This window comes from Zootoca vivipara, chromosome 13, assembly GCF_963506605.1.
Source record: "Zootoca vivipara chromosome 13, rZooViv1.1, whole genome shotgun sequence".
NCBI classification, from domain to species: Eukaryota; Metazoa; Chordata; class Lepidosauria; order Squamata; family Lacertidae; genus Zootoca; species Zootoca vivipara.
The window spans coordinates 52,001,894-52,134,487 of NC_083288.1; the positions used below are offsets into that span (position 1 = coordinate 52,001,894).

A 132,594-nucleotide genomic window follows, 5' to 3' on the forward strand; every position below is an offset into this window, starting at 1 on the left:
TCCCAGTTGTCTGTGTTTATACTACATTTTTTAAGATTTGCCTTGAGCCTTTGAACCTCTTTTGTTGACCACCAGCATTATGCTTTCCATTTTTAAGTTCGGAATAGAGCAGTTGCTTTGGAAGACGATCATCAGGCATCCGCACAACATGACCAGTCGAATGAAGTTGATGTTGAAGGATCATTGCTTCGACACTGGAGATCTTTGCTTTTTTCCAGTAGTAGACTAGCATTAATTTGCCTGTCTTCCCAAGTGAACTTTGGGGTGTAACTGACCTGGCAGCCGCATCTGCTAGTAGCAGGTAGTCTCATAAGCTGATGTTGCATCCACAGCCAAGGTGGCATTTTTCCATCTCCGCCGCATCAAGCAGTTGGTCCCTTACCTCTCTCGCCCTGATCTGGCCACAGTGATCCATGCGACGATCACCTCCAGGCTTGACTATTGTAACTCGCTCTACGCGGGGCTGCCCTTAAAGCTGACCCAGAAACTCCTGCAGGTGCAGAATGCCGCGGCGAGGCTCCTTACGGGGTCCCGGCCGCGGGATCACATTCATCCAGTGCTTTACCAGCTGCACTGGCTCCCGGTGGAGTACAGGATCAGGTTTAAGGTGCTGGTTTTGACCTTTAAAGCCCTATGTGACTTGGGACCCTCGTACCTACGGGACCGCCTCTCCTGGTATGCCCCGCGGAGGACCTTAAGGTCCACAAATAATAATATTCTGGAGATCCCGAGCCATAAGATGGCTAGATTGGCCTCTACAAGAACCAGGGCCTTTTCAGTACTGGCCCCAACTTGGTGGAACGCTCTTTCCCAGGAGACCAGGGGCCCTGCGGGATTTGTCATCTTTCCGCAGGGCCTGCAAGACAGAGCTGTTCCGCCTGGCCTTTGGGTTGGACTTAGTCTGACCCCTGTGTTTTCCTCCCTCATGGCTTGGATTTATGGACTACTTGAAATGAAGCTGCACTTTAAATTTTAATACTGTATTTTAATCTGTATTTTAATTAATTGTTTTTATGTTTTATTGTAATTCTGTTGGTGTCAGCCGCCCTGAGCCCGGTTTTTGACTGGGGAGGGCAGGGTATAAATAAAAATTTATTATTATTATTATTATTATTATTATTATTACTATGTACACATAATGCTGCGGCACAGCTTTTGTCTCCAACGCCTCTCATTCCTGACCACCTCTCTCGCTCCAGGGTGGAAGCCCACTTTCCAGTTCTTTGCCACGGTGTTGATCATCGTAGAAGCCACTATCCTGCTCATCCTTGTGTCCGTGCACCTGTCCCTCAGATCCAACAGCGGTCCATGTGTTTCAGCTCGGCACGACATCCAACATTTTTAAGCATCTTCCATGCAAACTGTTACCAAATAAAGCACTTTAAAGAAACACCCACCTAGACAGCACCCTTTGGCAGTCTCTGCTCATTTCAGGGATTTGGGAGAAGGGGTCCTTTGGAGGCTCTGCATTTGAAAGATCCATGATCTAAATCTGGTTGGGGGGGGGGGTGGCCGATGAGGTGCTTCATGGCTCTCTCCTGGGCTCGGTGTTCAAGGTCTTTATAAAATTCCTTGGATGAAAGATCTACGTTGGCTCCCAGTACGTTTCCGAGCACAGTTCAAAATGTTGGTGCTGACCTTGAAAGCCCTAAATGGCCTCAGTCCAGTTTACCTGAAGGAGCGTCTCCACCCCCATCGTTCTGCCTGGACACTGAGGTCCAGCACCGAGGGCCTTCTGGCGGTTCCCTCGTTGCGAGAAGCCAAGTTGCAGGGAACCAGGCAGAGGGCCTTCTCAGTGGTGGCACCCACCCTGTGGAACGCCCTCCCATCAGATGTCAAAGAGAAAAACAGCTACCAGATTTTTAGAAGACATCTGAAGGCAGCCCTGTTTAGGGAGGCTTTTAATGTTTAATTGTTTATTTCATTTTTCTGTTGTAAGCCGCCCAGAGTGGCTGGGGAAACCCAGCCAGATGGGCGGGGTATAAATAATAAATTATTATAATTATTATAATTTAGCAGGTGCTCATGCCGCAGAAGACAGAATTGAGATTCAGGGACAGGGTGGCCTCAACAGATCGGAGGACTGGGACAAAACCAGGGCTATTTTTTCAGCAGGAACCTGCCAGAACTCAGTTCCAGCCCCTCTCGGGTGGGCACCATTGCCACTATAAGAGAACAGGAGAGGCATTCGGGGTGAATCCTGGCACCTCTTTTTTTTTCTAGAAAAATAGCACTGGCCCAAACTACCAAGATGCATTTCAATGGGGACAAATGCCAGGTTCTGTTGAGCAGGAATAACCAGGTGCACAAATATTGGGGGGGGGGTGCAAACTGGCTTACCAGCAGTGCATGTGAAAAAGATTGAGAGGTCTTGGGTTTGTAACCAGTAGGAGAATTGTAGCTCTGTGTTTGGAACAGGGGCCTCCCAACCAACCACGGCTTCCAGGATTCTTAAGAGTGGAATCAAAGCAATTTTAAATGTACGAAAGTGGCCTGAAAAACAACTTCCCAAGTAATAAGAAGATGCTGTCCTAAATCTGCTTAACCACTTCCTCTTCACAGAGTCAGCCTTATTCAGAAAATAAAATCTCAAACCAGTTTACGAGCAAGAGGAGGGGAGGAGCAGCAGCAGCGTCGAGGACTTCCACCAAAGTTATGAAAAAGTCAGGCAGTCAAAGCGACTAGCTGCCACATGTCACCCACTTGACCGTGACTCTTGCTATTTTCAATCCTATGCCGGCGAATTCAGGTTTTGCCATTGTGGTTGATTGGCAGGCCTTGTGCAACGAACCTGTTTCCCTCGCCCCCAAGAAGAGACTGGACCATTGCGCAATAAGGAAATTGCTTCCCTTTCAAGGGTTTTCATTTTCATCTCCATGGACAGCGAGGAATGGATCAGGGCCCGAAGGTCATTCCTTCCTCACCTTGCTTTGGTGTAAGGATTTTATGCACAGGGCTGTTCCTCGCACACTGGGGAAGGTGGGAGTCTAAGCAAGCAGTAGTTTTGGGGCTCTCCTGATCTGAATCTGTATTGGAAATGGTTTTTTAAATATGTATTGTTTCATCACTTGTTGCTTGCTTTCCTGGGACAAAGAGGGCAGGATGTAACTATATGATGTTGTTGTTGTTATTCGTTTAGTCGTGCCCGACTCTTCGTGACCCCATGGACCATAGCATGCCAGGCACTCCTGTCTTCTACTGCCTCCCACAGTTTGGTCAGACTCATGTTGGTGGCTTCAAGAACACTGTCCAACCATCTCGTCCTCTGTCGTCCCCTTCTCCTTGTGCCCTCCATCTTTCCCAACATCAGGGTCTTTTCCAAGGATTCTTCTCTTCTCATGAGGTGGCCAAAGTATTGGAGCCTCAGCTTCACGATCTGTCCTTCCAGGGAGCACTCGGGGCTGATTTCCTTCAGAATGGATAGGTTTGATCTTCTTGCAGTCCATGGGACTCTCAAGAGTCTCCTCCAGCACCAGAATTCAAAAGCATCCATTCTTCGGCGATCAGCCTTCTTTATGGTCCAGCTCTCACTTCCATACATCACTACTGGGACGTAACTATAGGAAACAAATAAATGCAGGCTCTATAATGACCCTCATATTGTGGGTCAGGTGTGGGCACCTGATGAAACAGTTTTCATGAGGAATGCCAAACAGCCTGCCATTTGGTGTGTCCTTCTCAACCCTGAAGAGTGGTCACTGTAATTTTAATTAAGCCTTTGACGCATTGATCAGTCTTGTCTCCTTTTGCTTCCCTCATGGCTTACCATTTTCTCCTTTTGCATGTTTGGGGGTCTGCTCTCCTCTGATTCCTCTTTCCCTCTTTCAATTAACCTCCGTCTCTAGGGCTTAGTGGTGGGGGTTAAGCAATACCCAACCTCAGCCCAGGAGGCGGAAGTCATAGCACTGACCAGAGCACTACAACTCTGCTGGGTGCAAAGTAAACATCTATACAGAAGAGGGCGAAGGGAGAAACTCTGGGGTGGGCCACCCCATGGCATCCCTGGGGGCCGCCCCTAGGTCTCAGGTTTGGGCCCTGAAATCTCACGGTTTGGATGCTCCTGAGCCACCAACCTTAACTCCACCTCATTCATTTCAAGCTTGCAAACTCCAGCCCAGCGCAAACCTGGAAATGGTAGCACAAACTAATAATAGGGCGTCTGCCCCTCTCCCAATTAACTTCCGTCTCCAGGGCTCAGCAATGGGAGGGAGCGCCAAGGAAGAAAAACACACACAACAAACAACACATATATGTGCACCCGCCCTGTGTATTTTGAACGTTTATTTTGTTTTGACATCTTAGAATTAAAGGCAAGTGTACACAGTGACCAGTTCTCTGGCAACAACATTGCAAGGGGCCACCCCTGGGTCTCCAGCTCCTGACTAGAACCAGGGGTGAAATGGGGGTTTCTGGGAACTATAGTTCACCCCACCCAGCACCCCGATCAAACTTTTTTATGCTGCAAACCCCAAACCCTGAGATCCTCACCTAAAAGGCGGTATACAAATGTAATTAATAAGTTTCCCAGGACTACAATTCCCGACAGCCCCTGCCAGCGCAGGTGTGCGGGTTCCCTGGGGCTGACGGGAGTTGTAGTCCAAAAAGCACCCGAAGGGCAGCCGGCTTCTGGAATACTAGAAATTGTCTCTGTATGTGGGATTGTTACGCTCCTGTCGCCACGGGCGCATTTATATTTATATTTTTTCTTTCTCTTAGGGCTCTTCCCCCCCCCCCGTTCTCCAGACGCTGATGGACTACAGCTCCCATCGGCCTCAACAGCAGCGGCAAGCCGCGAGGGATGACGGGAGTCGTAGTCCGACAGCGCCCTGAGGGCGCGACGGGGGTCGCCGCCTCACGATTCATGGCAGCGGGGACGTGCAAAGAAAGCGACTCTGCTCGAAATTTCTATTTATTCTTCCCTGTCAATGGACCGTTATGCCAGTGCTGAGGCAGAAATGCCCGGATGCTGGGGGGCGGGGCGTGCGAGCCTTGCGTCGTGACGTTGGCTGGCAGGGAGAGGTGACGCGGCGTTTCCCCGCCCCGCCCCCGTCCTCCTTCGTCGGCGTCGCCGTCCGGCGTGGCTCCGCCCCCGCCCTCCGCCCTGACGCCGGCTGATGACGCCTTTGGGCGGCGCCGGCAGCCGCGGCGGCTCCTGAGGGTAGGAGGCGGCGGCGGCGGCGCTGGGAGCCGAGGCGAGAGAGAGCGAGGCCTCTGCCGCGTCCCGCGCCTCTCCCCGCTGCGGGACAAGGTGAGGCGCCCCCCCGCGCGCTGAGGGGCCGGCTCCCATCCCTGGGCCTTCCCGGCCTCCTTTCCCAACCTCACCACGGGACCCTCCTCACCTCCCCAACCTTCCTTTCCCATCGTCCTCTGCGGCTGCCCACCCCACACCTCGCCCAGGTTAACCCACCCGGTTATCTTCCCGGCCACGCCCCCTCCCCTCCCCCTCTTTGTATCGGGCTCCCCACACACACACTAACGCACAAGAGGCGCTTCCCGGCCACGCCCCCTCCCCCCACCCTTATGGGGTCTTCTGGGGACTCTTGTTCCAGCACTGTGATAGGTGCACCTAGATTCACTTGCAGGCAGGAGCTCCCTGCCAGACTCGCCCCCCCCCCTTCTTAAAGGGCTGAGGTAGGTCAGGGTGTAGGACACTGTTGGGTTGGGTTGGTGTTTGTGTGTGCAAGGCAACTTCACCTGTTTGTGTCTGGAGAAGAAATATATCTGTTTATTGCAAAAGGAGAAAATGTTAAGGGGAAGGTGGCATGGTGGGGCAATGGTTAGAGCACATGCTCTGCATGCATTGCAGGGGGTTGGGATGGATGACCCTTGGGGTCCCTTCCAAGTCCACCGTTCTGTGGTTCCATGCAGGAGGTCCTGGGTTCAGCCACCAGTGGCATCTCCAGGTAAGTGTAGGAAGGCGCCTCCAGGAGGAGAGGACCAAATTGATGGCAGGAGGGCTACAGCTTCGGCTCCCCAGTCGGAGGCTGCAATGCTTCTAAATGCCAGTTGCTGGAATCTGCTGTACAGGAGAAGGCCGTCACTGCACTTGCGTCCTGCTTATGGGTTTCTCATCTGGTCGGGCGCTGTGAGAACAGGGGTCTGGGCTAGGTGGGCCACCGGCCTGATCCAGCAGGCGTTTCTTATGTTCTTGGAAACCCCCGGAGAGTTCCCGTGTGTTGATGAGCCAAAGTGCACACCTCTGGAGGGAAAGGGAATTCGCTCGGGGGTAGTGCACCTGTTCTAGGTGCAGAAGGCCCCCGGTTCGATCCCCAGCAGCATCTCGAGGTAAGGCTGGGAGAGGCTCCTGCCTGAAATGATGAAATGCCACTGCTGCCAGTCAGTGTAGAAAGTATTGATCTGGATGGACCCCCAAAGGTCTGAGTTGGGCACTTTCCTACCTTCCAGCTGAGACCACAGTGGGGCCGCGAGTCCTTTGCATTCAGTAAACTCGTGTCTTAAGCATCTGCAGGTAAAAGACTCTCAGGTGGCCGGATGCCTCCGCCAGAGCAAGCCATGGTCAGTCAGAGTAAATGGCAAGACGGTGTGATTTGGTTTCCTCTCCCCTTTGCACTTCGCCCTCCTAGCCTTATTCCTATACTGAAAGCCAGTATAGGAGAGAGAGATAGGGTTACACTTCACTTGGCCAACTGAGGTTTGTGTCAAACCCTCAGTTTTCTGCCATGTCCTCTTAAACCTGCATTCTTCTATCCCCTTTGCGTGGCATAAGATGAACCTGCTAAATCAGGCCAAAGAGGGCCATATCTTGTCCAGCACCCTTATAGTGGCTAACCAGATGCCTGTGGGAAAGAAGACCCTGAGTATCAGAGCACTCTCTCCTCCAATGGTTTCCAGCAGCTGGTATTCAGAAGGATGCATCATGGCTACTACCCTAGTCAGCCATAGCCCTCTCCTCCGCCATGAATTTGTCCAAGCCTCTTTGAAAGCCATCTAGGTTTGTGGCCATCAATGCCTCCCGCATGAGCAAGTGCCATAAGTATGTGCAATGTGAAAAAGTCCTTTCTTTTATCTGTCCTGTAACTAAGTGAATAATGAGGTAGTGGCCCCCTTGCCTGAGGCTTGAGGGGGGGGCAGGGGGAGGTTGGCATTCATTGAGCTGGGAAGCCCATGCAAATTTTGCTGCTAGCCCCTGCATGTTTAGATATTTCAGTTGAGCTTTCCAGTCCTGGTTTAGGGACCGTCTTGTTCAGCTCCCTCTTTGGCATCAGAGTTTTCTGTCTCGAGATGTCACACCCACACCGAGTGAAGCCAGCCAGGTATCATGAGCAAGCACTCCAGTGGGCAGGGGAATGCTAAGCCATCTCAGGTGTGTGGAAAGCTTTTTCCCCTAATCTGCCTGAAACATGTGGGCCTAGTTTAAAAGGGGCCGGGAATCAGTATTGGGAACTGTGTCCCTCTCCCTACGTGAGATGCAGAAGAAGAAAAATGTAGGAACAAATTCCCAAACAGTGATTCAAGCTGGAGGCACATTTTACAGACAGCTTTGTGCAAATATCTTCAGGAGCAAATGTTCTCCCTTGCTTTGAAAGGGAATAAAAAAAAGGCTTTGAGTTATTTGAACTTTTTATTATTTATTGCATTCATATACCAACTTTTTCTCTAAGGAACTCAAGGTAGCATATATTCTTCTCCCTATCCCCATTCAATCTTTACAACAACCCTGTGAGGTAGGTTAAGCTGAGAGGCAGCCACTTCCCCCAAGTCACCCTGTGAGAGCTTCATGGCTGAGTTGGAATTTGAACCCTGGTTCTCTCCCAGCTCCTAGTCTTGACACTCTTGTCGACTACACCACACTGGCTCTCGAAACATAATTGCCAGTGTACAACCAAGGATGGGATTCGAACCCACGCTCGCACTGCCACTGCCTTAACCACTCAGCCACCATGTGTGCAGGAAGGGTAGTCTTGGAGGTACGCAGTCCAGCTTCTGACGTGCTTTGACGTTTGTGGTTTTTCTTAAATCCATTAAAGCACTGTCCAGTCTTAATGGATGCAACTACATTTGGAAAGGTTGCTTGAAGGCAAGCAGGAAGGGCCAGGCAGGAACTGGGTTCACGCCCACCTAAGTATTTCTGCGTTCTGTACAACTTCTGCTTCACTTGCCTGTGCCTGGTGCTAGTCGTGTACTGAACAAGCAGCCCTCTCCATGCGTCCTGTCGCCTCTGGTTTTCTCAATGTGGAAGCCTCTCCTACTCTTCCTCCCATGACCGTAACACAGCTCTCTCTTTTTTTTCTCTCTCTCTCTCCCCCCCCCCCCCCCGCAGCCGCATCGGCACCATGAAGGAAATGTTTCAAGACGAGAAGTATTGGGGGGGCCCGTCCCCCAGCCTCCGCGACCCCACGAGGCACCGGGACAAGCTGTGCCGCCCCTCCCAGGAGTGGGGGGAGCCTGAGCGCAAACACGGCGGCTGCTTCGAGGGGAACCGGCACCTGCCCTACGCGAAGAAGCAGCCCCTGGGATTCAGCCCCTCGTCCTCCACCAGTGAGGAGGAAGAAGGGAGGTGGGACCTCCCCTGCATGTCTGGCTGGGAGGTGGCCGGGGTGGGCCCGGCCCACCCGGCCCAGAGCAAAGCCGGCAGGGCAAAGGTCCCTCGGAGCGGGGGCCGGGCCTGGCCCTTCGACGTGGCTGCAGGCTCTGGCTCCAGGAGGCGCCCGCAGCTTCTGGGGGCGCCGAGGTCGCGCTGCTTCCGCCGCCAGCGCCGGCGCGCCCTGCGGGCCTTCCGGATGCTCCTCTACGCCAAGAGCTCCTCCCTGGCTTTCCATTGGAAGCTTTGGGGGAAGATGGGCTCCAGGGGGCGCCGGCGGGGAGGGGGAGCGGTGGGGGCGAAGCGGGCCCGGTCGTCCCTGTCCCTCTCCCCCGGTTCGCAGCCTGACGACGACCACCTCCCCATCTACAAGAAGAGCTGCCCCTTGCGGGAGGAGGACTGCCGGGGCGGGGCCAAGCGCAGGCCCCGCCCCGCCCGCTTCAAGCCCCGCCCTCCCGAGCCCCACCTGGACTATGACTTGGACGGGGCTTTCCCTGCCTCCTCCTCCTCCTCCTCGCCTCCCGCTTCTTCTCGCCTCGGCCTGCTGGGGGCCCTGATGGACGACGCCTCGCCCTACCCTCAGTACGTGGAGCTGCAGAGGGTCAGCTTCGACAAAGACCCCGGAGCTGCAGAGCTGGAGGAGGAAGCCGCCGGCCTGCTCAAGTACCCTGGCGGAGGGGCCCACGCATCCCCCAGGACTAGAAGAGGCGGAGAGGCAGAGCACAGCCTGGATGGAGACGGAGGTAAAGCTCACGTTTAACCGCTGCCCTTCGACCCCCTCCTGCCGTTTGTGGTGGCTAGCTAATAACTAGCTCTGTGTGGATTATGTGTAGTAGCGTGCTGCATTTCTTGTTCATTCGTGTATTTATCTGGCACGTCGGCACCCCGCTCCTCAGCCAAAAACGGCTCCCAGAGCAGTTTACAAAACCATCCCTACCCGCAGGCTTAGACCAGTTGGGCGAGGTATAAATGATAAATTATTACAATAAAAAGGTAAAGGGACCCCTGACCATTAGGTCCAGTCGTGACCGACTCTGGGGTTGCGCGCTCATCTCGCATTATTGGCCGAGGGAGCCGGCGTACAGCTTCCAGGTCATGTGGCCAGCATGACAAAGCCGCTTCTGGCGAACCAGAGCAGCACATGGAAATGCCGTTTACCTTCCCGCTGTAGCGGTTCCTATTTATCTACTTGCATTTTGGCGTGCTTTCGAACTGCTAGGTTGGCAGGAGCTGGGACCAAGCAACGGGAGCTCACCCCGTCACAGGGATTCGAACCGCCGACCTTCCGATCAGCAAGCCCTAGGCTCAGTGGTTTAACCACAGCGCCACCTGTGTCCCTATTACAATAATTATTAACTTAAAAAAAAAACCCACAACAACACACAAGGAAAGAGGAAAATAAAAGCTGATTTCCCATTTCCAAACATTTGTTCCCATCATGCCAAGCTGGCACAGTTCAGGGGCAGGAGGGGCCTGACGGAGCCGGGCAAAGCCGGTGAAAAGCGCTTTCCCCGCCCTTCCTCTCCCACTGGGGCATGACAGCCGAGGGAAGGGGAAGCCTGGTGGACCGGGCCCATCGCAATTTTAAATAACTGCCTGTGACTTTTTAAACTGGGTGTGCCTTTGCACCGTGTTTGCTTGTGCACGAGGTGGGCTAGCATCACGGGGAAGGGTGTGAAGCTGGATGGTGCCCAGTTCAAAACTTGCCCCGGCTGTGCACTCACTAGGTGACCTTCCGGGAAAGCCGCTTGCCCCTCTGCTCCCTGTTTCCACCATATCTTTATAGACGCTAGTGCAGATGCCTGTGAATGAAATGGGATGCCTGTGAATGAGATGGAGGGGGGGGGGCAAATGGCAGTCTGTCCCAGCCAGGTCTATGGAGAAGGGGTTCTTTAGGGAGGAAGCAGAGGGTGAGTACTGCACCTGAACTTCCTTTCTGTGGCAAAGGTTCCAGGTTCAATCCCTGGCATCTCAAAAGTGGGGCTGGGAAAGACGGCCCCCTTTGAGGCACTGCCGTGTTTCTCAAACTCCAGCAGTTGTTGGACTTAGCGATGTTAAAAATTCTTGAGAATAATCTTTTGGAGAATATTCTTGATTAATGAGAATATTAGAGGATTTTCATTTAAGACAAGAGGATTTTCATTTTAATGCATTGAGAATGATATAATTTCAATGCATGGGAAGTGTTATAATTAGTTAACATACTTGTTCAGATGGCAAGCAAAAACTGTACAGATACTTTTATAAAGTGGGACGATGCAGTGAATTCACAGTCTTTGATAGGCCTGAATTTGAAATGACCATAATAATATCAATCATACTGGCTATATAAAAGAGCACAAAAATTGTAGCATGACACGTGAAAGTGGGCCTACTGCAAATACGTAAGTAGGTCTAAAACTCTAGTTGTAGGCCTAAATTTGAAATGTCAATATTAATGCTGCACACTGTATACAAAAAACTATAGCATTAAACTTGAAGCATTATTACAGTAGGCTCATAAAAGGTCTAAATTTTGATTACAGCTTGACTTATTCTAGATTTTTTTAATGTGGGTTGTAAAACTGGTTCTTACATTAGAATCTATAGTTTGTGGAGAATATTCTCCGGAGAATTTTCTAGCAGAGAATGTTCTCATTCTCGAGAATATTCTCACCTCACATCACTAGTTGGACTAAAACTCCCATCATCCCTAGCTAGCAGGACCAGCGGTCAGGGATGATGGGAGTTGTAGTCCATACCCAAGTTTGAGAAACACTGCTCTTGAGAGCTGCTTTCTCTAGGAGTAAATCTTTTTTTAAAAAAAAAATTTAATACTTTATTTCAAGTTCTTAAAATTTACATAATACAAAAAACCTACAGAAAACATGAAAAGAAACTGAAAAACCCAAAGAAAAAACCAAATAATCTATAAACAATATACATGAACCAGAACTCAAATTCGAACATAGGCCAAACCAAACATACAAAAATCATAATAACCAAACATAATAATCAGGAATAACGTGTATATATATATATGTACCTACATGCATATATATACTAACTCAAAAAGCTAACTGATTCGCACATTACACATCAAGCATAATGCGGAAGAAAAAGAGAAGGAAAAAAACCACAAAGGATGATACAGAAACCAGAAAATCAGGGAGACACAAAAAAAAAAGGGAAAAAACAAAAACCAAAATACTTCCAATTGTCTGCGTACTGATACCTTGTGTTGTAGTTTTATCTTTACTTGTTTTACTCCAACTTTCGCGCCCGGCCACTTCCGGGTAGATTTACCTACTTTAACCTGAAATGTATTGTCCATTTGTACAGATTTTAATTTAAGCAAATCACCAACTCCGATTTTAATCCTTCCTTTGTTAGATATTCCTCTAGTAATTTCCATTCCCTTTGGATTTTTTGATTTGGGGTGTTTCTTATGTAAGCTGTCATCTTTGCTAAATTCATATACTCTATTAATTTATTTTGCCAATCCCATAATGTCGGTATCTCTTCCCCTTTCCATCTCTGTGCTATAAGAGTCCTTGCCGCTACCACCGCGTACAGTAAGATGTTCTTCCTGTCACTGGGTATACCCTCGGGTATCATGCTTAACAGGAACAGCTCTGGGGTCTTTCCAAATGTGCACTTTAGCATCCTCTTTAGCTTCTCATAAATCATATTCCAGAACCCTTGAATTTTTTTGCACTGCCACCAGCAGTGCATGTACGATCCTACTTGCACATGGCACTTCCAGCACTTATTTGAGCCTTTTTTATAAATCTTTACTAATTTTTCTGGAGTTAGGTGCCACCTATATACCATCTTCAGGATATTTTCCTTTATCGCTGTGCAGGCTGTGAATCTTATACTTTCTGTCCATAATTTCTCCCACTGTGTACAATCAATAACCCTGTCGAAATCCTGTGCCCACTTTACCATAACAACTTTGACTATCTCATCTTTTAAATTCCATTCCAATACTCTAGTCTAGGAGTAAATCTTATTGAGCTTAGATGGATCAGTTGTCTGAGTAAGAAGGCAACGTCTTCCCTATTTTCTTGAGCAGCAGCCCCGTACCAGGTGTCGCTCAAAAGATCTAAGAAATCAGTGCAGTTTCAAAGTTGGTGGTTAGAATCAGTGCAGCTTTGAAAAGTTCGCTCTGCTGCTGTGTCCGCAGCACCGAAGGGACCTCCCCAGGACACAAGACCAGGTGGTGTTTCTGGAGGTCCTGGGCTGCCCAGACGACAGGACCCCCTCAGACATTTGGCACCAGCTAGGCTGCAGGAGTTGCTAGGAGGAGACTCCCATTTCTAATTTCTCCATGCCATCTAAATTCAAAATTGCGCCCCATTGCATCCAAACACAGATGAAAACCTGATCTTTGATCTCAGGAACAGCCATGAGGAATTTGGTTAAGTCCTCCTCCGTTGTCTCCCAAGATAGGCAGAGTCCAATCCAATCTTAAGAGGCGTCCAGTGCATAGCGAAGACAAAACAGCAAAAAGATATACTGTAGTAGACTAGCGGAAGGTGCCCAGCATTGCCCAGGAATTCGGGGGGGGGGCGGATCCTGAGATTTATAAATAGATAGCGTAATTTGTTAGTTTTTAGGGCTGTACTTTGTTATTATGTCTTATTGTAATTTTATTGGTGTTAGCCGCCCTGAGCCTGGTTTTGACTGGGAAGGGCGGGGTATAAATAAAAATTTGTTGTTATTATTATTATTATTACTTTACCTGGAGAATACCTGGCCAGGATTTGGCCCTGAATCAAACATTCCATTATTACGGGGGCCATAGATGAGAGGCCACCTGGCCCTCAACACTGGACAAATGGGGGCAGTGGTTGTTTTTTCTGGGGCCCCACCCCTAGTCCTGGGGTTAGAGCTCCTCTTCCTGCCAAATCCGGGTGCACGGCCCTATTACAGTAGTTTCTTTTCATATTTGGTTAAAAATCAGTGCAGTCCTGAATGTTTCAGCCCACCACCTTGGGCGATGATATCTTCAGAGGTGTCAAAATCATTTGGAATGGCCATCTTGATTCAAAATGGTGTGGGGCGGTGTCCAAACACCGATGAGAACCGTCTCCCTCTCCTCAGGAGTCGTTGCTCCAAGGTTGGCACCGATATCTCACGAGAGAGAGATGGGTGGACAAACCGCTTTCCAAAATGTGTAGTAGTTGGTGGGGGGCCCCTGCTATTAACGTACATGGGTCCCTGCGAGGCCTCTGAAACCCTCCCGCCTCTCTCTTGCGCTGTGCTGCAGGCCCCATGGACGCCCTCCCCAACGGCTTTGCCTCCCTCACTCCCGACGGCGACCTCTGCTCCCTCCCCGGAGTCACGGACGCCACCATCCTCATCAGCAACGTCTGTAGCATCGGGGGCCACGCGGCCGAGGAGCTCTTCCAGGGGCCCCGGGACAAAGACAGGCCGCTGGATCCTTCCGGGGTCAGACTCGAAGGCGACCTGGCCGCCGAGGGCAGCCAAGAGAGGCCCGGCGAGAAGGCCGCCCAGCACAGCCCCCTGAGAGAGGAACACATCACGTGTGTGCACAGTAAGGAGAGGGGGCAGGAATGTGGGGGTGGGCAAGCAGGTGAAACAGTCTTCTCCCCTCCTCCCCCAATCTTCAAGGCCATTGTCCCCAGACTGTCTTGGAGGATGGTGGTTGCTTCGATCTGGCTTCAGGCCCAGCTGGGGGAGAGAACTGGCCTTGGGGGCAGGGAGTCCTGTCTGGTTAGTTTCCTTGGGCCTCTTAGCAGCATTCGCTACCCTCTGCCATGGCGCCCTTCTGATTCATTGCATCAGCGTTGGGCTTTGCAATTGCTCTTGCCCTTCCTTTTCTATTTTCATCTGTGGTTATTGTTTGTATTTGCGTGCTCCCCTTCATTTGTGGCTCTCGGGGCTATTCGCAACATGAAAGATAAAAAAAACACAAAATGCATACTTAAGAACAAGAAGAAAAAGAAACCCCCCGCCCCACATTTAAAGATCTACATTGGCTCCCAGTACGTTTCCAAGCACAATTCAAAGTGTTGGTGCTGACCTTTAAAACCTTAAATGGCCTCGGTCCAGTATACCTGAAGGAGCGTCTCCACCTCCCATCATTCTGCCCGGACACTGAGGTCCAGCACCGAGGGCCTTCTGGCGGTTCCCTCGTTGCGAGAAGCCAAGTTGCAGGGAACTAGGCAGAGGGCCTTCTTGGTGGTGGCGCCTGCCCTGTGGAACGCCCTCCCAACAGATGTCAAAAACAACTACCAGACTTTTAGAAGACATCTGAAGGCAGCTCTGTTCAGGGAGGCTTTTAATGTTTAATAGATTATTGTGTTGTATTTTTCTGTTGGAAGCCACCCAGAGTGGCTGGGGAGACCCAGCCAGATGGGCGGGGTATAAATAATAAATTATCCCCTTTGCACAGTACATGATGATGATGATGATGATGATAGCACCTGCCATTATATTTTTCTGTGCTTCATTATACATAAATGTTCCTCTTCAACCAGGCCTTGGGCATTAGATGTTCATCAGCCCAAGGCCTGGTTGAAGAGGAACATTTATGTATAATGAAGCACAGAAAAATATAATGGCAGGTGCTATCATCATCATCATCATCGTCATCATGTACTGTGCAAAGGGGATATCTAGAGCCAAACATAGAGGGGCAGATTTCCATATGAAACACAATAAATCGATATCACAAAGGTCCAAGTAGCACAAATGGGTTTGCATTCTCCTGGACCTTATTGCTCCAGCGCATTATGAAAAGGCCCCGTTTCCCAATGAAGTCCTAGATCTTACCCTATATGTAAGCTTAACCATGCCTGGTTTTTTTTTTTAAAAAAAAGAAACAACACTGGCGGTGTGAGCATGGTTCACATGTTGGGCTGCAACCGGCGAGGCCAGGGTTCAAATCCACAGCTTCTGAAACCCTAAACCCCGAGGCATGTGGGGAAGTTATGGGACGGGATGGAGCGGGGGGCACAGCCTGAGATTGAATACAAGCAAGATGGAGGTGCTGTGAGGCTGGGAGAGAATTAGTTTGTAAGGAGGATTAGCGCTGGGTAGATACCTCTCCCGCTAGGTGGCAATTTGGGAGTCCCCGGTTCTGATTTGGGAAGTGCAGGTGTTGTCAGTAGCCAGGTGTGGCTTTGGCTAGCATGCTGACTGCAGGCCTTTCCTGCAGAAGCCACGATGACCCATGCCCTGATGGCGTCTTGGCTACTGGGAGGGCCTTCTCGGTGGTGGCTGCCCCCAAACTTTGGAACTCCCTCCCTAAAGAGGCCAGACAGGCTCCCTCCTTGTCGTCCTGCTGGCAGGTGAAGGCAGTTTTATTCCGACCAGCCTTTGGCAACTGACTGAGGTTTTTCTTGAAGGAAATGGATATTTAAATGGGGCTGTGATGTATTTAATATAAAGAACAGGATTGTGTATTTAGGACTTCCCCTGGCCCCATCTGATCTTCTCCCCCAAAGGTTCACTGCCTGCTTCATCATGATATGGCGAAGGTAATTACTTTCCCCCACAAAAAAGCACGTAGAACTGCAGAAGGAAGCTGGAAGGCCAAAGCGCGCTCTCTCTCTCTCTCTTTCTCTTTCACTTCCTCCCACTTCCTCCTTCAGCAGAATGTGCTTTCCAAGGCTTGGAAGAGAAGCTGAAAACAGGAAGCTCAGTGGCCAAGAGGGGAGAGGGGGGAGTAATCTGGGGGGAATGGGAAGAGAGGCAGGGGGTGGGCAGAAAATGAGGGAGGCATAGAAGTCAGGGAAGGGGGAGAGTGCAAAAGGGAACACACACACAATTTCCTTTAAAATGGATGCTCTTAAAATTGTACCCCCCACCTCAATGGCTTCTCGCCTTTCCATCCAAATCACAGACCAAATCTATCTCCATTGACTGAACACTACAGATCACAGCTTCAGGGCTTTTTAGCTTTAAAGTAAAGGTAAAGGGACCCCTGACCATTAGGTCCAGTCGTGACCGACTCTGGGGTTGCGGCGCTCATCTCGCGTTATTGGCCGAGGGAGCCGGCGTACAGCTTCCAGGTCATGTGACCAGCATGACAAAGCCGCTTCTGGCAAACCAGAGCAGCACATGGAAACGCTGTTTACCTTCCCGCTGTAGCGGTTCCTATTTATCTACTTGCATTTTGGCGTGCTTTCGAACTGCTAGGTTGGCAGGAGCTGGGACCAAGCAACGGGAGCTCACCCCGTCACAGGGATTCGAACCTCAGACCTTCTGATCAGCAAGCCCTAGGCTCAGTGGTTTAACCCACAGTGCCACCTGGGTCCCTTCTTTTTAGCTTTAGCATACTGCAAAAACACAGCTCCAAGGGGCTCGAAATTATTTTCAAGGGATCTCCTGCTCAACAACCAATTCCTAGGTCACCTCTTGTGCCCACAGCTGTCTTCAGTTGTTTATTGGTGGTTCTGCTCTCCTTAGGATAAATAATAATAATAATAATAATAACAATAATAACAATAATAATAATCCTGAAGCTTCATGAGGATCTGTGCCTTGGACCAGGGCTAGATCTGTAGTTTTGTTCCCTGTGCAGACTACAATGTCCGCTCTAATTTGATGGCATGTAAAAGGGGGCAGCTAAAAGGAAGTCCTTCGTGCGACGCAGTCAAACGGTGGGACCCCCCCCCCCAGGAGGCAGGGATGGCCAGCAACGTGGATGGATTTGAAAGAGGTCTAGCCAAATTCATGGAGGAGGAGAGGGCTATCGATGGCTCCTAGCTGGGATGGCTGTGCTCTGCCTCCACAGTTGGAGGAAGCAATGCTTCTGAATGCCATTTGCTGGAAAACGCCAGAGGGGAGACTTGCTCTTGGGCTCGGATCCTGCTTACAGGTTTCCCATTGGGGCATCTGGGTGGCCACTGCGAGAACAGAATGCTGGGCTGGAGGGGCCGTTGGCCTGATTCAGCAGGGCTCTCACAAAAAAACACAAATTAATTAATTTTATTTATCTGTGCCGTAAAATTTACACACTGCTAGGTTGTAAAAAAACAACAACAGCAGCAACCCGCCAACAACAGCCCTCAGAGTGGTTTACAGAAAAAGACAAAGCAAATTTATTGATGAGAAAAATAAGCAACAATGATTTAAGATCAACACACACAGAAAGTACAGTAGTTGAATCACAAATCACTACAGTAATAGAATATGGTGTCGGGATTCAGAATTCAAGAGGTTCAGTTTTAATGACCTCATAGTCGGACACACAGCCCTGTCTCCCATCCACAGAGAGCCCGCTTCCTTTTAATATTTAAAACTGTCTTCTGCACCTCCAGACTATTCTCAGGACCACCCAAGCAGTGTCCATCCTTCCCCCCTCCCCCAATAAACTCTGTGGCTTGGCTCCCTTAAGCCTGCCAGGAAAGAGGTTCCCTTGGCTTCAGGTTTTTCCTCCTGCCGTTTCTGCCAGACATCCTGGACGAGTTCCTGCAGACGTACGGCAGCCTCATCCCCATCAGCGTGGACGAAGTCGTGGAGAAGCTAGAGGACATCTTCCAGGAGGAGTTCTCTACCCCTCAGAGGTAGGGCCTCTCTTCCCCCTCGGGTGGAATTGGTGGAGAGAGCTGGGTGAGGGCAGTCGCCAGAAATCGAGGCACCACATGGCTTGAAAACTGAGTGTGAGGGGCTCGCTCAGGAGGCCTGGGTCCTTTCTTTCTGCTTAGTAATTTTACCGACCTGACTTCTCTACCAGGACTGACTTCGGTTAAGACTCTGCATCTTATGGGGTGTTCGGTTCCAAGGGTTAGGGCGCACACACGAATGTTGCGTACAGTGGTACCTTGGTTCTCAAAATTAATCTGTTCCGGAAGTCTGTTCCAAAACCAAAGCGTTCCAAAACCAAGGCACGCTTTCCCATAGAAAGTAATGCAAAAGGGATTGATCCATTCCAGGCTTTTAAAAATAACCCCTAAAACAGCAGGTTAACATGAATTTTACTATCTTAACGAGCCCATTGATCCATAAAATGAAAGCAATAATCAATGCACTGTACTATAAAATGAATGTGCCAGTATTGTAGATGATAAAAATTAAAACTAATTTTTTTTCTTACCTTCACTGATGATAGTCATTGTTTGGATGGGGGTTAGGGTTAGGGATGGGGGGCTTTTATCTGTTTCCCCAGTCACACGATTTAATTAGTAGCCAAACTGAGTTCAACATAGTCACAAAAACAAATTAACAGAAAAAGCCACAAAAACGCAAAAACAAAAGCGCCAAACTTAATCCGGTCCAGAAGTCCATTTGACTTCTGAAATATTCGGAAACCAAGGCGTGGCTTCTGATCGGTGCAGGCCCCCCCGGAAACAATAGCCGACAGCCGCATTGGACATTCGGCTTCCGAAAAATGTTCGAAAACTGGAACACTTCCGGGTTTTCGCTGTTTGGGAACCAAGGTACCACTGTATACCCAAATCCTTGGAGCTTTCCCCCCGTGGCATTTTTGTTCTGACGGTGATCCCTCCTCTGGGGCTCTCTCTCCGGGCCCTGCAGGAAAGGCATGGTCAACCAACTGATCCAGTCCTACCAGCGCTTGCCGGGCAATGCCATGCTTCGGACCTTCCGGGTCACTTATAAGCGCCACGTGGTCACCATGGACGACCTGCAGACACTGTACGGGCCCAACTGGCTCAACGACCAGGTAGGCTGCGGAGGCGAACGGGGCAAGGGAGAGAAAGCTTGCATGGCTGGGAGGTGGTTTTTGTGTGGGGGAGAAAGCAAGGTGAGTGACTGGAGGAAGGTATTGGGGGGGGGACCGACATGGGAGAGGCACAGCCAGCGGCGGGGCAGTTATGAGAGCTGGCATGATGTGACCGCCAAGGGACGGATGTGGCTGTAAATAGTGTTTCTCCGTTTGCAAAATGGGGGTGAGGTTTCAGATCAGTGTACAGTAAGCCGAGTCCTGTGTCCGGTTCTGGGCACCCCAGTTTAAGAAGGATATTGACAGGCTGCAAGGTGTGCAGAGGAATTTGACCAAAGGGTCTGGAAACCAAGCCGGATGCGGAACGGTTGAGGGAGGGAGAAGAGGAGACCTAGAGGTGATGCGGTAGCCCACCTTCCAATATCTGAAAGGGCGTCACGTGGAAGGTGGAGCAAGCCCCGCCCAGAGTGGCAGGGCCAACCCAGTCACATGGGCGGGGTACTACTAATAAACCTATTATTACCAAGCCTTTTTTCTGCTGCTCCAGAGGGTAGGGTCCCAATTAATGGATTCAAATGACAAGAAAGGAGATTCCAACTAAACATTAGGGAGGACTTTCTGGTGGTGAGAGCTGTTCAACAGTGGAACAGTCTCCCTCGGGAGGTTGTGGCCTCCCCTTCCTCGGAGGTTTCTAAGCACAGGTTGGATGGCCATCTGTCAATGGATGCTTTAGCTGTGATTCCTTTATTGCTGGGGATTGGACTGGATGACACACACACACACACACACACACACACACACACACACACACACGGTACCTCCCAACTCTACAATTCTATTTTACTTTATTTACCAATAAAGTAGATTGGTAAACCTCATGAGATTGGCAAGAGTTTGGACTCTACCTATGTAATAAAAGCAACAAGAGAAAGCGTTTTTTTGTTCTTGAAGGTAGTTGTTAGAAGCCCTGATCTGTAGGCAATAGGACAGCCCTCTCCCAACCAGTTGTTCAGTGAACCCCCCCCAGTTAGAAAGGACTTCTACAAACAAATTTGTAACAAAGCTACCATACAGAAGCACCCATATAGGGGGTACTCCTACACAACACACAAAGAGTCATAAAACAGCCTCCTGCATACATCGAGGAAGGTCACTGATCATGGGGTGCAAAATGTCTGACTCCACACTGGTATCAGCCCCCAAAACATTTGGTCTCAACTACCGCACTTTAACCCCAATCTCCTTGGCAACCAGGCCTTCAGTAGGGGCTGTTGACATTTAAGTCCCTTATCTTACTTCCCTGTTCCCAAAACATGTCAAAGAGCTTCAAGGAGAGATGCTGGATTATTCCCCCCCCCCCCCGATGCTCAAGAGCAAAAATAGCAAAACATCCTGGCTGGCCTTGATGCTTGCGCCTCTCTTGAGGTCAGATAAGGAGAAATAAGGAACGCAGCGTGGCAGGGGAGTCGCAAAAAGCAGAAACACAAAAACCAGGCCGGATACATTCTATGTGAAAGGTTAAAAGCAATCTACCCTGAAACGGTTACAACAAAACCTGTATCAAGAATTCACTAATCAAATTCCAGATTTTTTTTAATATCGCTATGAATGGGCGTACGAATGCTATCTGACATAATAAATCTGGAGGATGGAGCCTAGCAAAATCTCCTTTGAGGAGGAGATTAAAGAAATCTGTCGACCCCCTAACCTATTTGCCTCCTTTTTTCTGGGCAGGTAATGAACATGTACGGGGACCTGGTCATGGACACAGTGCCAGACAAGGTGAGCATCGCTATTAACCTCCCAGTGATCTTTTGAGTGAAGGGAGGCATATAACTTTAATAATAATAATAATAATAATAATAATAATAATAATAATAATAAATATTTTTCACTTATGGGGGGGGTTAAAGACAGTGTGGAGACCCATGGAGGGAGCAAACGGGCCCCTTCGCCATGTGTTCATATGAAGAGCCCAGCTGGATCAGGCCCGTGGCCCCTCCAGTCCAGCATCCTGCTCTCACAGTGGCCGGCCAGACGATGCCTGAAAGGGAAGCCCGCAAGCAGGAACAGTGGTGCTCTCCCTGCTTGCGATTCCCGGGACCTGCTATTCAGGGGTATTTACTGCCTCTGGCAGGACACAGCCATTGTGGCTGGTTATTATTTATTACAGGCACGTCCAACAGGTAGATTGTGATCTACCAGTAGATCACTGGATGTCTGTGGTAGATCACTGCTAGATCACTGGCACCCCTAAAAAAAAGCTCACCCAAAATTTTCCTCCTCCCTAAAAAAAAGCTGAACTATGACCTGAAGCCCTAAACAAAAATGGGCCTCCCTCCTAAAAGAAGCTCAAAAGTTTGACCTAAACCCCAAAAAACAGGGCTTCCCCTCCTTAAAAAAAAACTCAACACCACCCTTCACCCGTAGATCTCAGGGAAGTTTACAGCAAAAAATTACAAGATGAAAACCACAAAAAGTGCGATGAAAACGATAGCCTCATCCCCTGTGATTTTGTCTGATTAAAACCGTCCAAGCTGGTGGCCGTCGCTGCCTCCTGTAGGAGAAGGCCTCAGTTGCTCCTTGCTTGAAGTAGCCCCTCTGCCGGAGCTCAGTTAGGCACGGACCAAGAGAGAGGGAGCTTCGTTCTTCCAGTAGGTGAGGGTGACCCGAGTTCTCTGGCAAGTCATGCTAGCAGCAGCAGCAGCACCCACCTCACCCTCTTTGTTGCCATGAGAAAGCAGGAGGACAACAGAGAGGGTGCTGGATCTGGAAAGGTTGCAGGCGGTTTGAGCAGACAGACCCGAGCGGCTGTCGTTCTCCATTATCACCACTTGGTGGCGCTCGTGGAATGGTCCCCAACCTGCCACAGCCTTTGCAAACCTCTTTATTATTGTTTACGGGTTAAGTACTTAATTGGTTCCAGGGTGCCATTCACACCCCGAAAAGCACTTAATCTGAGTGGCGATAGCACGCACGAACCGCCAATAGAACGCTTCTGCGCATGCGCGCGCAGCAGAGCCCGGAAGTAAACACTTCCGGGTCTGCGGAGTACTTAAACTGAAAGTACTCGAACTGAAGCGTACTTAACCCGAGGTATGACTGTATCTACATTTATAAGCAGGCAGCAACCTTTCTAGGCGTGTCCGATACGTGCACGACTGTGCACGCGCACATTGCGCTGAACCCAGAAGTGAGGGGGGTTCCGAAACGCGACCCCCAAGTAAATCGGTTCGCTACCTGCGCCACCTTTTTCTCAAAGGAGCTCAAAGCAACATACGTGGTTCTCCTCCATTTAATTCCCGCAAGAACCCTGCGGGATAAGTTAGGCTGGGAGAGGCAGTGACTGGCTCAGGGTGACCCAGTGAGCCTCATGGCTCGGTAGGGATTTGAACCCTGGTCTCCCCAAGTCCTAGCCCTGTAATCGCTACACGACACTACTGCCTCTGGGCCGCGAGAGTGCCAGATTGGCAAGGGCTTGTATATGCACTATAAATGGCTGGGATCTAGCCGGTCGGTCCAACATGGGGGTGATACCACCCTCTTCCCGCTGCTTTGACTTGCTTCCTGCCCTGACGCTTCCCACCCCTCCAGCCCCACACCGTGTCGCCTCTTTCGTGGACCCAAAGCAACTTGTTTTTTTCTTCCACCAGGTTCATTTCTTCAACAGTTTTTTCTACGATAAGCTACGAACCAAGGGGTACGAGGGAGTCAAGCGCTGGACCAAAAACGTGAGTGGCTGCCAAGAATTCTCTGTTCCAGTGCCCTTTGCAGGGTGGAGGAGCAGAGAGCGAAAGGCGGGGTGCAGATTTTTTAAAAAACAACAACAAAGCACCAAACAAATTATACACCACTTGATTTAGGGAGGGTGGAAGGCCTCAAAGGGGTTTACAAAGAGAATCAGACAATAAAATCGCCAATAAGACGGGTGAAAGAATGGTGAAAGCAACTCCTTGATATGTTCAAAAGATAAAATGAGGTTGTACGAGGCAACTTCCTGTATTGCTGAACGTCCGAGAGGAGGGGACACAGAGGGTTGGACTGGTTGATCCCTTGGGGGTCCCTTGCAGCTCTGTGATTCCATGGGGGACGGTGGAGGCAGAGGAGACTTATTGAGAAGGGGCTGCTGAGTCTGACCCGGTGTGCCTGCCCCTTAACAGGTGGACATCTTCAACAAGGAGTTGCTCCTCATTCCAATCCACCTGGAGGTCCACTGGTCTCTGATCTGTGTGGAAGTGAAGCAGAAGAAAATCACCTACCTGGACTCCCAGCGCACCCTCAACCGGAGGTGCCCCAAGGTAAAGGGCTGGGTGGGTGGGCCATAAGCAAGGAGCCCCTCCCCTTCCTCCTCCTCCTCCTATGATAGCTCCTACAGTCGCTATTCATTTGGACCAGTTTGAAACTGGGCTGCCACAGCTTCTGTCAAAGAGCCGGGGTGGATGCGGAATCCTCCAGGGATTCTCTTGGGCCGCCGTCCCCCACAGTTCCTTGAAGGGTGAGAGCCCTGGATGCATAGAACCCCCACTATCAGTGAACTCCTCTGAAAAGCAGTCACCGGGGAATCGCGTGCGGGCAAAGCGTTGCTGTAGGACCCAGGTTCCGCTCCTGGCTTTCCACCCTTCTGCTTGGCCCCTGTGAGAACAAGATGCTGGACTAAGCGGGCAGCCTCTGTCCTGATCCACCTTCTTAGGTTCCTGTTGCATTTATTTCCTTCATACGCCACCTTTTCACCAAGGTGCTCAAGGTTGGCCTGTATCTGGTTCTCCTACTCTTTGAACCCCCCACAACAACCCTGTGAGGTGGGTTAGGCTGGAAGAAGGCAGCAGGCCCCAGGGTCGAACCCAGCGAGCTCCGTGGCCGGCTGGGGATTTGAACCTGGGTCTCCTTGGTTCAGCGCTCTAACCCCTGAGCCACACTGACTCTCAAGGCCGAAGGCTGTCTGAAGATTGGGTGGGGACCTCCGAGGATGACGGTGCCTTAAGGGCTCCATGATGATGATGATATTAATAATAATTTTTATATATCCCACCCATCTGACTGGGTTTCCCCAGAAATATTTCGGGGGTGGGCAGGGGAAGGACTAGAGACCATGTGAAAAATGAACATAATATTATTGTTATTGAAAAAGCGCGGCTAGACATTCTGTTGTTGTGCCTATTATTATTAGTAGTAGTAGTAGTAGTAATAATACCCCGCCCATCTGGCTGGGTTTCCCCAGCCACTCTGGGCGGCTTCCATCAAAATATTAAAAACACGATAAAACATCAGACATTAAAAACTTCCCTAAACAGGGCCCTCAGATATCTTCTAAAAGTCAGATAGTTGTTTATTTCCCTGACATCTGATGGGAGGGCGTTCCACAGGGCGGGTGCCACTACCGAGAAGGCCCTCTGCCTGGTTCCCTGTAACCTCACTTCTTGTAGGGAGGGAACTGCCAGAAGGCCCTCGGAGCTGGACCTCAGGGTCAGGGCTGAACAGTGGGAGTGGAGACACTCCTTCAGGTATACTGGGCTTTAAAGGTCAGCACCAACACTTTGAATTGTGCTCTGAAACGTCCCGGGAGCCAGTGTAGGTCTTTCAGGTCCGGTGTTATATGGTCTCGGCGGCCGCTCCCAGTCACCAGTCTGGCTGCCGCATTCTGGATTAGTTGTAGTTTCCGGGTCGCCTTCAAAGGTAGCCCCACGTAGAGCGCATGGCAGTAGTCCAAGTGGGAGATAACCAGAGCATGCACCACTCTGCCAAACAGTCTGCAGGCAGGGAGGGTCTCAGCCGGCGTACCAGATGGAGCTGATAAACAGCTGCCCTAATTTTATTATTTGTACCCTGCCCATCTGACTGGGTTGCCACAGCCGCTCTGGGTGGCTTCCAACATGTGCAAAAACCTGCTTGCGAGGAGGGGGTGAGGGTGGTCTAGCTAAGTGTTTCCCAACCTTGGGTCTCCAACTGTTTTCGGACTACAATTCCCATCATCCCTGACCCCTGGTCCTGCTAACTAGGGATGATGGGAGTTGTAGTCCAAAACCAGTTGGCAACCCAAGGTTGGGAAACACTGGTCTAGCCATCCTGCCCTTTAGGAAGGGAGCTGAGAAATGGACCACTCTTCCCAGTGCTCACACTCGAAACCCGCCTGTTCTCCTTCCCCCCCCACAGCACATCTGCAGATACCTGCAGGCTGAAGCAGACAAGAAGAACCGTCCGGACTTCAGAGACGGGTGGAAAGGGGTTTTTCAGATGGTGAGTGGTATCCCTCCTCCCCATTTGCTCACCGGCTATGGCCATGCTCAACCCACGATAAGTGGGCCCCAAACGGCTGTTTAGCGCAAAGAATGGTGTTACCTGGGTGTGCGCCAGTGCAGAATGCTCTTGAGAGAAATGGGGGAATCAGGGGGGGGGGAGGTTTTGGGCAGGTCTCTCTTGATTTCCAAGCGGTCAAGGGAGCGAGTGACCCAGAGCGGGCCTGAGGGGCCTCCCTGACAGGAGAGGGATAGTCATTTCGTGCTGCTGTTCTCCCTCCTCGCCCTGACCCAATCTCCCTTTCGTTCCTTCCAGAACATCGCCAGGCAGAACAACGACAGTGACTGCGGCGCTTTCGTCTTGCAGGTGAGGCGGAGGGCGCAGGAGGGGTCTTGAGGTTTTTCCGAAAATCAACAGACACTTTGTGGCTTTCAGAAGGGGAAAGGTGCTATTTTCCCTTGTCTTCTCCATCAGCTGCCCCCTCCTTGGCCATAGACATTCATGCTGCCCAGGTGGTGGAAATCCAAGGACGCTGAATGCTGGGAAGATTCAGGACAGATAAAAGAAAATCCCTCTTCACACAGCTCAGGGGTTAAACTGTGGAACTCCCTCCCACAGGAGGCAGCGATGGCCACCGACCTAAATGGCTTTAAAGGGGGTTACAAATTTGTGGAGGAGGGAGGGCTATCGATGGCTGCTAACCTTCACACCTGGAGGCAGCAATGCTTCCAGGTACCAGTTGCTGGAAACCGCAGGAGCGGGAGAGCGGCTCATGTGTTCAAATCCTGATTGCGGGTTTCCCATGATGGGCATCTGGTTGGCCACTGGGAGAACAGGATGCTGGACTGGATGGGCCACTGGCCTCATCCATCAGGACTCTTCTTACTTTCACTGAGAGCCAGTGTGGTGTAGTGGTTAAGAGCGGTAGACTCATAATCTGGGGAACCGGGTTTGTGTCTCCGCTCCTCCACATGCAGCTGCTGGGTGACCTTGGGCTAGTCACACTTCTCTGAAATCTCTCAGCCCCACTCACCTCACAGAGTGTCTGTTGTGGAGGAGGAAGGAAAAGGAGAATGTTAGCCACTTTGAGACTCCTTCGGGTAGGGATAAAGCGGGATATCAAATCCAAACTCCTCCTCCTCTTATGACTGCCTAGGCGTAAAGAAAGAATCAAAAATTTCAAACCAGAAAGCATCACAGCCTAGAAGGACACATTTATAAAGAGCCAGGGCAGCTTTGAAGGAATAGTAAAGTATTGATCACACAGTGATTTCCTTTACAGATAATAAAGACATATAAGCCCCCCCCCCCAGTATTCTCTACCTGTGAGTTCCATTATTATAGGGAATAAAGGTTATATATAGCATTAAATGAAGGGACCCAGGTGGCACTGTGGGTTAGACCTAGAATGAATCTTGGAATATTGAGGGGGTACATAGTAAAAGTATAATGATATTAAATGGTGTTTATGTTGCGCATAAACCCAGGTGGCGCTGTGGGTTAAACCACTGAGTCTAGGACTTGCTGATCAGAAGGTCAGCGGTTCGAATCCCTGTGACGGGGTGAGCTCCCGTTGCTCGGCCCCAGCTCCTGCCAACCTAGCAGTTCGAAAGCACGTCAAAATGCAAGTAGATAAATAGGAACCGCTACAGCGGGAAGGTAAAGGGCGTTTCCGTGTGCTGCTCTGGTTCGCCAGAAGTGGCTTTGTCATGCTGGCCACATGACCTGGAAGCTGTACGCCGGCTCCCTCGGCCAATAATGCGAGATGAGCGTGCAACCCCAGTCAGTCACGACTGGACCTAATGGTCAGGGGTCCCTTTACCTTTACCTTTACAGCATTAAATGAGGCAGACATCTGCATATACTAATGGCACTAAGCAGCCATGTGTCTCAATCTTTCTGCAAGAGATAAAACCATGTGATATGCAGTGGAACCTTGGGTTGCGTACATAATCCGTGATGGAGGCACGCCCACAACCCCCAGTGTTCGTATCCCGCAGGGCTGCGTGGTACTTCCGGGTTTCCCGTGGTACGCAACCTGAAAACACGTAACCCAAAGCGTAGCCCAAACCCGAGGTACCACTGTATTTAAAAAGCAGTCATTCAAGTTCTACCCTTCAGTTGCTTTTAGTTTGTGAGATATCTTTTCAGGATAGGAGGTGATTTAAAAATAAACATTCAGGCATACAAGCTATATGTTGCTGTTGTATTTTCTCTCTGAAGAGCATTTTACCTTTTATAAAGAGCCTGTGTAGAAGGGCAGTACCAAACCATGTAGTAATTGCATCTGATCTTACATATAAGATCTGCTTTTACCTCACCCTGGTTGATGTTGGCTTCTCTCTTGCATCTAATGTCTGTGTGAGATGATCAGACTCATGCAGTTTTCCTATTAATTCCTATACGGAGTATCTTCCTTGCTGTGACGTTCTGACATGTCAAGTAACTCGTCCTCTCCAAAAAAACCGAGCGCTCCTTTCAAAAGTGTGATCCGGAGACTTGGGTCTTGAAAGGCAGCCAAGCAGCCACCTTAAAACTTCCTACACCATGGCTGTGTTTTCTCTGTTAACAGCGTCTGTATTGTTGTTTAGTCATTTAGTCGTGTCCGACTCTTCGTGACCCCATGGACCAGAGCATGCCAGGCACTCCTGTCTTCCACTGCCTCCCGCAGTTTGGTCAAACTCATGTTCGTAGCTTTGAGAACACTGTCCAGCCATCTCGTCCTCTGTCGTCCCCTTCTCCTAGTGCCCTCCATCTTTCCCAACATCAGGGTCTTTTCCAGGGAGTCTTCTCTTCTCATGAGGTGGCCAAAGTATTGGAGCCTCAGCTTCACGATCTGTCCTTCCAGTGAGCACTCAGGGCTGATTTCCTTCAGAATGGATAGGTTTGATCTTCTTGCAGTCCATGGGACTCTCAAGAGTCTCCTCCAGCACCATAATTCAAAAGCATCAATTCTTCGGCGATCAGCCTTCTTGATGGTCCAGCTCTCACTTCCATACACCACTACTGGGAAAACCATAGCTCTAACTATACGGACCTTTGCTGGCAAGGTGATGGCCAGGCTTTTTAAGATGCTGTCTAGGTTTGTCATTGCTTTTCTCCCAAGAAGCAGGCATCTTTTAATTTTGTGACTGCTGTCACCATCTGCTGTGATCAAGGAGCCCAAGAAAGTAAAATCTCTCCCTCCCTCCATTTCTTCCCCTTCTATTTGCCTGAAGCCTGCCTTGTAGAATTTTGAGCATAACCTTGCTAGCGTGTGAAATGAGTGCAGTTGTGCGGTAGTTGGAGCATTCTTTGGCGCTGCCCTTCTTTGGAATTGGGATGTAGACTGATCTTCTCCAATCCTCTGGCCATCTGTACAGCGTCTGTAAAGCTACGGCAAATCAGCATGTGAAGGTCTGCAAAGTTAAAAGGGAGTCCTCCTGCCCATGAAGGTTGGGGACTGCTGTTTCTGCTGCAAAAACAAAACAAAAACTATGCATTTAATTAAATCTACATCCCACCTTTTTCTCCAAAGGAGCCCAGGGTGGGTTGGCAGGCGTGTATGTCTGCATACAGACACTGCTTTTCAGGTGAATGTCATACAAGTGGCTTTAAAGCCCTAAACAGCCTCAAAGGCCCAGTATACCTGAAGGAGAGCCTCCACCTCCATCGTTCAGCCCAGACACGGAGGTCCAGCTCCGAGGGCCTTCTGGCGGTTCCCTCCCTGCGAGAAGCGGGGTTACAGGGAACCAGGCAGAGGGCCTTCTCGGTGGTGGCGCCCGCCCTGTGGAACGCCCTCCCATCAGATGCCAAGGCAATAAACAATTATCTGACTTTCAGATGACATCTGAAGGCAGGCCTGTTTAGGGAAGTTTTTAATATTTGATGTTTTATCATGTTTGTAATATTCTGTTGGGAGCTGCCCAGAGTGGCCTGGGAAACCCAGTCAGATGGGCGGGGTATAAATATTATTATTATTATTATTATTATTATTAGATGCATTAAGGCAAATAAGCATCATCTAATTTGCAGCCAGAAAGCAGGATTTCCCCCTTCCCGCAAAGAAAAGAGAGGGTGATCAGGAGGCAACCTCTGTTTGCAGCAACAGCAGCTCGTAATGTGGGCAGCACACAAGGCTGTTCTGCCTTCTTCCCCTTCCTCCAGTCTGGCAAGATTTTACTTCGAAACAACAGGCTTCAAAACGCTTGTGTGGTCTTGTCCAGGCATGGCGGAATCTCAGAAGCCGTTTTCTGGGGGTGGGGTGGGTGTCCGGACGGCAGGAACAGTCAGTCCCATTCCTGGAGGGAGTTGGCGCCTCCCCTCTAGCGAGGCTGTCCTGCAGTGTGCATAATCGGGTTCTCTACGTGGCAATGTTTGAGCTAGACGCACACACAACTTTTTTCTTTTTCAGTGCATTCATTGTGATTTAAAGTCCTTACCGCATTTGGGAAAAGCTCAGGAGAAGGGCAACCCAAATTATCAAGGGGATGTGGCGATAAAGGTCGCAGCCTTTGGGGATTTGGGGGGCCAGAGATAAGGCGAGTAAGAGGCAACAAGGTGGACCCAGGTGGCGCTGTGGGTTAAACCACAGAGTCTAGGGCTTGCTGATCAGAAGGTCGGCGGTTCGAATCCCTGCAATGGGGTGAGCTCCCGTTGCTCGGTCCCAGCTCCTGCCCACCTAGCAGTTCGAAAGCACATCAAAGTGCAAGTAGATAAATAGGAACCGCTCCGGCGGGAAGGTAAACGGCGTTTCCGTGCGCTGCTCTGGTTCACCAGAAGCAGCTTTGTCATGCTGGCCACATGACCCGGAAGCTGTCTGCGGGCAAACGCTGGCTCCCTCGGCCTATAGAGCGAGATGAGCGCCGCAACCCCAGAGTCAGACACGACTGGACCTGATGGTCAGGGGCCCCTTTACCTTTACTTTACCTTTAAGAGGCAACAAGGTGGAAGTTTATAAAATGATGTCCTGCACAGAGAAAGCAAGGTTTGCCTCCCTTTCTCGCGACACATTTAATGAAGTCGGACGTTGGAGGGTTCAGGGGAGATACAATAAAGTCCTCCTTCACACACAGTTAAACTATGGAACTCCCTCCCATGGGAGGCAGGGGTGGCCACCAGTTTGGAGGGCTTTAGAAGAGGATTAGACAAATTCATGGAGGAGGAGAGGGCTATCGAGGGCTAGCAGCCACGATGGCAATGCTCTGCTTCCCCAGTTGGGAGGCTGGAGGCTGGTTCTGGATAGCAGTTGCTGGACGATACAGGAGGGGGGAGTTGCCCTTGTGTTGGAATCTTGCTTGTGGGTTTCCCGTTGCGGAATCTGGCTGCCCACGGGAGTTGACGGCTCGACTGTATTTCTACGCCACTTCTCATTCAACTGAATCCCAATAAATGACAGTAACACAGCAGAGCGCTGTAGAATATCACAAGTACAGCAGAAATCGTATGAAATAATTAACATACAATTGCAATCTATAAAGCACTGCTAACAAAAGAGTGTCTACTAAAGAAGCTAAACATCACAATTGCAGCAAGTCCTATTACATCGTCATCACCATCATCATATTTTAAAAATAAATAAATAATTATTTATACCCTGCCCATCTGGCTAGGTTTCCCCAGCCACTCTGGGCGGCTCCCAACAGAATATTAAAAACACAATAAAACATCAGACATTAAAAAATTCCCTAAACAGAGCTGCCTTCAGCTGTCTTCTAAAATTCAGATAGTTGTTTATTTCCTTGACATCTGATGGCAGGGTGTTCCACAGGGCGGGCGCCACCTCCGAGAAGGCCCTCTGCCTGGTTCCCTGTAACCTCACTTCTCGCAGGGAGGGAACCGCCAGAAGGCCCTTGGAGCTGGACCTCAGTGTCTGGGCTGAACGATGTGGGTGGAGACGCTCTTTCAGGTCTACTGGGCCTTTGAAGCCGTTTAGGGCTTTCAAGGTCAGCGCCCAACACTTTGAATTGTGCTTGGAAACGTACTGGGAGCCAATGTAGGTCTTTCAGGACCGGTGTTTATTCTGAGAAGAGGATGCTAGACTTGATGGGCCATTGGCCTGATCCAGCAGGCTCTTCTTGTGTCCTTTAACCCTACGAGGGACAGGTCAAGCACAAGAGTTTGTGTGCCTAATTCTGAATACCAGCCTTCCCCAAGCTGGGGCGCTCAGGCTGTTTGGGACAACCCCTCCCATCAGGCTCCTTCAAGAAGTGGGCCTGTTGACGGAATCTCTGAATTGCCCCTGGGGTGGCTTACGAGCCAAGTGATATTTGCCAGCCTCCCAAAGTTAGGTGTTGTGGTTTTGTTTGTTTGTAGAAATTCAGGGTAGGGGGTCTAAGGGAATGCTTTCTATCACACCAGATTTGGAGCGGTCAGAAGGACTGAGACTGTCTCTCTGGTTCTTGGCAGCATGTGACGCGAGGAATCCCTTCTCTTAACGCCCCCTCCCAAAGCTGGGGAGAAGGGGGGGAACCCTGATCCGCTAAGCAGAGGTCCTCACTCTTGGTTGGGTAGATCATGCTCTTTGTGTGTGTGTGGGGGGGGTATTCAATCGGGCAGTGCGCCCCCAGCAGCACAGCCACCACCTTCCTCCTTCTGTGGAAGAAAAATTACGCCTCAACGCTGCGATTAGGGGTGAAAGTGTTGTTTAAGACTTTTCCAAGCTGATCTGTCGGGCCTCCCGATTACATACAGAACTGAACAGCTTTTATAGGAATGGCAAACTTATCCCAACCTGGATGGTAGACGAGAAATGAGCATTGCAGGAAAAAAGCACAGGAACGCAGCATCGCTGCTCAAATCCTGCTTGCTGGCTTCGAAAGCACGCCAGTGCAAGTAGATAATGCAGCAGCTAAAAAAGCCAATGCATTTCTGGGCTGCATCAGTAGGAGTATAGCATCTAGATCAAGGGAAGTAATAGTACCACTGTATTCTGCTCTGGTCAGACCTCACCTGGAGTACTGTGTCCAGTTCTGGGCACCACAGTTCAAGAAGGATACTGACAAGCTGGAACGTGTTCAGAGGAGGGCAACCAAAATGGTCAAAGGCCTGGAAACGATGCCTTATGAGGAACGGCTTAGGGAGCTGGGCATGTTTAGCCTGGAGAAGAGAAGGTTAAGGGGTGATATGATAGCCATGTTCAAATATATAAAAGGATGTCATATAGAGGAGGGAGAAAGATTGTTTTCTGCTGCTCCAGAGAAGCGGACACGGAGCAATGGATTCAAACTTCAAGAAAGAAGATTCCACCTCAACATTAGGAAGAACTTCCTGACAGTAAGAGCTGTTCGGCAGTGGAATTTGCTACCAAGGAGTGTGGTGGAGTCTCCTTCTTTGGAGGTCTTTAAGCAGAGGCTTGACAGGCATATGTCAAGAATGCTCTGATGGTGTTTCCTGCTTGGCAGGGGGTTGGACTGGATGGCCCTTGTGGTCTCTTCCAATTCTATGGTTCTATAAATAGGTACCACTGCGGCAGGAAGGTAAATGGCGTTTCCGTGCGCTCTGGCACTCATCACAGTGTCCCGTTGTGCCAGAAGCGGTTTAGTCCTGCTGGTCACATGACCCGGAAAGCTGCCTGTGGAAAAACACCGGCTCCCTTGGCCTGAAAGCGAGATGAGCGCCACAACCCCTAATGGGCACCTGGCTGGCCACTGTGAGAACAGGATGATGGGCCATTGGGTCTGATCCAGCAGGCTCTTATGATGTTCTTGGGTATATGCTGCTGATCCTCCTTTCCTTTCTCTTCCAGTATTCCAAATTCCTGGCGCTGGGCCTCCCCTTCTCCTTCACCCAGCAGGACATGCCGAAACTGCGCCGTCAGATGTACAAGGAGTTGTGCCACTGCAAGCTCACCGCGTGACGAGCTCTCTCTCCCTGTCTCTCTCACACACATACACAAAATACACAACACACACACACACACACCCTCCCAAAGACACACCGACTTGGACAGCCGGACACATGACTCCTCCTCCTCCAGCTTGACAGCAGCGCCTTCCGAGGCCATCCGATTTGGAGTGCACGGAAAGCGGGCAGGGGGGGTCCTTAGGTCACTGGAACTCTTGAGGTTTAACAAGCGGACTCGTTTTGGGGGAGGGGGGGTGTCGTTTTTAACCCGAGTTAACCCCCCTACCCTTTTTCTTCTTCATCTTCTTTTTCTTCTTCTTCTTCTTCCTGGTCTCTCGTTTTCTTTCGTTCGTATTTAAAACCGACCTCCGGAGGGCCCTTTCTCCGAGTTGGTTCTGTTGGGGAAGTTGCGGGGATGGGGTGGGGGGACACACGACGGATGGGTGGGATTGAGGGCGAGCGGGTGGGATCGGGGAAGTTTCTTATCATGTTCCGCTCCGGATCGGAGGGAGGATAGAGTCCAAAAACGAGGGACCAGGAAGGCAGGGACGGGGGGGGGGGAGGCATAAATTACCCTCCAGCCCACCCCAGCTTCTCCCCTCTGCTTTATCTCGCCCTGTTGGTTACTTGTGTTAGTGGATAATGTATGTTCTGGTTTCCCCCCCCCCTCTCAAGGGAGAGGGAGTTGGAACAGGGGAAGAAGGGGCTCCGGTGGGCGGGCAGGGGGGCAGGTTTCTACACTGGGGCCGAGATAACGGAAACAAGCATTTTTTTATACGATGGCTACCATTGTGGGTAATAAAAAAAAAGCATTCTTTGGAGAAAAAAAGACAGCCGCAAATGGATTTTCTAACCTCCTTGCGATGTGTGGCGTTACACAAGGGTGTTCTGTGTGTGCAGTATTACAAGGCGAGGAAAAGAGTTTTGCACCTCCTGTCCTAGATCTGCTTTTAAAAAAAAACAATATATAAAGAGAGAGAAACAAAACAAGGTCCTAAGCCTTTGTGGTGGAGAACACTGTCTGCTGGGGAAGTTGATGGGGGGGGGGTTGAGCGGGGGGGGGGGGTTACACCGGAGGTCGGAAGGCAGCTCCATGTGTTGTGATCACACATGGTGCACAATAGCTCTCTCTTTTCTGCCGGCCCTGTTTAGTTATTGCACTTTTTCCACCTTTTCCTCTGAGCTCAAAGTGGCATACACGATTCTCCACATCCCCCCCCCCAATTCTTCATCTTATCCCAACAACCCTGCAAGGTAGGCTAGGCTGAGAAAAGCAGCAGCTGGCCCAGGGTCACCCAGTGAGCAGCGTGACCGAGGGGGGGGGTGGATTTGAATCCTGGTCTGTCCCAGATCCTAGTCCAACACACTAACCACCACTGGCTCTCCATTGGAGGAAACACAGGCATTGTGGTGGGAGAGAGGATAGTGGGAGAGCCATTCTAAAATCAGAGCCAAGCATTATGAAAGCGGGTGTGTGCTCATTTGGGGGGGCTGGAGCAAATTCCCCACAATATGAATGTGGAACGTTCCAACATTGATCTCGGCTAAATATATAGTGTGTGTGTGTTCGTGGGGCATCTTTCTTGGGCATCACCCCCATGGGTGCAAAAATCCTGCTGACTATCTGGTTTTTGCTGCACTATTTGTTTTCCTTGAACCCAGTCCTGCCTGTAGTGACTCATCTTCTGGATTGAAAGCCTGTGTGCTTTTTCTCCTCCACAACAGCTCTGGGAGTGAGTCACTTGGGTTTCTCAGAGCCTAAACGGGGCCAGGAACCTTTTCTAATCCAGCTCAAAATACTCTGGCCACTGGTTTCTTCCTCCTGGAAGGGCATAGGCCTTGGATGGCTCTTTCCTGGACCAGGGAGGCGGGCCAGGGCTTGAATTATAAAAATACTTATGTACCACTGTATCGCAAAAAAAATAAGTATTGAAGCGGTCTGCAAGAATACCTATGCACTGTAAAATCAACTAACCATTGCAGAAAGGTGGTCTCAATTGCCTGCACATCCCTGGAAGCGCAGAAATGTTTTCAGCAGGTGCTTAAAGCTGCCACAAAAGCCGTCAGTGGCAGAGAGTCCCACAGGAACGGACCAAAGACACAAAAGGCTCGGTTTCTTGACATGAATACATGCCCCGCAGATCCAGGAGACAACCAACGAAGTTCCTTCAGATAATCTCAGTGATCAAGCTAAAGTATCAAAGGATCCAGAAAGTCCCTAAACTTACGCCATTGGACCTGGCTTGGTTTTAAGGGTAGCATAAAATTTGGCAGCAACCTGGAGCTTCTCAGATGCTAGGAAAGCTTAGGTCTGCCTCTGGTGTTTCCATTGTTGTTGATTTTATACATTTGTATCCTAGATTGGTGGCAGAGACCATATAACACCGGTCCTAAAAGACCTACATTGGTTCCCAGAACGTTTCCAAGCACAATTCAAAGTGTTGGGGCTGACCTTGAAAGCCCTAAATAGCCTCGGCCCAGTATACCTAAAGGAGCATCTCCACCCCCATCGTTCAGGCCAGACACTGAGGTCCAGCTCCGAGGGCCTTCTGGTGGTTCCCTCCCTGCGAGAAGTGAGGTTGCAGGGAACCAGGCAGAGGGCCTTCTCGGTGGTGGCGCCCGCCCTGTGGAACGCCCTCCCATCAGATGTCAAGGAAATAAACAACTATCTGACTTTTAGAAGACATCTGAAGGCAGCCCTGTACAGTATTGGGAAATTTTAAATGTCTGATGTTTTACAATTTTTTAATGTTATGTAAACCGCTCAGGGTATAAATAATAAAATTATTATCATTATGCTGCCCTTCATCTGAAGATCCCAGGGCGGTTCACAACAGAAACATACAAAATGAGAATACAAAATAAAATGAAAACACTTGCAAAAGATGGGAGGAGACAATGCCTGGTCCCCCAGATGCTGTGGGGACCCCATCCTCGATTATTGGCGATGCTGACCGGGGCTGATGGATGCTGGCAAGTCCAACAGGTCCCTCAGCTCTCTGCATTTTGCCTTCCAAAAACTGAAAGTGCCTTGGCACGCTGGATCAGTTGCAAGGTGGGCCAAGGAAGTTCAGGTGAGGATTTTGACTGCCTCGACAGCATCTCACCATTTTTTGGTATTTACAACGTGCCTGTTAAACGCTTCCTGTAATGGGCCCCAAAATCGTTTAAAACAGTAAAATATAAAAGGTGGTGGTTTGTTTTTAAGAGAGAAAACAACAGCTGTTGCAGCCCACCTTAGATCGGGCTGTTCACCTAGTCCGCCCCCGCACCCACCCACCAGTTGAATACCGAAGGCTTTAAAATAAAAATGGAGGAGGGGGAAGGAACAGGCCATTGGAGAAGAAGAGGGGGAACCCAGCCCAGTGGGTCGGTAGTGGTTGGTCCTGCCAGTGGGTCAGTAGAAGGGGATCCTGACCAGCGGATCAACGGGGGGTGGGGATCGGATCCATCCTCCCAGATACAAGAGGGTTTGTGGGGTGGGGGGAGCTTTCCAGTTTAAAAGGTGGAGGAGTCAGGAAATGAGTTTTTTGGGGGGGATGGCCCAAATTTTCCTGCCCAGGAACATCCACAGCACCTAGAAGGGGGCTCCCTTGTAATGGGCCGGGGGTGGCCTTTTGGAAAATATTTTGGCAAGGTTTTTTTGGGGGGGAGGGGTCTCAAAAAACACCCAGTATTTAAATTTCAGCCCAGCCCCTTTAACTTTTTTGGGGGGTGGGAGAATTTTACTACCCCCTCCACCAAGGCCTATATCACGTGGTGCTCTGCCCTCCCCGCTGGACAAAGGCAGCAGGCCCAAAATTCAGGCCCCAACGCCTAACCACGTGGGCCTTTTTCCTCTCCCTGTCGCCCCCTCCTAGAACCCGCCTCCTCTTTCGGGCGCCCGTTGGCCCATCCGTCGACTGACGCGGCCGGTGACCAACCAGAGTCCGGCGCTTCCCGTTGACGTCACGACGCCCGCCCGCCCGCGAGAGTTCTTTCCACCTCTCCCTTTTTTCCCCCCTCACGTCCCCCCCTCGGTTTGACGTCACCAGAGGACATTAAAAAAAAGAAAGAAATCCTCCCGTCACGGATCCCTTCGTCCAATGGGCAGGTGGTGGCGGAGAATCGCTGGCCAATGGCGTCTCCGAAAGTGGAAGAGGGGGGGAGCGGAGGGCCAATGGGAGCGAAGCCGGTCGGAGAGAAGCGCGCGGAGCCAATGGCGTGAGCCTGGTGGCTAGGCGGGCTCATGAGGAAGAGGGCCAATGGAGGAGGGGCCGCTGGGCGGGGCCCCGGCGGGTTGTTATAAGGTGGAGCGAGGCGGGCGGGGCTAGGACCTTTTCCCCAGGATGTCTGCGAGTCAAGAGAGCCGGTGAGTGAGCAAGCGAGGGAGAGTGCGCGCGCGGCAGGGCCTCCTCCCCACCCCCAACCCGCCATTTCGGTCCGTCTAGGCCTCTTCACCGCCCTCGCGCCCCAATTCCAAGGTTCCATCCGAGGACCGAACCATTACGGGGCAAAGGAGGAGAGGGAACAGGGAAAAGAGAGGCGCTTTCCACATAGTAAAAGGAGCGTGAATAGTTTCCTTCTCGCCTTCCTCCATTTTGTTCCCTCTCTTAAGACCCCCTCCTCGCCTCATTCCACGTGGCCGGCCAGGTCGTGGCCATCGCATTTTTCCCAACCCCATTTTCGGTAGTGGATTCGTCTTTTCCCCTTATGGTCTATGTCGCTTTGGGGCCGAGACCGTTTTCATCGCCGGGGGGGGGGGGAGAAATGAAAAGCAGGAACGGGCCTCCCCCAGCACCGGCGTGTGAATAAGAACTTCCCTCGCGAGAACCGCCGCCATTTCGCCGGGAGGGAACGCGGGGCGTCGGTTTCTGTAATGGCGTTGTCTCTTATCTTCCCCCTCCCCCTTTAGGGGGTTTATCTCCCCCAAGTTTTTTTTTCTTAAATGCTTGCGGGCGGTTCCATTTTTCGTCGAGAAAACGGGAGGGGTTATCTCTTATTTAAGGAATCTCCTGGGTTTTTTTGGTGTGCGGGGAACCGTTGAAGAGGAGGCGATATTCTTTCTGTGCTGAGTGTCCCCCGTGTGGAGGGCGAAGGGAAAAAAGGCGGCCTGTCCTTTTTTCCTCTCTCCCCCCTCCCTTTTTTTCAGCCATTTTGAGCATTTTCCTCTTACACAAGTTTTTCTCCCTTTTCCTCCGTGGTCTGCTCCTTTTTTCCCCTCCTCCCTTTCTCTGCATTTGGACTCGCCCATCCTTTCCCCGTTCCCCCCCCCGCCGGGGGGTTGGGCAATTCAATTTCCGCACCGCGCAGACTTGGCACGGGCGAGCCCATTTTAGAGTAAGGGGGGGAGAAGCAACGCTGCTTCTCTTCCCTCCCCCCCCCCCTTGCCGCGGGCGCGTCCATTTCTCCCTTCGTCCGCCGCCCCCCCATCTCCCGCCCTGCCTATTGTCCTGTCGCTTCGCATCCGGGAATTCTGCGCCCGTGACGTCACGGGCCTGTGGCCAGAGGCGCGGGGAGGGAGGAGCCTCTTGCCCTTAAAAGGAAAGCAGGAAGAAAAAGGGAGCCGGGAAGGAGCGGGAGGCACGTGGGGAGCGGCAAATGGGCCGCCGTGGGACACGTTAAGCTACGGCATCGCTTTCCTCCTCTCCAGCTATGACGGGGGGGGGGGCTGGGAGGAATAGCTGGAGTTGACAAAGGGACCTGTGGAACTCACAGCCACAAGATCAGGGGAGGAGAGAACAAGTGGGAAGGCTGTGGTGGTGGTAAACTTCTGACCTTCCAAGGTTGTGTTGCTGACCTCTAGTTGTCACATAAGGCCATTCCTTACATAAGCTATTGCAAAACACAAGTGCATTGGGGAGCCATAATATATGCAAGGGGTGGCGAGTGCATTGGTATTTTCCTGGTTGCTCATCTTGAGTGTTTCTAAAATGTTCTGTTGTTTTTCCTCTAGACCTAGAGACAATGGCCCCGAAGGGATGGACCCCGATGGTGTCATTGAGGTGAGAAACTACCCCTGTCCGGAGCCATTTGGATAACTAAATAGGGGGAAAACATACCATGATCTCTGTATCCCAACCAACACATTGGCATCCAGGTTGCCCAGATTACCCTTTTGGGGGCTTGGATGTTTCTTTTGAGAGGGTTGGGGCTTGGCTGAGGGAGTTCATCTTTCCCTGCTTCTTCCCTACAGAGCAATTGGAACGAGATCGTTGACAGTTTCGATGACATGAACTTGTCGGAGTCCCTCCTGCGAGGAATCTACGCCTATGGTTTTGAGAAGCCCTCCGCCATCCAGCAGCGAGCCATTCTCCCTTGTATCAAGGGTGAGGCTTAACTGCTCAAGCAGCAGCACACTTCTTCAAAAGGGGGTGGGGGGGCCCTGCGTAAAAGGAGGAGAGTATAGGGAAAGGCAGGCAGCGAAAAAGAGAGATTTCTAAGTTGACAGCTTAGCTTGCTGCCCTGGCGAGCAAGCATTTAAGCCCCATATAGCAGAATGTATGCAGCAAATGATCGAACTAACTTCTGCTTAGCTTGCTGCTTCACTTTAAGTTTAGTATTGCCAGAAAAGGGACTTTGCTGCATCAGATCAGCATCCAGTTCTCAGAGAGGCCAGCCAGATTCCCCAAACAGTAAAATCCTACAGGTTGGACCTGGGCATAACAACTGGCGTTCAGAGGTTCCCTTTATGCTTCAGGGAACGACTTCCATAGTTGGGTGAGGAAGTCCTTCCTTTTATCTGCTCTGTTTTGGTCTGCAGCCTGATGCCCTCCAGATATTTTGGGCTTTCATTTCCATTGAATGTGGCTGTCCTGGCTAGGAATGATGGGGATTTGTAGTGTTAAAAACCTGACATTGAGGGGTTTTTTTTCCTGATCAGCAATACTAGGCAGAAAGAAAGGAATTTTGGGAGATCTTTCCAAGTTTTTCCCACCCAACACTGCAAATGCCTTTCTCTGAAAGTAGCCATTCTGGTCTCCCTCACCCCCCTTGCTACTGGGCAAAGAGGCACCTCTGAAAGTGGTGACTGTCTTATATCTAGCAGGGGTACATAAACTTTACCCTATTCATCCCAGCACAGCGTTCCTCCCCGTGGCTGTCTGCTGGTTCATGCTGGGGAGACACTTAACCTGTCACAACTCCCTCTGAGGTTGGCGAGATGTGCTAGTTGTCTTTGTGTGTGTGTGTGACGCCGTCCTGCTTTCCTTCCACTCAGGTTACGATGTGATTGCTCAGGCCCAGTCTGGAACTGGGAAGACCGCCACTTTTGCAATCTCCATCTTACAGCAAATTGAGCTGGACCTGAAAGCTACCCAAGCACTGGTCCTGGCCCCAACAAGAGAGTTGGCTCAGCAGGTAAGCCTCGCTTTCTCTTTCCAGCCCATAGTAGTAATAATAATAATTTAATGTTTATACCCCGCCCATCTGGCTGGGTTTCCCCAGCCACTCTGGGCAGCTCCCAACAGAATATATTAAAAAAACACGATAAAACAGCAAATATTAAAAACTTCCCTAAACAGGGCTGCCTTCAGATGCGCACAGCTTTGTCTTGTATAAAAACACGTGTCCTCTTTTTGCAGGTGGAACTGAGGGCCCAAAAAACAAACTCCAGAGGTCTCCATTCATTCCTCTGGTTTAATGGGCAAAGAGGCGCCTTTATAAACTGTCTGACAGACAGAACGTGCACAGGTGAAGCTATATCCATAATTGCATTTCTGTACTAGGAAAGGCTGAACCTGTTGGAGTTTCTGCCTGCCGCACAGCTGTGAAAGGTGCAAGAACCCGGCTTCTCTCCCCCTTCCACCAAAATCTGAGCAGACAGGTGTAACATTGCAATGTAAATCAGCAATGCAGTGAATGAATTTGCATCATGGTTTGCTTTCCTGCAGGGCTTGAGACCTTTTTTAAAAATGTTTGTATTCAATTTATCTCCTGCTGTAAACTTATGGCCCTTGCTGGATCAGGCCAAGGCCATAAACCTATGGCCCATCTAGCCCCATATCCTGTTCTTGCATTGACTAGCCAGTTGCCTCTTTTGGGAAACATCCAAACAGGACCAAAACACGAGCATACTCCCTTCCTGCAGTTTCCCTCTGAATCCCAAGCATAGCTGCCAACCTCTGGAGGCAGAGCTGCGCCATCGTGGGTAGTACCCATTGATCACCCTCCCCATGAGTTTCTCCAACCTCTCTTAAAGCCATCTGACTCTGTGACCTTCACTGCCTCCTGAGGGAGGGAGTTCCACAGATTAACAGTCCACTGCATGAAGTCCTTTGTCTTCTCAAGTGACCTGACTTGCCTCCCAGGCTCCTGCTGTCCTCCCTTTGACATCTGTGTTCTGCATCTCCTTCCCTGGTGTGCAAGAGCATTTTTAAGGGGCTTCATTCTGTTTCTCCTGGCCTTGTCCCGCTTTACAAAGTGAAGGAAGGAATTGCTGCCTCCGCTCCAACTGTTCTCTTCCATCCATCTTCCCTCCCCCTGCTAGTTGACGAAAGAGGCGACCTGCAAAAAGTGGAAGCCTCTTTCTCTAGCAGGGGGACAGCAATCATCCCTGTTCATCCCAGCACAGTGTCTCTCCTGTGGCTGTTTGCTGGTTCATGCTGGGGAAACAAAAGTGTTGGCACCGGGAGGCCATTGCCCTTGACCAGCGCCAGAGAGTCCAGACCCCGCTAACAACTCTGCCCTTCTCGTCTTCCCATAGATCCAGAAGGTTGTGATGGCCCTGGGAGACTACATGGGTGCCTCCTGCCATGCCTGTATAGGCGGGACTAACGTCCGCGCCGAAGTGCAGAAACTGCAGATGGAGGCCCCCCATATCATTGTCGGGACCCCTGGACGCGTCTTCGACATGTTGAACAGGCGATACCTGTGTAAGTATTTGCATTCTTCAGTTTCCCTCCAGGTAGTAGCACAGAGCAAATCGGCAAATCATCTTACGGTCTTAATAATAATAATAATTTTTTATTTGTACCCCGCTCATCTGACTGGGTTTCCCCAGCCACTCTGGGCAGCTTCCAACAAAGATTAGAAATAATTAAAATGTCACACATTAAAAACTTCCCTAAACAGGGCTGCCTTCTTAGTAAATAAACTCAAAAGGGAGACAGGTAGGTAGCCGTGTTGGTCTGGATCGAAGTAAAATAAAAAAATTCCTTCAGTAGCACCTTAAAGACCAACTAAGTTTTTATTTTGGTATGAGCTTTCGTGTGCATGCACACTTCTTCAGATCGTGCATGCACACGAAAGCTCATACCAAAATAAAAACTTAGTTGGTCTTTAAGGTGCTACTGAAGGAATTTTTTTATTTTACTTCAAAAGGGAGAAAATGCAAAGAACCACTCGTAACGTTACGGCAGGTTGAAAGCAGCCTACGGTTCAGTGTTGGCTTGTTACAGGACATTGCCCAAAACACCCATTTTCTGCCTGTATTTTTATGTAATAAGTTTGCTAAATTGTAGTTATTACAGACCAAGCTTTCTCAATCCATTTGGCTGTAGTAGGCTGCCATAACCTTAGCAGCACGTTTAAGGTTAGACACTTGCTCTCTAGCAGCAGAGAACAAGCTGGCTCCATCTTCCCATATTTGAAGCGCGGGGTATTGGGTGGGATAGAAATAATAGGCTATTGGGCAGGGTAGAAATAATAAATTATTATTATGGATCCCCTAGGTCAGGGGTCCCCAAACTACGGCCCCCGGGCCGGATGCGGCCCAATCGGCCTCCCAATCCGGCCCGCGACGACCCCCGGCGCCCGCTGCCGCCGCCCGGTCTTACAGCACGCAGCGCGGTGACGATCTTAAAAATCGGCAAAAAATCGCCGAAAATCCTTTGTGCGCATGCGTATGGGCCTCTCCCGACCCAGAAGAGGTCATTTCCGATGCACTTCTGGGTCGGGGGAGGCCCATACGCATGCGCACAAGCGATTTTCTCCCGCCCGTGTGCGCATGCGCACGGGCGCGCACTCCTTTGCCCTCCGGCCCGCCCCACTGCGCGGTAAGTCTGGGGACCCCTGCCCTAGGTCTTCTCTTCTCCAGACTAGACACACCCAACTTCCTCAAGGCGTTCCTCATCAGGACTTTGTTTCCAGCCTTATCTCAGGCTCGTGTGACTTTGCTCTTGGCGGTAGAGTTGCCATTTTCATAAGCAGATCCATATCGCCCCTGTCTTGCTGTTCTGTGATGATCTCCCATGCGTGTCATCTGACTCCCATCAACCCCCCGTTTTTCCCTCCCGGTTGGCGTTCTGCTGTTCTGGGAGAGAAAGGTGTGGGTTTCGGAAGTGATCATAGCTCTTAAAAGATTCCTGAGAACAGCAGCTTCCCCCGGCCGCCGTCCCCTTGAGGAGACACTCTGTCTCTACCCCCCCCCCCCAAAGTCCTCACCAACACTCCTTTGTCTCTGCAGCACCCAAGTTTATCAAGATGTTTGTGCTGGATGAGGCTGACGAGATGTTGAGCCGAGGTTTCAAGGACCAGATCTATGACATCTTCCAGAAACTGAGTGGGAACACACAGGTACGGTAATTTCTCAGCTCGTTGGTTCAGACTCCCCAGGGGCAGAGAGTTCCACAGGGCTTGGCCAGTGGCGCCAAAAGCTTGTCGTTGTTAAATGAGCCTCGTTAGGTTCTTTAGATCTCTGTGATGGAAGGTTTAGGCCAGCTGTTTTAGGACTACAATTCCTATCATCCCTGACCACTGGTCCTGTTAGCTAAGGGTTTTTTTAAAAATTATATTTTGAACATGAATATTTATTGAATTTTATAACAAATAATGGAACAAATCTCATTCATGTTATTTACAATTATTCTCCCTCCCCCTCCTCTGGACTTCCCTCAATCTCCTCTCTGCCGAGTTATTTGGTTTTATTTATTTGTATCCTGCTTTTCCTACACAAAAATAAAATCCCTTATCCCATGATGATGGGAGTTGTAGTCCAAAAACAGCCGGAGGGCCAAGTTTGGCCACCACCATAGCTGCCAAGTTTTCCCTTTTCTCGCAAGGAAGCCTATTCAGCATAATGGAAAATCCCTTTAAAAAGGGATAACTTGGCAGCTATGGCCACCACTGTTAAGCAAACCTTGAGGTACCCTGGATCTAAATTGCTCACAGCTTTGTTCAAGGACCTTGAACCCGACTCATATACTCTCTGCCAGGTGATTTCCCCCGCAAGTACCCCGACTGCCTTGAGGGTACAAATGTATTGACTCACAGCCCCTCTGTCCCCTTCCAGGTGGTGCTTCTCTCTGCCACCATGCCTATGGATGTCCTGGAGGTGACCAAGAAATTCATGCGGGACCCGATCCGTATCCTGGTCAAGAAGGAGGAGCTCACCCTGGAGGGTATTAGGCAGTTCTACATAAACGTGGAGAGGGAGGTACGTGGCGACGGTTACACAGGGCTTATGGGGTGACCGGGAGGAGGTGTTGGGAGTGGCAAGAGAACCAGTCAAGGTGGCCCCTTCAAATAGCCTGGGGGTTCTCAGGGGGGCCTTGAAACGGGTTTAAATTTGGAGTGGGTGTTCTACTTTGATTGTAACTGCTCCCTCTCGTGCCAAAGGAGTGGAAGCTGGACACCCTGTGCGATCTCTACGAGACCCTCACCATCACTCAAGCCGTCATCTTCATCAACACCCGGAGGAAGGTGGACTGGCTCACTGAAAAGATGCATGCCCGGGACTTCACAGTTTCCGCCATGGTGGGTGAACGAGCCTTTTCGGGGGGGGGGAAGGGGAGTCCTGTTCAGGATTGTCTAATGGGGAGGTCTCAGTCTTATGTAAATTTGATCCTGTGGAAAGGGCCCAGAAAGAAGCCTTTAAACACAAGCCGTGTTAATAGGATTGCAGGCAGGAAACCGTGGTGGATAAGTGGCAATAAAATATTTTAAAAAACTAAACAAGATAGTGGTTTTTTCAATCCCACCACCTGATTCCCTATGCTATAAAAAGCATTGTTCAGAATAGGGGTTTTCACAACCCGCTATGTGCACTAAAATTGAAAGCAGTCGCAATTGCCGTCCTGCTTGCCTCAGGTTCTGGTCTCCCTCACCCCCCCCCCCTTTGCTACTGGGCAAAGAGGCACCTCTGAAAGTGGTGACTGTCTTATATCTAGCAGGGGTACATAAACTTTACCCTATACATCCCAGCACAGCGTTCCTCCCCGTGGCTGTGTGCTGGTTCATGCTGGGGAAACACTTAACCTGTCACAACTCCCTCTGAGGTTGGCGAGATGTGCTAGTTGTCTTTGTGTGTGTGACGCCGTCCTGATTTCCTTCCACTCAGGTTACAAAGCTATCTGAAAAAAAACATGCAATTCAGATAAACAATAGTGTCAATGCCATGTAAGAAACAAAAGATTATCCGAAAGTGAGATCAGGGCACAAACGAGATGATTATGTAATGTACATGATGCGAGAAAAAGGAAAAATGGGAATACAGTAGTACCTCGGGTTGCGAACGCGATCCGTTCCAGGTCGCAGTTCGTAACCCGAAAAGGTCGCAAACCGAGCGCGAGCGCGCCGAAAACGCTTCCGGGTTTGCGGAGTTCGTAACCCGAACTGTTCGCAAACCGAGCGGTTCGTAAACCGAGGTACGACTGTAGTCACGTTTCCACACCCCAGCAAAATGAGAAAGGCTTGTTAGGTTCTATAATTTTCCATAAACATACAAAGGAAGATTAAGGTGGTGCCTTCTTTCATTTCAGCATGGAGACATGGACCAGAAGGAGCGCGATGTCATCATGAGGGAATTCCGCTCTGGCTCCAGCCGTGTCCTGATCACCACAGACTTACTGGTGAGTGGGGCGTGGAAGGAGGACATCCGCTGAATGTTGGGTGATTCAGGAGAGGCTGAACTGTGGAACTCACTTCCACAGTGGGCAGTAACAGCCAAGGACAAATTCCCGGAGGAGAGAAGGGCTTCTCCAGAAACAACAGGAGGGGGAGACAGCCAGGTCTTTGTGCTCACATCCTGTTTGTGGGTTTCCCGTGTTTGTCCAGTTGGCCACCCACCCAAGGAGATTCCCTCTCTGCCTGGCTGGCGCAGTGCTACTGGCGGATTGTAGCTCCTTGGCACACGAATCGCGGGAGCTGCTCTTCCCCACGGCTGGCACCCGCCGCTATGGTGCCTTGCCCCACGTAGCAGATGCCCACAGTTGAAAACCTTGTGAGCATGACAGATTGATAACTGTTGGTAAAACCGCTAAACCTCCCCTCTTCTCATTTCCAGGCCCGTGGCATTGATGTCCAGCAGGTTTCCCTGGTCATCAACTATGACCTGCCAACCAACCGTGAGAACTACATACACAGGTGAGATCCTTTTTTTCCTCCCCCACACTTTCTGGCCCCTCAGGCTTACATTGCAGGGGGTTGGAAAGATAAATAGGTACTGCTGTGGCGGGAAGGTAAACCGTGTTTCTGTGCACTCTGGTTTCCGTCACATGTTCCGTTGTGCCAGGTGCAGTTTAGTCCTGCTGGCCAAATGACCCGGAACTGGACATAACCGCCCAGGGGTCCTTTTCCTTTACCTAATGGGCACCTGGCTGGCCACTGCGAGAACAGGGTGATGGGCCATTGGGTCTGATCCAGCAGGCTCTTGCGATGTCCTTTACTTACCTCCTGCTCACCCCCCCCCCCCCCGGTAAATACTATTCTCTTTCTTGCCACCTCTCCAGGATCGGCCGAGGGGGCCGTTTTGGAAGGAAAGGAGTTGCGATCAACATGGTGACAGAAGAAGACAAGCGTACGCTTCGCGACATCGAGACATTCTACAACACCTCCATCGAGGAAATGCCTCTCAACGTGGCCGACCTCATCTGAGCTGCCTCTGTAGGGGCTCACTGTGCCTGCGAGAACCCACCCCCCACCCCAATTAGGCACAATCCTCTTCCCCCCCCCAACCCTTATAAAAATACCTGCCCTTTTCTAATTTTTTTGAGTTTTCTTGCCTTTTGAATAAATGTCACTCTCTCTGGGGGCAGAATGACCTCTTAGTGTTTACTGGCGCCTTTTCTCGGTCTCCCCCCCCCCCCCTGCCCCTCTCTACTTGTCAACTTCATTTGGTAGCTTGCTTCTCCAGCCGCTGCCAGCCCCTTGGGACTTGGGGAGCAAATTCAAAATTGAACCCTTCAACAAAATCGTGGTGCTATAGCAGGAAAGGAAAGGCAACCACCCTCAGAATCAAAAGGGTGTGGGTGTTTCTGTTTTCTCCCGGACTTAAAATCATTGCTTCAGAGAAGGAGGGGGGGAGGAAATCACTGATTCAAAGCAAATTGCCAAGATGTTTTGTTCCCCCTCCCCTCTATGTATCTTCGAGATGAGACCTTTTCCCCCCAACACTTTAAGATAAAATCTAAAAAAAATTGAAAACTTTTCATACGGCAAAAAAATCTGTATGTGCAACCTTAAAACCTTTTTTTTTGTATAGCTATTATTTATTCAAAAGGAAAGTTACAGTGACCAAAATAAACGTGATCTTGAGAAAACTCTATGCGCCTTGGGTGATTTTTGTGAATTTTAAGAAAGGGAGGGGGTGCCTCACTTGAACATTTTCCTCCAAGAATATTAGTGCTATCAGTTCTTTTATCACGACCCGAAAGCCCTCTGCTGTCCATTAAAAAGAAAAAGCTATCACAGCATGGAAGCTTGCCACCACTTCCTCCTAAAAAAAGCAAGCTTCTAATCTAGACCTTGTGTCTAGCCACTGTGGCCAAATGCTATGGGTGCTGGAAGAGCAGGGTTCAAATCCCTACCTGGCCACGATGCTAGTTTAGGTTTTGAAGTCAGAAAATGACAGGAGGTGGTGCTTGATTTGGGATGGATCCTGTGACCCCCTTAACAGACATTTCCTCAGCCTGTTCTCATTGGGCAAGCAGAGCGGTGTGGTCAGCTGGGTTTTGCTAATGCACCTGGGAGCAGCTTGGCAGCCTCTGAACAGGGTCCAAGGGCAGCTCCACAAAAGTGTGCTGCAGTAGTCTAGGCTTGGCTGCCTGGCCTTAAGCCAGGGGTCAGCAACTGTTTTTCAGCAACGTCCCCCAGACCATGTGGTGGGCCAGACTAAATTTGGAGATTTATCTTAAATAAAAGGGGCACATTCTACTGTAAATTGGGCCAGATTGAAAAGGCAGTTGGGCCAAATGTACCCCCCCCCCAGGGCCTTAGATTGCCTACCCCTGCTTGAAGCAGAGGTGTGGGGAGAGGACTTTGGGGACAAAAGCCGGCTTGACCCCACCCCGCCCCCCAAATGGATGGGTCCTGCTTCCAACCCCAGACTTTCCCCATATGGGTGCCCTCCTGAGGCATGATGGGATTTGTAGTCCAGAAGATCTGGGGGCCAGCAGGTTGGCATAGCAGGGTGTGCCCGCTGTTCTTGAAGCCCCAGAGTTATCCTTCGTTACAAAAATCAACATTGCGATTTCATGTGAGATCTGCAGGTACTGTATAGGGTGGCGTGCAGATTTGGTTGATTAATGAAAACACTTGATGGAGTATGCTGAAATGGTAAAGTTGACTGGAAGACTCAAAGATAAGGACAAAAGAGACTTTTAAAAAGACTGAACCTTTTAGGTTATACCTACAGAAACAATGTAAATAAACTCAATTGCAGGGTTTGACTAAACACAATTAGCAAAATAAATAGATTAGTAAAAAGGTTAAAATGTTAGGACCAAATTAAGATAATCAGCAAGAGAAATGAATGCATAAAAAAAACCAGGAAGGGAAGTTTGGAGAAGTCGTGGGGAGGGGTAATTGAGAATTCATTTTGTGTTTATATTGTTGATTGTGATTTTGTTAAAAAAGATGTAAAATTTAATAAAAATGATTTACAAAAAAAAAGATTAATAGCGCTAAACGTTGGGGCTGTGTTGCTCGGAAAGTGTGGGCTTATGATTACTTTGGTTATATCTAATAATGTAAACCTGCAAGCCAACAGGTGGCAGGTTCGATTCCCATCATGGGCAGCTGCATATTCCTGCATTGCAATTTATTGTGTATTTAGTACTTTGTTTGACCAAACTGCGGGAGGCAGTGCAGGACAGGAGTGCCTGGCGTGCTGTGGTCCATGGGGTCACGAGGAGTCAGACACGACTAAACAACAAAAATATTTTGTGGGGAGCTGCCGAGAGAGGCCAGGGAAACCAAGACAGATAGGTGGCATGTAAATAGTAAAATTATTATCACGATAGATGACGCTCGTGTTCCCTTCCAGTTCCAGAAGCCCCTGCTATCCTCCTCTGTAAAGTTGCCCAGTTCTTTCAAGCCCCCTTGAGCTGTGGTCCCAACCCACAGGTAGGTGGGTGGGCCGGGCGGAAGAAGACTCCCTTGGCGCTCTCCGGGTGTCGGGGACGTGCTTCCCCATCACATGAGTGTCAGACTGTCCTGCTGCAGGCTGAGATGAGGAAGGAGAATCTGCTGACTCACAGGCCAGCGGGGCCACCATGAGACACAGCCGGGTGATCTGTCTTCCCGGCCCGAGGTGGCTCACAGCTCATCTCCTGCACCAGAGACCACCACCGCCTGCTTCAAGGCACCCAGTATCACCAGCAGCATTCACTGGGGGGGAAAGGGCACGTATGTCCACTTAGATAAAATTTATACACTGGTTATTAAACCTCAAACCAGTTCACCAAGACGATGAAACGATATAATGACCACTAATATAATAATAATAATAATAATAATAATAATAATAATAATAATAATAATAAAATTTATTATTTATACCCCGCCCATCTGGCTGGGTTTCCCCAGCCACTCTGGGCGGCTTCCAACAGAAAAATAAAACACAATAATCTATTAAACATTAAAAGCCTCCCTGAACAGGGCTGCCTTCAGATGTCTTCTAAAAGTCTGGTAGTTGTTTTCCTCTTTGACATCTGTTGGGAGGGCGTTCCACAGGGCAGGCGCCACCACCGAGAAGGCCCTCTGCCTAGTTCCCTGCAACTTGGCTTCTCGCAACAAGGGAACCGCCAGAAGGCCCTTGGCGCTGGACCTCAGTGTCCGGGCAGAATGATGGAGGTGGAGACGCTCCTTCAGGTATACTGGACCAAGGCCATTTAGGGCTTTAAAGGTCAGCACCAACATTTTGAATTGTGCTTGGAAACGTACTGGGAGCCAATGTAGATCTTTCAAGGCCGGTGTTATGTGATCTCGGCGGCCGCTCCCAGTCACCAGTCTAGCTGCCGCATTCTGGATTAGTTGTAGTTTCCGAGTCACCTTCAAGGGTAGCCCCACGTAGAGCGCATTGCAGTAGCCCATGTGATACAGTGATAATGTAAAAGTTTCAAGAAGCTACCACAACAATACAAACCTAGACAGCATCTTAAAAAGCAGAGACATCACCTTGCTGACAAAGGTCCGTATAGTTAAAGCCATGGTTTTCCCAGTAGTGATGTATGGAAGTGAGAGATGGACCATAAAGAAGGCTGATGGCTGAAAATTTGATGCTTTTGAATTATGGTGCTGGAGGAGATTCTTGAGAGTCCCATGGACTGCAAGAAGATCAAACCTATCCATTCTGAAGGAAATCAGCCCTGAGTGCTCACTGGAAGGACAGATCCTGAAGCTGAGGCTCCAAGACTTTGGCCACCTCATGAGAAGAGAAGAATCCTTGGAAAAGACCCTGATGTTGGGAAAGATTGAGGGCACAAGGAGAAAGGGACGACAGGGGACGAGATGGTTGGACAGTGTTCTCGAAGCTACCAACATGAGTTTGACCAAACTGCGGGAGGCAGTGCAAGACAGGAGGGCCTGGCGTGCTCTGGTCCATGGGGTCACGAAGAGTCAGACATGACTAAACGACTAAACAAGAACAACCACACAAGAAAGCCCCACTTTGACCTAATCTAGCTGCAGTCCTCTTCTTACATTCTCACTGTTTCTTTTTGTTTCCTTTTTTTTAATCCCCTCTTTTTATTTAGAAGCTTTATACCCTCTCCCCCAGTACTACCACTTGTGGGGCAGAGTGAGGTGGGAGAATCGCAGGATTATAATCCAGAATGCGGCAGCAACTGGTGACTGGGAGCGGCCGCTGAGACCATATAACACCGGTCCTGAAAGATCTTCATTGGCTCCCAGTACGTTTCCGAGCACAATTCAAAGTGTTGGTGCTGACCTTGAAAGCCCTAAATGGCCTCGGTCCAGTATACCTGAAGGAGCGTCTCCACCTCCATCATTCTGCCCGGACACTGAGGTCCAGCACCAAGGGCCTTCTGGCGGTTCCCTCCCTACAAGAAGTAAGGTTACAGGGAACCAGGCAGAGGGCCTTCTCTGGTGGCACCTGCCCTGTGGAATGCCCTCCCATCAGATGTCAAGGAAATAAACAACTATTTTACTTTTAAAAGACAAATGAAGGCAGCCCTGTTTAGGGAAGTTTTTAATGTTTGATGCTGTATTGTTTTTAATATTTGGTTGGAAGCCGGCCAGAGTGGCTGGGGGAACCCAGTTAGATGGTCGGGGTATAAATAACATGTTGTTATTGTTGTTTGTTTTAAAACACGTAAACTCTATACAGCAGAGCAGCAGCTGAACTGGAAGCAGCTCAAGGAAGGCATCTCAAAAATAAATTTCAAAAACGAATGTGCCTGGTGCCAAAAAGACCTCCCTGGAGGTTGGGCGCCGCAAGCAGGGGCCCAGCGCCTTGCCCCCAAAGATTGCGGGGGGGGGAGGAGAAGGATCGCGCACTGCATGCTAGAGTTCCCAGGTTTGATCCCGGGAAGTGTCTCCAGGTCATTGGGTCTCCACACGGACTACAACTGCCATCATCCACGACAACTGGCTAAGCTGATGCTGGACGATGGGAGTTGTAGTCCAAAGACGTCTGGATGGCGTTGTGTTAGCTGAGTTGCATTAAATGGTTCGCTCACCTGTCTCCCAGAAGCCACCGTGCCTGAACTGTGCTGGGCAGGCCAATGGACCCGCCTACCCCCCCTCCCCCGGTTAATTGTGGCCTTAGGTTTTTATTTAAAAAGAATAAAAATACGCAGAGCTCAACAGCGGCAGCAGAGAAGGTTCGGCTGCGTTCTGCATCGGGTGTCGGGGGAAGCAAACCACACACGCCCCCAGGATCCCGTGGCTACTGGGTATTTGGCAATTCAGCACCGCAACTGAGTCACTGGTTGTGAAGGCAGCAAAATTCATTTCCTTCCCTTTATTTGAGAGCTGCGGGACCACGAGACAGAAGCGAGCAGAGGCTCCCAGGACGAGAGACGGAGAAGGTGCGGCGGATCGAGCCCTGTTCGGAGAGATGGGGCTGGCTGCGATGTCTTCAATTTGGCTCATCGGATGCTTCTTCCTGGCAGGTTGGTACAAATAATAATAATAATAATATATTATTTATACCCCGCCCATCTAGCCAGGTTCCCCCAGCCACTCTGGGCGGCTTCCAACAAAACATTAAAATACAGAAATCAAACATTAAAAGCTTCCCCAAACAGGGCTGCCTTGAGATGCCTTCTTAAAGGTCTGGTAATTGTTGTTCTCTTTGACCTCTGGTGGGAGGGCATTCCACAGGGTGGGTGCCACTACCGAGAAGGCCCTCTGTCTGGTTCCCTGTAACTTGGCTTCTCGTAGCAAGGGAACCGCCATAAGGCCCTCGGCGCTGGACCTCAGTGCCCGAGCAGAACGATGGGGGTGGAGACGCTCCTTCAGGTATACTGGGACCGAGGCCGTTTAGGGCTTTAAAGGTCAACACCTTTATATATTTGTCTGTACCCGGCATCCTAGTTCCCTTTGTTGTGTGGCTTAGAAAGGGGCTAGGCAGCAAGAACCATAGAGTTGTTGTGTTCGGAGGGACCCCAAAGCTCATCCAGTCCCAGGAATCTCAGCTAAGCATCCATGAAAGTTGGCCATCCAACCTCTGCTTAAAAACCTCCAAGGAAGGAGAGCCCACAACCACCTGAGGGAGAATGGGTCCGATAAACCTCTTGACTCCTCTCCAAAAGAGGCAGCGTGGTTTTGATGTTGGACTAGGGCCTGGGGGAGACCTGGGTTCAAATCCCACCCCAGCTCAGCCATGAAACCGACCTTGGGGGCCTGCCTTGCCCTGACCTGCCTTACGGGGTCCTTGCGTGCATGAACTGAGGAAGAAGAACCGCGCGAACAACCGCCTTGAGAAAATGGTGGGACAGAAAGGCGATAGGTTTTGATTTGATTAATAAATACAGTAGGTCGGTCGGAGAGATGTTGTTGAACTGAGGTTAGGGGCTGGGGAGAATGGAAGCTTGGCTGGCACTCATGGGTGCCCAGGACTGATGTTTCCATCTCTCTCTCTCTGCCCAGCTTACAGCTCTGCTCAATATACGGGGACGTCCCGACCGGCCACAAAAGAGACAGGATTTCTGGAGTATCCGCTGTGCTCTGGCACCGATGCCACCAACCCAGGCTGCCCGCACCGCAAGAAGTCGGTTACGCTGCTGCCCTCTTTCACCAAGACCACGGAGACGACCACTCAACGTCCCCCCACGAAGCACCATGCTGTGACCAACCACACCACGGCCCACCCCACGAAACACGCCACGGCCCGCCCCACGAAACACGCCACGGCCCGCCCCACGAAACACACCACGGCCCACCCCACGAAACACACCACGCCCCACCCCACGAAACACAGCACGCCCCACCCCACGAAACACAGCACGCCCCACCCCACGAAACACACCACGGCGCACTCAAAGAACCACACCGTGCCCCACCCCACTCTGCACCCCAGGAACCGCACCACCCCTCACCCCGCCCCCACCCGTCAGCCCACGCAGCCACCCGTTGTCTCTGTCGGAGATTACGTGGTCCCTAAGGGCTCGGACCCGTGTTTGCGGGTTCAGGCAGCCCTGCAGCTCCGAGTCCGCTATACTGACAAGGCCAAGCAGGAGGTAAGAGATCCGTGCGGCTGTTGGGGAGGTGGCCCCTTCCAACTCTACAATTCCATGACCTCGGAAGGTGGTGGCCTGTCTGCCATCAGAGGCTCTTAAGCCCAGGTCGGGACAGCTGCCTGTCAGGGATTCTGCGAGTCCTGCATTGCAGGGGGTTGGGCTGATTGACCTCTGGGGTTCCCTCCCAGCTCTACGATTCTGTGGTTCCATCGGAACGAGGAACGTTGAGCAAGGAGGGACTGGCCTCCTGGGGGACGGGAAGAGGCCGATCAGCTCCGAGTGGTCATTTTTGCTTCCCTTTTTTCCCCCTTTCCACATCGCAGGCCCAGTGGCTTACGCTGGGAGGGGACTGTCAGGGAGCAAAGCTCAGTGGTTATAGAGGACAGGAAGTTTTTGTGTGTGTGTTGGACCACCTGCCCTCGGCCTCCTTCCTGCCCCTCTGTGCGGCAAGGGAGCGTGCCATTTCCCTCGGTAACGGTTTCCGATTCGATTTCCCACAATGTAATGGGAAGCCGAGAGAACAGCTATGGCGGGGCAGGCGAAGCTAAAAGATGAAAAATGAAACTTTGAAACAAAGGGTTAAAGTGGCAAAGTCCAGGCAAAGAATATCGACATTATCTGATGGTCAAGTTCCACGTCTGCCAGACTTTCTTGAACAGGATGGTTCTGCTGTATTATGTAAAAATCAAGGGAAGGCAGAATCATATAAAACATGCCTGGAGGTTCTAGTCCTCATCAAAATCTCGAATTAGACGTGGTTTTCTCTACGATTCTAGGATTTGACGTCAATGAGTGGCAAAGTCTCTGAATACATCAGGCCTTGACAGACGTCTTAGGATTGCCTGAGAAATATATGTATAGCCCAGTATTTAAATTTAAATAGCTTCAGTATTTATGGGTTGTTGCTTTTTTTTTTTTTAAAGGAAAAGGAAAATACGCATTGGCTGGGCACTTAGAGAAGGTTGGTTACTTAATACTGGGGTTTCAATTGCTTCAATTGCCCTTGTATGGCTATCTGCCGTGGATGTTTCAGCTGAGAGTCCTACATTGCAGGGGGTTGGACTGGATGACCCTTGGGGTCACCCTCACCCTCCCAAATTCTACAATCCCACGATTCTGTGTTTCCAATTCCACAGTGCCCTCCCAATTGCAGGGGACCTAATCCCGAGGGCCGTTTGCACCATTTCCTGTTTACGGCATGTGGCAATATCTTCTGCTTGCTTGTACTTTCGACAGCCTTTAATAAATTCATAAAAAATGGTGCGTGCTTTAGAAAGGGGCGGCGGGGGGGGGGGAGAGCCTGTGGCTTTGCAGTTTAGGCTTAGAAGCCCCAGTCTTCAGAGGGAAGTGAGAACTGTGGCATGGGGAGGTAGCAGTGCGCAACCTGCAGACAGAAGACGGAACTGGATAGGTAGAAAAAATCTGAGCAAATGCAGAGGGGGGAGAGAGAGAGAGAGAGAGAGAGAATGAGCTCCAGAATGGTGGTGCAGCAATGAAATTGCTGACACATTTGCAAAGCTAAACAGGATCTGGTATGGTTTCGAATTGGATGGGGCATGACATATTGAGATTCATGCATTGCAGGGGGTTGAGCTAGATGACCCTCAGGGTCCCCTCCAATTCTATGCTGTCAGGGCTCACTCTGGGTACCGGCAGGATTATCTGGGCCCGAGCAGTGCACAGCAGGTGGACTGGGAACCCCCACCCCTCTCCTAAGCTGCTGCTTATGTACACGTGGGAAGAGAAACTGGAAGGAAGTTCTTCTCGCAGCACAGAGTTGAACTGTGGAACTCCCTCCCACTGGAGGCAGGGATGGCCACCAACATGGATGGCTTTAGAAAGAGGATTTGGCCAATTCATGGAAGAAGTGAGGGTTATCGATGACCGCTAGTCAGGATGGCTGTGTTTTGCCTCCACAGTTGGAGGACACGATGCTTCTGAATCCCAGTCCTCCTGCAAACCACAGGAGAGTTGCTCTCGTGCTCGGATCCTGCTTGGGGGTGTGGCTGGTTGGACGCAGCACACTCTGCTCACCTGCAGCCTTGCCATTTCCCACCCACACTTTGACCTATTAGGTTAGCTAAGCTTGCTTTTCAGCTTCAAATCCTCCAGTGGGAGATGCGTGACGACAGCCTTAGCTTTCTATGTCTATAGAAAGAAAGAAGCCTAGCGCTCAGGAATCCTGGGTCACTGCCTAAATGGGCGCAACGGGGCTTGTGCCAGTTTTTCCCTCCTGCTCTAGGTCCAAGCTGAATTTCCTGGGGATTTGTATGGTCCTCCTCTCTCACACACCTTCACTCTTCCTCTCTTCCAGCTCTGGGGGAGCTTTGCAGTGAACCCTAACCGCACAGAGTTTTCCGGGAACTGTACCAACCAGACAGCTGTCCTCCACCTGCATTTCCTAGAGGGCGACCTTCTCTTTACTTTCAGAAAGGTGAGAGGGAGAATTGGAGAAGGGAGGTGGCGGGGAAGAGGGGGCGGATTGTCGGATGTTGGGGGGGGCGCGCGAACATCTAATGAACCAAATTGCGTCCGATGCAACCTTGAAGGGAAGGGCTTGGGTCTCCAGGGATGTGCCTGCAAGGGCACAGCAAGGCTGAAGGCCAGGATCCACTGGGGGGATCACCTTTGCCATGATTATCCTACGGCAGGCATCCCCAAACTGCGGCCCTCCAGATGTTTTGGCCTACAACTCCCATGACCCCCAGCTAACAGGACCAGTGGTCAGGGAAGATGGGAATTGTAGTCCAAAACATCTGGAGGGCCAAAGTTTGGGGATGCCTGGTATAACCCCAATGCCTGGTCTTTAAAGGTACACTGCATAGCTGCCAAGTCTCCCGTTTTCCCCGGGAAATCCCCGTTTTTCCAGCTGTTCCTAGCTGAAAAAATGGATTTTTTTGTTTTTTCCCAGTTGCAGTGAGTGCGAGGCGGCCATTTTGGAACTGGGCAAAGCAGCATCAAAAGTCACTTCTGAGCATGCTCCGCCCAGTTCCAAAATGGCGGCAGCGCTACTTCCGGTCTGCTATTTCCGGCCCGGTCCCTTAATTCTCTGACAGCAACTTGGCAGGTATGGTACACTGCCTCTGACCTTGGAGGTTCTATTTAACGACTGTGGCCAACAGCAAGCAGACCTCTCCTCTCTGTGAATTTCTCTGATCCTTTCCTTCTCTGAAAATTTCTTCTGGTCCCAAAGAATGAGGGGTGTTAAGGAGACCCCTATTCCATTCCCAGATGCAATTCCCTGAGAAGGGAACCACCCTGGGAATAGCAGCTCTGAGAGAGGAATAAAGGTATCCAAGCAATTTTTAACCAACTACAATTCCCAGCATTCTCTCGGCATTACCGTTTAAAGTGGTACGACACCAGTTTAATGGACAGCACTATGGAGGCTATGGAGCATCTAGCCTTGTGATTCTCCAGGGTCTTGTGTTTACCTTTGATACTTCAAATCTAATATCCAATCTAAAATTATTATTATTATTATCAGGCAGGGTCCGATTCAAGTTGATTAAGTGTGTCTTTCCTTCCCGGGCGGGGAAGTTCAGGAACGAAATGAGAAAGGGGGGAGTAGGAACACTTAAACCTACAAAGTGAAAAAGCACCTTTCCCCCTCTGTGTTTATCTTAAAATTAGCAGCATACTTTCTTTTAAAAGTTGATGGAATTTGTTTTGAAAGTTGGCTGAGCGGACCGCTGCACTGAGCGCAAGGCCTTGCTTAGATGTCTGGCTGCGTTCGGCGCATGACTGGTGAACTTGTAGCAAACCTAACCTGGCACAAAAACCAACGCACACGCCTCCCTCGAAAGGCAGGTCCCCTGAACATTCCCGCATCGTACAGACCCACGCCCATCAACCCCGCGGGTTCAGATGCGTCACGAGCGCAGCCGTGGGCGTCAAGACGACTCGGCTGCAACTCGGGGAGGGAAGCTGATCTGGCCTGGAAACTCCTCGCTGATCCAAGCCATGAGTCACTCTCTGGCAAAAGGTCCTTCGAGCCGGCTGCATCGGAAGCCGGAAAGACTGGCTTGGCAGAGGCCTGCTGGTGCGCGCCGACCCCATCCTAAGAACCTAAGAAGAGTCTCCTGGATCAGGCCCCTCCAGTCCAGCATCCTGTTCTCACAGCGGCTGGCTGGAAGCCCTAATGGGAAGCTCACGAGCGGGATTCGAACACAAATCCCCTCTGCTTTCAGAAGCATTTCCTGCCTCCGACCGTGGAGATAGCCACCCTGGCCAGTAGCCACCCTCTTCCATGTATTTGTCCAATCCTATTCAGGTTGGCAGCCATCGCTGCCTCCTGTGGAAGGGAGTTCCACAGTTTGCGCTGCATGAAAAAGGACTTCCTTTCGCCTGTCCTGAATCTTCCAACTTTCAGCTTCACAAATTCTAGTGTAATGAGGAAAACTTTTCTCTCTCTGCTTTCTCCACGCCACGCAGTTTTTGTTTCTATTCATTTATTTATATTTTATAAACTTGAATCACATCACCTCTTCTCCAAATTACGTCCCCAGCCAGCTCTTCTCCAAATTAAAGTGTTGATTTCAACCACTGTCAACCACTTCCCCTTCGGAGAGACACGTGCCCAGCTAAAGTTCAATCACCCCATTGGAGAGGAGGAACAAAACACGATTTTTTAGAAGTTTGAAACTTCAAAATGGTGCATTGGGAGGCTATTGCTGCTAGTCCTCCGGGAGGGCAGGGGCGTGGGAATTAATACGGAACGGGCGTTTCTAGCTGGGCGGTGAATTGGCTTCGTCCTGTAAACCTTGCAGATCCTAAGCTGCAGCCTGTGTTAAGAGTTACCCTAAAACAGGCATCAATCATGAAAAACAAACCCAGATTTCTTTGTCTCCTTAGAATTATACCAGAAATACATTCTACCTGAGTCGGGTGCAGGCCTCCCTAACGTACCAGTTCCACCAGGCTGCAGGTAAGGTCATTTGTGGGGGGCTGGCTCTGAATTCGGGGGTTGCCATCATTGTTCATGGGCCTCTTGAGGCGAGGACTATTCTGCTATGGAAATGCTCAAATCGGGGGCTGCTACACCAGTTGAGTTTCTGCCTGCCGTGCAGCTCTTTAAAAAAGACAAATGTCATGTCCATAGTAAGCCCTGTAAATGTCTTTTTTTATGGGGTTCCACCCCAGCCGCAAGCCTGTTTATGACGGCTTTGGCCCGCCGGCAAATTTTAGAGGGTGATTCGGAGGCTGGAGGGAACAGAAAGCGAATCCAACCGAGATGAGGAAGGCTTTTCTTCCACCTTCAGCAGCTAAAGGGATCACAGAACAAGCAGAGAGTGTTGTTTCTCCTTTGCGGGGTGGAGCAAAAGGAGCCATCGGGGGTCGGTCACATTCCGGAGGGTTGGAATAAATGACCCTTGGGGGTCCCTTTCCAACTGTATGGTTGTGTGAACTCGCACGACGATTCTGCCAGGTAGGCTATAGGCTGAGATTTGCCGTGGCTTCCCAGAGGCGATTATGTATTAATCTACATGCCGTGTGAGATTCAAGAAGGGCTTCCGGGTGGTTCAACAGGCCCCAGACCGCTCTCTTTGTCCCTCCAGGGCAAACCTTCAGAGCCGACAATTCCTCTCTCCGCGAGTTCGAGGCCAGACTCGGACACTCTTACCAGTGCCGGAACCGCACATTGGTCCTGGCGGAAGGCTTTCATCTCAGCGCCCTGCAAGAGCGGGTCCAGGCCTTTGACCTTCAAGATGGAAAATTTGGAGAAGGTAATAGCCTCCCTGCGTCGTACCGCAGTTATTTCCTTTTCTTTAAACAGCTCTACTTCAATGTGCAGGTGTCTCATAATCCAATGCATTGTCAAGTCTGAACTTTCCATCCCATCCTTTTGTCTGCAGACTTTTTGAGTGTCTCTCTCCAGTTCGGTGTTTTTGCATGTATCCCGATTCTCCTTCCTCTCCTCACCTCAATTCTTCTTTGCCCGTTTCAGCCGAGGTCTGCCCGGAGCAGAGACGGACCCTATTGGTGCCCATCATTATCGGAGTCCTCCTCCTGGTCCTCATCCTCATCGTGGTCGTGGCCTTTTTGATCGGGCGAGCTCGTACCCACAGGGGGTATCAAACCATTTAAGGGGGAGCCGTTTCCCACAGCTGGGCCTAAAGAGAACCAAGAATATGGGATTTTTTTTTATTGGGGCGGGTGGGGGGTGGGTTATCTTTCTGCAACAGGCAATATTGGACAGGGGCTCCTTGACCCCCCCCCCAAGGGGAGGGGTGGGAGTTCTCCGAGTTGCTCGACTCGCACCTGTTTCATTCACTTGCTTGGACTGCTGGCTCACACAAGACACACCTGGGGGAAGGGAAAGGACATTTTGTTTCTGCACAGAGAGGACCCCACTCTGTCAAGGTGGGAGACCCAGGTGCAATTTGTGTGCTACGGAGCAGTTACATCTCACTTCTGCCAGACTGTACTTTTAACCTGGGAGAAGCACAGAATTGTACTGCTGGGATCCACAAGAGAGACATCTAGTCCGACCGCCTGCCGCAATGCAGGAATGCATCTAAAGAACCCCCAACAGGTGGCCGTCCGTCCTCTGCTTAAAAACCTCCGATCTCAATTGAAACGAGGCTGGGCTTATTTCTGGAGCAACTATCCTTCAAGATCAAGTGTTTGGGCAAAGCTTTCGCGCCGACCACGTAAAGTATTCTCCTAGGTGTGGGACTCCCTCTCCCCAAAAACTTGTATTAAGCACTGGTGCACATACCATCAATATTCTGTATTTCGGTGTATTTCGATTCCAAAAGTATGCCTCATATAAGGTCCACCAGTTTGCTCCTCGAACCCTTTCGGCTGCTCTGCTCTGCGAACCCTTTAGGGGGATTTGAGACCCCCCCCCCCTCAACTTCATACGCAAAGTGCTCTGATCCTAAGCTCTTCAGGTAGAACCCACCGCTGGCAACTAAACAGGTCAAATAAATGCCTTTAAAATTTATTCAGGTACTGGCGATTTTCCTTCCTCCTTTGTTCGTTGAGCCGAGTGCGAGGAGTAGAGAGGGCCGTTCCCAAACGTCAACTAAGACACCTCTGGGCTGGGGAGGGTGTACAGCAAGGCAGCACAGCTTATTGAAGTCTCGTGGCCTCACCAGGATCCTACGAACCCTCCACCCCCAATCCCATCGCCCCTGAGATTTGACCCAAGTTTCCAAACATGCCTGGAAATTCACGCGGCTGTGACGATACCTCTGCATTACCTGGATGGAGAGATTAGTTTAGACGTCTCTGGCTTTCGTGTGCCTGGATTGCACCCTGCCATACCAAAGATTAAGCACATCTCTTGCTCTCTGCCCTTTGGCTCCTGCCAACTGGTACCACAAAGAGAGACTGTGGCCCTCAGACTCAAAAGGCTTCCTGTCATGAGGACCTGAAACTTCTTTGTTTCCTTTTTTTTTTAAAAAAAGGAAAGGCAGTTGCTGGATTTTTCACCTAACAGCAAGCACTGCAGCAGGCTTCCTCAACCTCGACCCTCCAGATGTTTTTGGCCTTGAACTCCCATGATCCCTAGCTAGCAGGACCAGCGGTCAGGGATGATGGGAATTGTAGTCTCAAATCATCTGGAGGGGCGAGGTTGAGGAAGCCCTGCGCTACAGCCTGTGTGTCGTTTTTATTTATTCATTGCATTTAAATCCCACCTTTTTCTCAAGGGTGCCGACGCACATGGTCCTCCCTGTCCTCATTTGATCCCCACAACAAACCCTGTAAGGTTAGGATGAAAATGACAGACAAACCCAGGGAGTTTCGTGGCCAAGTGGGGATCTGAACCCGTGTCTCCCAGGCCCTAGTCTGATACTCTCACCGCCAGGCCGCAATGGCTCTGGAAATCAGACTCTTTTCCACACACACAGATGCTTCCCATGTTCCAAGAGCTGTAATAGCTTAACCTGAAAAAAACTACAGACGTAGCAGTTTTTAACTCAACACAGGAAGCACGTGACAAAGAGAGGTTTTATTAAAGACTGGTATTCCCCACTTCCCGCAAGCTCCAAACCCACCTTCCCTTCCAATCAGATACGGCACACTCACTGCTAACCTCCAAATTCCAAATATTATTCGGTCTTCCCCAATGCGCCCCCCCGCCCTCCCAAGCCACCCTGCTTTTCTCCTATTCCCAACCCACTCTTGCATTTTGGGCACTAGTCCTCAGGATTGGAAACACAAATCAGGTGAAATAATTGCTGCTAACGTTATCCAGGGAGGTTGCTGATGGCGAATGCTGAACGTCAAAACGCATGGCGTCCATGTGCCTTGGCCTTCGCCAACCTGCCACCGCTGGGCAGTTTTGGACCCCAATTCTTCTCAAGCCCCTGCCAGCCAGGGCAGATTTGCCTGCCGAAACGTTCTGTGTAACCTGATGGCCTACAGATTCCCGCAGCGACTCGAGCTGCTCCGTTCCCAGAGGAGCATTTTGCAGCTCCTCCACTTCTTCCCCAATCAGCCTCTCAGCGCTGATGCCAGCGCATCACGGATTGCCACGGCCTCCGTGTCTTCCTCCTCCACCCTGCTGTCATTGAGGTGTTCCTCCCGCTGTTCGTCTGCGTAGTGCTCCATCCAGCAGGGCTGAAAGACATCTCCCCGAGCCTCGCAGACATTGTGGAGGGTGCAGCAGGCGGCGATGAGGGTGGGCAGGAAGGAGACGTCGGTGTCGTTGCGTTTGGTGAGGCAGCGCCAGCGTCCCCGCAGGCGGCCAAAGGCCACCCCCACCACGGTCCGTGCGGCAGCGGTGTACTCGTTGAAGCGGTGTTGGGCGGGAGTTAGGACCTCGTCCCGGTAGGGCCTCATAAGCCACGGGAGGAACGGGTAGGAGCAGCCGCCCAGCAGGTAAACGGGCACCTGCACCCCACGGATGGCTTGGGACGCCCCTGAAAACAGCTCGCCCTCTTGCGCACGCTGGTACAGCTCGGACGTGCACAAAACCTGGGTGTCCGTCACCCGTCCCGGGCAGCCGACGTTGATGTCCCAGAAGCAGCCGCGGGAATCGACGGCGGCCTGGACCACCACCGAGTGCCACCCGTGGCGGTTGTAGTAGCCCGCGGCGTTCTCGTTGGGCGCGCGGATGGGAACGTGCAGGGACCCCAGCACTCCGGCCAGCTGGGGCAAGGGGAAGCCGTTCCCCGCGGCCACTTCCGCAGGGTCCGGGGGCCGCACGTACAGCGGCGTGAGGATGCCCACCACGGCCTCGCACACATCGCGCAGAATCTTGCAGACGGTGGAGCGCGAGACGCCAAAGAGCTGCTCCACCGCCCGGTACTCGGTGCAGGCGCCCAGGCGCCAGAGCGTCATGGCGAGTCGCACGTCGGCCGGGATGGCACGGCGCATGTTGGTGTCCCGCCGCTGGATGGCTCCGCGCAGCTGAGCGCAGAGGTAGTCGAAGGTGCCCGGCGAGACGCGGAAGTTCTCCACCCACTCCCACTGGCTGAACGCCTTGGCCCGCACGATTTCCCAGAAGGCCGAGCTGCGAGCTTTGCTCCACAGGCGCCGCTCCCGCAGCAGCCGGGGAAGGCTGCCGTCTCCGCCGCTGCCGCTGGGGTCCTGGCAGAAACCTGCCAGGCCGGGAGCCCGGGCCAATGTCCGGCAGAGCCACAGCAGGGCGAAGCGCTGGCGTAAGCGGGCCTGGGCCCGGCGGTGGCGGGCAGCGCGGCGGTGGCGGGCAGCCTCCCTCAGGCGTCGGCCCCGCTGGAGGCGCATGTAGTAGAGGAGGCACAGGGCCACTGTGCCCCGGCTGAGGGTGGGCAGCAGCTGGGGCGCCTCCTCGCCCCTCCCTTGGCCAGGGGTGCCACTTGGGGGGCAAGATGGCTGATCAGGCGTGGCGGCCATTTTGTTCCTTGACCAAAGTTTGCCCAGCCAATGGGAAAGGGGCAACTCAGCTCACGGTGCTTAGGAAGGATGCCAAGCTAAAAACGGCGCGTGCGCAGATTAACCACACCACACACAGAGACGTCCCACAGAGAATGCGCACGCGCGAGTTAAGGCGGCCGCCGCGCGCCCTGCGCACGCGCTGCTCTTTTAATGGCGGCCCGGTTTGCCTCCGCACGAGGCGCGCCTGCGCATTTTTTGGAAGGGTTGAAATGTCCGCCGGGCAGGTCGGAAGCGCTGCGCATGCGCACCCGGCAAGGCGTTTCTCTCGCTCGCTCTCCGGCGCGTAGGGGTTATGGAGGCGGAAGTTTCGCCCAGCTTCATTTGCTCCCACCTTCGTCAAAATGGCGGCGTCGACGGCTCTGAAGGGCCTGCTGGTCCCGCACGTCCTCCCGGAGAACTGCTACGACGAGCTCTTCCTCAGCCTCAACCTCTTGCACAGTGAGTCGCGCTCTCTTCGACGCCCTTTTTGTCCTATTGGGGACCCGTAACGTCGTCGCCGTAGCAACTCCTGGCCTGGCGGAAGTGTCCTGTGGGGGCGACTGGGCGCCATTTTGGTGAAGGGCGAAATTTTATCCCGGCTATCTTGGGTGGCCATTTTGGTAGGGGGCGGAAGTGGCGTCGGCTCCGTTTCCGGGCCTCGTGTCTTCCTTCACCTTGTAGCAGGGCGGAAGTACCACGGGATTTTTAATTTTATTAACATTTAGGCCTAGAATTACAATGAAGCTATCCTTTTGGGGGAGAACTTTTTAAAAAAGTTTTCAATATGAAGATGCTGTTCATCGTCTCCTCAGCAGGGTCATAGCCGAAGCACAGCGAAGGCCCTCGGCGCTATGTCGTTTTTGGGCACGAAATTCCTATGGCAGCCGAGGATCTTTTAAGCTCCTCCTCTTTCCCCTCAAGCAGGGCTGTCATTGGCTAGGCTCCTGTCAGGTAGACTTCTAGCAGGTGAAGCGTTTCCCAGCGTACTGAGGAAGTGATGAGGGAAACCTCACCGGTGGAATGTCTGCCTGCCATGCAGAAAGCAAGGCTACTGATCTCTCATGGAGCTGTTGTGGATCCCTTTCAGCGAAGGCTGCTCAGTGCAGAAAGTGGAATCACAGCAGTATTAAAAAAGGGAAAAAAGCATCACTGTTAGCAATTAATTATGTTTTGTGTCCTTTTGTCTCTTTCCCCCTGTTCCTTCAGTTCCATGCCTCAAAATCCTCATCAGTAAAGGCCTTGGATTCGGCATCGTGGCTGGTTCCCTCATGGGTACGGACACTTGGACTTCCCAGTCAGATAATCTAACTTTTAATATAAACTATAAGGTTTTTTAAAAAGGTTTTTCTGTTTTGTTTTGTGCATGTGTATTATCTGTGGAATATATATATGTGTGTGTGTGCCGTTTTGATTTACATTGGTAAGAAAAAACCCAATAGGTTTAATAAATAGTACTTATAATAATACTACTGAGAATACCGTAAAAGAAGACTAAGAGCTGAGATAGGTAGATAGAATTTATATACTGTACTGCCCTATACTCGGAGGTCTCAGGGCGGTTCAGAGAACCAGATCAACATAAAAACCGCAATATATTATATATATAGGTAAAGGGACATCTGACCATTAAGTCCAGTCGCGGATGTACTCTGGGGTTGCGGCGCTCATCTCGCTTTACTGGCCGAGGGAGCCGGCGTACAGCTTCCGGGTCATATGGCCAGCATGACAAAGCGGATTCTGGCGAACCAGAGCAGTGCACGGAAACACCGTCTACCTTCTCGCCAGAGCGGTACCTAGTTATCTACTTGCAGTTTGACGTGCTTTCAAACTGCTAGGTTGGCAGGAGCAGGGACCGAACAACGGGAGCTCACCCCGTCGCGGGGATTCGAACCGCCAACCTTCTGATCGGCAAGCCCTAGACTCTGTGGTTTAACCCACAGCGCCACCCGCGTCCCGATATTATATATATATATATATATATATATATATATATATATATATATATATATAAACAACAACCCAATAACACACACACACCCCTCTCTGTCTCCTATTCTCTGGCCTGAACACCTCCCACTTCTCAATCTCCTCCTTAAATTGTGGCGCCCAGAACTGGACACAGGACTCCACGCTGGGTCTGTCCGAGGCAGAATAGAGTGGGATTCTGACTTCTTCCTCCCTCTTTCTGCAGTGAAGCTGCCCCAGATCTTCAAGATCCTGGGGGCCAAGAGCGCTGAGGGGCTGAGCTTCCATTCCATCCTCCTGGAGTTGCTCGCCATCACCGGCACCATGGCCTACAGCATCGCCAACACTTTTCCGTTCAGGTATGGGCAGCATCCGAGGCCTTTCTATAGCTGCGATTCATAGAACCATAGAGTTAGAAGGGCCCCCCGAGAGTCATCTAGCCCAACCCCCTGCAATCCTTTGCCCAACGCGGAGCTTAAACTCCTATGACCTCAGAAGGTGGCGGACTCTCCTGCTTTTGAAGCTGTGTCTTCAGCCTGCCAAGCTACTGAGCTCCCAGAATTAATTCCTAATATCCCTGCATTGCAGGGGGCTGGACTAGATGACCGACAGGATCCCTTCCAACTCCACAATCCTGTGATTCAGTCTACAAACTGGGTCATACTCCAAATCATCTAGCACCCTCTTCAACTTCGGGACCCGCATTTCGCCTCCCAAGCTTCTGTTGCTCCCCCACTCCCCTGCCCTTTTCCGAACCCACCACTTCCAACTATCTTCCCCTTCTAGACAGATCCTCTTCGCCACCCCATAATCGATTCCGGACCTTAGTGGGGAGGGCTGAACCAAGCTACGAACCCAGAAGCAAAGCAGCTTTAAAAACAACAACTTTTATATTAAATGTAAAACAAGCAGGAGCAGGGTATTCCAAGAATTCAACGAAAGAGGGTGGGGAGTTGAGCACTGTCGGGTAGAAGGTAATGAGATGAAAGAAATAAAGAAAAATACGTACTAAAGAAGCAATATGGCAGTATTCCATGATAAGATGTGAACCGAGGGTCTAAATTAAACATGCATCTTCCAAAACCGTGTCGTGGTTTGGTTAAATAAGCTACAGTCAGACAGCCACAGAGTCCAACGGGCCTGCTTCCCCTCTGAGAACCGATGGGTCAGATTCTCCTTTGTGGCCGTAAATAAGTTTTTTGTTTTTTTTTAAAACAGTTCCTAATAGAGAACATAAAAACGTCCTCTCCCCCCCCCCTTGAGCCACGACTGAAACGGGCAGCTCTCAGGAAGTGAGTTGTCTGTGTCTTGCTGCTAGGTAATTTGGAGTTCTCTCAAGCTAAGCACAACCTGAGGTCCACGCAGACCTTTCGACTGGTGGCGGTGCCGAGTTCGAATCCCCACATTTGTTTTCACGCGCACACAGTCCCACTAGTTACAGGAGCGGGTGGCCACCTCCTGCTCTCTTAACAGCCCCCTGATCTGCAGAGGTCTAATCCTTTGCCAGATCAATATCGCCAGCCGATCCCTGGAGCAGCAGTTTTAAAGGCGTTGGGGCTGATTCCTAATATCCCAAATCCTGCCCTTTTTTTGGGAGGGAGGTGGTGGTCCAGTGCTCTAGTTGCTGATCTTCTCACACCCATTTTGCTCCTCTTTGCTGTTGGTGGTGGAAGGAAAACAACGCCTTAAAGGAGGGAGCTGTTACCTGCCTGGAAAAAGAGTTTGGATCAAGAGACTTCAATTCCCCACTAACACAGCTTTCTTTCTTTCTTTTTTTCCTCCACAACCCCCCCCCCCAACAGTTCCTGGGGCGAGACTTTATTTCTCATGTTGCAAACCGTGGCCATCGGATTCCTGGTGCAGCATTTCGGGGGCCACACAGGACGGGGTGAGTTCGGAACCAGAGTCTGGAGTACGTTTAATAGACTCATAGTTGGAAGGGTCCCTGGGACCATCTAGTCCAACCCCCTGCAAGGCAGGAATATGCAGCTGTCCCACGCGGGGATCGAACCTGCAAGCTTGGCGTTATCGGCACGGCACCCCAAACGGCTGAGCTATCCTCAGGAGTTTCAGGAATTTGGAATGCATGCTATCTGTGTAGCATGTACGTTTAGCCCTTGTGTCTTGTTTTGATCCCATCAGCTGGATGGGAGAGACTACGCGATAGAAGTTTGTAAAATTATGCCTGGCATGAAGAAAGCTTTTCCTCCTCCTCTTGTAGCACTCAAAGCCCGTAGAAGCTGGAATGTTGGAAGGTTTAGGGCAAATAAATCTTATTTTATTCTCGCGGCACACAGTTAAACCTGTGGAACTCCCTCCTGCATGAGGCAGCCGCGGTGGCCACCAAGTTGGAAGGCTTTAGAAGATGATTGGACAAATCCACGGAGGAAGAGAGGCTGCTGTCGATGGCTGCTAACCAGGATGGCTCTGCTCTGCTTCCACAATTGGAGGCAGCGATGCTTCCAGAGGACAGGATCACACTTCAAAATGACCTTAACAGATTAGACAAGTGGGCCAAAGCAAACAAGAGAAATGTAAAGTACTACACTTGGGCAAAAAAAAAAAAAATGAAAGGCACAAATACAGGATGGGAGACACCTGGCTTGAGAGCAGTACATGTGAAAAGGATCTAAGAGTCTTGGTAGACCACAAACTTGTCATGAGTCAGCAGTGTGATGCAGCAGCTAAAAAAGCCAATGCAATTCTGGGCTGCATCAATAGGAGTATAGCATCTAGATCTAGGGAAGTAATAGTACCACTGTATTCTGCTCTGGTCAGACCTCACCTGGAGTACTGTGTCCAGTTCTGGGCACCACAGTTCAAGAAGGATACTGACAAGCTGGAACGTGTCCAGAAGAGGGCAACCAAAATGGTCAAAGGCCTGGAAACAATGCCTTATGAGGAACGGCTTAGGGAGCTGGGTATGTTTAGCCTGGAGAAGAGAAGGTTAAGGGGTGATATGATAGCCATGTTCAAATATATGAAAGGAGGAGGGAGAAAGATTGTTTTCTGCTGCTCTAGAGAAGCGGACACGGAGCAATGGATTCAAACTTCAAGAAAGAAAATAGTGTATCTGAAGAAGTGTGCATGCACACGAAAGCTCATACCAAAATAAAAACTTAGTTGGTCTTTAAGGTGCTACTGAAGGATTTTTTTTAAATTTTGCTTCAAAAAGAAGATTGCACCTAAACATTAGGAAGAACTTCCTGACAGTAAGAGCTGTTCGGCAGTGGAATTTGCTGCCAAGGAGTGTGGTGGAGTCTCCTTCTTTGGAGGTCTTTAAGCAGAGGCTTGACAGGCATATGTCAAGAATGCTTTGGCAGGGGGTTGGACTGGATGGCCCTTGTGGTCTCTTCCAACTCTATGATTCTATGATTCTGAACGCCGGTTGCTGAGAGCCCTCCTTATATTCTTAAGCCAGCTTGCGGGGCTGCCTTCGTGACATAACGCTTCTGTTTCAACCCCTAGGTGTGTCCTTCCTGCTCGCCTACTTTGGAGTCCTGGCCCTCCTGCTCTCCTCACTCACACCTATGTGTGTCGTGACGGCGCTCCAGGCGTTCAACATGCCCGCCGTCATAACAAGCAGGGTAAGGGGCACCCGTGCCTGCACCCAGGGGTGTGGGGACTGGAGAAACTCTACCCCATATGCGGGCCTGCTTGCCTGAGTCTCAAACTCTGCGACACCCCTTATCCCTCTCGCTCCTGCAAAGATTGCAAACCTGCCTGATGTTTTGTGCTCTTGTTTTGGGGACCAGCGGCTCCCAAAGTGGGTGCTGCTGCCCTGGGGGTGGGGGCCGCTAAGAGGCAAGGGGTGTGTGTGCTGGAGATGGCTCCCCCCAAGCACACCGTAGTCAGAGATCAGGGGGTTTGGGCTGGGTGGTCATCAGTATGCGGATGATACCCAGTTCTACCTCTCTTTTAAATCGGAACCAGTGAAGGTGGTGAATGTCTTGTAGGAGTGTCTGGAGGTGGTTGGAGAATGGCTGGTGGCTAACAGATTGAGGCTGAATCCTGACAAGACAGAAGGACTGTTTTGGGGGGACAGGGGGCAGGCAGGTGGGGGGGACTCCCTGGTCCTGAATAGAGTAACTGTGCCCCTGAAGGACCAGGTGAGCAGCCTGGGAGTCATTCTGGACTCACAGCTGTCCATGGAGGCACAGGTCAATTCTGTGTCCAGGGCAGCTGTTTATCAGCTTCATCTGGTACGCAGGCTCAGACCCTACCTGCCCGCGGACTGTCTCGCCAGAGTGGTGCATGCTCTAGTTATTTCTCGCTTGGACTACTGCAGTGCACTCTACGTGGGGCTACCTTTGAAGGTGACCCGGAAACTGCAATTAATCCAGAATGCGGCACCTAGACTGGTGACGGAGTGGGAGCAGCCGCCAGGATCATATAACACCAGTCCTAAGAGATCTGCATTGGCTCCCAAGCACAATTCAAAGTGTTGATGCTGACCTCGAAAACCCTAAACGCCTTGGCCCAGTATATCTGAAGGAGCGTCCCCACCCCCATCGTCCTGCCCGGACACTGAGGTCCAGCTCTGAGGGCCTTCTGGTGGTTCCCTCCTTGCGAGAAGTGAGGTTACAGGGAACCAGGCAGAGGGCCTTCTCGGCAGTGGCACCTGCCCTGTGGAACGCCCTCCCATCAGATGTCAAGGAAAATTATCCTATTTTCAAAAGACATCTGAAGGCAGCCCTGTTTAGGGAAGTTTTTAATATTTAATGCTGTATTGTTTCTAATATTCGATTGGGAGCCGCCCAGAGTGGCTGGGGAAACTCAGCCAGATGGGCGGGGTATAAATATCTTCTTCTTCTTCTTCTTCTTCTTCTTCTTCTTCTTCTTCTTCTTCTTCTTCTTCTTCTTCTTCTTCTTCTTCTTCTTCTTCTTCTTCTTCTTCTTCTTCTTCTTAGTTGACCAGCCTAAACCCTCGAGCAAAACATCCTGTCGCTTCCAAAACTGTCTCCTTTGCTCACGTTTGCCTGTATTTTCGATTTGACCCAACCTGTTGGGTTGTCTTTGCAGGGCTCAGCAGAGGTCTAGCTTTAGCATTTTTTGGGGGGGGGGGAGCGGAGAGAGCCACAGGACTAATGGGGAATACTTTGCTCAAGGCTCAGGTGGCCTCCGTGCCTTCCATCAGCTTCAGCTGGTGGCCCAGCTACGCCTCTATCTGGACAGGGTTAGCCCAACTCCTGTTGTCTATGCTCTGGTAACCTCAAAGTTAGATGACTGCAATGCGTTATGCGTAGGGCTGCCTCTGAAGACGGTTCGGAAACTTCAGCCGGTGCAGAATTCAGCGGCCAGGTTGCTCACCGGAGAAGACGGTTCAAGCATATTGCACCGATCCTGGTCTAACTGCACTGGCTAATAATTAGTTTCCGGGCCCAATTGAAAGTGCTGGTTTCGACTGTAAAGCCTTAAACGGTTTAGGACAGTGAGACCTCAAGGACCGCCTCTTTCCATATGAACCTACTGGACCCTGAGATCATCTTCTGAGGCCCTCTTTTGTGTGCCTCCTCCTCGAGAGCTCCGGAGGGTGGCAACACGAGAACGGGGCCTTCTCTGCAGTGGCTCCCCGTCTGAAGAATGCTCTCCCCAGGGAAGTTTGCCTGATGCCTTTATTACACACCTTTAGGCGCCAGGCAGAAACATTCCTTTTTCACCTGGCCTTTGGTTGATCTTATTGACATCCAACACCCTTTGAAAGTGTGGCTCCTTGAGGGGGGGGGCGTTAATGGGTTCTTGTTCTTATTTTGATTTTATATATTGTAAGCTTTTCTGTGAACCGCCCTGAGACCTCCAGGTATAGTTGTTGTTGTTGTTGTTGTTTAGTCTTTTAGTCGTGTCCGACTCTTCGTGACCCCATGGACCATAGCACGCCAGGCACTCCTGTCTTGCACTGCCTCCCACAGTTTGGTCAGACTCATGTTCGTAGCTTCGAGAACACTGTCCAACCATCTTGTCCTCTGTCGTCCCCTTCTCCTAGTGCCCTCAATCTTTCCCAACATCAGGGTCTTTTCCAAGGATTCTTCTCTTCTCATGAGGTGGCCAAAGTATTGGAGCCTCAGCTTCACGATCTGTCCTTCCAGGGAGCACTCAGGGCTGATTTCCTTCAGAATGGATAGGTTTGATCTTCTTGCAGTCCATGGGACTCTCAAGAGTCTCCTCCAGCACCATAATTCAAAAGCATCAATTCTTCGGCGATCAGCCTTCTTTATGGTCCAGCTCTCACTTCCATACATCACTACTGGGAAAACCATAGCTTTCACTATACGGACCTTTGTCGGCAAGGTGATGTCTCTGCTTTTTAAGATGCTGTCTAGGTTTGTCATTGCTTTTCTCCCAAGAAGCAGGCGTCTTTTAATTTCGTGACTGCTGTCACCATCTGCAGTGATCAAGGAGCCCAAGAAAGTAAAATCTCTCACTGCCTCCATTTCTTCCCCTTCTATTTGCCAGGAGGTGATGGGACCAGTGGCCATGATCTTGGTTTTTTTGATGTTGAGCTTCAGACCATATTTTGCACTCTCCTCTTTCACCCTCATTAAAAGGTTCTTTAATTCCTCCTCACTTTCTGCCATCAAGGTTGTGTCATCTGCATATCTGAGGTTGTTGATATTTCTTCCGGCAATCTTAATTCCGGCTTGGGATTCATCTAGTCCAGCCTTTCACATGATGAATTCTGCATATAAGTTATATGCAGGTATATAACCGGGTATAGAGCGGTATATAAATTCAATAAATAAATAAAATGTCACACCTCTTCCCTGTGTCCCCCCCCCCGACAGCTCCTGCAAGCAGCCACAAACTACCGCAACGGCCACACAGGGCAGCTTTCTGCCGTCACAGCCTTCCTGCTTTTTGCGGGCTCTCTGGCCAGGATCTTCACTTCCATCCAGGTAGGCCGGGATTCACCTACCTGGGGAGGGGGGGGAAAGGCGTCATTCAAGGCTAGCAGGAAGGAGGCGATGGACTTGCAGGAAATCAAAACCCTTCATTGCTTTCTGTATTTCGGTTGAGGGCGGGTGGTGTCTAGATGTTGTTTTTAATTATAAATAAAAAATTTTATGGCATTAGCCGGTTGGCCATAGCACATAACACATAAAACAGTGTTTCCCAACCAGTGTGCCTCCAGATGTTTTGGGACTACAACTCCCATCATCCCTAGCTAGCAAGACCAGTGGTCAGGAATGATGGGAGTTGTAGTCCCAAAACAGCTGGAGGCACACTGGTTGGGAAACACTTGACATAAAACATTAAAATAATAATAATAATAATAATAATAATAATAATAATAATAATAATAATAATAATAATGGCGGTAACCTACTGCTATTATACAGCACATTTATCAAACACTTACAAAACATTGGATATAAAAACATATAAAACAGAATTTGGTAAAAAAAACCTAGGATGCATCATGTGTGTTTTGACCACTGGGGAATGTTTAATGAAATCCGCGTCTAGAGAAAATTAGCCAGTCGAGAGAGCTCTGAGTTTCAGGGCCTGCAAGATATAAATGGCCACTCGGCGGGTAACCCTGGGGTTAGCGTCCACCAATAGGAATTTCATGCGGTCGTCTTCCAAGGCGATAAGCGAAGGAATTAGTATGAGGAGCCTTGGAAGACGACCGCATGAAAAAAAACGTCGGAAGCTGCCTCGCATGCATCTCAACGTGAGCAGGCAGGTATCGGGGGGAGAAGTTGGGGTGCAAATAAAATCAGCCAACCTGACACATTTGCCCCCTCCCACCCCTTGCAGGAGACAGGAGACCCCCTCATGGCTCTCACCTACGTCGTGGCCTCATCCTGCAACAGCATCATCACGGGACAGCTGATTTATTACTGGAACGTCCCCGTGGACAAGCGCAAGAAAGAATAAGGAGTCCTGGAGGGGTTCGCGACTCTTTTCCCGCCCCCCTCCACACACCCCACCACCCTCCTGGACAAGAAAGGGGCCATTTTCCCAGGAGTTTTCCCTCTCTCTGTCTCTGCATTCTGAGCCAAGGGACAGTTGCAAGTCTTTTGCTCTGGGAATCTCGTGGGACTTGTAAGCTGGATACTGGGGTTGCTTTTCTTAACCAGCTATGACCCCCACCCCGCCAGCAGGGCCAAGGTGGGGTGTGGGAAGCGCTCAAAGGCCTATGAGGAATAATTGTATATTCAGGGATGGGGATCTGCCTCCCAGGAATCCAAATACAGAGAGTATCATGACTCGGCGTTCTTTAATCCAGCCCTTCACTCAGAACAATGAGTACTAGAATCTTGAGTTCTCTTGCTGGGAGATTTGGCCGTAGCTCAGCGACAAGAGAAGTCTAGTGTCCCGGTCGAGGGAAGGAATAATCCCCGCTCTATTCTGCCTTGGTCAGACCACATCTGGAGTCCTGTGTCCAGTGTCTACTTCTGGGCAGCACCATTTAAGGATGATGTGATGAGATGGGTGGCCAAGATGATCGAGGGCATGGGTAGGCAAACTTGACATGAGTCAGCAGTGTGATGCAGCAGCTAAAAAAGCCAATGCAATTCTGGGCTGCATCAATAGGAGTATAGCATCTAGATCAAGGGAAGTAATACGGTAGTACCACTGTATTCTGCTCTGGTCAGACCTCACCTGGAGTACTGTGTCCAGTTCTGGGCACCACAGTTCAAGAAGGATACTGACAAGCTGGAACGTGTCCAGAAGAGGGCAACCAAAATGGTCAAAGGCCTGGAAATGATGCCTTATGAGGAACGGCTTAGGGAGCTGGGTATGTTTAGCCTGGAGAAGAGAAGGTTAAGGAGTGATATGATAGCCATGTTCAAATATATAAAAGGATGTCATATGGAGGAGGGAGAAAGGTTGTTTTCTGCTGCTCCAGAGAAGCGGACACGGAGCAATGGATCCAAACTACAAGAAAGAATATTCCACCTAAACATTAGAAAGAACTTCCTGACAGTAAGAGCTGTTCGGCAGTGGAATTTGCTACCAGTCCAGTCCACGGACGGTCCAGGAATCGGCGTGATTTTACACGAGTAGAATGTGTGCTTTTATTTAAAATGCATCTCTGGGTTATTTGTGGGGCATAGGAATTCATTCATTCCCCCCCCCAAAAAAAATATAGTCCGCAAGGTCTGAGGGACAGTTTGCTGAAAAAGTTTGCTGGCCCCTGATCAAGGGCCTGGAAACCAAGCCTGATGAGGAATGGTTGAAGGAGTTGGGGGTGTTTAGCCTGGAAAAGAGGAGACTGGGAGGAGATACGAGAGCCACCTTCAAATATCTAAAGGGCTTCACACGGAAAATGGAGCAAGCCTGCTTTCTCCTGCTCTGGACGGCAGGACTCAAACCAAGTAAACATCAGGAAGAATTTTCCCTTGGAGGTTTTTAAGCAGAGGTTGGGTGGCCACCTGTCATGGATGCTTTAGCTGAGATTCCTGGATTGCAGGGGGCTGGGCCCAGTGACCCTCGGGGTCTACAATCAAAGTACCAGCCTTGCGTGCAGAAGGTCGCAGGTTCAATCCCTAACGGCGCCTCCGGGTAGTGTTGGGAGAGGCTGCTGCCGGCCAGTGTAGACAATACTGAACTAGACCACAAACTTGACATAAGTCAACAGTGTGATGCCGCAGCTAAAAAAGCCAATGCAATTCTGGGCTGCATCAATAGGAGTATAGCATCTAGATCTAGGGAAGTAATAGTACCACTGTATTCTGCTCTGGTCAGACCTCACCTGGAGTACTGTGTCCAGTTCTGGGCACCACAGGTCAAGAAGGATACTGACAAGCTGGAACGTGTCCAGAAGAGGGCAACCAAAATGGTCAAAGGCCTGGAAACGGTGCCTTATGAGGAACGGCTTAGGGAGCTGGGTATGTTTAGCCTGGAGAAGAGAAGGTTAAGGGGTGATATGATAGCCATGTTCAAATATATAAAAGGATGTCATATGGAGGAGGGAGAAAGGTTGTTTTCTGCTGCTCCAGAGAAGCGGACATGGAGCAATGGATTCAAACTACAAGAAAGAAGCTTCCACCTAAACATTAGAAAGAACTTCCTGACAGTAAGAGCTGTTCGGCAGTGGAATTTGCTGCCAAGAAGTGTGGTGGAGTCTCCTTCTTTGGAGACAGGCATATGTCAAGAATGCTTTGATGGTGTTTCCTGCTTGGCAGGGGGTTGGACTGGATGGCCCTTGTGGTCTCTTCCAACTCTATGATTCTAGGTGGATGCCAGTGTCCTGAATAAAAGCCACTTCCCGTCGCTCCCAGCAGAGGGAGTTCTCTGGTTTGCTCCATCCAGCTGGGTGAACCTACAGGTACAACCTCCCAAATCTCTCTCTCTCTCCCCCCCAGCTCAGCTCAATCCAGCCCGCAAAAATACCTTCCAGCTTTTGCACACCAAATGCCCTGCAGGGTGGGAAGTGGGTGCTACTCTCTCTAAGTTTATGGGTGATGCTAGCTGGGGGGAGGCAGCCAGCCAGGGCGGGGCAGGGCATCCTAATTGGGGAGCTTAGCAAGATTTCGCTTCAGGGAGGGAGAGCAGGTGAGTCAGAGCAGATCCACAGCTGCCTTTCTGGAGTGCAGTGGGGGGGGAGGGGTTGTGGTGTTTAAACCTTTGCCAAAGGGTGTTTCCAACCCCCCCCCCCCTCTCACCCTTTTACACCCACAAACACATCGCTGCTGAGATTACCTGCAGCTCGGTCTCTTTGGGTTGGATCGAAAGGGCCGGATTGAAAAGCAGCACACATAAAAGCCCGGTGGATCAGGCCCCCCGGCCCATCCAGTCCAGCTTCCTGTTCTCATTGGGGCCAATACCCCTCAGGTAGGCAAACTAATGCCAAATGTGGCCCAATTGGCGCCTAAATCTGGCCCACAGACGGGTGTTATTTACATAAGTAGAATGTGTCTTTTTATTTAAGATGCATCTCTGGGTTATTTGTGGGGCATAGGAATTTGTTCATCCCCCCCCAAAAAAAAATAGTCTTGCCCCCCCACAAGGTCTGAGGGACAGTGGACTGGACCCCTGCCTCAGATCCTAATAATCTAGGTAGACTGCCTCTGGAGCTGGAGGCTCCATGCTAACTTAAAAACTTGGCTGCTAGATCAAACCCAATGGGGTCCATCCAGTCCAGTGACCTGTTCTCACAGGGGCTGACCAGGTGCCCCAAAAAGGAAGCCCGCGTGCAGGATCTGAGTGGGAGAGCTGCTCTCCCCCCCCCCCCGGGGTCTCCTGCAGCTGGGATTCAGAAGTGTTGCGGCTTCAGGCGATGTGTAACCATCACGGCAACTGGGCATGGTTTTGTCGAATCCTTTTTCAAAGCCCTCGAGGTTTTGCCTCCTGTGGGAGGGAGTTCCAAAGATTAACTGCCCACCTGTCTTTATCACAGGTGGGTTGTAGAGCTGGCAGGCACCCAGAGTCCTCTAGCCAGCCCCCCCTTGAATGGACGGTCGCACACAAAACTTCTCCAACCCCTGTCGCAGTCCCACCCCCAAGAAAAAACACAGGCCAAAGACCTTTTTAATTCAGCATCCTAGTCTCACAGTGGCCACCCCCAAAGGGAGACCATCCCCATCTCTTATAAATGGATTTTTAAAGATACAGGTAGGTAGCCGTGTTGGTCTGACGTAGTCATAGCAAAAAATAAAAAAGTTCCTTCCAGTAGCACCTTGGAGGCCAACTAAGTTTGTCATAGGTATGAGCTTTCGTGTGCATGCTTTTGGTATCTGAAGAAGTGTGCATGCACACGAAAGCTCATACCTATGACAAACTTAGTTGGCCTCCAAGGTGCTACTGGAAGGATTTTTTTATTTTTTTGCTTTTTAAAGATAGTAAGAGACCCACATCGCATAGATCAGGCACCCCCAAACTCGGCCCTCCAGATGTTTTGGGACTACAACTCCCATCATCCCTAGCAAACAGACCCAGTAGTCGGGGATTATGGGAATTGTAGTCCCAAAACATCTGGAGGGCAGAGTTTGCCCGTGCCTGACATAGATCTTTAAAGTAAAAGATGCATTTTCAGCTGTGCAGAATCCATTGCCTCTGGCGAGCATTTGTCCTTAATTGCTGTTTTTTTGGACCACAAACCCCACTCAGGTATAGCCAGCGCAAGCAGGATGCTAGGAGCAAAAATATCTCCCTCCAAAATGACTTGATGACTGCCTACGCCATGCTCTGGCAACCTCCGGGCTGGACTACCACAACACTATCTGGTTGGGGCCACCCTCGAAGACTGTCCCGGGACTTCAAGTTGGTCCAAAATGCAGCCAAAGCAGCCAGATTCCTGGCTGCGCTTCTGTTTAGATCCCATGTAACACACACACACACAAGGACGCAGGTGGCGCTGTGGGTTAAACCACAGAGCCTAGGGCTTGCTGATCAGAAGGTTGGCGGTGGAATCTTCTTTCTTGAAGTTTGAATCCATTGCTCCGTGTCCGCTTCTCTGGAGCAGCAGAAAACAACCTTTCTCCCTCCTCTATATGACATCCTTTTACATATTTGAACATGGCTATCATATCACCCCTCAACCTTCTCTTCTCCAGGCTAAACATACCCAGCTCCCTAAGCCGCTCCTCATAAGGCATCGTTTCCAGGCCTTTGACCATGTTGGTTGCCCTCTTCTGGACACATTCCAGCTTGTCAGTATCCTTCTTGAACTGTGGTGCCCAGAACTGGCTTTTTGCATTGGCTTTTTTAGCTTTTGCATCACACTGCTGACTCATGTCATGCTGGCCACATGACCTAGAAGCTGTGCGCCGGCTCCCTCGGCCAATAATGTGAGATGAGCGCCGCAACCCCAGAGTCGTCCGCGACTGGACTTAATGGTCAGGGGTCCCTTTACCTAAAACACACGTTTTAATTGCTCTGTTTTATATACACCATTTTAAAAAAAATAAAGCTGTTTCAAAACAGCAGAGCTGGTTCAGGGTGCTCAAATTTGTGTTCCAAACCTTAAAATTATAATGCGGGATTACGTTCCGAGAAACCAAGCATTCAAGCGTTCTTATTGAGAACATTTGAAAAAGGCCTGCAAGAACTCTCTAAACCTCTGGAAACCGTTTTGAAAGCCAGCAGCGTTCCTGCGATTGCAGTTAGAGGTACACGAGATCGCTAGATGCCGTTTTTGTGTCATTTCTGCATTTATTTATTTTTTTGAGGTTGTTTCTGGCCCTTTAAATGCCACTTCTGGCTTTGTGCCGAGATCAGCAGAGGGATCCTGGGGGATCATGGGGGTAGCCTAGGGGGAGAAGAGGGCCTTTTCTGTGGTGGTTCCAAAGACCTCCTTACCCTGGGGGGTTTTTGACACCCAAAAGGGTACATTTTCCAGACCCGGCTTATTTTTTACGGTCCGGTTTCTTTATCGGGTGGTTTTAATGCCGTAGCCTCCAAAGGGTGGGCAGTAAAAGAAACCAGCTTAATCCGGTGACCTCGGAGCACAGGAAGGAGGCAGCCATCGCACAGTGATATGCGGAAGGCAGGAAAGCTGTGCTAAACTTCATCACTTCTCCCCACTCAAATGCACTTTCAGCTTTTTCCTCAAAGGTGACTAACAATTCATTCATCTCTGTATGCAAGGAGGAGAAGCAGACACACACTGGACATGGAATTAACTGCGCATTAATGCAGGTTTCTAAACGGCCCAGAAATCTCCACGTAGTCACAACTGGACCATCGCCGGTGGCACCTAGGGAATTTCAAACAAAAGTTTGGGGGTATTCTTTTCCCACCCTGCAATAGTCTCCTCGAGAAGAAGGGGGAACTAGGTCTTTCTATATAGCATTAGCAGCCTGCTGTGCCGTTTTTATTTGAGAAGAGTCTTTTTTTAAAAATGAAACAGACCATTTTCACTCGGCAGCACCCTAATTGGAAGGGGTCCCCAAAGGTCATCCAGCTCACCCCCGCCTGTAATGACTTGTTATTCACAAGGTGCATGGCTTTAAGTCAACAGTTGCTGCCATTGTCTCTTGATCCGAGATGCCCCCAAACATTGCAACTTTTCCTTCTAAGGGAGCCAATCTAGTCTTGACCGCTCGCCCTTTTCGGATGAGGGCTGGAAGGGACATGTTCGAGGGCGGGCGGGGAGCGGGGCTGCCCCCGAAAACGGGGCTCGCTCCGGTTCCCGGGCCTGTGGGTGGCAGCCAGCCCTACCCTCGGCACACACCTGTCCTAGCACGAAGGAGGTGAGTCACCCATCGCCAGAGCCTGGCAGGAGGTGGAAACAGAAAGGGATGCTTGCACTGAGCCCCAGCCAATCCCCTTTTCCTGGGCAAAGGCGGATTTGAAGGGCATGGGGGTCTCTCTGACATGCAGAAGGGCCCAGAGGCAATGTCTGAGCTGGATCGATCTGAAGCGCGATCCGGCCAAAGGCCGCTTCTCACGACCCTTTGTTCGCAACCATGAGGACCAGCAGCTTGCTTTGTTTCCAAGGGAAAGGCCCTAGCTCAGTAGGACAGCTGCTCGGCGTGCAGAAGGTCCCAATGGGGATTCCCTGCCTGAAACCCTGGGCAGGCCACTGCTGCCAGTGAGCTCGCTCCGGGGTCAGACTCTGTATGGGCAGTTCCCTGTGCTTCTGACCCCCCCCCCCCCTTTAAGACTTCCAGCCATCTTTCTGCACTTTGCAGCTACAGGTTTCCAGGCACACCCAGAGTTCCTCAGCCACGTTTCATGGAATTTTCAAGTTGGAAGGGACCCCGCAGGGTCATCCAGCCCAACCCTCTTCAACGCACAAAGCACAGCATCCTGGACACATGACCAGCCGTGAACTTCCCCTGGAAGCTGTGGTCCAAGGCAGCCAAGGGGCACCAGGTGGCTGCTACGTAGTGTCCCGGCTGAAATTCCTGCCTTGCAGCGGGGTTGAACTAGATGACACTTGGGGGGCCCTTTCCAACTCTACAATTTGCCAAGAGCCCACAAGCACCCCCACCATTGCATCCCACAAACCTGGGTCTTTCACAAACAGCTTTTAATCCTTTTTTTAATATAAAAACTTGTTGTATATATATATAAAAAAGTAGTTAGCAAAATATAACCCCCCTCCCCTTTAGGTTTTCCAAGGGACCCCCTCCCACAAATCTAGCTAGGAGTTTTTCTCTCCCATTAAAAAAAACAAGCCAGGAAGCCAGCCAGCCAGCCCGCCTTGGAGGGGGTCCATGTTTCACACACCCCCACCCGAAAGAGGAATCCCCGCTAGCAGGAATTGGGACCCACCCACCGTAAAAGGTTCCCGTTTCCTTCATTTCTTAAGGTAAATAACACAACAAAAGGCCTGTACAGATCTTCCTGCTTCAATATACGCAAGGTACAAACTCGTGCACAAATGAAATTGAGCTCATCCCTTTTTGCACGAAGCCGGGAAGAGAAAGCAGCCCCCCAAACCAACACCAACACCCCCCAAAAACACACAAATCAGTCCTTTCCCTGCCGCCTGCAGCCCGGTTAAAGGTGGGTCAGTGGAGGTGTGTTGCTGTACCCCAAGTAGGGGTGCTGGGAGATGCAGTATTGGGGAGCTCCATCCGCAGCTTCGCACGCCTGCAGAGAGTAAGCCGTGAACATGTCCTGGAAGTCGCCGAACGAGGGGTGAAACTGTTGCTGAAGGCCGCCTTCTTGCTTGATCATCGTGGACACCGCCGGGGAGGGCTGGGCGCCGTACGTCAGGGCGCTGCGGAAGCAAAGAGAGAGGGCGTTGGGAGTTGTAGCGCTACCCGCTAGGATCCACTTGCTGCAAGGGGATCTCCCCCCCCAAAGGTCATCCAGCCCAGCCCGCACATTTAAAGCGCGCCCGAGGCACCCAAATGCTCCCACAGAGACTCGGGAACTGTACTGGTGAAGCTCGGAAAACTAGAACATCGTCAAAAGGTGCATTTATTTCAGTAATGCAACTTATCATTTTTTATTTTTCTTTTAATTTTTACAAATGCTCTCTTTTGGAAATTCTACAGTAATCAAACAAATACAGTGGTGCCTCGCTAGACGAAATTAATTCGTTCCACGGGTTTTTTCTTATAGCAAAAAATTCGTCTAGCGAATCCCATAGGAATGCATTGAATTTTTTTTTAAAAAAAATTGCCCATAGGAACGCATTAATTGAATTTCAATGCATTCCTATGGGAAACCGCGATTCACTAGACGAATTTTTCGTAAAACGCATTCGTCTAGCGAGGCAAGCTCCGCTCGAAAAATTCTTTCGTTAAGCGGAAATTTCGTTAAGCAGGGCATTCGTTAAGCGAGGCACCACTGTAGTTACAAAAATAAACATTTCATTAATTACATTCCATTTATAATTGGCCCGCCTAGCGACAAATAATTACAATTACAACAAATCAAGGCTTGCCATATCTTGCTTTGCATGTCATGCATCTCTCTCATATATTGGTTTCACCTTTTAAACGGTGTTACTGAAATAAATGCACTTTTCAACGCTATTCAAATTTTCAGAGTTTCACCTGTACTTGACACCAGCAATTCCGCTTGGCACCTGACACATATGGCACCTGACTCCATGAATGTCTCATTCTCTTTTAAAACCATCTAGATTATTAGTGGCCATTGCTGCCTCCTGTGGCAGGGAGTTCCACAGTTTAACACTGTGCTGCGTGAATAAGGGCTTTCTCCAGTCTCAAAATCCAAAAATCTCAAGAATCCTGTTTTAACAGGAGGAGGAACAGGCGATAACATCCACAGAGCACCCAGTGGCCAACTAACCACCCAAGGGACCCCAGAAGCTGGTCTCCCACCCCATATATACTACGGGTATTCAGAGATAGAACCTCCATTCTCAGGAACAGTCTACCAGGACTCTGCTGGCAGGCCTGGATTTCTTATTGCATGGGCCTTAGAAACCCTGAGGATTAAGCGGTCTCAGCCTGTGTGGTGCAATGGTTAACAGCATCGGGGGCTTCAACCTCGGGCCGGGAAAGAGACCCAGGTTCAAATTCCCCACTCTGCCATGAACCTCAACTGGATGTCTCCTTCCGGCTGGCTGCCGTCTCTCTCAGCCTGACCTACCCCACAGGGTTGTTGGGAGGATGAAAAAGGTGAGTCGGGAGAAGACTCACTGGGGGGAAAAGGCCGCTATAACAAATGAAATAATATTAAGACACGTAAATAACCCCACCTGAGCCCACAAATTCTTGTTACATCTCTAATATTCTTCTCCAAATGAGCAAGTTACGTTAATTTGGATATGGCAGAATATATTAAAAATAAAATTAAGGAAATGCAGAAAGAGAGGAAATGAAGTCAATTTTAAAATGTTTAAATGAATGTAAAATCAGTGAAATGTATATATCTGAAAAGTATCATTTTTAAAAAAGTAAATCTCTAATATTATTAGAAATTGGAGAACTTCTCCATTTTGTGTGGGAAGGAAACGATGTGGTTATTTTTATTAAATTTGTATGCCACCCCATAACCCTAGATATTATTGGATTTATTCACTGATTATTATTATTACTACTACTACTACTATTCTTACAAGAGCCAGCATGATGCAGAGCAGAGCTTGGCATGTCAGACCAGGCCCTTGTAAAGACCCGGGTTCAAATCCCCACTTAAACCTTGAAGCTCGCTAGGTGTGACCTGGGGGGGGGGGCTGGGGCCAGTCGCTGCCTCTCTCAGCCTGCCCTACCTCACAGGGCTGTTGTGATGACAGAATGGAGAGGGCGGGAGGGAGAGAACCACGTACGGCCACCTCGAACAAAAAGAGCTGGGATATAAAGGTAAAAAATTAAATGGAGATTCCGACTAAGCATTAGAAACCAATCCTCTTCTATAGCCTAGTTGGTGGCCACCACTGCCTCTGGTGGCAGTGAGTTCCGCCGCCTAGCTTTCTTTCGCCTGCCCTAAATCGGCCAACCACCGGGGGTTGGGCTGGATGACCCTTAAGGGACCCCTTCCAATGCTACAATCAGGAGTGTGTGTGTTGAACGGTAGGCTGAGAGATGGCCATAACCCCAGGAGAGCACCTGCCTGGCCCAGCCCTTCGCCACCTGCGGGAAGAGAGAGAAAGCTAATCCCCCAGGGCCTGTGGGGCGGGCCTGCATTCCACTCCAGCCTGTTCTTCCAGTTTTGGCTGAGAGCCCCCAAACCTGTCGGGACCTGCCTGCCTGCCAACGCCAGCCCCTCCATCGCCCAGCAGCCTCCACCCGCCTTCTTCCCAGGGGTCCCCGGAATCCGGACCACCGCTCTCCATCCTCAAACCTTTCAGGGAACCCAGGAGTCCTGGCTCTCTCTCCCATGCCTCCTCCCTCCCTCCCTCCCTCCCTCCCTCCCTCCCCACCGCATGCCAAGCGGCTTGGGCTTGGGTGCGAGTTAGGCCACCCTCGGTCACGACCTCAGGGGCAGGGCTACCCTTTGCGTGTCTCGCGCAGGGCAGGGCGATGATGCGCCCTGGAGAGTACCCAAGGAGCTGGCACCCCCCGGGTAGGGGGGGGAAGCCGCACCCAGCATGCCCGGGCCAGCACCCACCCAGCTTTGCTGGGGCATGACGGTGAGACAGATTTGGGGCAGCAAGCCAGGGCGCTGGGGCTCTCTCCAGGAAGGAAGAAGGGCAGCCCCATAGTTCAAGTCAGGACTCCTGGGTCCCCCAAACACAGGGGAAGCAGGACTCCTGGGTCCCCCAAACACAGGGGAAGCAGGACTCCTGGGTCCCCCAAACACAGAGGGGCAGGGTTTTTTTTGTAAAGGGACATTGGTTTGAACATCCTCTGGGCAATCTGAGTTCTCAACTAGGGTGGCAGCACAGCAAAGAAGGTAGATGGAATTTTTAATCTTTTTTGTAGTCTACTGTTATTTTAACTTGTTTAAAAGTTTTGAATCATAGGGTTTTTTTCTTGCCTTATATTTGCTTTCAGGCTGCTGGGCTGTACTTTGTTTTAAACAAACACAGGCAGTGTTTAAATTTTATGAATTAAGGTCTCTTAGATTCTCTGCAAAAAAAATCCCTGCATTCTCAACACGCACACAAAAAACCCAGAGAAGTTTTTACAGGATCACCTTGCCCCAGAAACAACATTTGGAAGCAGATGTGTGGAAAGGCACCTCCCTCCTCCTCTCCCCCTCCAGAGAACCCAGGTGTCCTGCTCTTTTAACACAATCAGCAGTTGAAAAGCTTATCTCCATAGAGACACTTAAGGCTCCAAATACTGTAGAGATGCAATAAACACACACACACACATTTTTTGGTGATGCAAAATGTACAAAGGGGTACTTAATGGGGGGGGCTTATTTATGAGCCGGTGGTGGTGCATAGTGGTTAGAGGGCAGGACTAGGACCTGGGAGAAGACCCAGGTTCAAATCCTGGCCTGGCTGTGAAACTCACTAGGTGTGACCCTGGGCCGGTCACTGCCTCGCTCAGCCTAACCTACCTCGCAAGGTTGTTGTGGGGAGTAAATTAGGAAGGGCAGAACCAGCTTAGCTCCTTGGGAGGAGGGACGGCCGAGATGTAAATGCAGCTAAATAAATAAACGGGAGAGGAGTTTGTTGCACACGTTAAAACATTCCTGCAATTTGTAACACGGGATGGGATTTCTAGCTGGATAGGAAACCTAATCAGGGAGATTTCTCTCTTTTTCTCCCCTTTCCCTTCCGCGCTTTTGCAAAGCAAGAGGAAGGCTCGCCTCGCACGCTCAGCTGAAGGCAAATCCAGGAAGTCCGTTTCGTGAGAACTGCAGGGAGAAGCCGAAATGGTCCCGATCCACCAAGCGCACAGTGCTTGAGCCTGGTTTTCTCCAAAGTAAACCCTCCCCGCTGCGCTTTCCTGCAGCTTCCTCCCCAAGGAAGCACGCAGAGAGGATCGCAGCCCTCCCCCCCCCCCGAACAAGGCAGGAAAGGTCACCGCGGAGCTTACTCCCGAGTAAGCACGCACAGGATCGCCTGTGCAAGGAGGCTAGAAGGGAGGGAAGGTTTTCGCCACGAGAAGCTCGTGTCCGAATTTAGTCTAAATTATTACAATATTAGTCGTCCTAAACGATGCATCAAACTGAGCCTTGATCGGAGTAGACCCATGGAAAGTAACCGAGCCATTTTCATTATTTTTAATGGGTCTACTCTGAGCTGAAGCGACCGTTTGATACAACCCAGTGAAGTGAACTGGCGTTGCTGCCACTCGAAGTCCAAGTGGTTCCGGGAATCTACTCCCGAGTAGACAGTACTGCACGCAGCCCCTTGAAACTGGACATAGCTACCGCCCGAGGTCGCAGAGTTTGAATGGGTTTACCCAAACTTCTCACTGAAATGAGACCAAGTCTTGCTCCGAGTAGGACTAATAGCGCACACAACCGATCGACATTAAAGGACACCACTAACTCCCAAGGTGCAAAAGCTTCAATGCGCCTACTCAAGAGTAGGGCTCACCCACAACCCCACTAAAATCTAGGACATTGTTACCTAGGGTCTTAAGTTTCCACGCGTCTACTCCGCTTTAAAAAACTTTTTTTTTTTTTAAAAAAAAACGCCATCTACTCCAAGTAGGGCTCACCTCCAGCCCATTGAAGTTAACGGACGTTGCTTCCCAGGGCGCAAAAATCCGACGCGCCTCCTCCCGAGTAGGGCTCGCCTCCAACCCACCGAAACCTACGGACGCTGCTGTGCAAGGACTCTACCGTCTCCGCGCGCCTACTCCCGAGTAGAGCCCACCTACCACCCAGTGGATGCCGTACGCCCCTTCCAAACTCCACAGGGTCTACTCGCGAGCAAGACCCAACTCCAAGCGCCCCTCTCCCTGGGCTCAAAGCGTCCCGAGGGGGTCTCCTCCGAGAAGGGTCGCCAGCACCACCCATCCCATCCCCGAGCCGCCCATCCCCGGGCCGCGCCGTCGGGGCTGCTCTTCCAGCTCACCTGTAGGGCGCGGCGGATCCGGCCCCGTAGCCTCCTCCTCCGGGTCCTCCTTGGGCGAGCTCGTAGCCGTAGCAGGCGCCCCTGCCGTCGGGGGTCCCTCCTGGCGCGGCGGCGTAGGCGCTCCAGGCGCGCGGCTCGGCCGTCGAGGCGCACGGAAAGGCTCCCGGCGAGGCCGCTGCGCCCTTGTCCCGGGCGCGCCCGGATCCGCCCTTGCGCCGGGGCCGGTACTTGTAGTCGGGATAGTCCTTCATGTGCAGAGCCCGGAGGCGCTTGGCCTCGTCGACGAAGGGCCGCTTCTCGGCGTCGGCCAGCAGCTTCCAGGCGGCGCCCAGGCGCTTGGAGATCTCAGAGTTGTGCATCTTGGGGTGCTCCTGGGCCATCTTGCGCCGCTGCGCGCTCGACCACACCATGAAGGCGTTCATGGGGCGCTTCACTTTCTCCAGCGGGTCCTCGGGGGGAGTAGGAGGAAGCAGCGGCCGGGGGGCAGCGGCAGGCAACGGGGCGGCGGCGGCAGGCATCGGGGCCCCTCCGGGCTCTTGCTGCAGCGGAGCTTCCGCGGGGAAAACGGCAAACATCTCCATCTCCTCCTTCGCTGGGGGACGCGCCGACTAGAGGACCTCGGGGGAGTGCGCCGGCCGGAGATGAAAATGCAAGCAACACAGCACGGCATGGCCAAACGCAGCGCCGGGGCTTATATAGGGGAGGAGGGCGGAGCAGGGCGGGAGACACGCCCCCTCAGCATAGGCCACGCCCCTTCCGCTTTTACCTCCTCGTTCGCCCTCTGCTTTGGGGAGCTCCATCAGTTGGGGGCAAGAGTGCCTCTGAGCACGTGCAGAGAGAGAGAGAGAAGTTGGCAGGCTGCAGGGAGCGCTGTTTGCTTATGATTTCATTGACTGATTGATTGATTGATTGATTGATTCAAAATAAAAAAATCCTTCAGTAGCACCTTAAAGACCAACTAAGTTTTTATTTTGGTATGAGCTTTCGTGTGCATGCACACTTCATCAGATACACTGAAACAGATACACTGATTGATCATCAGATACACTGATTGATTGATTGATTGCATAATTATTTAGTTGGGTTTTTCCCCTTCCAAAAAGAACTCAAAGTGACATCTCTTTGGTGCCTTAGTTGTTGGCAATGTTTTTTTTAGCATTTTGTGTTTTGTTTGATTGCATGCTGTGGTCAGACGCCTGGGGGAGTGCCTTTATTTCGATAAAGGAAAGCAGCAGAGAAATTATCGAAATGGCAATGCAAATGCAATGATTTCTAAATAAGCAAATCTTCCTTTTCTGCAGGGGGCTGGACTAGATGGTCGTTGGGGGTCCCTTCCAGCTACACGGACATGTCTATGACTCCCCCTCTCCTTACATCCCTTGGAACTAGCAGGTCTGGAATTTTTTTTGGGGGGGGGAAGGTGGGGGAGAGAGAACTATTTGCCCCCTCCCAAAATCCACAGCAGGCCAGTTCCTTTACTAAGCCAACCAAGGAAGAGAAAAAACCGCTCCTTGGTGTTAAAAAGTCATAAAAGTCTGTACACTGGTCTGTCTTAAAAGGGAGCGTAGGAAGAGATAGAGGCCTTAATTGATTTGGCCTCTCAGAGGTGCCAGGCGGGTTTCGGATTTCACCCAGGGATGAAGATAAAAGCAAAAACCTCATCCCCATCCACTTTTAAAATAAAATTAAATTAAATCCCAGCAGCATTTTCTGCCTTAAGAGAAACAGGCAGGATCCTTGTAGCAGAGGAGAACAATGTGGAGCAGGCACATCCAACAGATAGATTGTGATCTACCAGTAGATCACTGGATGTCTGTGGTAGATCACTGCTAGATCACTGGCACCCCTAAAAAAGCTCACCCAAAATTTCCTCCTCCCTAAGAAAAGCTGAACTATGACCTGAAGCCCTAAACAAAAATGGGCCTCCCTCCCTCCTAAAAGAAGCTCAACAAGTTTGACCTAAACCCCCCAAAACAGGGCTTCCCTTCCTTAAAAAAACTCAACAGCTTTGACCTGAACCCCCCAAAAGGGGGTAGATCACTCCCAGTTTTTAACTCTGTGAGTAGATCAGAGTCTCTTGGGAGGTGGCCACCCCTGATGTAGAGTGATGTTCATATTAGCAAACTCAGAGATTGATTTTAGAATAGAATAGAATAGAATAGAATAGAATAATAATTTATTATTGATTTTAGTTATGTTTCAAAACTCATTAGGTAGCTTTGCCTAGTGGTTGGAGAATCGATCCCATAGTCCAAGTGGTATAAAAACCTCCTGCTCCAACTCTGCCTCAGGAAGAACTTCCTGAAAGTAAGAGCTGTTTGGCGGTGGCACTAGGAAGGTGGCGGACTCTCCTTCCTCTGAGGTTTTTAAGCAGAGGTTGGACCCCCCCATCTGCCAGGGGGTTGGGCTAGATGGGCCTTGGGGGTCCCTTCCGACTCTGCGATTCTATGATGCAGCTGGGGCAGAAGAAGGCCTCCAGGTTTTGCTGTTACAGGTGCACCATGGCGTTCCTTCTCTCTGCAGTGCTCTCAGCAGCCTCTCCTCCTCTCGTTCTTAATTTGGTGCGGGCCTGTTTTCCTTTTGCACATTTCGAACGGAAGAGCACCACAGTCCACAAGTCTTCTTCTTCTTCTTCTTCTTCTTCTTTGGCGATCCCTCATAGCCGAGTAAGATTGTCTTCCATAAACACAGTTTAAACAATGAGTCTGTACGTGACTGTGGAGGCCAATTCTGGATCCACACGTCCTTCCACAGTGGGGACATTGGTTTCCGGATGGTCGTCAATCACGGTGAGGGTTTGCCAAGCGTGCCTTCCTCTTAGCACGTTTCTCCCTTGCGTCCCGAGTTCGATTGTCTTCAAAGCCCATGACACCTTTGGTAAAGGATGTTCTCCAACTGGAGCACTCACAGGCCAGTGTTTCCCAATTGTCAGTGTTTATACTACATTTTTTTAGATTTGCCGTGAGACAGTCTTTAAACCTCTTTTGTTGACCACCAGCATTATGTAACTTTCTATTTGTAAGTTTGGAATAGAGTACAGTTGCTTTGGAAGACGATCATCAGGCATTCGCACAACATAACCAGTCCAACAAAGTTGATGTTGAAGAATCATCGCTTCAACACTGGTGATCTTTGCTTCTTCCAGTACACTGATATTAGTTCGCCTGTCTTCCCAAGTGATGTGTAAAACATTTCGGAGACACCGTTGATGGAATCTTTAAAGGAGTTGGAGATGGTGTTGATAAGTGGTCCATGTTTCACAAGCATACAGTAAGGTTGGCAGTACAATAGCTTTGTAAACAAGCGTTTTGGTTTCCCTGCGAATGTCCTGGTCCTCAAACACTCTGCGCTTCAGTTTGGAGAAAGCCACACTCGCAGAGCTCAGGCGATGCCGGATTTCGGCATCAATGTTGACCCTTGTGGAAAGATAACTGCCCAGGTAGGAGAAGTGATCGACATTTTCCAATTGAGTTGGATTTGTGAGTGGACATCTTGGCCACCTAGGATAACGGCCTTATTAGAAGCCTTTCGCTTTAAGGTTTCCTCCACCTGCAGGCCTGATGCCATGAAATCTTCATTCTCTTCCCCCCTCAGGGCTCATTCACAGGGACATAAGGAAGAGATTACTTTGCAAATGGAAGTAAATGGCCTCCCTGGAGCCAGTTGTTAGGGACAAAAGCCCGGCATTTGAGCAAACTGCAGCCTGGAGGAGAAATGTCCACAGCCGAACCCTTTCCAAGTTGGGGGTGGATGAGCAGAGGTCTGCCCTGGAATACCTGCCTGAGAATGGAGATGGGAGGTGGAAGGGATAGACTCTGGGCAGAATAAAATGAGAGAAGCTTTTTGCTAGATTCCCCCTTTTTAAAAAACAAAAACAAAACACCAACTCGCAGAGAAACGATCAAAAATATATGATATACAGTATTAATTTATTTTAGAGACCACTGTAAGCAGATGGAAACATAAGCAGGATTGCAATAACATTTGCAATGTAGCAAGTACTAGGGAGACAATGAGGTTATATAATATATATAGATTATTGGAAAAGATGCAGTAGAAATGGTTTAATAAAAGGACCCACCGAGGGGAGGTGGGAAGTCTAAGGATTCGAAGGAATCTGGATGTGAATGCTAGTATTCTTATAATTATATACTTGTAAAACCAAATAAGAACTATTTCATATATATATATATATATATATATATATATATATATATATATATATATGTGTGTGTGTGTGTGTGTGTGTGTGTGTGTGTGTGTGTAATTTATTATTTCATATAAATTTATACACTCCTTGTTTGCAAAAAGAAAGGACCCAGAGACTGGGTCGGACATCAGGGGGCTTATATGCAGAATTCATCATGCGAAAGGCTGGACTAGATGAATCCCAAGCCGGAATTAAGATTGCCGGAAGAAATATCAACAACCTCAGATATGCAGATGACACAACCTTGATGGCAGAAAGCGAGGAGGAATTAAAGAACCTTTTAATGAGGGTGAAAGAGGAGAGCGCAAAATATGGTCTGAAGCTCAACATCAAAAAAACCAAAATAATGGCCACTGGTCCCATCACCTCCTGGCAAATAGAAGGGGAAGAAATGGAGGCAGTGAGAGGTTTTACTTTCTTGGGCTCCTTGATCACTGCAGATGGTGACAGCAGTCATGAAATTAAAAGACGCCTGCTTCTTGGGAGAAAAGCAATGACAAACCTAGACAACATCTTAAAAAGCAGAGACATCACCTTGCCGACAAAGGTCCATATAGTTAAAGCTATGGTTTTCCCAGTAGTGATGTATGGAAGTGAGAGCTGGACCATAAAGAAGGCTGATCGCCGAAGAATGGATGCTTTTGAATTATGGTGCTGGAGGAGACTCTTGAGAGTCCCATGGACTGGAAGAAGATCAAACCTCTCCATTCTGAAGGAAATCAGCCCTGAGTGCTCACTGGAAGGACAGATCCTGAAGCTGAGGCTCCAATACTTTGGCCACCTCATGAGAAGAGAAGACTCACTGGAAAAGACCCTGATGTTGGGAAAGATTGAGGGCACTAGGAGAAGGGGGTGACAGAGGATGAGATGGTTGGACAGTGTTCTTGAAGCTACGAACATGAGTTTGACCAAACTGTGGGAGGCAGTGGAAGACAGGAGTGCCTGGCGTGCTCTGGTCCATGGGGTCACGAAGAGTCGGACACCACTAAAAGACTAAACGACAACAACAACCTGAAGTTTTCTGCATTTCACTTCACCTTAGCCGGTGGTGGACTCTCCCGCCCTTCCTTGGAGGTTTTTAAACAGAAGTCGGGCGGCCATCTGTCAAGGGTGCTTTAGCTGTGATTCCTGCATTTCAGGGGGTTGGACTGGATGGCCACTGGGGTACCCCTTCCAACTCGACAGTTCTATGCTTCTGTGAACATTGTTAGATCCGAGATCCTTTCCAGGCGCCAGCTGGACAGGGAAGCGTCTTTGGCTGTATAATAAACACGCTTCCACGCGTCCGGAGTGCTTCTCTTACCATCTGCTCCCAACTGCCCTGCTAGGAAGGCAAGATCGTCTCTGCTGTGGATTAAAATTTACCGCTTGTGTGACCTCGAAGGACAATATATTAAAAATGATATATAGGTGGTGTCTTACCCCAGCCAGGCTAGCAAAGATGTATAGAATGAAAAATAAGAACTGTTGGAAATGTGAATCGAAGGAAGGAAACTTTTCCCACATGTGGTGGTTATGTGAAAAAGTTAAAACTTTGTGGGAAAATATATATAATAAGTTTTTAAAAAGATTTTTAGATACACTTTCCAAAAAAACACAGACCACCACCCAGAGGTATTCTTGCTAGGTATGGTTAGAGATGATATAACAAAGGTGACAAGAAACTGTTCCTTTATGTTACTACCGCGGCGAGAATACTACTCGTTGAAGAATGGCAGCAGAAACTCATGGACCACGCAGAAATAGCAAAATTGACTGGAAAAATCAGAGAACAAGGCAAAGAAGCATTCCAAAGAGACTGGGTGAAATTTACAACATACATAGAAAAGAACTATACACAAATAAAGACACTCACGGGACTGAAATAGACACCATAATGTTTATTAAAAATCATTCATTTTGGATTTAAGAATATTGAACAAACATAGTACAACAATTGAAGGGTGTACACATTAATGAAATTTTGAATCGTATCATTCCATAGTATTAAGTACACATAGAATGTAAACATGACAAATGCGTAAATATAAATAAAATATAGAGAAACAAGGAGGAGGAGGGAGGGAAGGACAAATCTGTTTAAAGTAGTAAGGTTAAAAAGAAATAAGGTATGTATTATGAAGGCAACATTTGGAAAATCTGTAAAACCAATCAAGATGATCCTTGAAACATTGGTGGAGATTTCCTCCCCTTTCCCAAAAATGTTCCACCTGTTTACACCTGCCTAGTTTCTCTTCCCACCCCAAAACTCCAGGAGTGCTATAATCCTCTCAAAAGCCCTGAGAGTGGAGTCTTGAATATTCATTTTTGCTGCAAGGCTTAACAGCCTTATTAGCAAGTGAAGAGAGGGTCATTCCCAGGGCTCTGGCCCACCTGTTGCCTTAAGTTTGATGACTCAGGGGGCTTGTTTTTGAGTCCTGACTTTGGGGGAAAATGCCTTTCCTGTCCGTGGAAGGCAATCGGAACCCCCCACCCCCTGAAAAGCAACAACACCGAGATTGTTATCATTTTATTGCATTTCATAGAATCTTAGAAGTGAAGATTTGGACGGCATCCCGGGAGTCATATGGTCCACCACCTTCTGAAGGGTGTCCAATTCCAGCGTCAGAGATCTCTCACCATCAGAAAGCTTTTTTCTAATGTTTAGTCGGAATCTCCTTTGTTGTCCTTTGAATCCTGTGATTTGGGTCCTGCCCTATGGACAAGCTCACTCCGCCTTCCATGAAACAGCCCTTCACCAATGTGAAGATAGCCATCACATCGCCTCTCAACTTTCTTCAGCCATTCCTCTGAAGTCTTGGTTTCCAGGCCCTCGATCCTTTTAGTCGCCCTCCTCTGCACACATTCAAGCTTGTCAAGATCCTTCTTAAATTTGGGAGCGCAGAACTGCTTTGCTTTTTGCTTTTTTTAATTTTTTAATCTGGCCGGGTCTCCCCAGCCAGTCTGGGCGGCTTCCAACAGAAGAATAAAGCACAATAATCTACTAAACATTAAAAGCCTCCCTGACCAGGGCTGCCTTCAGATGTCTCCTAAAAGTCTGGTAGTTGTTTTCCTTTTTGACATCTGTTGGGAGGGCGTTCCACAGGGCGGGCGCCACCACCGAGAAGGCCCTCTGCCTAGTTCCCTGCAACTTGGCTTCTCGCAACGAGGGAACCGCCAGAAGGCCCTCAGTGCTGGACCTCAGTGTCCGGGCAGAACTGGACACAGGACTCAAGGTGTGGTCTGACCAAGGCGGAATACAGCAGGACTATTCCTTCCCTTGACCAGGACACTAGACGTCTGTTGGTTCAGCAAAGGATCACCTTAGCCTTTTTTGCTTCTTCTTTGGTGATCACTTGTAACCAAGTAAGATGGTCTTCCATAAAAACAGTTTTAACAGTGAGTCCGTAAGTGACTGTGGAGGCCAGTTCTGGATCCACACGTCCTTCCACAGTGGGGACATAAGTTTCCGGGCATGAGTTGATCATGGTGAGGGTTTGCCAAAGTGGCTTCCTCTTAGCATGTTTCACCCTTGCGTCCTGAGTTTGAATGTCTTCAAAACCCAAGTCACCGTTGGTAAAGGCTGTTCTCCAACTGGAGCGCTCGCAAGCCAGTGTTTCCCAATTGTCAGTGTTTATACTACATTTTTTAAAGATTTGCCTTGAGAGGGTCTTTGAACCTCTTTTGTTGACCACCAGCATTACGCTTTCCATTTCTAAGTTCGAAATAGAGTAGTCGCTTTGGAAGACGATCATCAGGCATCCGCACAACATGACCAGTCCAACAAAGTTGATGTTGAAGAATCATCGCTTCAACACTGGTAATCTTTGCTTCTTCCAGTACACTGCTATTAGTTCGCCTGTCTTCCCAAGTGATGTGTAAAAAATTTCAGAGACACCGTTGATGGGATATCTCGATATTTTCCATATTTGATTACTCCTGTCTTGGCCAACCAGACAACTTCCAGAATTTTTTTAAGTCTGCCATTCTGACTTGCCCCATCCAGCGGATTGTTGTCAACACCAATCCTAGATCTAGGGAAGTACTGTAAAAGCCTCAGGCCTGTCTCCTCCTGCCAAGGGACACACGTTCAACTTGGCAAAGGGTCCCCACACCCTTCAGTGCTCCCCCTTCACCAAGCTATATATGGGGCAGGCCACTATTTAAAGGTAAAGGGACCCCTGACCGTTAGGTCCAGTCGTGACCGACTCTGGGGTTGCGGCGCTCATCTCGCTTTATTGGCCGAGGGAGCCAGCGTACAGCTTCCGGGTCATGTGGCCAGCAGGACTAAACCGTTTCTGGCGAAGCAGAGCAGCACACGGAAACGCCGTTTACCTTCCCGCTGGAGTGGTACCTATTTATCTACTTGCACTTTGACGTGCCTTCGAACTGCTAGGTTGGCAGGAGCAGGGACCGAACAACGGGAGCTCACCCCATCGCGGGGATTCGAACCGCCAACCTTCTGATCAGCAAGCCCTAGGCTCAGTGGTTTAGACCACAGTGCTACCTGCACCACTATTTACTTTCACCTTAAACCTTACTTGGAATGGGCTGTGGCAAAGGCAGAGGCTGGCACTCATGCCCAGCCCATGGTGAGACATCTGCAGAGGCAGGAGCTGAACTCCTTAGCCCAGGGGTAGGCAACCTAAGGCCCGTGGGCCGGATCCAGCCCAATCACCTTCTAAATCCAGCCCATGGACAGTCTGGGAATCAGCATGTTTTTACATGAGTAGAATGTGTCCTTTTATTTTAAATGCATCTCTGGGTTATTTGTGGGGCATAGGAACACGTTCATTTTTTTCTTCTTCAAAATATAGTCCAGCCCACTACATGGTCTGGGGGATGATGGACCAGCCCATGGCTGAAAAAGGTTGCTGGCCCCTGCCTTAGCCACTGAGTCACACTTAACTCTGTCTTCCATGACCGGCAAGTATAGGAACAATCCACCCCTTGTGTTTGGGAAGAAATCGTCTGTTGGAAGGATCAAGGAGGAATCGAGAACTTGTGCAGAGAAGGCCGACCAAGATTGGTCAAGAGACTGGAAACTGAGCCTTTTGAGGGAGTTGGGTAAATGTTTAGCCTGGAAAAGAGATATGATAGCCATCTTCAAATATCTGGAAGGCTGTCACGTGGAAGAGGGAGCAAGCTTGCTTTCTCCTGCTCCGGAGGGTAGGACTCGAACCCATGGCTTCAAGTGACAAGAAAAGATTTTCTAACTCAGCATCAGGAAGAACTTTCTGACAGCAATAGCTGTTTGACAAAGGGACGAACTCCCTCGGGAGGCGGTGCTCTCTCCTTCCTTGGAGGTTTTCAAGCAGAGGTTGGATGGCCACCAGTCATGGATGCTTTTGCTGAGATTCCTGCATTGCAGAGGGGGTTGAGCTGGATGACCCTCGGGGTGCCCCTTCCAACCCTAGTTACATGATTCCAACCACATAGCTATATATGTGGTGTGGCTGAGCATTTTAGGACTGCTTGGTGCCAGTGTGGCGCAGGGGTTTGTCAGAATGTCGGACTGGGACCTGGGAGAGACCAGGGTTCAGATCTCCCCACCTGGCCATGAAGCTCGCTGGGGCACCCAGTCACCTGTATCGGTCAAACCTACCTCACAGGGTTGTTGTGAAGATAAGATGATGCAGTGAAGAGAGCCACCTTGAGCTGCTGGGGAAAGTGGGATGAAAACACAACTAATCGTTCCAGTCTTGTTCTAATGGTTAACTCTGCAAGTTGCCTTGGGGTGGGGGGGAAGAGAAGGCAATAAATTGATCTACCGAATAATGGATCTATTAAGAGCCATTCGACAGTGGAACGGACTCCCTCCAAAGGTGGTGGACTCTCCCTCATTGGGAGTTTCTGGAAGATAGCTGTCAGTCAGGGGCGCATCAACTGATTGCAGGGGGTTGGTCTGGATGACCTTCGGGGGAACCCCTTCCAACCATACAATTCTATAAAATAATAATATCAGCAGCAAAGGAGGTCATCTATTGCAGTATTTAGAAACGGGCTGGTAAAGAAAGGCCATCCGACTCAGTTTGCTGGCAGGTTGAGAGACAGGGAAAGGAGACCAAGAGGCCCCAGCACAGCCCCCCCCCCACAGATGAAGGGAGGCAGGCAGCCAAACAGGACTCCCTCCCACCCTCCAAGGTGGGAAGGAGAAATGGTTGCTTGGGAAAGCAGCGTAACATCCTCCCAATTGGATATTCCCCCAGGGGTAATGTTGGGGCACATTGACTCTCGTTAACCTTTTACAATGCAGCCAGTTTCAGGTGGCGGGGGGGGGGGGGGGGGGAGGAGTGGAGAGGAAGAGCCCAGCCAAGGACAAAGGTGAATCATTATTCAGGTGGTACCAGGAACTCCACCCCTCAAAAATACCTGGTAGTAACCCCCCCCCCCCAGTTTCTATCTTCTGAATGCGCATTTCTGTGATACTGGAGAGACTGGGGTGGGAGGAAGGGAAGGGGTGGGCCTAGCCCCTTCCTCCTTTACCTGCAGACTTGGGGGGGGGGAGAAAGGGTGCTGGGAGGCTTGCAGGCCAATACCAACGGGGGAGGGGGGTGTCCTTTCCAACTCTGCAGTTCTAGGAAAGTCAGGATGACAAGAGTGGAGAAAAAAAGGATATTTCGAAGACAGGGTGGGCTCCCACGATGAGCCCACCCACAAAGTCTCCTTGATTTGTTAATACACGTACCAGAGATTTTTCAGCTAGGGGGGGGGGGCAGAGCGCCACCTGCAACTCTTTACCTTTGTAAAGGCACTGGCAGGTGCAACTTGAGCCCTGCCAGTGTCAGTTTTGGAACACCACCCAGGGAAAAAGCAGAAAAGCACTGGCCCAGGAAGGCACAGAGACTAGGTCAAGGAGCATCTCCGAGGGCTGCACAGAAGCAGCCCATCCTGGCCGGCGTGTCGGACTAGGACCTGGGAGGTCCGGGTTCAAATTCTGCCCCTCAGCCAGGAAGCTCCCAGTGGATGTCTGCCTACCTCAGGCGATTGTTGTCTATATTTCTACGATTGTGTGATCCTTTCCAATTCTATGGTTTTGAACGTCAATCGTGGGGGCCCCTCCTTCCCAGACAGCGCTCGTTCGAGAAACCACCCAATTTGGTTCTTCCGCAGGGAAGCTGTTAAGTTAGCCAGACCTGTCCCCCCTAGCTTGGGGCACAGCCTCTCTCCACTTGTAAGGAACGACAGGAACCACTGGGCAGGAGCAGGCTGAAGGCTGGGCCAGAACCCCTTCCAAACATGCCCCCCCCTCCCAGCCACATCTCACCCCCATTTCCCCTCTCCATGTGCAGAGGCTGCGGACGTCGGACAAAACTGCACCACCAACTTTGGCAAGACTCGTCGCATTTTATTGAAGGCCTGTGCAGCAGGAGTCACTGGCGGAGGGGCTTCGTTCTCCGTAAGCCCCCCCACCGGGCAGAGAGAGAGAGAGAAGAGAAAGAGAGAACATGGCAGGCAGGACAGAAAGCAACCTTGGTATTTAGGCGTTGTTTTTTTTTTCAAGAGTTGGGTTTTTTATTCTCTTTTTAAATACTGTACAGTGAAAAATAAATAGTCTCAACCGTCACAGATCAAATCCCCCCTTTCCCCCCCACACACAAACACACAAACTCGAAGGCAAGCCGCGCCAGGAGCGACGTCGCCACGTCAGCTTGCGCCCTAAAAGCCTGGCGTTTTTTCTCTCTTTTTGTTGTTGTCTTCCACAGTGTTTTAGAATCAAAGGGGTGGGGGGGAATTAAGAAAAGGATTACTGGTCTGGGGTGGGCCTAACAAAGCAGGTGCCTCGCGTCCCCCGTTTCCCCCTAGCACAGCACAGCCTCGCCCGCCTCCTGGTTTGCAGGAGAGGCTCCTACCTCTCTGTGGCCAGAACCCACTTTGGGGTGGGAAAGGGGCGCCTAGCCCAAAACAACCTCAGGACGCCCGCCTGTGCCCTCCTGGGCGGGCCAGCCCTCCTGCTTCGCTCTCCCGGACGTGACCTCGCCTTTGATTTTTAACTAGTCAAAGAGGAAAGGGAAGGAAAAAAAACAAAGGCAAGAGCACTCTGTGCTCTTGTGCGGTGTGTGTGTGTGTCTGTGTGTGTGTGTGTCTGCATCGTCATCAGAAGGCACAGGTTTCTCTCCCCCTCTCCTTTCTCCAGTTTTGAATAGCCAGTTATTTTTATTTTTCTCTCTTCACATTTGTTTCTAAACAGAAAAAAACTTTTATAAGTCACCAAAAACAGATGCATGTTAAGTCATAGTAGTTTTTTTTTCCCCCACACTGTGTGCGCCTCCAAGAAAAGGGTGGGGGGTTACGAGCTCAGGTAGCGTCAGAGATCCCCCCCCCTTTGACATAACAAGAGGGCAGAAAAGAAAGAGGGGTTTTGCTTTGAATTTTTCACTGCCCTGTCTGGCTGCCACTGCTGAAAGCTTAACCAGGATGTGTTAAGAGCTGTGGTAAAGAAGAGAATCCCATCTTTCGCAAGCTTTTAACGAGCGCTAGATCATCATTACCTTGGGATTCGGGTCAATTTGTTTCATTTCATTTCATTTTTTAAAATAATGGTTTTGTTCTTAAACAAGAGACTGGTGTGGTGTTTATTTCGTTTTCTCTTTAAGATGTTGCAAGCAGGTGGAAAGTAGGGGTCGTTTTCGTTTCAGAGGAGGGTTCGGCCGGCTGCGACTTGGGGCAGAGGCCCCCGCACGCATGCGAGCTTAGGACACGCCGTTCACCAGGGCAGCCACCTCCTCGCTGGGGGCGGCATGCTCCCCGTTCTCCGTAGGCCCGTTGACAACCTTGCTGGTGGTCTCAACCTGGAAGAGAAGCCACAAAATGCAAACCGGTGGTCCGCTTAGCGGGCCCAGCAAACTTGGGAGAGTCATGGCTGCAACCGGCCTAAATCGGTTTATCATTTCCATGAAATTGTCTTTCATGCTGACAATTTTTCTTCAGGTACGGTGTTTATTTCTTGGACGGAAAAACCCTTACCTGAACAGCTGCTGAAACCTTACTTAAAAAATTAAAAAAATAAAGCAAAACAACTATTATTTTTAAAACACGTTTAAAATAAACTTCCCCCAAAATGGCTATTCTCTCACTTCTCCACCTTCTTCTTCCGCACTCCGTATAATAAAGGACATTATTGCACCTGATCAGAACTTCACAAAGGTGTCAAGCTGACACAGCATCAATATGCAATATCCAGTTTCACCATCACAGGATTCCCAGTCTGGACTGAGGAACAGGCTCATAGCAGCTGCGACAACAAGCCTGAATTGGTTTCTCTGGCTCCCCGCACCCCAGACCCAGCCTGCCCCCCCACCCCAAATATTACAAAGAAAAACCTCTTGCTGCTTTTCTCAGAAGCTGCCAAATTTTTGTTCCAGGTGCCCCAAATTGTGGAACACACACACACACACACACAGTCTTCTGGGGCACGAGGTACAAAGCTCTCCAAAAACATGGCCTTCACTCACCTTCTGCTTGGGTGCGTTTTCCTCCGCCGACTTCTCTCGGCTCTCTTTGCGCGGTGGGTGCTGACGGCTCTGAGACTCCGCCCGGGAAATGTAATCGGCTACGGTGACTGTTGGCGATGGGGAGGGAAAAGACCCAAGGTCACGCACGGAAAAGCCCAAGCAGGGGGATGGCGCAGAACCTTCTCCAAAGGGAGAGAGAAAGGCCAAACGGCAATACCTGGCTGGCGGTCCCGGCTGATGGAGCCGTCCACACGGTTGCCGCGGTTGCGTCGGCGCCTGCTCCGGTTCCGTCTCTGCGGTTTAGACTCCTCCTCTGACAGAGAGAAAAGGCAGGACAGACTCAGGAGGGGTAGGAAAGTTGCATGTCAACCTGATTGACTCCTGCATGGTTAACACCCCCCCCCCAGCCCCGTCCCCATGCAGCCTGCCAATGGGCTCACGCTGAGCTGTGCCTTTGCACAACCCCAAGACCTGTGATTCCTGAACTGCAGGGGGCTGGACTAGATGGCCCCTGGGAGCACCTTCCATCTCCACAGTTCTGCTATACTATTACAGTGGAACCTTGGTCATTGAACGCTTCAGAAGTTGAACGCTTCGGCTTTCAAACGCAGACAACCTGGAAGTGAATGCTTCCATTTTCAAACGCGCCTTGTAAGTCAAATGGCTTCCAAGGTACGTTCCTCCATTTTTAAAATGGATTTTGTGCCTCGGTTGTTTATTGTTTGGGAAGCTGAACGGTCTTCCAGAACGGATTACGTTTGACAACCGAGGTTCCACTGTATTCTCTTTCCTGGGTAGTCACAGTCAGCTCAGATCCCATCAGCTTACATTAATGTTAATGAAATATTATTATTTCATTAATAATAAAAATAGCTCTCCATTTGTCCTAAGGGTCCCTGGGTGCGTTACAGCATTAAAACACAGACAAGATTAAAAGCAGTTTACAAAAAGATCACAAAAACAAGGTGGGTCTTAAAAATATACCCCTCAAGTGTCAAAGGCCAGGCTAAAGAGGTGCGTAAGGATTTATGGCCCCTTTCGTCTCATTGACAACGGCACTCAACTGGCCAAACGTGAGAAGAATCAGACCCTCAGTTCCAGCCACCACAGGTGCAACTTTAAAAGCAAAGTAGGCCCCTTGAGGAGCAGCACTGGATTTCTTTATTTACAAAGAAATTTCTACATTGCTGTGTTGCAAAAATGTGTTTATAGTTATTTATCTCATAAAATTTGTACGACTCTTGGTTGTAAAGAACAACAACAACCTTAAAAGCGGTTTACAAAAAGATTAAAAAAGTATTACAGCCATACTTCAAAGCAGGAATAGGAAAGTTTTCAGCAAGTGTTTAGAAGCTGGCGGGGAAGACAGGTAGGGGCTACAAGAACCATGTTAGACTGACCCACAAACCCCACCTTCCACATCATTCTCCCAACTCCTAGCTCTTCCTGATCCCCACAAGCTATGGCCTGCCCCACTCTCCACTCACCCAGGCCGTTCTCATTGACAGACATGTTGTCCGACTCCAGGGCTCCATCCATCATGGTGGCGTCTTCGTCCGTGCGGCGCCGGCGGGACCGGCGCCGGCGGTTGCTGACAGGCTGCGACTCACTGGCGTCCGTGTCCGCAGTCTGGTCGGTTTCGGTGTTGTCCAGCAGGCTGTAAGGGTTGCTGTCGGGGTCTTTCAATACTGCGGAGGGAAGAGGCCGCCCGTCAACTGTCTTTGTTGTGTAAGGTGGTGGGGAGGCCAAAACTTGATGCCCTCCCCCTCGGCCCCCCCCCTTCCCAAGGCTGGAGAAGCGAGGCACCAGGCTTGGTGGAAGAGGTGCAAGGCTCTGGGGCAGGGTCCTAGGGGGCCTCCTGTCTCCTTCCCAAAGCTGGGAAAATGCAAAATAGGCTTTGGGTAGGAGGATGGAGGACTCTAGGACCCCGTCAGAGGGTCCTCACGCTGCCTTCCCAAAGCCTTGCTCACCTGGCTTTGCGGAGGCAGTACCGGTATTAGGGCGTCAAATGTTGCCGAGGGCTGCCAAAAAAAGGCCTCAAAGGCTACCACGTAGAATTGGAAGGGACCTTTTACCACATGTGGTGGACTTGCCCCCGAGTGAAAAGCTTCTGGGACAAGATATATAATGAGATGAAGAAAGTGTTTAAAAACACATTTGTTAAAAAACCAGAGGCTTTTCTACTCGGAATTATAGGGAAGGAATTGCCAAAGAAAGATATCACCTTTTTCTTGTATGCCACAACAGCAGCAGCTAGAATTGTACTAGCAAGGACTTGGAAATCAGAAGATTTACCAACGATTGATGAATGGCAACTGAAGTTGATGGAATACATGGAACTGTCTGAACTGACTGGGAGAATCCGCGACAAGGGAATGAAGACGGCAGAGGAAGAATGGGGGAAGTTTAAGTTATATTTGGAAAAGAATTATAAGATTAAAGATGGACAATAAGGGAAGGGGAAGTACAATGAGGCTATAGATGCAAGAGTTTAAAGAAGAAAGGAACTAGTCTTATAGTTTAGTAAATATAAGAGGTAAAGTTTATAAGTACAAATTTATAGAAAGAAAATAATTGTAAACAGTTATAATGTTTAGATTTTAGAAAATGTTAAGAACGAGGAAGGCGAGAGCGCTGTATTAGGTATTAATAGAAACGTGGAAGGGAGGAGGGAGGAAGTCACAGGTTTAAGAATTCTACTAGTAAATGTTAAATAGAATCTTTTTTCTTTTTTCTGTTTTATATATTTTTATTTCTTGTGTATTTCTATCTGTATTTTTATTTTGTATTTTTCTTTTTATGTCTATTATAAAACTAATAAATTTTTTTTTTTTTTTTAAAAAGGCTACCATGTTAAACCACCCTGTCCTAGGCCTTTGTCCTAGACAATCCAGAGCTCAGCAGCTACTGATGGGAGGGGAGGTGTCTTGTAGGCTGTTCACCCACCAGGTCGCAGCAACGCTTGAATCCAGCTGGCCACCCAGCCCAGCAACATCCTGCTCGGGGTTTGGGACACAAGAGTGATGGAGCACCCCCCTTCCCGCTTTCTGGCCGCGGGGCTCCCAAAAAAGGCTTCCGCTTCTTTCATACCTGAACTAATGGAGGAGCTGTTGTACTTGCTGCTGCCTCCACTGCTGCTACTTCCGCGAGGAGCCGGAGCAGGGCCCCGCCCCCGCCCCGCCCCTGGCCGTCTGCGGCTGTCCTCCGGGCGGGGGTCACGGTCACTGAGCTGCGGGCACTCGTAGTCCTCTCTCTTTTCCGACTCTGTTTCCGAAGCGTTGGACACATCCGAGTTGGTAGCTAGGGAGGCGAGGCGAGGAGAGGAAAGAAAAGAAAAGAGAGGGCCCAAGTGGGAATTTAAGTGGCTGGTCTTAGAGCAGGGGCTCCGGTGAGCTGCTCTCAGCAGCCACCCCACCCCTTTTAGAGTCTGAATGCTGCAGGTGAACCTGCGCAGCAGGGGGAAAGACTGGTGTCAGGGAGACGGCTTGCCTTTGGGCAGGAGGCCGCACTCCCTGTTTCATTTAGCAAAACCTCTAACTGCTTTACAAAGAGCCTAGAAGTATTAAATGTCAAAATATACTAAATGCAGTAAAAATTTCTACAAATGGAGATCAACATGCAGCAAATTTGTTATAATAATGCCGCACAGCAAGCAGAATAAATGCTCCTAATCTTCAACATAGGCAAATGAGTTTTTAAAGGTAAAGGTAAAGGGACCCCTGACCGTTAAGTCCAGTCGCAAACGACTCTGGGGTTGCGGCGCTCATCTCACTTTACTGGCCAAGGGAGACGGCGTTTGTCCGCAGTTTTCCCGGGTCATGTGGCCAGCATGACTAAGCCGCTTCTGGAGGAACCAGAGCAGCGCACAGAAACGCCGTTTACCTTCCCGCCGGAGTGGTATCTATTTATCTACTTGCACTTTGACATGCTTTTGAACTGCTAGCTTGGCAGGAGCTGGGACCGAGCAACAGGAGCTCACCCCGTCATGGGGATTCGAACTGCCAACCTTCCGATCGGCAAGCCCTAGCGCCACCTGCATCCCAAATAGGTTTTTAAGAGATGCTTCAAACTTCCGACAGATGGAGCTTCCTGAATCCCTTACGGCCGCGAAGGTGTCCCATAATCAAACGGTTGTAACCCAAAAGGCTCGCTTCCGTGAAATTTCCAGGTGGCAAGCACACCGGCTGAGGCAATGTTTGCACAACTACGTTTCGCAGACAGAGCAATGAACTTGGTTGTCAACAGAACCTCCCCACCCCAAGTAGAAGATATTCATTCCCAATCCAGACAGAGGCACCCCTAAACACACTCACAGGCAGTTCGCTATCCTGACCCAACAGCCAGCACTGTGCACAGGAGCTTCTTCCCAAACTGCTAACGTTCTGCCCTCCAGTTGTTCTGGAGGGAGGAGACTGGACCTTTTCCCACTCGCCATTCCTGCTTCCAATGCTAAACAACTGATCTGATGTTAAACAGCCGATTTGGTGGGAATGGCTGATTTGGTGGTATGCTAAACAGCTGATTTGGTGGGATGTTAGCAATGTGATACAAAGAGCTCCTCCATGTGTGCAACCCCAGGTATTCTGGGCACAGTCATAGAATCATAGAATCATAGAGTTGGAAGAGACCACAAGGGCCATCCAGTCCAACCCCCTGCCAAGCAGGAAACACCATCAAAGCATTCTTGACGTATGCCTGTCAAGCCTCTGCTTAAAGACCTCCAAAGAAGGAGACTCCACCACACTCCTTGGTAGCAAATTCCACTGCCGAACAGCTCTTACTGTCAGGAAGTTCTTCCTAATGTTTAGGTGGAATCTTCTTTCTTGTAGTTTGAATCCATTGCTCCGTGTCCGCTTCTCTGGAGCAGCAGAAAACAACCTTTCTCCCTCCTCCATATGACATCCTTTCATATATTTGAACATGGCTATCATATCACCCCTTAACCTTCTCTTCTCCAGGCTAAACATACCTAGCTCCCTAAGCCGTTCCTCATAAGGCATCGTTTCCAGGCCTTTGACCATTTTGGTTGCCCTCTTCTGGACACGTTCCAGCTTGTCAGTATCCTTCTTGAACTGTGGTGCCCAGAACTGGACACAGTACTCCAGGTGAGGTCTGACCAGAGCAGAATACAGTGGTACTATTACTTCCCTAGATCTAGATGCTATACTCCTATTGATGCAGCCCAGAATTGCATTGGCTTTTTTAGCTGCTGCATCACACTGCTGACTCATGTCAAGTCTGTGGTCTACCAAGACTCCTAGATCCTTTGCCACCAAGAATACAGCAGGCCTCACCCAACTCACCATAACCAGAGTTGGGTCCCCTGCGCCCACGGCCGCCGCGCCCACCGTAGCTGCCCCCGTAGGTCCGCGTGCCATGCAGGGAGGAGGAGGTGCTCTCGTCCGTGGTGTAGCCACCCCGCTCCTTATCCGACCGGTTGGAGAGGGGGCGGAAGCCCAGGCCGATCTGGCGCAGCTGCTCATCGATCTGCAACCGCTCCAGGCGCAGCTGCTCCACCTCCTAGCAGGAGGAAGGGGGAAAGGGTTGAGAACAAGGCCCCAGCCCTGCCGCCCCCCCCCCCAGTCGGGGAGGAGCCAAGGGCCTCACAGAGAAGGAGGGAAAGAGTGTCTGTCTGCTTCAAGAGTGCCGTAGAATTATGCCGGCCGTCTTTCAGCAGTGCTTGAAAAAAGCTAGGGGAAAGTCGAACAGAAAGGACACAAACGGTCAGGACTCTTCCAAGGCCAGGAAAGGCCCCCCCAAGCACCTTCCCCAAAAGAACTGCACAAAAGCATTCGGGGGGGGCGCACCCCACCTACATCTTCTGGACTTCACTCGTTTTATTTGTATGCTGCTTTCTACACCCCCCCCAAAAAAACCCCGCACACTCAAAGAAAACAGGGATGCAATTCAAAAGCAAACAGTGCAAAATGAAATTTTATAACCATAGTAAGTATAGTAAAATACAAAAAAAAGAAAAGAAAAATTCAGTACTGTAAGCAATATCCAGCACCCAACGGCAAAAATAAACAAGGGAGAGTGAGTTTCCCCTTGGACCTGGAAACACCTGTCCTGTGATCTTTCTCAGAGTACCTCTCCTGCAGCAGTTTCCAAGGGGAAGGAGGAGGGGTAGCTAGAAAGCTGCCCTTTCCCATTATGCTGATCTTTAAACATCAACATCTCAGCACCTGAGTGGGGGGCAGAGGTCCTCAGAACTGGGCGGCAGTTCCGACATTCTGCACCTGTGTCCCAAAATGGAGGGGGTCTGACAAAAATGCTCTGTGGCCCCTGGGCGATGGAAGCAGGCTTGCCCCATGGCCCGATCCTCCCTTGCCACAGCCCAGGAGAACCACACCGGCGGCCTTACCTGAAGGTAGGAGAGGTGGTACTCCAGCAGCGCCTGCGCATTGCTGATGTTCTCCCGCGTTCCCACAAAGATGAAAGGGACCATCCCCTGGGGAAAGGAGACAGGGAGGTTGGCAAAGGGGGGCAAAGAGCAGGTTCCTTTCGCCCACGCAGAACGCGGAGAGGTTGCCAGGGCAGCCAGCTTTAAAGCCAATTAGTCAACTAAAACGTTCCCCGCAGAGGCACCCCAGTTAAAACCAAAGGGATGACATTTTGTGCCCTGGGAAAGCAGAGTTTCGACCAGAGCAGGACAGAGGGCAGGCCCGTGTGAGTTTTCGAGAGGGAAAGATTATCGGGATCCAAGAAAGAAAGAAAGAAAGAGTCAAGAGACATACAGTTGGTTCTTGTCCAATGTCTGTGTCTCGGACAGCTTTAGCCAGGGAACCAACTGGACGAGCCAGCAAGGACTGAAAGCAGACAAATGCAGATGTGATGATTTGATGGGGCATGGCGTGTGGGCAAATGTGGGACGCTGTGGCTTTGAGAAGAGACACCTGGGGAAAGGTGAGACAGAAACCTGGGGCTTGGGAACTGGGGCAGGGGACCCACACAGGAAGAAGCTGCTGCTGCTGTGGCTTCTCTGCTCCGCAGCCCAATTTACCTCCTCCCTGGGGTTCTTCTTGTCATTGTCGCCTTCCACCCGAACGCGGACCACGCCGGATTTGTCCACAATCTCCTGGATGACTTTGCCGTTCTTGCCTATCACCTTCCCTGCGGGAGGCAAATGAAGGCAGGGTGTTGAAGGGTGTGCGTAAATCAAGCACACAGAGGCTATCGGCACGTTCCTCTGCCACCTTAACTCTATGTCCCTAGTGCCAAGTCACTTCCAAATTGGCACCATAGTGCCTTGTAGGGGGACAAGGTCAATGGACAAGGAAACCGACTAGTAAACAACACCTCCATCCAAAAAAGAACCCCTTTTTGCACACACACACACACCCTCGTACATTTGCACTCGTTGCCAATGACAGGGAAGGAAAATCATTGAAAATCACTGTTTGAGGAAAATCTATGCAACAAATCTTTGCTTGAGAAACAGCTCTGCCAACCAGATTCCCAAGTGCCTTGGAATGAACCCTCCCCTGCCTGTCTTGTGCAACTAAATCCAGGGGCGTAGCCACTGGGGGGGGTAGGGAGCGGGTCGCCCCGCGCTCCACTCTGCGGGGGGCAACGCCCCCTGGCCCCTCCGCACCTCCACCGACGGCCGCCGTGGCCACCATCGCGGAGAGGCCGCCCCGATGCTGCTGGCTGCCATCCGCCACTCAACAGAGTGGCCGGGCTGGCGGGGCCGTGCACGGAGGCGGAGCTTGCTGAGCAGAATTGCTGCAACTCAACTCCCAAGCAAACTCAAAGGTAGCACTCGCTTCCGAATCTGGTTTCACAAACATAGGTTTTTGTGAAGGGAAAGAAAGAAGAGGAGGAGGAGGAGGAGGAGGAGGAGAGAAGGAATGGGATGCTCCAGCAGGTTTCGTCCCGGAGCTGTGAAACTGCCTCACTCACCGACTAGGTTCCGAGGGACTTGAACAGAGTCTTCGGAGAATTCGAGGAAGCTCCTGGCCTGCTTGCAGGCTTCCGGGGTCTGCGGAGGAGCAAAAGGGAACAGCATGCCAAGCAGCTCAACACACTAGGGTTGGTGGCTTGCAAGGTTCTAAGCCCCCAAGGCTGCTCAGGCCCGACAGACTGTTTGCAGGTCCTCCCACTGCACAGCCACATGGTGGGCCTTTCTCCCTCCCGGCCAAGACCCCAAAGTTTGTTCCTCCTCAGTTAAAGCCGCCTTGCTTACCAAGCCCCACAACCGGAGTTTCCGGCCCCGCTCACAGGATTCATTTATCAGGTGGTCTTTGTTCCTTTTCTCTACGCAGCAGCACCAAGTGAAACGAAAGCAGCCCGGCCCACCCCTCTTTCTCCTAGAATTCTAGAAGCAGCCCCCGGGCCCTACCTCCCCATAGATGCGGAAGGTGCAGGTCTCCTCGTCCAGTTCAATGGCAGTGACGCCCAGCACTTTCCGGGCCTGCTGGATGTTGGCCCCGTGGGTTCCGATGGCCAGCCCCATCAGGTCCTCCCGCACCGTGAACTCCTCCTGGAATGCCGACGCCAGCTGCTTACTCGTCTGCGGGGAGAGGCAGAGGCACAATGGGAAATAGCCCTCAGAGGTTGCGCGAGCCCCACCTCTCTTTTTCAAGCCTGGGCCCTCACCCCCCCACAAAAGGCCTAGCATTCAGGCCAGGCAGCCATGCTTGGAGAGGATTCTGGGAACAGAGCAGGTCTTATTAGACTGGATCAACTAAGGTTGGCATGTGGGTATGCCAAGGTTGTGACTTTCACAGAACAATGCGCCCACAGCGGGAGGTAGGAGCGTGCCTTCCAAATACCAGCTGCTGGAAACCGCAGGAGGGGAGAGCGGCTTGCAGGTTTCCCATAAGAGGTACCTGGCTGGCCACTGGGAGAACAGGATGCTGGACTGGATGGGCCTCTGGCCATCTTCTGCCATCCATACCTGGCGGGGAGTTCTCCCAGATTGAAACACTGCATTCTCCAGGTACTGCTTCACATTTTAGAAAGATACCCTTCTGCCTCCCCACTTTGCACTCCTGTCCTTCGGGCCCAGTATGGCAGCTACTGTCAGCTAGTCCTGAGCCAGAGATTTCCCCCCCTCCTGCCTCTCTCTCTCTCACCTCCAAGTGTTTGTTGGCCTCCTCATTCCGGGACATGAGCATCAGCTTAGTCCGGATACTGCGCAAGTGCATGTCGCCCAGCAGAGATGCCCTCTTGACAGTGGACTCATTTGTGGACTGCAGGGGAGAGAGCAAAGGTCAGTTAGGCCGCTGTGTGCTGGCCAATGAAGAACACAGGTGAGCCTACAACACAGAATTGCCCCACCAGGCTTTAATGTGCTTCGCCTAACAATAATTCAAGCTGTCAGGTTAAGGCAGGGGTAGGCAACCTCAGGCCCGTGGGCCAGATGCGGCCCAATCGCCTTCTCCATCCAGCCCACGGATGGTCTGGGAATCAGCGTGTTTTTACATGTTGTAGAATATGTCCTTTTATTTAAAATGCATCTCTGGGTTATTTGGGGGCCTGCCTGGTGTTTTTACATGAGTAGAATGTGTCCTTTTATTTAAAATGCATCTCTGGGTTATTTGTGGGGCATAGGAATTCGTTCATTATTTTTCCCCAAAATATAGTCCGGCCCACCACATGGTCTGAGGGACGGTGGACTGCCCCACGGCTGGAAAAGGTTGCTGACCCCTGGGTTAAGGGTTTGTCGCTGTCAAGTTATCCACCCAGTTAAAATGAAAGCTAATTTAACACGGAAACTGCAGTGGTCTTGGAGAGGATCATTTCCTCTGAAGCGAGAAAACTCCCTCCCCCCCCCCATCCAGGGAAGACTCCCTTTATCATGTTCCAAGTGCAAAATGAGAGATCCTCCACAGGCCTGGATGAGAAATATGCAAGAGCTGCCCCAAGCAGATGTAGAAGTTGCAGTTGCGCATTTAGTGGTCCTCTGCAGTTTCTGCCACTAGAGGGGAGTGAAGATCCACACAAGTTCCAGCTCTGAGCCGGCAATGGCCCACCAACAAGTCACAGGCATTTCCTCCCAACTTGGTCCAGCTAAGCAGGCAGACACCACCCCCCGAAAGCAGAGGAAGATCCTTACAAGGATGACGAGCTCACTGCTAGTGGAACTGAGGAAGATGCAGTTCGCGCTCACGGCTTTCTTGAACTCTTTGTGCACGTTTTCGTTTGAGCAGCTGCGAAGAGGAAACAGAGGAACGGTCAGGGCCGGTGCTAGGGTTTTTTGCGCCCTAGGCGAGATCACCTTCTGGCGCCCCACCCCTGGCCAATCATATTTCAAACACAGGGCACCGGCCCCGCCGGTGGCCTCCCCCCTCCCTGCACACCGCCAGATGGCCGGTGGGGTGCAACCAGCCACCAAGCTGAAGAACTACTGGCTGCCAGGCTTGGCCCCGAATTAGCATTAGAACTTCCAGCTTGCAGGACCAATTTCATCTACCAGGCTTCCTTCCCCATGGTGTATTCTCCAAACCTAGCCTCCATTTGCCTCACATCTGATGTGATAAGTAGCATCATGTGCGGGGCAGGTAGAGACATGGCTGGATCCTGCTGCTGAAAAGCAGGATTGAACTCCCTGCCTGTCAGCTGATGCACAGACAATTCAGTTCTGCTTGTTTGGGTGTCCCAGCGAGTTCTCCACTGGGAACAAAATGTTGTCATTTTGAGTGTTCCTGCCAGCCATGTCCTCTGCCAAGATACCCCATTTTACCCTCTGTGGCTCCCACCTGACTGTAAACATTATTTTTATTCCGTACTTCTGAAAATACTGAGGTTACCCTGAGTAGGCTGCTATATCCCTCTTGATTTTTAGTGGCCTTGGTTTGGGCCCAGCTCTTAGTACTCAGCAGCTGAGTTTGCTATTAAAAGAACTGAGGATTGTTACGATTTTAATGTGCTTCTTGACGTGTCTTTTATTTATATCGTGCTCTGAACACTCTGTTAAAAGTGGAAAGGCAAAACTATAAATTGGGGAAATAAATAAACGTGCCACCTTGCCGACAAAGGTCCGTATAGTTAAAGCTATGGTTTTCCCAGTAGTGATGTATGGAAGTGAGAGCTGGACCATAAAGAAGGCTGATCGCCGAAGAATTGATGCTTTTGAATTATGGTGCTGGAGGAGACTCTTGAGAGTCCCATGGACTGCAAGAAGATCAAACCTATCCATTCTGAAGGAAATCAGCCCTGAGTGCTCACTGGAAGGACAGATCGTGAAGCTGAGGCTCCAATACTTTGGCCACCTCATGAGAAGAGAAGAATCCTTGGAAAAGACCTTGATGTTGGGAAAGATGGAGGGCACTAGGAGAAGGGGACGACAGAGGACGAGATGGTTGGACAGTGTTCTCGAAGCTACGAACATGAGTTTGACCAAACTGCGGGAGGCAGTGGAAGACAGGAGTGCCTGGCGTGCTCTGGTCCATGGGGTCACGAAGAGTCAGACACGACTAAACGACTAAACAACAACAACAACAACAACTGTGCCTCTATGATGTGTCCCAATGTAACCTGAAAATACATAGTATTACTTAGCAGTATGTATGCACCTGCATGTGGAGCCACTTCATGCTATTTCACAAAATGTGGGGGGGGGGCGCACTAGCAGGTGGTAAGATCCCTCTGGGGACACCAGCTGGTACTTTAAAGTAAGGATTAGCAGGAATATGTGTGCAGTTGAACCAGTTGGAAAATACTGACCCTATTTTGATAAAATTAAAAACCACCCCATGTGCAGCAGATTGTGTCTGTTTTATTCCCCCCACACTAAGCAAAGTGAAACACTGAAATGTTCAGTAGAGGATTTCTCACTTGTCTCATTTGGGAGTGCATGCCTGGGAAACACAGAACCACCATTTTAAAAGTGGCTGACAAAAAGCGGGAGAGAGGCTTTGTGTGGCTTGATCTTTCATTGGAATAAAGAAGAAGAGAAGCATTTTGGTTCCCGTTCTCTGGGGAAATTGTGGTGCTTCCCCCTCACAATAGCCTGCAGGGCCCAGGGCCTGGGGGAACGGAGAGGCCCAGAAACCAAAGCCTGCACATTGTACACTGAGGGGTGGGGTGGGGTGGAGAACCTCTGTGTGAAGGAAAACTGTGTTGCAAAAAGGAGGGCCTAGAAACGGAGCGCTGGAAGGGCGCACAGAATCCCGTGCCGCTCCAGCACCGCGCCCAGGTCCCTGCCTGCCAGGTCCCTTCCCCAGCCCCGGGTGGGGTGGCGTGGGTGGTGGGGCATGGCGCTCCCAGCCTCCGCGAGCGCCTGTTGTAGCCCAGAGCTTCCGGGCCCCACGGCAGGCGCTCTCCTGCCTGCCTGCAGCCCCGGCGACGTTTTGTCGCGCACTTGCTCGCCATGCTGGCGGAGAGGGAAGGCGCTGTCGGAGCCCTCGCTCTCCCTTATGGGCACGGCGGGCGGCAGGCTGGCAGCGCCCCCTCCATTTTCGCGCTCTAGGCAGTCGCCTAGTCTGCCTTTGTGGACGCTCTGGCCCTGGGAACGGTAACAAGTTTTGGGAAAGTGTGAGCTGCTAAAAGTTCAGGCTTCCACATGCGTTGGACCTGTGAATCCGTACATGAAGTCTGGAGGCAGGTTTTACCAGAGATCTCTCAGATTGTAGGCAGCCCAGTGAATCTCTATGCCAGGCTACGTTTACGATCAACATTCGCGGAGGACAGTGCAGAGCTAGTTTGTAAAACTCTGTTTATGTATTTGTGGGCTGAGACTAGAATGACCAATGGAGAAATGGATGGAGAAATGCGGTGAACGTTTCCCTTCACATTTGGTTTAAGGAGGCCTTACATCTTGCTTATTCAGAAAAGTTGACTCATTCAATAGAGCACCCTCCTGAAACCTACTTCCCTTCTGTTAAGAAGCTCTTAGGCTTCTTTCCCTTCAGATGGAGCAAATGTCTGCACAGCGCAAGCAAAATCAATAATAATAATAATAATAATAGTTTGGATTTGATATCTCGCTTTATCACTACCCGAACAAGTCTCAAAGCGGCTAACATTCTCCTTTCCCTTCCTCCCCCACAGCAAGCACTCTGTGAGGTGAGAGGGGCTGAGATTCAAAGAAGTGTGACTAGCCCAAGGTAAGAGATTTGAATCGGAAAGAATGTGGATTTGGCAGGCAAGCTACCCCTCTCCCACACACAGTTGTTGTTGTTGTTGTTGTTGTTGTTGTTGTTGTTGTTACCCCACCCATATGACTGGGTATCCCCAGCCACTCTGGCGGCTTACAGAATATATAACATAATGAAGCATCAAACATTAAAAACTTCCTGATACAGGGCTGCCTTCAGATGTCTTCTAAAAGTTGTGCAGTTCTTTATCTCCTTGGCATCTGAAGGGAGGGCATTCCACAGGGAGGGCGCCACTACCGAGAAGGCCCTCTGCCTGGTTCCCTGTAACTTCTTTTCTCGCAATGAGGGAACCAGCAGAAGGTCCTCCCTTGGAGGAGGACCTTAGTGTCCAGGCCGAGCGATGGGGGTGGAGACGCTCCTTCAGGTATGCTGGGCTTTAAAGGTCAGCGCCAACACTCTGAATTGTGTTTATGTTAACACTCACGCCTCCTTGAGATCCTCTGGTACGGCAATGGTGACTTTGAAAAAGCTGCACTTGGTGGCCACTTTGCTGGGGTTGACAGGCCGCAGCCGCTCCAACGTAACAATTTCATTGTAGATGGCATCACAAGCGGCGTATTCTATGACGTAGAACTGCAAGAGAAGGACGAGATGAGAGGGAGCCACAAAGAAGAGCCCCTTCACTGACACGGCAAAGGAAGAGGCCAAAAGAGCTGCAGTTATGTTCTGCCTTTAGAGTTGTTAAGCCGAAGTAAACTCAAACAGGAGGGGGAAAGTGAATTCTAACTGCACATTGTGCCTCTGGGAAGAAAAGAAGCCTGGCAAGTCAGGCTGGCTTATGACCCTGGAAGCTTACTTGCTTTCATTATTTTTATTTACTTAAACAAATCATACTCTACCTATTCCCATCAAGTGAACTTAAGGCAGATTACGACAACCTCATAACAACACGTCACAGAAGCATCCTAAGAACATCTGCATTGCAGCACCATCACTATTCCGCATTTTGGCCCATGGTGTCCAGATGCTCTGGGAGCCAACCTGTGAGCGTTTCCTGTGCACATGGAGAGCTCCTACCATGCGCAGGGGAGGTGGGAGGGGCTGCAGCTCCTGTACCGAGCTTCATGTGTTAATGGTGAGAGGGACAGGCCACTCCGCCCCCTCCCTGAATGCCTGTGAATATTTCAAGGGGGGATATATTTTGTTCCATACTTACGTCTCCTTTCATCATTCGAACCCTGGCCAGCCACCAGCCACATGGCTCGTGCTCATTGGCTCGGGAATAAACCTAAGGGAACAGGGAAATTCAAGTTAGGGGGCCACTCTGCACTCCCAGCAGCTTCCTACCTCATCCCGCTGCTCCATCCCCACCTCCCACCCCACCCCAGAAGGGTGCAGAAAGCCTCTTGGCAGCCTTCACTCACCTCCACCTCATCCCCTTCCAAAATCTCCTTGCTGTAGTCCGCGGGTGGGGGCAGCCGCACGTCGCTGAAGGGGATTTGCCTTTCGGGCTGCCAGCTGGGAAGAGGAAGAGAGTTATTCCCAGGCGACAGTAAGGGGAGACCAGCTACCCATCAACACACAACGCTGCTTCACAAGCTGTGGGAGATGCTTGGGGCTAGAGTCGAATTTTGCACAGGTGAAAGCAGCAGGGACCTTAGGTCAACACTGGCACGCGCCCCTCCCACCAATTCGCAACGGCTGTTTCGTAGAAGCACACTCCACTGCTAACAAGCTATTCTCTTCTCTAATGACTCAGCAGCGTGCATTGGACAACGGCAGCCGGCCTGAACTCCCCCCCACCCCCTGCTACTAGCAACATGCTTTTCCAACCACAATTGCACATGCCAGAAAAAATTCCAGACCCCTGGCTGCACACACACCTAGGAAATCAAATGTATCACCTTGTGGCTTTAATTCCACCACCCTCTCCCTCCAGAGCTCTGGAACGCTGGCTCTTAAATATTCAATGCTGGCTCCCAGGAACCACAACTATTTGGCAACGCCGCTGGTTAGACATAAAGGCTGATGGGGGTCAAAATAGTTTAGAGACAAGGAAGCCTGCTAAGAGTATGCAGGCGTTCTTTGGGGGGGGGGGCAGAGGCAAGATGAAAGAAATGGGGGGAGGAGAATGCAAAGGCAAATCCCCCACTCAGGAAACACAACAAGGAGGGCTGGAGACTGGGACCTACGGTGGGTATTTATAGCCCGACCCGCCTCTCGCGGGGAGATCGTGCCGCAACTGTGTTCCGGCGGCCCTGTCAGAGCACAATCCTGGGAACTGGCCGTGGTGCTGCAAATGCTGCCTCATTAACTGCAGCGGAATTAGGCAGCGTTTGCATACCACCGCCACGCCCACACCATCCTGGGTGGGGAGACAGAGGCAGCCAGACACAGGTGCTGGCAGGCTGCCGGCCTCCCTTTGCTCACTAGTCCCTACTGGCTGACAACCAGAGCCGCAGCAAACTCGGGCGGCCTGTCAGTGAGAGCTCCAGCAAAGCCAGCACCTGCTCTTCTCAGGGAGCAGGGCCAGCGTTTAACCTCCGCCCACAAAGCTTTTTATTTTTTTCCGGGTGGAGTGGTGGGGGAGCAGGCGGTCGCTTGACTGCAGCGCCTAGAGGCCAGGGGGGAGGGCTTCCTTCCTTACAGCTGCTGCGGAGACACACGTCTCCCTGACGCTTCAGCTGCTGAGGAAGGACCTTTGCGAGCGGCTCAAACCTCTCTTCTCCGGCACGCACTTTTGGCTTTCTGCTGAGTCAGGAATTTCAGTCACTTTTGCCTCTCCACCCTTCCAATAAGCAGCTTTTTAAAACAAACAAACAAACAAACAAAACCCCAACCAAACCTGTTGCTTGCGAGTGCCAAGGTATTTGCCGCGCAATAAGCTTCCAGACTGCATGCAGAGATCTTTACGGAGGTGGGGCTGGGGTACAGCCCCCCCCCCTGCTCCATAACTGCTGGGGAATTGAGGCACTCTAACATTACCAGCACCAATGCTGTGCGATGCCTGCACAGGTGGGTGACAAAGTCCTCTTGGCAGGCATCCCCGCAACCTCCTGTCTCCACAGACAAATGAGGGAGAACAGGGTTAGGGGTGTCTGGCTCAAGGGACATGAAGATTGAAGATGAAGAAGGGGGGAAGCCCAGGCCAAGGAGGAAGGAACCACCAATAATCAGCCCCAGAGAACTGCTGAGGCAGCCCCTTCCCCACTTCCCTGGGGTGACCAAACAACTGTGTGTGCTCCTGAAGGGACCCCCAGCCAGGGTGAGAGAGCTTTGTTGCGCTGCTGTATTTGGTAGCCCGGGGGTGCCTAGTTTGATACAGCAGCTGGTAGTCAGGCAGTGAACTCCAGGTGGGAGGGGAGGAGAGCAATCTAGCCACCGGCAGGAGTTGCTACAAAGCAAGAGCAGAGCTCCAGGAAGAAAGCCCCTGTTTCTTCCCCTCGGGCCAGCTGCCACCAGAGTGCAAAGCAGGGGATGGGAATGGCCAGCATTCCTGGGTGAGAGCAAGGGACATTTTGGGGGGGGGGCAGTGACTGTCCGCAATAATAATATTATTTCAATCTCCCAGGAGCCAGCATGGAGCTATAGGCACCAGCCCCACACAGCGTTCATATTACACAAGGTGCCGGCTTCATATGTCTAGGCAAATAAGCCCCAGCTCTGCCAGGTCAGTGGGGTTTCATTGCCAGAGGTGGCTCTGAGCCAGTATACCAGGGTTGTATCCTCATCATACAATGGACCTCAAAAACGCAGGGGCAGCCACTACTTCCAGAGAGCTGGTCTTGGCCTGCCAGCTCTCTGACAAAACAGCAGAGTAGGGCACAGCCGGGCCACGCCTCTTGCGGACACTCACTTGTTCTCGAAGGATATCGTGACCGAGTCTTCGTGGACATCTTTAACAAAACCCTGGAAGGGAAGGAACAGACAAGAGACAGCACATTAACACCACAGCTGGCATCGTCCCCAAAGCACACCGCAAAGGGGGCAGTGCTGGCTGAGCAAAAAAGGAGCCCTGCAGAAGGAGCCACCACCACCAAGCCACCGCATCCCTCGACTGGGACCAGTGGACCCAAGGTACCAAACAGCCAATGCAAAGCAGCAGCATGGAAAGGGAGACTTCGTAAGAGAAGAACAGCTCTGCAGAAGCAAAGGCTGCAACTTGGCGACATCCCCCAAAGACGTGATCCTCTGAGTCACTGGCCCCTGAGGGCAAATAAGGGGGCTGGAACCTGAAAGCCCAACCAGGTGTGGCATCGCCTTCATGACTCTTGATACAACAGGAACAGAGAAAGGCAGGGAAAAGAAAGGAACAGACAAGAGACAAGCAGTGGCTCTTGATGCATCAGGTGAAGGTTTGGGAAATAAGAATCAGGCCAAAGAGTGCATCCTGTTCTCACAGTGGCCAACCAGATGCCCACAAGCAGAATCTGAGCACAAGAACATCCTCTCCTCCTGTGGTTTCCAGCAACTGGTATTCAGAAGCATTGCTGCCTCCAGCTGTGGAGACAGAACACATCCATTGTGGCTAATAGCCACTGAAAGCCCTCTCCTCCTCCTCCATGAATCTGTCTAAACCTCTTTTAAGGCATCTAGGCCATCACTACCTCCTGTGGGAGGGAGTTCCATAGTTTTAACTAGGTGCTCCATGATATACCAGTACTTCCTTTTACATGTCCTTTTCAGGAAGACTTCTCTCTCCCTCATACACACCCCACCCTGTCACATTTACTCCTTCTAAAGCACATTCCCTGCCAGACTAGCCAACACCAACACTAGCTAGCTCATGACTCAAAGAACACATGGCAGCTTCCTTTCAGAGCTCAGGAGCTCACATGCTGAAAGGCCTGTGGGTCAGGTGGCACTTCGCTTCTTCCGCAGCAGAGGACCCCACTCTTAGCCCTCACTCAAAGCCAACCACAACCTGCCCATCCATTTTTAATCCCAAAGCAATGGAGGGCTGCTTGGGGTCAGGGAAAGGTGCTCAGTGGGACAGTCGTTTGGGAGGAATGTCTGATTCCCTGGGAGCAACCCTCTATTCACTTGCTCATTTACAACATTTATAACCCATTTTTCCTTTAAAAAAATCCAAGACAGTTTCAAGATTAAAACTTGAATGGCCTGGCTTGTACCAGGATTGACATTGGGGACAACTGCAAGAGGAACAGTAACACTTCTAAGTGAATGTTTTCTGGAGTTGCTAGGAAAAAAAGGGCCCGACAGGCAAATGGTTAGCCTGGTTAACGAACACAGGTGGATAAACATTTTGGGGGGGGGGGAACCAATGACATTTTTGAAGGGGAAAACCATGCTTGGATTAATAATTGATTTCTGATTTAGGAAGGCCAACTCCACCCCTGAATACAGGCTAAATAGCATTCCACAAACAACCTCTCTGTGTGGTGGCCATTCTCTGCCACAGCCTTATCCCTCCAGGCATGTGGCTTTTAGAAGACGGGGTGCAGTCATGCCCCTGCCCCTCTCTTCATCTCCTGCTGCCCACAACCTGGGACATTCGGCACTGCCTGGTGGGGGGGGGGCAGCCGCAGGGGTGCAATCAAGGGAGGGAGGCATGAACATGTTCTGAGTTTGGAGCGTGATGAGGGCAGGGTGAAATGTCCTGCATGTCTAAAGGGTGATGGGAGGAACAGGTGCTCCTGGGGACAGATGTCTCCTCCGCCAGCTGCTCAGCTACGAGCAGACAGCCACACGTCTCCTTCCCAGCTCCAGAGGAAGCCGGCTTTAAGCTGAGTTCATTGCCCAGTAAGCAATGCCACTATCCCAGCACACACAACTCACTGGGACAGAGGAAACGTAAGCTTGTAATCTCACCACTCAACCCCCCCCCCCGACCAGCGGCTGTTGGAAGCAGAAAGGAGTTCCCTCTGGTTGGAAGAGGTGGCATTAAATACGGTATATCCTTGACTATGTGGCTGCCTCCCAAGACTCCTTTCCTCAACAGCATGCTAAAAATCTCTCTCCTCCTCCTAGGACCTGATGACCTCTTTAGCAAGTCTGGATGCTACTTGCAACTTGATCGCCCAAGCAAAATAGTCCTCCAGACCCACATTAAGTGCATAATAAGAGCCTGCTGGATCAGGCCAAAGGCCCATCTCAGCCAGCACCCTGTTCTTCCAGGGACCTACCAGGTGCCTGTGGGAAACCTGCAAGGAGGATTTGAGCACAAGAGCCCCCTCCCTTCTTCCCAGTAACTGCGGAGGTGGAGCATAGCTTTCATGGCTAACAGCCATTGACAGCTCTCTCCTCTAAACCTCTTTTAAAGCCATCTGGCTTGACGGACATCCCTAGCTCCTGTGGGAGTGAGTTCCACGGTTTAACCACGAGTTGCAAGAAGAAGTACTTTCTTTCAACTGTCCTGAATCTTCCAACATTCAGCTTTAGTGGATATCCACGGCAAGAGAGAGGGAGAAAAACTCCCCCCCCCTTGCTCCCTGTCTATCAGTCTAGTGGTCTAGCATCTTGAGGCCTTAGACACAGTCAACAGTTAGTCTGGCAATTCAGAGAGTAGCGAAGAGGCAGAGGGGGCACCATCCAACAAGGACCCGCAACTGTGTAATGTGGGCAGGATCAAAGATTCTGGAGTCTCTGAACTACTCTAGGCCCGCCCTCTCCCACAGCCTGCAGAGCTCCAAGAATCCCCTTTAAAGCCCTGCTGCGCCTGAGGCTATATACGTCTCCAGGCCAGCAGAGAGAATCTCATTTATCATTCATTCAGCACAGATGGATCAGCCCCCTTCATTCCATGAGGCCAGCACACAGGAACATTTATATCTCCCACGTTCCACACCTCAAGCCCGGTCTACCTGCCCTCTGGCTTACGCTGCTAGGGCTAAATGAAAACTGCAGTGTCCAACCTTTGCAATGCTTGGGACATCAAGTCAAAGAGTTTCAAGGGACCCCCCCCTTTAAAGTTTCAAGCCCTCCATGCACACAAACCACTTCCATTCATGAGCAACTCTACAACTTGAGAACCCCTGAAATTGCACAGGATAATATTACTCTTTGGTGGATCACTGCCAATAAAATATTGTTGCTGCTGCTGCAAGCCATATAGCCATTGTCCGCTAGGCCGTCTGTGCACAACTTATTTGACATGCAGCGATATTCCACAAGCGTTCTCTCCTGCAGGGAACATGTACGCAAAGCTGCGTGCATAAAGTATTTCCAGCCTCGAACAGGGTAAAATACTTGAAACCTCAAGTATCAGCATAAAATTCTAGGCACCTGGTCAGCCAGGGCTCTCCCGGATCTAGCACAAGATATCCAATACAGCCACACCTGACTTTGAAAGAGGAAACACCTTGAAAAATTAGGGATTGTTAAAAGTTGAAAAGGGAAGTGAAGAGGGCCAAAGCTCTCTAGAACATGCATCCCCAAACTGCGGCCTTCCAGATGTTTTGGCCTACAACTCCCATGATCCCTAGCTAACAGGACCAGTGGTCAGGGATGGTGGGAATTGTAGTCCAAAACATCTGGAGGGCCGAAGTTTGGGGATGCCTGCTCTAGAATGTGTGGAGGTTGATCTGAGCCACAGTAACAGAAGCTCAGCTACAATGCAGAATGTAGATCAGGGCCAAGAAGATGACTAACAAGCAGCATCAAAGACTGAAGCCTTGTCCAAGTGAACACAAACTCTGGCAAAAGAAATGCAAGCAGACAATAAGGGATGCTTTAAGAGTAATAAGAATAGTAAGAACAACTGGGGAGCACATCCCTAAACACATTAAGACCAACAATAAACAATTATTCAAAAACATTAGTAATATGTAGGAAACCAGCTAGTGAGGTGGTGGGACCTTTGGACAACAATCAAGTCAAAGGAGGAAAAGGAGATTACAGAGTCCATTCTTTGAACTTGTCTTCGCAGAAGATGATGTGGAGCAGGTCCCTCTGCCTAAACTAACTTTCACAGGGAAGAAGTCTGAGGAACTGAGGTGAATAGGGGTCACAAGAGATGAGGTTGTAGGACTTAATTAAAAACTGAGAAATCACCAGGTCCAGATGGCAGCCACCTGAGAATTCATAAAAGAACTGAAACATGAACATATCAATCTGCTACAAAAAATACGCAACTTATCCCAAACTTCAGCCTTGACACCTGATGACAGGAAAGTGGCTGCTGTAAGACAAATTTTTAAAAAGGGATCTAGGGGGATCCTGGATATTACAAGCTGGATAGCTTAAAACTGTGAAAAGCTGGTGGTAAACATGTTCTTTGAAACTGTCAACAAGCACACAGGTTTTCAAAAAGCTACTGCTAAAAGCCCTCACCCAAGACTCCTCATTAAACTTAGCAGTCATGGGATAAGAGCAGCGGGACCCTTTGAATCAGTAACTGGTTACAGAAGAGGAAACAGAGAGTAGGAATAAACTGATGGTTCTCCTCATAGAGGGATGTAGAAAGTAGGGTCCCCCAAGGATTGGTATTGGGACCTGTGTTTTTTTCAATTGCTCATAAATGATCAGGAGTTAGGGGTGAGCCTTGAGGTAGCCAAGTCTGCTTATGACACCATTTTTATTTTATTTTTTTGTGGAATTGTAAGGAACTCCAAATGATCCAGCAGGTCCCTTCTTTTTGTTCTTAGACATGAAACCTTGGGGAAATGGAAATGTCAACCCTGCATTCAGCTGCTGTGGAAAAAGGCAAATTCCACATTAGGGGTCATTAGGAAATGGACTGAAAATAAAACTGCCAATATTGTAACAATGATATACAAATTTGTGGTAACCGTACTTGGAATACCATGTACAGTAAAGTACGGTACAGTATGTATGTTGTAGGGCTGGACACTGTTCAGAAAAGGACACACAAAATGATCAAGGAGTTTGAGAAACTCCTCTATGACAAAATGTTATATTTGGGTTTTTTTAGAAAAAAGGTGAGAATTGGGGGTGGGGAGTGATGATAGAAATGTGTACAATTATGTATGGTGAGAAAGTGGATAGAAAAAAAAAGATTTTCTCCTTCTCATAATACTAGAACTCATGGACATCCAACGAATTGGATCGTTGGAAATCTCAAAAGAGCAAAGGAAAGTACTTTTTCAAACAGTGCATGGTTAAAACTTTGGAATTCACTCCCAGAAGAGGCAGTGATGGCCATGAACTTGGGGAGGTTTTAGAAGAGGATTAGGCAAATTCAAAGAAGGTAAGGCTATCAATGGTCACTAACCATGATGGCTACATTTTACCTCCAATGCCAGAGGCAGCATGCCTCTTGACTTCACCAGTTGCTGAGAATCCCAAGTTCTGTTGCACTCAAATCCTGCTCCCCGTGGGCATCTGGTAGGCCACTGTGAGAACAGGACACTGACTCAGCTGGGCTCTTATGTTCTTACATCAACTATTACTAGGGGTAGTTAAAAGTTAACAGGATGTAGTCAACTACCAGTGGCACGGCAATACCGCCCTGTGTATTACTGCTTATGATTGATATTCTATCCACATGAAAACTGTTAAAAAAGAAAAAAAGGCCAGCTCATTAACCTTATTCTTATGCTTCAGGTAGAGCTACAACCCTGTTATTTTACTCTAGCGTACGCAGAAACAGCAACGCTAGAGATGTTCTACAAAGGACCGCCAGTAGTGACTGGCAGGCAAAAGCTCACCTTTCAAATTCTAAGAAATAGGGTCTTCCATGAAAACCTTTGGGAAGCCCAGGAACACACAAAAGAATTGGTTTGGGGCTCATGCATTTGAAAACAAAGATGGTGCTGCAGTAGCCAAGGAGCTGCAGAAACCTCCAAAGAGGAAGCTGCTGAAGTCGAAAGGCGGAAAAGAATATGGGCAAATAGTATACTGCAGCTTGGAAGTTAGTTAGCATACCCTCCCTCTCTGGATGCAATTTTATAAAACAGGGTGTAGTGAAGAATATGCCATTGCCAGGAGGAACGTGCAGTCTTTAAAATCCTGTTCAGAAGCCCAGCACCTTTCCATAGAACGACACAACGCTTGGCTCGAGTAGAGCGTTCCCACTTTCTCCTCATTCAGCTTTCTTGCAAGTCCACTAGGGCACATACAGCTTCCGGCAGTAGCCCCCACTTAAGCAGTTGCAACGGAGGTGCATGCAAACAAGCACTGCTGGAAGGAAGGATCTAGACAGCATGGGCTCCTCAATGGGAGACACCAGAGATGAAATGCTACACAGATGCTTGTTGTACATTTGCTCCCCATGCCATTTGAGCCAGTTACTTAAGATGTTTGCAGAAAGTGACATCACCTGAGTCCCCAGAAAACACAAACTGTCTTTTACCAGGAGACACTATTTGGTGCACAGCCCAGTATACTGTCTGCTCTTAGTGGCTCCAGGGCCTAAATGTATTTTCTGTCACCTGCTGCCCGATTCTTTTAAACAGAGATATCAGGGAATGAGCTCAGGATCTTCTGCATGCAAAAACAGGTGCACTACCAATGGAGGTACAGTTTAAGAACCCCACGTCTTCTGCAGCCCCCGTTTCCCAGGCTGAGAGTCTTTTGAGGACATGTAACATGATGCATGTTTCCTGGTGGTAAAAATGTTATGTGATAAGGTAGGGTTATGAGTTTAAAAATAAATTACTTGATAAGGAATCTATGGAGATGCCACAGCAAAGAGCATGCAGACAGGCTATAAATAACCCACTCCATTACGGGAGAAGAGGATTAGCCCCTCAAATATTTCAACAGTATGTCTTTTATTATTCTTAATACCCTTATTTATTAAATCTGTATACCGCCCTTCATCCGAAGATCATAGGGCGGTTCACAACATGAAAATACAAAATGAGAACACAAATGAAAATAGTTCTGGTTACAGGTAGGTAGCCGTGTTGGTCTGGATCGAAGTAAAATAAAAAAATTCCTTCAGTAGCACCTTAAAGACCAACTAAGTTTTTATTTTGGTATGAGCTTTCGTGTGCATGCACACTTCTTCAGATCTGAAGAAGTGTGCATGCACACGAAAGCTCATACCAAAATAAAAACTTAGTTGGTCTTTAAGGTGCTACTGAAGGAATTTTTTTATTTTACAAATGAAAATACAACATGAAAATACAAAATGAGAACACAAAAAACAAAAACATACCAGCAACCCCCCTCCACAAACACATTTAAAAGGCCACAGAATGCTAACCAGCCAAAGAAGAAGAAGAAAAAGAAGATGATGAAGAAGAATTTGGATTTGATATCCTGCTTTATCACTACCCGAAGGAGTCTCAAAGCGGCTAACATTCTCCCTTCCCTTCCTCCCCCACAACAAACACTCTGTGAGGTGAGTGGGGCTGAGAGACTTCAAAGAAGTGTGACTAGCCCAAGGTCACCCAGCTGCTGCATGTGGAGGAGCAGAGACACGAACCCGGTTCCCCAGATTACAAGTCTACCACTCTTAACCACTACACCACAAAGGCCTGGTTATAGAGAAAGGTTTTTGCTTGGTGCCTAATGAAGGCGCCAGGCAAACCTTCACAATTCATGGCCATCTACTGGTTGTGACTCCATTCTGAAGTGGGAAATCTAAAATTAGCAATAGACAATACACTGAGCCCCCACCTTGCAACCTTGTGATTAGGTTAGAAAATTCTCTGAGGCCTTTCTAAACAAGCAATAGCTTCTCACTACAGAATGGGGACCAGAGATTCCACTGAAACAAAATATCACTCCTCTACACAGTCCCAGTAGAACTTGGCAGAATTCAGAATCTCTCATACCCTAGATATCTTGGGCTTCCTCCTCTATGTTTGACCCTTCAGGTTGGGCAAAGCAGCATTCTTGACAACTAGATTCAGTGACGATGAAAGCCTCAACTTCTAGAGAGACTGGCATTCCTGCTACCACACTAAAGGAAGAAAAAGCCCTTTTCCAATAAGAAAAAAGGTGTGGATCAGGAACTGCCGAGCCCACTGGAGCCTGGGAACAGCCTGCTGGTCCTAATTTAGAGACACTAAAAGTTACTTGGGAAACTCAGGTCTTGCTACAATGAAAAACTGCTTTTAGCCCACTAAAGGTAATTCCAGCATGACTGGATGCTCAAAAGCAGTAAACTGCAAAGTGCAGGCCTTGAATCTGGAAGACAGACTGAGATCTCAGTTGGGCCCAGCCTTGTGCAAGCCGGAGGGATGATTAATTTCCCATCAGAACTAATCAGGGAAATGCATATAAAGTAACGCAGCATTTTATAGCAAAACAGGGTTACACTAATCCTACTGATGGGAGAGACCCATCACTCCACTTGCCTCGTAACACATTTGAAAGCACAAATGAAGTTGTCTCCTATTGCGCCAAACCACTGGCCCTGTATCGTCCATTGTGAGACGCAGCAAAGGATCAGCCAGAGGTCTTTCCTGCGCTGTCCTACCTGAGGCCCTTTTAGCTGGAGATGTCAGGCATGGAACGTGGAACTTAATACTCCCGCCACTGAACAATGGTACTTTCCAAGGTGGGTTTATTTCCCCCCTATTTTAACAGCACCTGCTTCATAAAAATACAAACAGAGTCATTCCCTACAAGGCAGGAAGGTTTTTCAAGGAGGGGTGGAATTGGAGCACCTTCCTTATATTGCCTTTACTTCCAGCACCTGGGCGGAAGCAGCACTTGGCGAGAGAAGAGCCGCAAGTCAGAAGAAACATGTGTCAGTGCCAATCAAGCAGCAAACAGATACAGTTACAAGATCTCCCATCCTTATTTCCTTACACAATAAAGGGACACTAAACTCGACTGCACTGTGATATAAATATATTTCTGCCTGCTGACTAATATGCTCATGGCATTTCAAGGTACTCTGTTTTGGAGGGAGTACCTTACCAGGAAAGGCAGGCTTTAGAATGTAGGGAAGGGGCAAGGGACTCAAAAAGATGTGCCTGATAGAGGAAACTAAAATAAAAATAGCAGGTAAGTGCAATATGAGGCTCAAGTGACACAAGAGACCCCTCCTTCCCTCCAGCCCAGCCTGTCAATGAGATCAGGCCTTTGGAAGGGAGCAGAGGCCTCTGTTAAGCTGATCCCCGGCATTGCAAAGCCATGAGATGAGCACTGCACTGTACTCAACCCTTCTATCCATAGACGTTGACCTGGCGACCACTCACAACCAACCTCATGCTACACTCCCAATCCACCCAGCCTCTTGATCTGCAACACACGCCCAAACCATAGCCCTACCTCTTAAGTCTGAAGGCCCAGAGCTCCCCCCCCCCGCCCCATAACGGGCCCTCTGACCCCTTCAACCCCACGCCCAGGGGAAGTCTCCTTTGCAGAACCCTGAGCGGCCCTTGCTTCCTTCCCCCTTTCTAGGGGCTTCACTTTCCAGAATCCCCAACCCCACCTTCCTCTTAAGCCCCCCCCCAGAAAGATACCCTCCTCCCCCACGCTCGCTTTTGCATGGCCCCTAGAAAAGCCACCCGACAGAAGAGGAGTCTCCGCCGCGCTCACACCCCCCCCATTTCAGCCCAGGGGTCCCCAACACCCAGGCCACAAAATGTACCGGGTTGGGGGGGGTGGAGTTGAAACAGACACCCCCCTGCCTCTGGGCTCCCCACCCTGGAAGCGTGGCCACCGCCCCCCCGCCTCGAAGCCCCTCACGCCCTCCCCGGGATCTCCATGGCAACCCCCGGGCCCCGCCCACCCACCCCCGGTCTCCACGGCAACGCCTGTCCCCGCACCCCCGCCTCACCTTGTAGAAGGCCCCGTTGGAGCCCCGCACCTCCACGGGCAGGCCTTCCATGGGCCCCGCTGGGGACGAGGGGGAGGGAGGGGCGGCCGCCGCCAAGGAGGGGGAAGGAGAAGGGGAAGTGCTGCCCCGGCAGCCGCCGCCGCCGCCCCCCCGCGGTTGTGGTGCCGCCGCCGGTGGGGGGATGGGGGCGGGGCGGGGCCCGGCCTCCTCCGGCTCCGCCACCGTGACCGGCCCCCAGCCGCGGCCTGGCGCGGCCCGGACTCCGCTCTCGGCCTTCCTCCGCCGCCGCCGCCGCTCCTCCTCCGGCCTCCTCCTCCTCCGGCTTCCCCGGCGCCGCCGAGAGCGAGAGAGGGAGAGAGAAGGAAGGAGCGAGAGAGCGCGCGCGCGCGCGCCTCAGAGGGAGGGAGGGAGGGAGAGCGAGGGAGACCTCCCCTCACACAGAGAGAGGGAGAGAGAGAGGAGAAGGAGCGCGCGCGCTGCGCTCCGCCCCCTCCCTTTCGCCGTGCGTGCCTCTGCGTACGCTCGCCCGCTCGCGCTGCGCCGGAGAAGGAGGAGCCCTCCCTCTCTCGCGGCGGGCCACGCCCACCGCGCGCCGGAGGCTCCAATCCCCGAGCGTCTCCGCTGCTCCCCGAGCGCCTCCTTCGCCCCTCCTTTGGCCAATCGCTGGCGAGCGCTCGCGCCAAAGGGCGGGTAACAGGAGGGAGGAGCCTGCTTGTGACTGATTCTCTCTCTCTGCGCCGCCGCCACTCAAACAACTTCTCTTGTTTCTCCTCACGCCCGCCTCCCGTCCCCTTCTCCCAAGCAACCAATCGAAAAGGGAAGGCGGGGTTCGTCAAGACGCCAATCACAGCGCCAAGGCGCAGGCGCGCCAGGCTTTTCGAGCGTTGGCCAACCCCGGGACAGAACTCGTGAGGCTCCCGCCTCTGCTGGCCAATCATGAAGGTATACTTGTGCCCACCCTCCGGAATAAACACCGCCCCGCTTTTTAACAGTTTCCTCGAGCTCGCGGGCATCTTTCCCTCGAGGGTCGCTCAGCGTCCTGCGCGGTGCGGGCCCCGCCCCTCTCCCTTGGAAGTGCCTATCACATGCAGGGTCCCGCCCACAAATCAGGCTCTCCCTTTCCTTGATTGGATTTCTCTTCATGTCAAATCGATAGGGCGGTAATATGAGGGGAGAGGAGCCCTTCCCCACAACTTGCCCTTTGACCACGCCTACATTCTTCAGTAGACCAATAAAATTAGACACCCGCCTCCTTGGTCTACCCTTCTCGAATGTCAGTCACGAGAGGCAGGTGGTGTTGCCCCGCCCCTTTCTCAGAGCTGTGGGTTCGCGGCCATCGCGGCGCTAATTTTATACTGAGGGAAATTATTATTAGTTTTATAATTATTATTATTACTATCACTGAAGAAATAAACTTAGTATATTTTACCTCAGCGTTAAACGCAACAAAGACTCTTACAGTACTCCAGTGTGTATACACCCACTCAGAACTCCAATGTTATCTTAATGGGACTCCTTACTGTATATTAAAATATTAGCAAGACTGTCCAAAGGTCTCTCATAAAAAGAAGAATCAAAACAGCACTGTTGACTGTGGGATAATGCCACACCAAGAGGTCCAAATCAAAATGACGTGAAGCCAAAGCACAAATGGCCATTTCACAAGGCAACTTTGCGAAAAGACCACTTATTTCATAACACACATTGTGGGAGCTGATGTATAAGATGGCAAGGAGGTCACAAAAATGGGAACTGAGGGACTCTTAAAACCAAATAGCCACGATGTCTCTGGTAACATTTGGAATTTACCTCACACAAAATGGCAGCCATGGACATTTATGTGCCCCCCCAAAATGGATCTGCATGTGTGATTCCACAATAGGGAGTGAGCCAGACCTCTGCCAGGCACTCCTGAAGGACGTCTTCAGGCAAGGGATTTGTCCACAACCAAGAATTTTTTTAAAAAAATGGGAAAATGTGGAAAATGCCACAAAACCTTCTCTACATCATCCATATTTTCTCTTCGGGAATTCAAATTTGGGTGCTTCCATTTTTAGAAGCCTAACAGCAGAAATCTTGCTGCTTAGATGGGATTCAAAAGTCCTCTACGAAGCGGGAGAAAAAGAAAACAACACACAGACCCGCATGCAAAATGGCAGCCGCATGGAGATTTCATGAATTTGGGCCGTTCAACGACAGGCAGTTTGATGAATACGTGACAGCCCCATTGACCGTAGTTGCCTTTCACAAAATGGCGGCCACCTGCTGGCAATCCCATCACTTGCCAGAAGTTGCCTCACACCAAAAAGATGTGATTTACCCATCGTGGTAACCCTGAGAAGCTTTTGGTCAAAGTCTCTGCCAAGTCAAGCTGGTGAGGGGCAAAGAGAAAAACTGAGGCGACCAGCCCTGACAGCGAATGAAAGACTAGAAAACCAATCCAGCGGCCCAACTGCCATGGCTCCTCTCCCAAGAGCCCCGGGAACTGTCGACTTGTGCTCTCCCGCAGAAGAGATCCCTTACCAAACTAGAGTTTCCTGCATTGAAACAAAGTTTAAATAATGTTGTGTTTGGTGCACGCTAGGTTTCATTCATTCATTCATTCATTCATCCATCCAGTCCCTGTAAAGAATAATAATAATAATAATAATAATAATAATAATAATAATAATAATAATAATCAGAGTCTGCTCCCAATTGTGTTGTTAATTAAGCACTTTTGCCAGGGTTCTCCCAAATTCTAGAAGAAGAGTAGGAGGAGGAGGAGAGAGAGAGAGAGAGAGAGGAAGGAAAGGAAGGAAGGAAGGAAGGAAGGAAGGAAGACTTCAGATCAAAAATTCTGACCCAGATGCTCCTGCAGATTAGCAGCAGATCAGTTAGTGGCATGGCACTTTGCATGTACTCAGAGGTGCTCTCTCTTTCAGCATGCAGGCCATTGAAAACAGGCATGGGAACCATCCCTGGACGCATACAAAAATCTCACTGGTCTCCTTCCCAAAGACTAGAGCTCCATCTAGTGCCCATCGCTTCACATTGTGAGCTCTCTCTGGCTACTATGGTGTACAGTATTCCAGTGGTGTCCAAACTTTTTTCAAAGAGGGCCAGAGTAGATGAATTGAAGGGCTGTGGGGGCTGACCAAAGTTGTTGACCTTTTTTTTTAGGATTGAAGTTGTTGAGCTTTTTAAAGGATTTTACTCCAAAGTTATTGAGCTTTTTAAAGGATTTTACCCCAGGAAGTAAACTGCCACGGGGGCTGGATTAGGCCCCCGGAACAAACTTTGGACATGCCAAACACCGAGAGCAACCTGGGCCAGATTCAGTTAAGGACTGAAGATGTCAAGGAAATAAACAACTACAGTATCTGACTTTTAGTAGACATCTGATGGCAGCCCTGTTTAGGGAAGTTTTTAGTGTTTGGTGTTTTATCGTGTTTTTAATATTCTGCTGGGAGCTGCCCAGAGTGGCTGGGGAAACCCAGTCAGACAGATGGGTGGGGTATAAATAAATAAATAAATAAATAAGAAGAGCCTGCTGGATCAGGCCAATGGTCCATCTGGTCCAGCATCCTGTTCTCACAGTGGCCAACCAGAAGCCCATTATGGTAAATGAAATATACTTGGAGTCACGTAGTGATTTCATGCTTTTTATTGTAGCTCGTAAGACAGTGAATGAATTGCCCCCCTCCCACCCCGCCAAACCTCTGGCTTTATATACTGTACAGTACATTATTTACACAATGGGTCCCATCTGATTGGCTGATTCTGCTTCCCTCCTGGAGCCTGATTGGGCTGCTCCCGCAGGCCAATCAGTTGTTGCATTCTAGGATCCAAGCTTGGTAAAAAAAAAAAAAAGGTAAAGGTGGTAAAGGTAAAAGACCCCTGACAGTTAAGTCCAGTCGCAATCGACTCTGGGGTTGCGGCGCTCATCTCGCTTTACAGGCCAAGGGAGCTGGAGTTTGTCCGCAGACAGTTTTTCCGGGTCATGTGGCCAGCATGACTAGCCGCTTCTGGCAAAACCAGATCAGCGCACGGAAACGCCGTTTACCTTCCCACCAGAGCAGTACCTATTTATCTACTTGCACTTTGATGTGCTTTCGAACTGCTAGGTTGGCAGGAGCTGGGACTGAGCAACGGGAGCTCACCCCGTCACGGGGATTCAAACCACCGACCTTCTGATTGGCAAGCCCTAAGGTCAGTGGTTTAGATCACAGCGCCACCCGTGTCCCTCCAAGCTTAGTACATAACAGTAAACCTGCAAGCAAGACCTAAGCAGGACCCCCAAGCCAAGGAGATAAGTCACTATACAACCTTTAGAAGACATCCGAAGGTGGCCCTGTATAAGGAAGTTTTAAATTTTTGATGTTTTATATGTTGGAGGCCACCCAGAGTAGCTGGGGCAACCCAGTCAAATGGGTGGGATATAAAAAATAACATTATTATTATTGCTATTATTATTATTATTATTATTATTATTATTATTATTATTATTACTATTATCGTTATTATTGAATAGGATGTCCCTATTTTCATCAAGGAAATGTTGGGCGGATGCGGTGAGTGTTGGCAGTATTTTGCTGGGTGGACCAAAAGACAGCTTCTTCCTATGTTCCTCTTCCAAACTGTTGCTTCACGTGTGGCATGGATGATGTTGCTGCCGCTGAGAACAGGGAGGCAATAAGACAAGTGAAGCTTTGTATCAGGCGAGTTTTGGTGACTATAGCAAGCGAGCTTGGGGGGCAGGATGGAGTGGGTAGAGAAGAGGTGTCTAATAAAGCTTTCCACTAGGATAGGGGCTCACACCCCACTCTCCTGGGTTCTCCAGAAGAAAAGCTGATTTGATTGTGCCACCTTACATGCAAATTGTTTGCAAAGTACAAGGCGGCAGGTCTCTGCCCTGAGGGACTTGCAATCACAGAGGAGTGGGTATCTAGGAAGCCCACATTTCTGTCCCAGCCACTGAGAGGAGGATAAGCTGTAGCTTATTCTCAACAATTGGCACGGGGTGTTCTACTATGGGGTGTTTATGCCTGCAGTCCATATATGCCCCCATCTTGGAGAAGATATTTTCCCTGGTGGGAAAAGGATGTTGCACCTATATTCTCAAGCCCTTTAGGAGTTTAAGGACTCTCAGGACCCCAAATCCCAGGGATGCTGGGAATGGCCGGTGCCACTTTTCCCAGATTAGCAGAAGTAGTTAAAGCATGTTGTGGGGATTTTGCTTATAGTATTTTCAGGCCTTGCTTTTTTGTCGACCTCAGTGCAGCTGCAACTTGCTGTAACCATTAATGCAAAGAATTAATGCCTTTCCCCCAAAAAAACAAGAGCCAGTGCCACTTATGACCTCCTCCAGCCAAGAACCTCTTCAGTTCGCCCTACACCGTTCCTGCCAGTGAGATCAGAGCACAGTATGCTGTTGCAGCGAGGGAGGAAATCAGAAGTTGGGATTTCTGGGCTCAGGGCTGAGAGGAAGTGGGGCGTTCTGCAACAGATGAGGGATGAAAGGGTCTGAAATGCAGGGATTCTGGGAGCAGAATGGCATGCAGAAGGGGTTATG

General features: G+C 50.3%; 7 protein-coding genes and 1 non-coding gene across 9 annotated transcripts; 5 read left to right on the top strand and 3 right to left on the bottom strand.

The window, feature by feature from the left end:
• Window positions 1–5,134: 5,134 nt before the first annotated feature.
• SENP3 (SUMO specific peptidase 3) lies at window positions 5,135–34,260 on the top strand. The gene is made up of 11 exons (XM_035136396.2): window positions 5,135–5,248; window positions 8,282–9,285; window positions 13,797–14,084; window positions 17,952–18,063; window positions 19,034–19,181; window positions 20,916–20,963; window positions 22,835–22,912; window positions 23,342–23,479; window positions 25,332–25,415; window positions 25,731–25,781; window positions 33,142–34,260. Exons 2-11 carry the CDS (start codon window positions 8,295–8,297, stop codon window positions 33,250–33,252), a joined length of 2,049 nt encoding a protein of 682 aa, XP_034992287.2. The 5' UTR covers window positions 5,135–5,248; window positions 8,282–8,294; the 3' UTR covers window positions 33,253–34,260.
• A 3,297-nt stretch (window positions 34,261–37,557) lies between these two features.
• EIF4A1 (eukaryotic translation initiation factor 4A1) lies at window positions 37,558–47,700 on the top strand. Its single transcript, XM_035135935.2, has 11 exons — window positions 37,558–37,590; window positions 39,175–39,223; window positions 39,415–39,547; window positions 40,438–40,577; window positions 41,923–42,091; window positions 43,624–43,733; window positions 44,449–44,592; window positions 44,775–44,912; window positions 45,917–46,006; window positions 46,441–46,520; window positions 46,886–47,700. Exons 1-11 carry the CDS (start codon window positions 37,568–37,570, stop codon window positions 47,028–47,030), a joined length of 1,221 nt encoding a protein of 406 aa, XP_034991826.1. The 5' UTR covers window positions 37,558–37,567; the 3' UTR covers window positions 47,031–47,700.
• Window positions 43,391–43,530, top strand: LOC118095948 (small nucleolar RNA SNORD10). The gene has a single exon (XR_004693861.2). It is a non-coding gene; the product is annotated as a small nucleolar RNA SNORD10 (small nucleolar RNA).
• Window positions 47,701–52,229: 4,529 nt separating the features above from the next.
• CD68 (CD68 molecule) lies at window positions 52,230–61,028 on the top strand. Its single transcript, XM_060281931.1, has 6 exons — window positions 52,230–52,510; window positions 53,490–54,079; window positions 56,394–56,513; window positions 58,934–59,006; window positions 59,638–59,805; window positions 60,027–61,028. Exons 1-6 carry the CDS (start codon window positions 52,456–52,458, stop codon window positions 60,164–60,166), a joined length of 1,146 nt encoding a protein of 381 aa, XP_060137914.1. The 5' UTR covers window positions 52,230–52,455; the 3' UTR covers window positions 60,167–61,028.
• A 1,140-nt stretch (window positions 61,029–62,168) lies between these two features.
• Window positions 62,169–63,707, bottom strand: LOC118095414 (uncharacterized). Its single transcript, XM_035136658.2, has one exon. It carries the CDS (start codon window positions 63,407–63,409, stop codon window positions 62,525–62,527), a length of 885 nt encoding a protein of 294 aa, XP_034992549.2. The 5' UTR covers window positions 63,410–63,707; the 3' UTR covers window positions 62,169–62,524.
• A 396-nt stretch (window positions 63,708–64,103) lies between these two features.
• MPDU1 (mannose-P-dolichol utilization defect 1) lies at window positions 64,104–74,103 on the top strand. The gene is made up of 7 exons (XM_060281932.1): window positions 64,104–64,387; window positions 65,135–65,200; window positions 66,120–66,252; window positions 67,696–67,781; window positions 69,362–69,480; window positions 72,676–72,786; window positions 73,652–74,103. The coding sequence occupies exons 1-7, from the start codon at window positions 64,291–64,293 to the stop codon at window positions 73,769–73,771; spliced, it is 732 nt and encodes a 243-aa protein (XP_060137915.1). The 5' UTR covers window positions 64,104–64,290; the 3' UTR covers window positions 73,772–74,103.
• Window positions 74,104–86,824: 12,721 nt separating this feature from the next.
• Window positions 86,825–87,344, bottom strand: SOX15 (SRY-box transcription factor 15; the record flags this gene model as incomplete). Its single annotated transcript, XM_035137001.2, has 1 exon — window positions 86,825–87,344. A coding segment is annotated over exon 1 (447 nt), but the record flags the coding sequence as incomplete, so codon positions are not given.
• A 10,862-nt stretch (window positions 87,345–98,206) lies between these two features.
• FXR2 (FMR1 autosomal homolog 2) lies at window positions 98,207–127,466 on the bottom strand. 2 transcript variants are annotated; one of them, XM_035135067.2, is made up of 18 exons: window positions 127,041–127,466; window positions 117,234–117,286; window positions 114,802–114,895; window positions 114,594–114,665; window positions 113,862–114,010; window positions 110,395–110,488; window positions 109,412–109,528; window positions 108,676–108,846; window positions 108,237–108,315; window positions 107,338–107,447; window positions 107,072–107,143; window positions 106,699–106,785; window positions 105,638–105,854; window positions 103,425–103,634; window positions 101,822–102,022; window positions 100,552–100,647; window positions 100,335–100,441; window positions 98,207–99,671 (listed from the first exon to the last, which is right to left on the bottom strand). In XM_035135067.2, the coding sequence occupies exons 1-18, from the start codon at window positions 127,089–127,091 to the stop codon at window positions 99,573–99,575; spliced, it is 2,079 nt and encodes a 692-aa protein (XP_034990958.2). In that variant the 5' UTR covers window positions 127,092–127,466; the 3' UTR covers window positions 98,207–99,572. The 2 variants fall into 2 exon arrangements, with proteins under 2 accessions (XP_034990958.2, XP_034990957.2); XM_035135066.2 differs by lacking the exon at window positions 107,072–107,143 and having other exon boundaries at window positions 127,041–127,457.
• Between the last annotated feature and the right edge of the window lie 5,128 nt (window positions 127,467–132,594).

Excerpts from the sequence above, each read along its gene's own strand:
- SENP3 (XM_035136396.2), top strand. The coding sequence starts at position 8,295 with ATGAAGGAAATGTTTCAAGACGAGAAGTATTGGGGGGGCCCGTCCCCC. Across the intron at positions 23,480-25,331 it reads TCAACCGGAGGTGCCCCAAG|CACATCTGCAGATACCTGCA; the intron begins GTAAAGGGCTGG and ends CCCCCCCCACAG. Across the intron at positions 25,416-25,730 it reads GGAAAGGGGTTTTTCAGATG|AACATCGCCAGGCAGAACAA; the intron begins GTGAGTGGTATC and ends CGTTCCTTCCAG.
- EIF4A1 (XM_035135935.2), top strand. The coding sequence starts at position 37,568 with ATGTCTGCGAGTCAAGAGAGCCG. Across the intron at positions 39,548-40,437 it reads CATTCTCCCTTGTATCAAGG|GTTACGATGTGATTGCTCAG; the intron begins GTGAGGCTTAAC and ends CCTTCCACTCAG. Across the intron at positions 44,913-45,916 it reads ACTTCACAGTTTCCGCCATG|CATGGAGACATGGACCAGAA; the intron begins GTGGGTGAACGA and ends CTTTCATTTCAG.
- CD68 (XM_060281931.1), top strand. The coding sequence starts at position 52,456 with ATGGGGCTGGCTGCGATGTCTTCAATTTGGCTCATCGGATGCTTCTTC. Across the intron at positions 54,080-56,393 it reads CTGACAAGGCCAAGCAGGAG|CTCTGGGGGAGCTTTGCAGT; the intron begins GTAAGAGATCCG and ends CCTCTCTTCCAG. Across the intron at positions 59,007-59,637 it reads CCAGTTCCACCAGGCTGCAG|GGCAAACCTTCAGAGCCGAC; the intron begins GTAAGGTCATTT and ends TTGTCCCTCCAG.
- LOC118095414 (XM_035136658.2), bottom strand. The coding sequence starts at position 63,409 with ATGCGCCGTGCCATCCCGGCCGACGTGCGACTCGCCATGACGCTCTGG.
- MPDU1 (XM_060281932.1), top strand. The coding sequence starts at position 64,291 with ATGGCGGCGTCGACGGCTCTGAAGGGCCTGCTGGTCCCGCACGTCCTC. Across the intron at positions 65,201-66,119 it reads CGTGGCTGGTTCCCTCATGG|TGAAGCTGCCCCAGATCTTC; the intron begins GTACGGACACTT and ends CTCTTTCTGCAG. Across the intron at positions 69,481-72,675 it reads CCGCCGTCATAACAAGCAGG|CTCCTGCAAGCAGCCACAAA; the intron begins GTAAGGGGCACC and ends CCCCCCCGACAG.
- FXR2 (XM_035135067.2), bottom strand. The coding sequence starts at position 127,091 with ATGGAAGGCCTGCCCGTGGAGGTGCGGGGCTCCAACGGGGCCTTCTAC. Across the intron at positions 109,529-110,394 it reads GCAGTGAGCTCGTCATCCTT|TCCACAAATGAGTCCACTGT; the intron begins GTAAGGATCTTC and ends TCTCCCCTGCAG. Across the intron at positions 100,648-101,821 it reads TGTCAATGAGAACGGCCTGG|AGGAGGAGTCTAAACCGCAG; the intron begins GTGAGTGGAGAG and ends TCTCTCTGTCAG.